Source organism: Gobio gobio (genome assembly GCF_949357685.1).
Source record: "Gobio gobio genome assembly, chromosome: 7".
Lineage (NCBI taxonomy): Eukaryota > Metazoa > Chordata > Actinopteri > Cypriniformes > Gobionidae > Gobio > Gobio gobio.
In genome coordinates, this window is record NC_137103.1 from 3,322,068 (window position 1) to 3,428,927 (window position 106,860).

The 106,860-nt window shown below is 40.0% G+C and overlaps 4 protein-coding genes and 1 pseudogene across 8 annotated transcripts; 3 read left to right on the top strand and 2 right to left on the bottom strand.

Annotated features, from left to right (window-relative positions):
• Positions 1 to 4,768: 4,768 nt before the first annotated feature.
• On the bottom strand, positions 4,769 to 17,284 carry LOC307129431 (tripartite motif-containing protein 16-like). Its single transcript, XM_079821834.1, has 4 exons — positions 16,627 to 17,284; positions 11,525 to 11,690; positions 11,336 to 11,371; positions 4,769 to 6,584 (listed from the first exon to the last, which is right to left on the bottom strand). Exons 1-4 carry the CDS (start codon positions 17,191 to 17,193, stop codon positions 6,064 to 6,066), a joined length of 1,290 nt encoding a protein of 429 aa, XP_079677960.1. The 5' UTR covers positions 17,194 to 17,284; the 3' UTR covers positions 4,769 to 6,063.
• A 5,353-nt stretch (positions 17,285 to 22,637) lies between these two features.
• On the top strand, positions 22,638 to 40,121 carry LOC307129433 (uncharacterized protein). 3 transcript variants are annotated; one of them, XM_079821836.1, is made up of 4 exons: positions 22,651 to 22,717; positions 23,759 to 23,932; positions 26,349 to 26,405; positions 38,833 to 40,121. In XM_079821836.1, exons 2-4 carry the CDS (start codon positions 23,848 to 23,850, stop codon positions 39,414 to 39,416), a joined length of 726 nt encoding a protein of 241 aa, XP_079677962.1. In that variant the 5' UTR covers positions 22,651 to 22,717; positions 23,759 to 23,847; the 3' UTR covers positions 39,417 to 40,121. The 3 variants fall into 3 exon arrangements, 2 of the variants coding, with proteins under 2 accessions (XP_079677963.1, XP_079677962.1); XR_013816897.1 differs by lacking the exon at positions 38,833 to 40,121 and having other exon boundaries at positions 22,638 to 22,717; positions 25,821 to 26,405; XM_079821837.1 differs by lacking the exon at positions 26,349 to 26,405 and having other exon boundaries at positions 22,643 to 22,717; positions 38,833 to 40,120.
• A 5,911-nt stretch (positions 40,122 to 46,032) lies between these two features.
• LOC307129339 (putative nuclease HARBI1) lies at positions 46,033 to 47,437 on the top strand (annotated as a pseudogene). The gene is made up of 4 exons: positions 46,033 to 46,470; positions 46,644 to 46,759; positions 46,872 to 46,983; positions 47,064 to 47,437. The product of its transcript is annotated as a putative nuclease HARBI1 (transcript).
• An 8,769-nt stretch (positions 47,438 to 56,206) lies between these two features.
• On the bottom strand, positions 56,207 to 91,325 carry crfb1 (cytokine receptor family member b1). Of its 2 annotated transcripts, XM_079821843.1 has the most exons (10): positions 90,976 to 91,325; positions 90,748 to 90,823; positions 73,912 to 74,016; positions 71,519 to 71,639; positions 63,935 to 64,098; positions 63,668 to 63,825; positions 62,821 to 62,980; positions 60,876 to 61,000; positions 57,380 to 57,544; positions 56,207 to 57,248 (listed from the first exon to the last, which is right to left on the bottom strand). In XM_079821843.1, the coding sequence occupies exons 3-10, from the start codon at positions 73,961 to 73,963 to the stop codon at positions 56,676 to 56,678; spliced, it is 1,518 nt and encodes a 505-aa protein (XP_079677969.1). In that variant the 5' UTR covers positions 73,964 to 74,016; positions 90,748 to 90,823; positions 90,976 to 91,325; the 3' UTR covers positions 56,207 to 56,675. The 2 variants fall into 2 exon arrangements, with proteins under 2 accessions (XP_079677969.1, XP_079677970.1); XM_079821844.1 differs by lacking the exons at positions 73,912 to 74,016; positions 90,748 to 90,823; positions 90,976 to 91,325 and adding an exon at positions 68,225 to 68,268 and having other exon boundaries at positions 56,208 to 57,248; positions 71,519 to 71,596.
• Positions 91,326 to 91,988: 663 nt separating this feature from the next.
• Positions 91,989 to 96,574, top strand: LOC307129341 (uncharacterized protein; the record flags this gene model as incomplete). Its single annotated transcript, XM_079821671.1, has 4 exons — positions 91,989 to 92,081; positions 93,057 to 93,251; positions 93,337 to 93,408; positions 95,133 to 96,574. 4 exons carry the CDS (start codon positions 91,989 to 91,991, stop codon positions 95,256 to 95,258), a joined length of 486 nt encoding a protein of 161 aa, XP_079677797.1. The 3' UTR covers positions 95,259 to 96,574.
• Positions 96,575 to 106,860: the final 10,286 nt, after the last annotated feature.

The following is a 106,860-nucleotide window of genomic DNA, read 5'->3' on the forward strand; positions in this document are numbered from 1 at the left end:
TGACGTGATCAGTCATGAGACACACGACAGCCAATGACATTTCACTATCAAAGCTGACGTAACGTTTCTTCAGGGAATGTTTGAATGTGTGCATGATCTTCAGCGAATGGAGACACTGATCACTTTTGGGGATTTTCTTCACACAAATCAATCGTTTGGCCTCAGAATACTTGGAATATTTGTACTGTATGAAAAAATTATGCCTGCAGTCGTATTGGTCTGTTATATCCTGTGTTTTATAATACACAAATGGGTAGGTTTAGGGATGGGGTTGGGTTGGGTTGGGTTACGTGTTCAAACGTGTCTGGATAGCTTAAATAAAAAAAGAAAATAAATGTAAATAAAATTATGCTGGCTGATTAAATTGAGAATCACACTCCAACATATAATGGCAAAATCATAACCCAATATATAATTTCATCATGATGATAACATTCCCTTGCCCAACACTTCTGTATAAATGACGCCAAAGGTTTCTCATTGAAATCAATGGAGTTCCCTGCACGTCAGAAAAAGACTCTAAGGCCGCGTGTCCACCAAAGCGTTTTTAGCCAGCTGAAAACGCCTCCCTGTGGGCGCTTGAGAGTTTTGGCAGTGCAGCGTTTTTTTCAGTTGAGACTCTTTGCTTACGATACGGAATATCAGCAGAAGGCTTACTAGCACTATCTCATTTCACAGATAGTTTGTTTCTGTATTGATTCTATATAAAAATGCTGATACAATGTAAAGTATTTGCTCTGGCTCTTGTTTTAAATAATTTTGTTCCATTATTATACTGTTTGTTATCATCTGTTGACGTTGTACAGTACAAGCAGAATGTTGCGGTTGGTCGGTGTTGTATTTGTCCCGCCCCTCCTCCACTCTGATTGGACAGCTGGGTGAAAAGTGACAGTGATGAGTGCTGCGTTTTACTCAAAGTTGAACATTCTTCAACTCTAGGCGACCAGTAAAAAATGCTGAATGCTCAGCGCTTGAGCATAAAACACTTGCGCAGCGCCTCGTTACGCTCATGACGTTTTAAAAACACGGGGCTCCCATTTGGTGGACAAACGGCCTAAAGGTGTAGCTGTGTGTTAAAAAGTGACACCGAAGGAAACGTGTTGGACAGAGACGATAAAACTATCAACATTAGACAAGAAATCATTATTAAAGCCTGGACAGACTGGATACAAGCATAAAAGTAATCACATAAAAGCCTGCCAAAAAAGATGGGTCTTAAAAGATTTAAACACAAAGACTTTTTTGTGCACATCTTGTGTAAGGAAGTTACATAAATAAGGGGCGGCACGACTGAAGGCTCGGGAGCCCATAGAAGTAGTGCGAGGGAGAACAAGAGTGAGTGCAGAAGATGATCTTAAAGTGTGAGTAGGAGTGTACATGTGAAGGTCAGATGAGGGGGCACAATAATTGAGTGCTTTATAAGATCAATAATCACCGCATCCTCCGGAGGACGCAGCCTTCGAAATGAAATGAGACACAGCTAGTGACCCAGTCACATGCTTCATTCCTGAGTCAATCAGCCGTTTGGAGCTCCAGCCAATGATAATGCTCGGTTTATTCTCATCTCACGCTGCGGTCTCAAAGTGTGTACATGTCACTGAACATGTTTTCTGTTGTTTAACCAGTAGATCCTCAGCATGCTGTGTTTGAGTCAATCTAGTGCCATCATCTCATATAACAGTGAATTTAACTCAATATAGTGAGTCAATTTAGTGGAATAAACACACCTGTGGAGCATATGATATTACTATTTGAATTATAGACAAGTGTAATTTAACAAAATTGAATATTGTGGCATTTTACATGTTTCTAAATTAGATTTTTTATTGAATATTGACCATTTGAAATTTACCACAATTTAAATGTTTTTATTGCAGAATTTTATAGAGATGTATTTTCAAACAGTGGATCTTTTGTTCTGAATTTGTTCTGACTACAAATATACAGTTTCTAAAAATACAACTAAAATACAAAAAGAAGAAATTCAGAATATCCAATTTTAATATTGTATATTAATAATAATATAGGTACAACATTTGAATAATTATAAATACATACTATAATAATAATAATGATTATTATTATATAAATGTATTAAGAAAGTTCATAATTTCTGAGGGAACTTGAGGCTTGAACACGTGTGATTTGCTCCCATCTCTGATTTCTACTATCATTGTACTTTCATCCTTAAGTGAAATTAAGGAGTTTCCCTTTATAAAACTTTTTAATTTGCTTTTCATGAACAAAAGAGCAAAGAAATAGACACACATTCTCTCATATATCCATACACACACACACACACACACACACACACACACACACACACACACACACACACACACACACACACACCTTCAAACTGTAACCGGCCCGATTAAATAAATAAAAAATCAACAAATGATTTAAAGGGTAACTAAACCCCTTGCTCAGAGCTTGCCTCCACCCACTGGCAATTTTCAAAAAATGCTGGAAAAGTGGGCAGAGCCCGGCGGACACAGAGGGGATGAACAGAGGGTGGGGCTGAGCGGAGGGTGTGCACCTGAGACCCGCAGTGACGGATTGAAAGATGGAGAATGACTGGAGTGACGCCAGCTTTGCAACAGAGCGGTAATTTCTCCTACCTTCACCTGAAGTGGAGGAGGGTGGATTGTCTGTAGACACAAACCCGGAGCCTTATCAATGCGAGCCGCTGCTCAAACTGCGTTAACTCCCGATGCCGACGATGCTAGTGAAGCAGCCGCGCAAGAGAACTGACCTAATCTATCTGCGTCCGCGGCAACCACTTGCGTGTCAGGGTTTGAAAGCGCGTCTCATGTATGAAAATTATCTGTACACATGACGGGCGGCAATAATATCGCAAGAAAAGCCTGACGTGTACTGACAACTGCATTATTTAACCGTATTTTCTTCAATACAATGTTAAAGCAAGTGTCAAGTGAGTTTCATTCATAATGTTTACTTCATGTAATATGACAGTTCATACTGGAGTGAAGCCGTTCTCATCGTGTGATTGGGGGAAACATTTCTGAGGGCGTGGTGAGCTCGTGCTAGGGGCGCGGATGGTGAGCCGTTGGAAGAACCATCCTACGTCACGATGACCCACAACGTCCAATAGGAAAATTCAACTGCAGTAGCCACCGTTCAACCTTAAGAGGGCAGCACTTTGGCGGTTTTACACCATATTTTATAGTATTAAAACACTTTATACTCAAATGTCAAAACATTTACTCGAATCAATGAACAGCATTAATAAAGCCCCAGTATTACAGATCATTAACTAAAAAAAGTTGGTTTAGGGTTTAGTTACCCTTTAAAGTACAACCCCAAATCAGAAAAAGTTGGGACAGTATGGAAAACGCAAAAAAAACTGGTCAACTTCATGTCATTTGTAAATATGCATCCTTTCCTGTCATTCAGACCTGCAACACATTTCAAAAAAAGTTTGGACAGGAGCAATTTAGGGCTAGTAATGAGGTAAAATGGTTAAATAATGATGTGATTTGAAACAGGTGATGTCAACAGGTGATTGTAATTATGATTTGGTACAAAAGCAGCATCCAAGAAAGGTCTAATCCTTTAGGAGCAAAGATGGATCGCAGAGGATCGCCAGTTTGCCAACAAATACGTGAGAAAATTATTGAAATGTTTAAAAACAATGTTCCTCAAAGAAAGATAGGAAGAGATTTGGATATTTCACATTCAACAGTGCATAACATAATTAAAAGATTCAAGGAATCTGGAGGAATTTCAGTGCGTAAAGGACAAGGACGCAAGCCTAAGCTGAACAACCGTGATCTCCGATCCCTCAGGCGGCACTGCATCAAGAATCGTCATTCATCTAGAAGCCATATCACCACATGGGCTCAGGACTACTTTGGCAAACCTTTGTCAAGTACCACAATACGTAGTTACATCCACAAATGCCAGTTAAAACTGTACTGTGCCAAAAGGAAGCCCTATGTTAACAGTGTCCAGAAGCGCCGTCGACTTCTCTGGGCTCGAGGCATCTGGGATGGACCATCACACAGTGGAAACGTGTACTGTGGTCAGATGAAGCAGTATTTCTGGTATTTTTTGGGAGGAATGGACGCCGTGTGCTCCGGACCAAAGAAGAAAAGGATCATCCAGACTGTTACCAGCAACAAGTCCAAAAGCCAGGGTCTGTCATGGTATGGGGTTGTGTCAGTGCCCTTGGCAAAGGTAACTTGCACTTCTGTGAAGGCACCATTAATGCTGAAAAGTACATAGAGATTTTGGAGCATGATATGCTGCCTTCAAGAAGACATCTTTTCCAGGGACGTCCATGCAAATTTCAACAAGACAATGCAAAACCACATTCTGCACACATTACAAAGTCCTGGCTGTGGAGGAAGAGGGTTCGGGTACTTGACTGGCCTGCCTCAGTCCCGACCTGTCTCCAATAGAGAATGTGTGGAAGACCCCGAACTGTTGCCCACCTTAAGACTTGTTTGCAGGAAGAATGGGACAAAATTACACCTGAAACACTTCATCACTTGGTGTCTTCAGTCCCTAAACGTCTTTTAAGTGTTGTGAAAAGGAATGGCAACATTACAAAGTGGTAAATGCTTTACTGTCCCAACTTTTTTTGAAATGTGTTGCAGGTCTGAATGACAGGAAAGGATGCATATTTACAAATGACATGAAGTTGACCAGACAACACATGAAATATTTTGTGTTCATATTGTCTGCAATGAAATACAAGTCAAAGTAAATTTAGAAATCACTTCTTTTTTTTTTATTTGCGTTTAACATACTGTCCCAACTTTTTCTGATTTGGGGTTGTAAATTTAGGTCAATTAATTTGGGCAGCAGACAGGCAATCCTGTCAATAGTTTATAACCCAGATAGCATAAATGCCACTCGTTACATAAATCAACTCAAATTCAAGATAAAATTTAATATAAATCACACAAAGGACATAGGATTCAATTTAGAAAGGAATTTGTATTTCACAGAAGAAATGACAAATTAACAAAAGATTTACCACAATAAACTCTCAATTCTGGCTGATAAACACATCAAAAGAATTATAAATAAACTAAATGTACATTCGTTTTCATTTCAAGAGTCACAGATTCACGAGTCCCATTCTCCCATAAACAAGAAAACCAAAAATAAAGATAAGAACAAAGTCAAAATTTGGGGGTAAAGAAAATAAATGGCGAAACAAACTGAAGTAAATGGAGGAAAAAAACTAATAAAATAAGATAAATCAAATGTAGATACACTACTCGCGTCTCAGGTTGAGCGCAAGCATAATAATGGTGAGTGTGGAAAGTGCTTAGAGGAATTGAGTGAGTGTGTGCGGGGAAAGACCAGCCATTCTGTATGCAATGGTGAGACTTTCTGTTGGGGAAACAGCAACAGACGATTCAGAAAACCCCAGCGATCGTCAACCCAGCTTGTTTAAAATGCTCGGCGCTGGAAACCTCTTGATTGGGGGTGTGTGTGTCGTACACTCGCGCGTCCACTCCAGCAATGGCCCAGTGTTCAATCAGCTGATGAATAACGTCACCGCCGCCCAGGAAATACGTTCACTTTCCGTCCCTTTCTTTTGCTATTTCTTTCAGTTAACACCACCAGCAGCCGTTCTCCCATTTACGCTGATTTGTTGGCTTTTAAGCGCACATGGACTGAGGCTTTGCGGTTCTCACCTCTTATGCACTCTAGCACACCACTCTAAAAACTCTCCTTTTTCTCCTTTAACTTCCTCCTTTATACAATTTCCTTTTCCAATCTGGCAACGGAAATGGCCGGAGATTACATTTGTTTTTGTTCTGGCATTTCAGCTTTGTCACAATACACACAAACAGAAGGCACTCATCAGAGATAATGAGACAGAACAATATAGTTATTGAGTTTAGTGAGTATATTATATCAGCTTCAAGCTCATCTCTTACTCAACCACACCGGCTCTAACAGAAGCTCAGCTATAGTATTAATGTCATGAAGAGAAACACTCTAGAACATCTCAGTGTTTATGATTTATCATGCAGCTCAAAGCATTATGGGTAGAATCTCTCTACAGTCTATTCTGATTCATCAACACAGTTTCACTGATCCAGGATAATAAAGCCTAAACCCAGGACAGAGTGTGTGTGTGAATGTGGTCTGGACTGTGTGTATGAGGCTCATTGTGTCAGAGACGCTGTAGAAGGACAGAGTTCCTGCACTGTGATCCACATACACTCCTATTCTACGACTGATGGGCTTAACAGGGAGTTTAGTCTTTATGTTATTGTGTCTGAATGAGTAACTGGAGGAAGAGCAGCTCAAACTCCAGGACTGATCATTATATCCAAACCAACACTCTTTACCCGATCCCTTCCTTCTGATGCTCTTATATGACACTGATATAAACACACCATCACCACTCCACTCAATCTCCCAGTAACAGCGTCCACATACACTCTCTCTACACAACACCTGAAGATAATAATCAAATCTGTCTGGATGATCAGGATATGACTGGACTGTGTTACTGAATGTAATCTCTCTGTTCCTCTCAGACAGATGGAGGTATTCATTCACTGTGTTCATATCCAAAGTCAGCAGACGGGAATCTGACAGAAAATAAAATAAATAAAAATAAAACACATCAGAATCACGGATTATGAATCTGTCAAATCTTTTAATGGAGTTGAACTCTTCATGTTCAATATATCAGCAGTGTCTAATTACAGTTTGCCAGAGAACACATGATCAACTCTAATACTCTTCTGTCATGTTCCCTTTCAAGGGAACTCGCGCTGCGTCACCGCTTTGGGAACGCCTCTGCGTGATTGCGTCGCGAAGCACGTATGTCATCAGTCCAATAGAGAGACGGAACGTCAAAGGCGGGTGACGTCATAGACCCGGAAACTATAAAGCACACCGGCAAACACACACCGTTAGCTTCTGTTGCCTTCAACAAGCGCTCTGTCATTGTTCCTGTCATTTCTGTGTTATGTCTGAGTTCAGACTTTCTTATTTTCTCCACAAAGTTTGCACTCACACTGACGAAATATTTAAGAGAGATTATGGCGAGCAAACAGCACTTCAGACAATGTGTTCCTCCCTGCTCACGCTACATCATGAACAGGGATACACATTTGATGTGTGTTGTTTGTCTGGGTGAGCAGCACGCGCAGTCGGCACTCGAGGGTGCTCTATCTCAGCCTTCACCCGGCAGATCCAGCACCGCCTCTCTGGGTTCGGGAGCCTGCGCTGCGAGGAGGAGGTTGATGTCTGTAGCATCGATTCAGGGGGTGAGGACTCTCCACTTCATTCCCCTGCGGGTGAGGAGCTTATGGATGTGCTGAGCAGAGCTGTGGCCAGATTACACATCGACAGGCCACAGGAACAACATGAGCGAGCTGCCGTAAAAAGCAGACTCGACAAGCGCTTTCTCCCCGCGCGCTCTGTTCAACCTCCATGTAGGAGTCTGCCATTTTCCCCTGACCTCTACACCGAGGTGTTGGAAGTGGCCCGTGTCTTCACGTATTTTCACCCTGCATACTTCCGTGTACAGCAATATTGCGGGGCTGAAAAGACACAGTTATGGTCAGATGCCTCGGGTTGAGCAGACGCTTGTGAGCCATCTCTCACCAGAGTCTGCATCTGCCATAAAGGCTCCGACTTTGCCCACAAAACCCCTTAAAGTTACATCATCTTTTGTGGGCAAAGCGTACTCGGCAGCAGGTCAGGCCGCCGCATGTCTGCACACTATGTCCATCATGCAGGCATACCAGGCTGATCTGCTTAGAGACCTGTTTGAGACCCACGAGATCGGAGTCCGATCTACAGCTACATCTACATCTACAGCTGATCTCGCTCTCCGGGCCACCAAGGAGACGGCCAGATGTGTTGGCCGTTCTATGGCAGCCCTGGTGGCCACAGAGAGACATTTGTGGCTCAATCTTACGGAGATAAAGGAACGGGACAAAAGCTTTTTGCTTGATGCGCCGCTATCTCCGGGAGGCCTGTTCGGCGACGCCGTCACCACTGTTACTGACAGGTTCCTGGAGGCAAAGAAACAGGCGGCGGCGCTCAAGCAGTTCCTTCCCCGTAAGCCCCAGGTCTCGTCTGCTGCTGGGCGGGAGCAGCAGACGCCGGGTGCAAGCTCCTCCCATAGGGCGCAGCAAAAAGTCAATGTCGCCACTCGGACACCCCCTCAGAAAGGGTCGTTGGGTGCGCGGCGCTCACAGGCGCAGCCTTCTAAGCCCAGGGCTGATCTGAGGACAGTCATTGTGGCGAGGAAGGCTGCGTCTAAGAAGTCCTGACGCCTCTGGGCCCAGGACAGTGAGGGTGATCCCCTCCGCAGGCGCACGGTGCTCACCGCTGTACACGGTACCCGTGCGTCCACGGTGCCCTCACGGGGTCAATCCGCCAACCCTGCCCGAGGATGGCCCACGCCCTCTTCGGAGGGAAACTATGCCGTCGAGTCAGTTGTTCCCTGCCGGTTCGCCGCTTCAGGGCGCTGCACTCGCGGTGCAGATTACATCAGAGGCCAGCCTCGAGAGCAGTACCTTAGTAGATTTTGTGTCACCCCGCACGTTCACGAAGTGTGTGGACGCTGCGCTGGTCCCCTTGCGTATGCAGGGGATCCGCATACTCAATTACAATGACGACTGGCTGATACTAGCACAGTCAGCACATCTCGCGGTTCAGCATCGAGATGTTATTCTCGCGCATATGAGGAGGTTGGGGCTGAGGCTCAACTCCAAGAAGAGTGTTCTTTCTCCTGTGCAAAAGATCACTTATCTCGGTGTCAGTTGGGATTCGGTCTCTATGCAGGCCCGTCTGTCAGAGCCTCACATAGGGTCGATCCTCTCAGCCATGAAAGGGGTGAAGCTAGACCAGCCGCTCACTGTAAAACAGTTCTAGAGACTGTTAGGTCTGATGGCAGCCGCGTCCAACGTGATTCCTTCGGGCCTGCTGTTCATGAGGCTGTTACAGTGGTAGCTCAAGACCAGGGTCTTTTCCCCGAGGGGAAACCCCTTTTGCGTAATCAAGGCAACGCGGCAGTGTCTCCGCACCTTGGTTATGTGGAAGGACCCTTGGTTCCTGACCCAAGGCCCGTCCCTGGAGGCATCCGTGGTCGGAGACGCACGCTGACACGGTGCTGACAGGCTGGGGGGCGACCATGAGTGGTCGCTCGGCCTAGGGTCTGTGGCAGGAATACCAGCGTTCGTGGCACATAAATTGCCTGGAAATGTTGGCTGTGTTTCAGGCCCTGAAACACTTCCTGCCACATCTCAGGGGCCATCATGTGCTTGTACGCACAGACAGCACATCGGTGGTCTCCTACATTAACCATCAGGGGGGTTTAAGGTCCCGTCGCTTATACATGTTTGCGCGCCTTATCCTCCTCTGGGCTCAGTGAAAATTGCTGTCAGTCAGGGCAATGTAAATCCCAGGGAGCCAGAATGTGGAAACAGACATCCTGTCGAGGCAGGGGCAGAGGCCCGGTGAGTGGAGACTCCACACCGAGGTGGTGGAGCTCCTTTGGGAGAAGTTCGGCAGGGCCCAAGTGGACCTGTTCGCCACTCACGAGAATGCATTGTCGTCTGTGGTTCTCCCTGTCGCCTCCAGCTCCTCTCGGACTGGACGCAATGGTACAGAAGTGGCCGAGGCTGCCCCTGTACACTTTTCCCCCGATTGCTCTGCTTCCGGGAGTTCTAGAGAGAGTGCGTCGGGACGGGGTCCGTCTTCTGCTAGTAGCCCCGTTCTGGCCGGGCCGGGTATGGTTCTCGGACCTGGTGTCTCTCCTCGACGGTCCTCCCCTGGAGATTCCGATCAGGAGGGACCTTCTCTCTCAGGCAGGCGGAGTCTTCGTACACCCCTGCCCGGAGCTGTGGAAACTGTCGGCTTGGCCTCTGAGGGGGCCCAGCTCATAAGTTCCGGTCTCTCAACTGAGGTTGTTAAGACCATTCTACACTCCAGAGCTCTCTCTACGAGGAAACTTTACTATCTAAAGTGGAGACTCTTCACCTTATGGTGTTGAGATCGCCTGTGGGATCCAGTTAACTGCCCTGTGAGCGTGGTGCTGGAGTTCCTGCAGAAGAGATTCTCTGCTGGGTTAGCCCCCTGCACACTAAAGGTGTACGTGGCGGCCATAGCAGCTTACCACACTCCTTTGAGTGGAGTTTCTTTAGGGCGACACCCGCTAGTAACCCGTTTCCTCCGTGGCACCTTGAGGTTGAGACCTGTGACACGCACCAGGGTGCCGGCCTGGGACTTATCCATTGTTCTTCAAGGCCTTTCCGAGGCTCCCTTCGAGCCGCTCCAGGAAGTCTCTGAGAAGTTTCTCACTCTAAAAACGATATTTCTTCTTGCTATATCTTCCCTTAAAAGAATAGAGGACTTGCAAGCCCTCTCTGTTGCACCCTCGTGCTTGGAGTTTGCCCCGGGTATGGCTAAGGCCTTTCTCTCTCCTATGCCCGGGTATATTCCTAAGGTCCTCAATAATCCTGTGAGATCTATTGTGCTCCAGGCTTTTTGTCCTCCTCCTTTTACGACGTCAGACCAGGAAAAATTAAATCTGCTTTGTCCCGTTCGCGCACTAGACGCCTATGTCCACAGAGCTGCCCTGTGGAGGAAAACTGATCAGTTGTTTGTTTGTTACGGACCTCCCTCGAGAGGGGGTCCAGTCTCAAAGCAGAGAATGAGCAAGTGGGTGGTCGAGGCCATCTTACTTGCTTATGTGGCGGCCGGACAGCCCTCCCCTTTAGCTGTTCGGTTCCACTCCACTAGGAGTATGGCTGCCTCTCAAGCTCTTTTAGCAGGGCCCTCCCTGCAGGAAGTTTGTGAAGAACTGGATGTAAACGCTACTCCGGGGTCTCGGGTGCTCGCCTCTTAGCTCATGCCACAGGTGGGCATCCAGACTCGCATGGGGACGTGGGTATTCTCGTTTCCAAAGCGGTGACGCAGCGCGAGTTCCCTTGAAAGGGAACGTCTTGGTTACGACTGTAACCTTAGTTCCCTGAATAGGGAACGAGACGCTGCGTCACCCTGCCATACTCCTCGCATGCCCGCAAGCGCCTTGTTTCAGGCTTTCTTCAGAAACTAACGGCGTGTGTTTGCCTGTGTGCTTTATAGTTTCCGGGTCTATGACGTCACCCGCCTATGACGTTCCATCTCTCTATTGGACTGATGACATACGTGCTTCACGACGCAATCACGCAGAGACGTTCCCAAAGTGGTGACGCAGCGTCTCGTTCCCTATTCAGGGAACTAAGGTTACAGTCGTAACCGAGACTTTTTCTTTCTCCTTCTCCAGGAAGAACATGAACACACTCAGTGAGTTTTTCTGCTAATTGTCTCAGTGACTTACATTGTAGGAAGTCATTCCTGGTCCTGGGAACAATGACTGTGGAAATCAACAGACATGAAGAGTGTGATTATCATGTCAAGAGAAAATGATCCCTGTATCCATTCCTAAGACATTTCTAATATGATCTTCTACATGATATGAGATGATGGAGGATGATTTCTGAGAGCAGATGAATCTCCAGGACTTTACCTCTGTCAGAGATCTTCTTCTTCTTCAGCTCCTCTTTGCAGAAATCCTCCAGTTTGTCTCTCAGCTGATGGACAGATTCTCTCACGTCATCAAAAGAGGAGAGAGAACTGAAGGGATTGTCATTGACGTCTGTAGATTCAGGAGGAGCTGAGAGAGACTGGAAACTCTACAGAAAACAGAAATCAAAGCTCATCACCTCCACACTTCAGCCAATAACCTGCACTACTGTCAGATTTGAGCTGCTCTTGTTGATCTTTAGTGACTCTCCTCAATCCAGCACTTTCACAGCATCAGCTTCATTCTTCTCATATTCATTATATCACATTAGATCTACAAGTGCTAGCGTTTGACACTTACACTATATGTGACGTTTCTAATCAAACATCTATGCATAATAATAACATAAATGTAACAGATCAAGTTTGACATTCAGGGCCGTTTTTTATTAAAAAATAATCAGCTCCTGTTGAACTAAATTCAAACGTGCTGTCTCAGAATCAGACGCATCAGTGCTTTTCATATCATATGACAACTATTCAGTGTTTTCAACCCCATATTGTTTATTTTAGCTTTCAGACATTTAAATGGACGACTATATAAAAACTACAATTAGCCTATAATTTGTTAAATTCAAAGTCCATACACTGAAGTCTATGGAAGCTGCAATAATAATCATTTCAATAATGACTTTTTATTCAGTTTTTATTCAGATGAGTTTTTATTCAGATATTCTACACATTGTGTATGAAACAATAACAACCCTCTACAATGCGAGTAAATCTCCACTCTGGGCGACTAAATAATATCTATCATTGTCCATTGGCTAATAAATGCTTAGATCGTACTCGCCAGTGTGTGTGTTAGAGGCTAAGAATAAGTTTAGATATATTTTCACTCGCTCGACACTCAGAGAAACAGTTTCTCTCTCTGTCAAGCGATCTGTCTATTTCAGTCAGTGATGGGGAGTGGATTCCTCGACTGTGAATAGCCTCAGAGTCGTGGTCGAATCCACTCTTGGTGTCGACTCTGTTGCTGTGTCTGAAATCACTCACTTGTTTACTGATTCTCTAATCCCTATATAGTGCATGGCAGCTGAGTGCACTATATGAGCAGGGAGAGAATGAAATTAAGTCAGGAAATCGGACACTGACCTATTACACCTTTATCACACACATTTATCCCACATTTACTCTAGCTCACTTTAGAAACAGAAAACAGTCACAGCGACTTAGTTTGTAATTATACACAGCTTCCTCCATGCCAGCTTTACATTGTGTGCAGAATTATTAGGCACATTTTCTTGTACAGATAAAATGAGCCAAAAAAAGAGATTTAACTCAGTCAAAAAATATTAAATGCCCATGAGAAGGATGTGATACTAATGCAATACTAGACATTGCAGTTAAGGCATGACCATTGGACAGTGAAATGCTCGTTGGGTCAGCAGGGTCAGACAAAAACATGTGGCGGAGAAAAGACACCTGTTAACCGCAAAAGAATTTAAGAATTAAGGTGAAGAATTAAGTGTGAAACCATCAGGAACCCTTTAGTCTCCAGCGCCACCATTTTCCAGAACTCTAACCTTAACCTGAAGTCTCCAGAAGTGCAAGGTGTCAGGATCTCAGAGACTTAAATTAGGTAAAGAATCCTAAAAAAAATGAGCCTTTCCCTTCTGCTGGCCTCCGTAACAGACGAAGAGCTGCTCTGAGGTCCTGAAGCTTTGCGTTCTGTCCACGTAAGTCCGGAGAGCACGGACGGGACAGAAAAAAGCTAGGGCTGGGTCTGCCTCCTCCGAAGGTAGCGCTTGCAGGCTCACCACCTGGTCCCGGAAGGGAGTGGTGGGAACCTTGGGCACATATCCAGGCCGGGGTTTCAGGATTACATGAGAGTTATCAGGCCCGAACTCCAGGCAAGATTCGTCGACCAAAAATGCCTGCAGGTCCCGTACCCTCTTGATAGAGGCTAATGCAGTCAGGAGTACTGTCTTCAGAGACAGAATGTTTAACTCTACTGACTGCAAAGGCTCAAAGGGCGCTCTCTGCAGTGCGGTTAGCACCAGAGTTAAGTCCCAAGAGGGTATAGAGGGAGGGCGAGGCGGATTTAGTCTCCTCGCCCCCCTCAGGAACCTGATGATCAGATCGTGCTTCCCTAAAGACTTACCATCTACCATGTCATGGTTTGCGGCGATGGGGGCAACATAAACCTTGAGGGTGGAGGGAGACAGCCTTCGCTCCAACCAATAGGAAGGAAAGCACTGAACCGATTGAACATCTCCGGGGGTCTTCTTGGTGAGAAGAACACCAATCGATGAACAGTTTCCACTTCAACGCATAGAGGCGCCTCGTAGAGGGAGCTCTAGCGGAAGTTATGGTGTCTACCACATCCTGGGGTAGGCCACCTAGAACCTCCGCGTCCCGTCCAGGGACCAGACATGGAGTTTCCAGAGGTCCAGATGCAGGTGCCATAGGGTGCCCCTTCTCTGAGTCAGGAGGTCCTTCCTTAGAGGAATGGGCCAAGGAGGTGCTGTCGCGAGGAGCACTAGTTCCGGGAACCAAGTCCGATTGGGCCAATACGGAGCGACCAACAGGACCTGCTCGTCGTCCTCCCTGACTTTGCACAGTGTCTGTGCGAGAAGGCTCACTGGGGGAAACGCAAACTTGAGTAGGCCCCGGGGCCAGCTTTGTGCCAGGGCATCCAAGCCGAGGGTCCCCTCGGTCAGGGAATAGAGCAACTGGCAGTGGGTCGTGTCCGGGACGGCAAACATGTCTACCTGTGCGCACGATTGAGCCGCACGATTGAGCAGGCCCGGAATGTGAATGGCACAAAGCGACTTCAGATGCTTCTGACTCCATAAGAGGAGATGGCGGGCGAGTTGCGACATGCGACGGGAGCGTAGACCACCCTGTTTGTTGATGTACGCAACGGCCGCAGTGTTGTCCGTACGGACCAGAACGTGCTTGCTTAGTAGCGGCGTTTCGAAGCGGCTCAGCACAAGACGAACTGCTAACAACTCTAGGCAATTGATATGCCACTGCAGTTGGGGCCCCGTCCACAGACCAGAAACTGCAAGCCCGTTGTACGTGGCACCCCAGCCGGTGGATAAGGCATCCGTGGAGACAACAGCATGCCTGGACACTTGTTCTAGAGGCACTCCTGCCCGTAGAAAGGAAGGGTCCGACCACGGGCTGAAGGTTTGGCGGCACCTCTGCGTCACTGAGACATGGAGGGAGCCACTGTGCCACGCCCATCTCGGGACTTGGTCGTGTAGCCAGCATTGAAGCGGTCTCATATGAAGCAACCCGAGTGGCGTTACTGCGGCTGCAGATGCCATATTCCCCAGGAGCCTCTGAAAATGTTTCAGTGGTACCGCTGTCCTGCATTTGAACGAATTCAAGCAGTTCAACACTGACTGGACGCGCTCCCTGGTGAGGCGCGCTGTCAGGGCGACCGAATCCAGCTCCATCCCGAGTAAAGAGATCCTCTGCGCGGGGCAGAGTTTGCTCTTCTCCCAGTTGACCCGAAGCCCCAACTGGCTGAGGTGCCTGAGCACCATGTCCCTGTGTTCGCACAACTGCTCTCGCGACTGGGCAAGGATCAGCCAGTCGTCGATATAGTTGAGGATGCCAACACCACGCTCTCTCACTTTCGTGAAGACACGGGGCTACAGGGACAGCCCGAAGGGTAGGACTCTGTACTGATATGCCCGTCCCTCGAAACGCAAACCGTAGGAACGGCCTGTGTCGAGGGAGAATTGAGACATGAAAGTATGCGCCCTTCAGATCGATCGCTGCAAACCAATCTTGGGGATGGATGCACCTGAGGATGCGTTTCTGCGTTAGCTTTCTGAATGGTAGCCTGTGAAGGGACCGGTTTAAGAACCGCAGGTCCAAGATCGGTCGTAACCCGCCACCTTTCTTGGGTACAATGAAGTACGGGCTGTAGAACCCGGACTTCATATCGGCTGGAGGGACCGGCGCTATCGCGTCCTTCGCCAGCAGGACTGCAATCTCCGCCCGGAGCACAGGGGCGGGCGAACTGAATCGCATAGCCAAGTCTGATGGTGCGGATGAGCCAGCAAGGCGGGCTGGGGAGCGCTAGCCAGGCCCCCAGAGACATGGGAGCGTCGAACACCGCCAAGCGTGCTCTCTTGGGACCCAGAGATATTGGAAACTGCTCTTTCATTGAAAATTTGGGTGGAACAGAAACAAAAGGAGAAATCAGGATTCTCCCCCGGTCCTCCTCCGGGGGAAGGAGTGGAGCTGCGGCCATCTCCTGGAGAGCAGTTTCCTCCATCTCTGGGCGGCCCGTCTCAGGGTCGCTTGCGACGGCGCTTGCCACTTATTGAGAACTTACAGGCCTTGGACGGGAGACGCGGGTCACCGGACACAGCTGCATCGCGATAGCCCACTCAACTGGTGGGATTCCCACGTAACCCTTGGCCTGCCCGCCATCGTGCGCACGTTTTACTAATTCGTTCCCTCAAATTGCTAAATCGTGCACACGATTTACTAATTCGTTCCCTCAATTTATAAATCATGCGCATGATTTAACAAAACGAGGGAACGAATTAGTAAAACATGCTCACGCTTAATAAATTGAGGGAACGAAATAGTAAATTGTGCGCACAATTTAGCCTACTAGTTTTTTACTGCATGTCATGTGCGGGGCTCCGTACATAAATTTTTTTAATGCAGTTGTAATTTTTCAATGTAAATAATTTAATTTGATTGGTAACAGCCCTACAGTGTCTTATTATATTTATAGATCAAATTTAAGAATATAAACTGAAAGCTGAAGCATAGCCTATATTTAATAAGATTATGGAAAAAAATGCCCTTTATAAAAGGTAAAAATATCAAAGATATGCAGATTTAAATATGTCAAAGCTGATTGTACATTGTTGAGAATCTTTCTTCAGAATAAATTATATCTACAACACACACAAAAAATATCCGGACAAGCACGTGGACAGGCTTAATATCAAGGAGAAAAAAGTGGCTGGTAAAAAGTCACTGTGGCAGGTGGTCAAAAAAGTTAATTTCAGGCCCTGGGTGCCAGTTTAAATAGTGTCAGCATTATTGGATCAGTGTGTGATTTCATACCTGTTTCTCTGTCCTCTGTGCTGCGGCTGATACAGTGTCGTGGTTTTTATGTTCGTCCATCGTACACAGCATAAACTTCTGGTCAGTGCGGCAGAAAACCTCAAGGGGTTTATCATGAGTTTGGCAGATCATCTCCTGCAGTCGTCCAGTGGCATCGGTCACTTTATGTGGCTTACAGGAGTGAAAGTCCTCATGACGGTCAAAATGAGTTTGACAGTAAGACTCCAGACACACCAGACAGGACTTGACGGCTTTGTGTTTTCTTCCAGTACAGACGTCACACTGCACATCTCCAGCGTAACAGTCAGCAGGAAGTTTAGTCTTCTTCAGTTTCTCCACCAGTTCAGCCATCATGGTGTTTTTAGCTAAAGCAGGTCTTGGACTGAAGGTCTGTCTGCACTGAGGGCAGCTGTAGACTCTCATCTGATCCTCCTGATCCCAGAAGCCTGTAATACAGCTCTTACAGTAACTGTGTCCACACGAGATGGTCACCGGATCCTTCAGGAGATCCAGACACACTGAACACATCAACTCATCCTGATCCACTGAAATCCTCCCTTCTGCCATTTTACTGCATGAACACAGAGACACAAACACACACCAGCTCGACTACACTGAAGAGTTTCCTTCTTCCTAGTTCTGTGTTTGAGTGACGTGTGCAGAACCGGTTTATCTGCAAGTCTATAAAGCGTCATAAAGCCTCATTCCTGCTGAGTTCAGAGTCTACAATAGTAAATGGATAACCTTTATTAGTTGATTCAGAGTTAAGGATTGAAGAACATTGGGCAGTTTAAAAGGATAGTTCACCCAAAAAATTAAAATTCTGTCATCATTTACTCACCCTCAAGTTGTTCCAAACCTGTATGAGTTTCTTTATTCTGCTCAACACAAAAGAAGGTATTTGGAAGAATGTTCATAATCAAGCAGATCCAAGAAACCATTGACTATCATAGTAGGGGGGGGGAATACTATGGTAGTCAATGGTTGCTCTCTCTGCTTTGTTTAGTTTACTAAAGATGTAAACAAAACGGCAGAAAAGAGACGAGCACTGATACTAAAGCGTATTCTTAAAGCCTGTAAAGCTAGACTTAAAATAAGACAAAGTATGTTATTATCAGCTATTACAGACATTGAGCGTGCGATTGCTGAGATGAACATGCACCATCGGACAGAAAGAGCAAGACTGATATTTACTGAACGCAGAACGAACCTCGCAAGACTTTTAAAAATGCCGGTTGAAATAAAATGCTGCGTGAGCTCAACCAATCAGCACGTTCAGCGCCCAAGTCCCACCCCCGAAAGTTCCTGAACTTTGAAAAAGTACTACCTCGTGAGCAGGGCCGTTCCGAGAGGGAAATATTTACCCAGAACTTCATTTAGACCCTGCGGTGGAAACACACCGAGTACCAGCCCAAAGATCCTAGTTCCTGGCGAAAGTTCCTGCGGTGGAAACGCGGCTTAAATGGACCACGTAGTGTAGCTGAACACTTCGATAGACTGTTTAAACTGGTTCTTAACAGGGACTGTTCAGATTCATTAACGTAAGGTGTTCATGTCACTCAAGAATAACGTTTTCTAGGGTTAAGTTACTAATATCTTGTTATTATAACAGACTAAGTCCTTGCTGTGTCTTACAGAGCACTTTGTTGTAGTTTTTTGGAGCCTGTTTGAGTTGTACTGAAATAAGTTATCCGATATCAACGTCTACTGGCATCATTGGCCCTGTCCCAAATGGCACCCTAAACCCTCACGGTCTTCCTCTGAGTCTGCACTTTCACGACGTAACACCGCTTTGACTGCCGGGAAGAAGTCCGCTGCGTAGCTCGCACCAGTGGGCGCATATCGACCTCAAAGGGGGCGTTCGCAAGCACCCTTCTGAGACCTAAAATGACAAATGGGACACTCTGCGGTCTCGTGGACTTAATGGACACGAGGTCCACAAGACCGAAAGTGCACATGAAGTGTGCCATTTGGGACAGGGCCATTATGTATGGCTCTACAACCATATGCTTGGTTGTAGAGTGATAACAACAGGGAGTGACATTACAGGGGTGTGTAAACTTTTGAGCATGACTGTACTCTAGATTACATTTCATTATATTTTTACTTTACCTCTCTGTGATGTCGCTGTTGTTTAATATTTTAATAATTATTTTTTTAGTTTTATTACAGAAACCATTTAAATTATCAAATTGCAACAACAAAATTATATTAAAAAGTTGATGTAAAATTGCTTTGCAGGGCAATTTAAACATTTATAACTGTTTTTATCTGTTTATTGATAAATACATTTTATTTGTTATTATTTTATTTTATGACCCTCAGCATGCGCTGACCCCGCTCTGTGATTTCACTTCGTGGCTGAGTTGCTGTTTTTCCCAATCGCTTCCACTTTGTTATAATCCCACTAACAGTTGAGCGTGGAATATTTAGTAGTTAAGGGGTACATGGAGATCCCCCCAGTGGAGTGGTCAGTTGCAATGCAACTGTGTCCTAAGACCACTAACAGCTGGAGGGGTAAACCGCATCTCCCCTCACGGGCCTGTAAGTTCTCATCCGCTCTTGCGGGCAAGGTTTACAGAGCCAGTGAAGAAGCTGCAAGACCTCGAGGAAGAGGAAGTTCAAGCGGCCCTGAGACGGGCGACCCAGAGGAGGAAGAGACTGCTCTCCGGTAGATGGTGACCACACCACTCCCTCTCCCGGAGGAGGGCCAGGTGGAGAATCCTGTGTTTTGTTTTCTTTCTGTTCCCAGCGGTACCCAAATTTTCAAAGAAAGCCGTTTCCAATTCCTCTGGTTCCCAGGAGTGCGGGAATGACAGTGTGCAACGCCACTCTCGTTCTCCTCTTTTCAGCGGAGCGAAGACAACAGTGTGCGACGCTATGCCTCTGCGCTCTCGTTCTCTGCTGAAGAAGGAGGTGAGGAAGTCAGTGTGTGACGCCACGAAGCATCGCCGTTCTCGTCCCCTCCTTCAGTTGCCAGCGGACAGCAGGCTCAAGAACACCACCAGGCCTTCTCTCATACCCTCTGTCCCCCCGTGGAAGCAGATTGGTGTTGCACCGCACACCCAAGCCCCTCTTCAGGACGCTATGCTTCTCGAGCCGGGTCCCTGCCTTCCACCTCGCTGCCCTACCGCGGGTACATCTGTGGTACGGGTGGGTTCATTGGTGCAGTTTCTGGAAGCCTGGCTAGTGCTTCCGAGACGTCCCGCTGGGTCATCCGCACCATCAGGCTTGGCTACGCGATACATGCTCCCAAGTTCAGGGGCGTCCACTTCCCTTCTGTGCGGAGCTGTGATGCCCCTGTCTGCCGGAAAGAGATTGAAGTCCTATTGGCAAAGGACGCGATTGAGTCAGAGTGTGAAGACGGGGTTCTACAGCCCTTCCTTCATTGTGCCCAAGAAAGGCGGTGGGTTACGACCGATCTTGGACCTGTGAGTCTTAAACCAGGCCCTTCACAAGCTCCCATTCAAGATGTTGACATTTTCGAATGCATCCAGGATTGATCGAACTGAAGGACGCGTAGTTTCATCTCGATTCTATCTTGTCACAGGCTGTTTCTGTGATTTGCTTTCGAGGGTCGGGCATATCAGTAAAAAGTCTTACCCTTCGGGTTGGCCATGTCGCCTCACGTTTTTACGAAGGTTGCAGAGGCGGCAATTGTTCCCATGAGAGAACAGGGCATTCGTACGACTGGCTAATTCTAGCTCACTCGCAAGAGCAGTTGTGCGAACACAGGGACATGGTGCTCAGGCACCTCAGCTTCTTGGGTCTTCAGGTCAACCGGGACAAGAGCAAACTCTCCCCTGTGCAGTGGATCTCTTATCTCGGTGTGGAGCAGGACTCACGGAGGAACGCGTCCAGTCGGTGTTGAACTACTTGAATTCGATCAGAGGCAGGACAGCGGTCCCAGTGAAACTCTTTCAGAGGCTCCTGGGGCATATAGCAGCCGCAGCCGCTTCAACACTGGCTTCATGGCCGAGTCCAGAGATGGGCGTGGCAGAGCGGCATGTACCGGGTACACATTACCCTGCACTGTCGCCAAACCTTCAGCTCTTGGTCGAACCCTTCGTTTCAACGGGCTGGAGTTTATTTGAACAAGAGTTCGGGCCGACTGACTGTGGAAAGAACGCAAAGCTCCAGGGCCTCAGAGCAGCTCTTCGTCTGTTACGAAGGCCTGCAGAAGGGAAAGGCTGTGGATGCTATTGTCTTGGCAGAAAAATAATACTTCTATAAATAAGTGAATGACAATCCATATGTTTTTCTCCAGTGTACAGGAGTTTTTTCCCCGCAGTGGATGCATAAGTAGGGTTGGGTACCGAAACCTATATAACCGGTATGTAACTGGACCGAATCAGAAATCTATAGCGGCAATGACAATCCTTTCAGACAGTAATAATTTGACAACGTGTTTTATTCACATCAGATGCACATTATATAGTTAACTATATAGTTTACTCTATTCTTCTCCCAGTTCAGCGGTCACTCGCATTCATGTATTTCGTGAGACGTGGAGTAATTTGCATGATTTAAATCCGACAGATCCGATTCTCTGAGGCGCAAACTAACATGGCGCCGCCCATCGTGCAGTATAGATCAACTAACACAAATTCACTTACACATATTTGAACATCAGTATATCAGATAATTCATGACATAGTTAGCAAGTTTGTGAATATTTTGAATAAAAAAGAAAAAGCGAAATAAACCCGATACAGCTGAGCTGTCATACAGCACTATTGCGGCTGCTGTGTGTCATGTGAGAAGCATGACGCGTCGCCATGGAAACAATAAGGCAATGCGCTCTAAAATATTTAGCCAGAGAATATGGTCATATTTCAAAATAAAGCTGAAGCTTGAAGCTGGTTTGTAGCAGACCAAGAATACAGACTACTGCTGTTATTACTGTAACTGTTATTTAGTGTTAAATTAGGCCTGTTGTAGTCGGGTTAGGTGGCTTTAGATTTACTGTGAATTTGTTAAGTAAATTGTGTTTTGTATCTATTTATATTTATATATTTAAGTATACTTTAAACTTTTTTAAAAAATTCAATTTAAAAAAAATTTTTAAGTATCGCTTCAGGCACCGTTTATTAGGCACCGGTATCGTAAAAAACCCAACCCTATGCATAAGAGGCTCATATTTCATATTAAAGACAGACTCGTTCTTGATTTTGCATACCTCCTGACAAAAATTAAGAAATTGATATCACAGATTTTTATAATAATAATAATAATAATAATGATAATATAATATTTTACAATAAATCCTTAGACATTTCTAGTGATTTTTAGTCATAGGCTACCTGCATGTTAACAGGTAACACTAGGTTTTTTGTAAAATAAGTTCTGTAAAATATAAATATTATTATTATTATTATATTGTTATATTAATTCTTAAATACTCAATTTTTTTAAATAATGAAAATGTTATTGTAATAGTAATATTTCGTATTTTGTTAAATATTATATATATGTATGTATGTATATATATATATATATATATATATATATATATATATATATATATATATATATATATATATATATATATATATATATATATATATATATATAAATATATTATTAGCAATAATAATAATCATAATAATTATTATTAGTCATAATATATGCATATATATATATATATATATATATATATATATATATATATATATATATATATATATATATATATATATATATATATATATATATATATATATACATACATATATATATATAATATTATGAAATAATATATAATATATATACATTTTGTGCATATATTATGACTAATAATAATTATAATGATGAGATATATATATATATACACACATACATACACATATACATACATATATACATACATACATACATATATACATACATACATACATCGCAAATCGCAATTTTAACCAGAATAATCGCAATTAGATATTTTCATACAACGTCACAATAAATAAACATACATTTCTATGCGCTAGTAATTTTAGCCTTTGACCGGGACTTTTATTTTGGTGTGGTGTTATGACGTCATACGACCGCGCCGCGCTACGATGCGTCTGTTGTGAACCAGCTGAAGAAAGGAAAGGTTTGTGTTTTTAAGCATTTAAAGTTTCAAATAGCTATAGTCCGTTCAGACTGGGAATATTATATGTAATATTTGTAATGCTTTATCTAGCTTTAATGAGCGTTATTTCTGTGGGTAAAGCGCGAGTAACAGAAAAACGTCTAATTTCCTTTATCGTGAATAAATCACGAATTCAGTCTCTGGTAGAAGTTATGATGGAGAAACTCTGAGTGAACTGAACCAAATGCTTGTCAAAATGATGGAGTGAGTGTCTCATGATCCTGCAATACCAGAGGCTGCAGTTTTATAGCACTTACTGTTCAATTCTGCATGTATTATTTATTTTAATTAAAGATTTACTGTTTTAATTGTTTACATTTAACTTATATTTTCTCCTAGCCATAAACATAACCGTTGACAATGCCTCTTGATACATTGAACCTAATTTGATTAAGTTTTGATGGAAAGAATGTCCTTATTTGTGTTTCATTAGCCGTGGCGGCCAACTTAAATTGCAGTAAACATTTTGCACTATGCATGTACGGTTAATAATTTACATATGAAACATTTCAAGCAACATGACTATTTCTGCACAACTGACACTGGAAACCTCGCACATTGCAATTCAAATTAGCTAAAAATAGAGCTCAAAGTGTTCACCCCCCTGTGTGTAAGGAGTCAACACCAGAATAATACACATGGACATGCGCCAGACAATTCGTAGACATTGTTTATGGCTTATAACTTATGTGTGTTTGACTGTGCAATTATGCAGTAAATGTTAAACTAGTGGGAGCATTTTTTTGTTACTCTTTTGTGTTTCGCCTCCCTCCGCCATTTTACGCCAGTGCTCAGAACTGTGCCCGATCCGGACTAAAATAGTCCCTATATAAACACTTATTATAGGTGTATCGTAGTGATTCAGGATGTATTAAAAAAGTCAATGACCACAGCTTTAATGTAGTCTATAAATCATATGAAGTGTCAGTATTGTAGTCTTTTATCAGTGTGTAGTTCTCTGTGTTTTAAGTCCATTAACTCTCTCTCTGACTCCTTCTCCAGAGACTGAACTACTGAAGTAGACCCAGAGATTTACTGGGGATTATTAAATTGTCCAAACACACAGGAAAACTGGTGACACTGTTATAAAGATGGCGTTGATTAAACAGGAGAGTGAAGACATAAAGATTGAAGAAGTGTTCAGCTTGAAACATGAAGATAAAGAGCAACAAACAGGTTAGTTTCATTCTCTTCTTTCTGTGATAACGATTGTGGGAACAGGATCTGGCCCGGTTACATGAAACTTCTTAAGTGGTTTGACCGGTTCATACCGAATGCCGGTGTTTATTTTCTTATAATATGAATTTTGATTATAGCGGTGTATGTCGCTTAAACAACGTTGGGAATGCGATAACCTTAATGTTAAAGGCCCTATATGGTTCAGTCCCATAGATATAATGTGGCTCCATGCTCAAATTATTGAATATTTATTAGGGCTGTGCGATATTGAAGAAAAATGCGATATCCTTGTTAAATAATGCGATATTTGATATGCGATACGATATTGCTTTAGGTGTGTAAAGCACACTTGGCAATAAAGCTCTTTCTGATTCTGAATTGGTTAAAAAACTTTTTTTCCAAATTTGTTTAAACTTTCTTTATATATCAATACATAATTAAAATGTAAGTACTCTGAGAAAAAAAGTAAAAAAATTGAGTGTCTGTAGACCTCTCACGACTGTTTTAAAGACAGCTCATTATTTCCATTCACTCCACCTTCTCCCTTCTGGGCTCTTTCCAAAGCCACGCCCCCAAAACACATGAACACGCCCACCGCGATCAGCTCAGCTAAAGACGCATTATTAACCTGAGACGAGCGGAGAAGAAGTGCATGTAGTGACATCATGTCAGAATCACATGTAATAAAAAATCTAACTTTATCATTATGAATATAAACAAATAAGATGTCTTTTGTACTCACTATCAAGCTAGAATAACGATACTGGTAAAGTTTAAAATACACACACAACACAGTGTCTACGACACACACAGATACAAGATGTAAACATAGGCAGAGAATATAAAAACAAACCAAGGGCCAAAATAAACGTGCAGGTAAAGTTCCCGGTGAACATGGTAGAAGAGTTTAGACAGAGGGTAGTAGCTAAAGCTAACTTAGTTCTAAAGAAAGTTCCTGGATTCGGTGTAACTTACTAGCTTTTACACATGCATTTTGTTATCTAAAGTTACATTTTGCGAAATTCAACACGACAGCGATCAACTTGAGCTAGGCATATTGAGTATTTATCATCTCTACTAATGGCTCGCTAAGTGTATAACATTGTAATTTAAAGCTAAGTAATGTTATGTTAGCTATATTAGGCAGCTACGTGTGCTAGCGAGACATGCTTCATGAAAACATAAACCAAAAAAATGTATAATCAAAATGAAAGATGACCTGTCCAGCAGAAATACAGCCTCTTGAACTCAAACGGGTGCGCCAGGGTTGCCAGGTTTTCACAACAGAATCCGCCCAATTGCTACTCAAACTTGACTTGGCAACACTGGGGCGCATGTGGGCGGATCCTGGAGCAAAAGCGGCGGTAGCCATGGTAACGAGAGAGAGTGACAGGAGCCCAAGCCAATCACTTGATTCAGCCCGGACGAAAATAGAGCTGTGTTTATTGCAGATTAAAAAGTCTAGAGTCACTCGATTTTTATACTCTATTTTTCAGAGTACTTACATTTTAATTATGTATTGACATATAAAGAAAGTTTAAACAAATTTGGACAAAAGTGTTTTAGATCATTCTTACCTACCCTACCTTTAAAGCATAACTGACTGTGTTTACATGAATACTCGTCAAGACAGCCATTTCGACATAACTGTGTGTCTATTTGACAGTTTGAGTGTGTAACAAGTAGGGCTGCACAATATATAAAAAAATTATCGAAATATCGCAAATGTACATATCGCAATATGCATATCGCAAGGGCACTCAATATCTGAATGATTTTAATAGACTACTTCAACAAGTGTACGTTGTAGGTTGATGCATACACTCACCTAAAGGATTATTAGGAACACACACTAATACTGTGTTTGACCCCCTTTCGCCTTCAGAACTGCCTTAATTCTACGTGGCATTGATTCAACAAGCTGCTGAAAGCATTCTTTAGAAATGTTGGCCCATATTGATAGGAGAGCATCTGCAGTTGATGGAGATTTGTGGGATGCACATCCAGGGCACGAAGCTCCCGTTCCACCACATCCCAAAGAAGCTCTATTGGGTTGAGATCTGGTGACTGTGGGGGCCATTTTAGTCCAGTGAACTCATTGTCATGTTCAAGAAACCAATTTGAAATGATTGGAGCTTTGTGACGGTGCATTATCCTGCTGGAAGTAGCCATCAGAGGATGGGGACATGGTGCTCATAAAGGGATGGACATGGGCAGAAACAATGCTCAGGTAGGCCGTGGCATTTAAACCATGCCCAATTGGCACTAAGGGGCCTAAAGTGTGCCAAGAAAACATCCCCCACACCATTACACCACCACCACCAGCCTGCACAGTGGTAACAAGGCATGATGGATCCATGTTCTCATTCTGTTTACGCCAAATTCTGACTCTACCATCTGAATGTCTCAACAGAAATCCAGACTCATCAGACCAGGCAACATTTTTCCAGTCTTCAACTGTCCAATTTTGGTGAGCTTGTGCAAATTGTCGCCTCTTTTTCCTATTTGTAGTGGAGATGAGTGGTACCCGGTGGGGTCTTCTGCTGTTGTAGCCCATCCGCCTCAAGGTTGTGTGTGTTGTGGCTTCACAAATGCTTTGCTGCAGACCTCGGTTGTAACGAGTGGTTATTTCAGTCAAAGTTGCTCTTCTATCAGCTTGAATCAGTCGGCCCATTCTCCTCTGACCTCTAGCATCAACAAGGCATTTTCTCCCACAGGACTGCCACATATTGGATGTTTTTCCCTTTTCACACCATTCTTTGTAAACCCTAGAAATGGTTGTGTGTGAAAATCCCAGTAACTGAGCAGATTGTGAAATACTCAGACCGGCCCGTCTGGCACCAACAACCATGCCACGCTCAAAATTGCTTAAATCTCCTTTCTTTCCCATTCCGACATTCAGTGTGGAGTTCAGGAGATTGTCTTGACCAGGACCACACCCCTAAATGCATTGGAGCAACTGCCATGTGATTGGTTGGTTAGATAATTGCATTAATGAGAAATTGAACAGGTGTTCCTAATAATCCTTTAGGTGAGTGTATATCAGAGAATAGACTGAGCACACGACTGTTACTGATCGTCAAAAAGAGTTATTAAACGCAATAACTTGCAAAAAACAACTCCTTGCAGTCTCACGCTGTCAGACACACATACCGAAACGTGCGCACAAGCCGTTCTTTTTTTAACTCAATTTTGAACTAAATCAGGGTGGCCGAGGGTCCTTAAAATGTCTTAAATAAGGTTTTCCTTAAGGCCTTTAAAATGTCTTAAATTCAGATTCGATTGGTCTTAAATATTTTTGGTCACATTACCGGTAAAATTTGTCCGGTCTGACGGACACAGTGACAGTTATCATTGGACAAACCACAGATTTCTGCCCGCTGTAACATTAGCTACTGCGTGGTCATCAGAGAGAAGTGCGGTGGCAGAATCCAGTCGAGCTACAGCTAACGTTAGCTGACCAGCCTCCTAACTAGTTTAAATGGGTTCATGCTAGTTTACAACAAATGGCAGCATCATATCACGAGAATGATTGATTTTATTACATTCAGCGATAGATAATGGGTAGTGAGTGTAGGCCTGTCGCGATAGTCAATAAATCAATTAATTGCACGATAAAAAAAATTAGCTTGATGGTTTTTATATCCATTTTTGCCGAGCGTTACATTATGATCACGCTCTTATACGTGTAAATGCTTCCAAACGCGACAAGACACAAGAGAATGAGCTGTATGTCAATGTCTAGTCTGTGTGTGTGTGTGTGTGTGTGTGTGTGTGTATGTTAACCAGTCGGTTGAGATGAAGTGACTTACCGCCACCTACTGGTGGTTTAGTGTATTTAAATGTATGTGTTTAAACTTTTCTTATTCGTATAGGCCTATTCAAAATGTTATTTAAAACATTAATCTCATAACATACATTTTTGCAGTTATAATTTTTGTTTCTCCTTTGGGTCAGTTATTAAGGTCTCTTGGATTTGTATGCTGGTAATTTTTGAAAATCAGTAAAATCATAAAAGATACAACAGAATGATTTGATGTACTATTTTACTTTATGCAATATGTGTGTAAAATGGCCATAAATAAATTTAAAAAGAAGTGTACTAATGGGAGTAGTAATTGGCAACATTTTAATTAGAATATCTAATATTTCATTGAAATATTGATGTATAATTTATTTTCCTGTTCACTCGTGTCTTCCAAACTGCCTGATTTACATGCTTTAAGTGCTTTTATGCTGCTCTGATGTCCACAGTGGACGTATGAAATCCAGGTCCTGTTTATCGTATCATATTATAATGAGTTTCAGGCCTACAGGTTTTCTTTTTTTCTCACTTGATACTTTTAAAGCAAAGTATTTGTAATGACCCATAATATAAAACAAATGGAAATGATTTTACAAGTCAACAGGGAGGTTACATTTGCCAGAATATGTCCCCCAACATTGCAAGGAACCAACAGGAAAAGTGTCTGTAGCAGCATACTTGTAGTAAATTAATACAGACTTCAGCATATTCTGAATCATTAACATAAAGTAATAACCAACACCCTCCTGTTATGTGCAATGAGCAATATAATCCTTAAGACAAAAAATAAATTAAATAAAAATTTTGCTGTACCAAAATCACTAGCATTTTGCCTGCTAAAAATCGCATTCCTGGGTCTGTATATCACATAATGTGGGTCGCTTCAACCCGCGGACTTGGCAACAGGTCAGTTGAGTTCTGTTGACGTTTGACAACTATCGTTATGTGTCGCTCCGTTGCTCTGATTGGTTGTAGGTCTATCCAATTGAGGTCTTTCCTGCTTCGGTTGAAACACACCCCATAATCACAGCCCAACGGAGCAGATCAGACTCATATTCTGACTAGAATTGAGTATGACGACGTCAGGCTACAAAATCACAGCTTTTATACAAAAATATAGAATTCTAAGACTTATGACTTAAAACTAAATCCTGAGCACAGACACATTTTTTTTTCTGTAAACCACAATCAAATACAGCTTTTATGAAATGAACATCTGAACACTGAATTAACATCTGCAGAGAATACGGACGCAAATCCTTGACCATCAGATTTGCGATAGAGTTTGTGGTCCTCTGGTTGGCAGCAACTACTGGTACAACTGAGCGTTGGAAACGTGTAATATGTTTTTGTCTTGTTTTGAAAATATTTTAATTTAGTTTGACACAACTTGCATATAGTGTGGCTCTTGACCAGGTCATTTTCCCCTTCAACTTCATAGAAGCCGGAGTGCTTCCATGCGCTAGCTGTTAATGCAGTCGGTGGGTTTTCTCACTCAGCCATCATGCATCTGTTATGTGCACGCCACAGACGGTTCGGGTACTGCACTTCCCGCGCTTCAGAGTTATGCCTTTTGCGTTCTGTTAGCATTGTTATCTACATTTAGAAAAGCTGGGGGTTTTTGTTGACATTTGTGAATCGATTCAGAATCATCCATGAATCTAATTTTCCCCAACCCCTAACAATACCCCATAATGACAACGTGAAAGAAGTTTGAAATCTTTGCAAATGTATTAAAAATAAAAAACGAAAATCCCATATCCATAAGTATTCACAGCCTTTGCGCAATACTTTGTTGAAGCACCTTTGGTACCAAACACAGCCTCAAGTCTTTTGAGTTTGAAGCTAAAGCTTGGCACACCTATATTTGGGCAGTTTCTCCCATTCTTCTTTGCAGGACCTCTCAAGCTCCATCAGGTTGGATGTGTAGCGTCGGCCATGTTCAGATCTCCAGAGATGTTCAGGTCTGGGCTCTGGCTGGGCCACTCAAGGACATTCACAGAGTCGTCCACTCCTTTGCAGGGTTTTTCCTGGGTCAAAAATGGTCTTCGGTGGTGGCTGACAGACATGGTCATCCACACATACACAGTAAAAAGTACCCTACCCACGTGATCTGCGATCGCAATACTGACAATAAATTTAAAATAAATTCAAAGAAACAGTTTGTAATTTTTGCTTATCTTATTTCGATACCTTGATTTTTGTTTCTTTTGTTCCTCATTTTTACACTATTTACAAATAATTGTTTTGGTATAACCATATCAATATTAAAAAATAGTATTAAAAAAATAACAAATAGCCTAATTTTCTGCCATATACAATTTCTTAAAATTATCAGCTAGCTAATAACTTTGTTCTGGTTTCACCTCACTCCAGTCTAAACTAAATGATTTTAGGCTATCTATTTACTACACATTGTAAACAGAAATAAGCTGAAAGACTGTGGATAATTCAAACTAATTCTTACTATCCACTCTTGCTAAATTGGGTAAGCACACTTGTGTTCTCATTTCAGATGTTCTGAGTAAATTTTTAAACTGATTCGTGAGTTCAGTGTTGGACAGTTCAGTTGTTCTAACCAGTCGTTAAAATGATTCGGTTCAAAGGAGTCAGGTCGCGAATCGGACACCAGCAGACGCTTTGTGTGTGAATCCCGTCTGTTAGAACATCGCAAAAGATTTGTCAACACACAGAAAACACTTCATAACCGGATAGGATTTGTTTCCCGTTTATTGAAAGTATGGTTTATGTCAGCTGGTCGGTGAAGAGTTAGCGTTTTTTGAGCGCAATTCACATCCAGCGGTAGTTCAAGGAAAAAAATGTCCGAATCCACCACGTGCAACATGGATTCGGTCTTCCGACCTTTTGATTAACGTGATATGTGATATATTGGAATGCTAAAACGGTGCTTATTTTGAAGACCGAGAGCGTGCGCGTGGGATAGGGCTCTCCGCTCGTTCTCTCTGTCATCAGTTAACATGCGCCGATCACAAGTGCAGTAGATCTACATCACTCATAAATCACAATAACTGATCAAATAAGGCTTTGGCGGGGCAAAAATTTGTTTTGGCGGCCGCCAAAAAATTTTCAATGTAGGAAAAACCCTGCTTTGTTATCTTGGCTGTGCTTCGGGTCGTTGTTCTGTTGGAAGATGAACCTTCACCCCAGTCTGAGGTCCAGAGTGTTCTGGAGCAGGTCTTCATCAAGGATGTCTATGTACATTCATCTTTCCCTCGATCCTGACTAGCCTCCCAGTTCCTGCCGCTGAAACACATCCCCACTAGGGATGGGCGATATGGACTTAAAAATGTATCTCGATATTTTCTAGTATTTATTGCGATAACGATATCAATGGCGATAAATGTATCATTCCCCATGTTTTTGGATACAAGTGAGAGCTGCATGCATTTTGCACAAATGCATGCAAACAATGATCTTAAGTAAAACGTACCGGTCATCAAATAGGCTCCTATAATACATAATATATATACATTTATTTTTTTATGTAAAATTCCACATCAGCCTTTTCAGAAATGGAAAAGCTGTATTCATACACTCATGGTGCAAACAGTGGTAAAAATAGCAGAAACAGCAAAAGTAATTATCCCAACCATGTCTTCAGATTACAAAAAATTTACAAATAATGATTTAATGATAGAACTTCAGTAATTTGAGTTAATAATACTATGAATTCTTCAACTAATAAAAATAAACTGCACTAAGGATTAATGAGCTTCTGGGTTCATGAATATTAATCACGTTGTCAGCGCTCATTCAAACTGATTTGCTGAAATCATAACACAGTAATAGGTGCGCGCCAGCCAATGAGGTTCCCGTTTGTGCTTTCGTTTCTTCCTGTTCATGAAAGGCTGAATAATTCCAAATAAACGCCATTATTTTACAGGAAAATACAACAAAGGATATTGTTTACATGTAGCACGTCAATTCTGTGTTGTGTAAGACTCTCTCGCTCTCTCTTTGAGTGTGTGTGAAACACTGAGCGCTCTCAGTCGCGCGCCTCACACTAGTGTTTAATGTGCGTCAAATACACTGCGCATTCATTGAGATGAACTGAAATAGTTTGCTTTACCGATCGATTGAGAACAAGCGAATCTCTTAAGCGCTCAGTCCAAGTGCTCAGCGAGTGAAAATACATCTGTATGTACAGGTTCAGATTGCCCTCAGGTAGCCCCTCGTTTAGCTGTTAACTCTTCCGCAGCTTCCGCCATAGTTGTTTTCGCTCTGCACGTGAGATGCGGATTCAGTGCCGCCGCGCTTAGGGCACCGAGTGCCACGGGGGCACCACAAGAAATTCTCTCGCCAACCCCCGTTCAGCTATACAAAGTGACAAACGCAGCCACCAGGGCCATCATAAAGTAATAACGTCCAGTGCCGGCACTGTGCGGATGGGTCACGCCATCAACTAGGCTTTATCGTTATTATCGCGGGAAGACAAATTCTTATCGTGGGGAGAATTTTTACCAGTATATCACAAACGATAAGATATCGCCCTTCCCTAATCCCCACATCATGATGCTGCCACCACCTGCTTCACTGTAGGGATGGGATTGGCCAGGTGATGAGCGGGGCCTGGTGTCCTCCAGACATGAAGTTCAGTCTTTGTTTCATCAGACCAGAGAATTTAGTTTCACATGGTCTGAGAGTCCTTCAGGTGGCTTTTGGCAAACTCCAGGTGGGCTGTCTTGTGCGTTTTACTGAGGAGAGGCTTCCGTCTGGCCACTCTCCCACACAGGCCTGATTGGTGGAGAGCTGCAGAGATGGCTGTTCTTCTGAAAGGTTCTCCTCTCTCCACAGAGAAACGCTGGAGCTCAGTCAGGAAGGTGATCAAGAACTCGATGGTCACTCTGACTTGGGCCCTTCTCCCCTGATCGATCAGTTTGGCCAGGCGGGAGTTCTAGGAAGAGTCCTGGGGTCTCATTTATAAAACTTTGCGTATAAACCTTACTAAAAGTGTACGTACGCACAAAAGATAGATTTTGCGTACGCACAAAAAAATTCTGATTTATAAAACCATGTGTATGTCAGAACCTGCGCAAAAATCCCTTGAAAAGTGAAAATTAAATGTCATTAATTTTTATAATCGTTCTTCTCACATTTATTTTCTACAATCTAACTTCAGTTCACAACCTCACCATCTGTGTCGCCAATTCCCTTTGTCTCCAGAATGTGCGTACGCACGGCTCAAAGTTTGCTTAAAGGTGCGCACATTCTCCCGTCAAGTTTGTTTTTTTATAGATCACAACCTTTGCGTGGGAACTGGCGTACGTACTTTTCCAGCCCCGTTTTGTGCGTACGCACGCTTTATAAATGAGACCCCAGGTGTTTCCAAACTTCTGATCGGACACAGATTTGAGGTTGGGCCTGTCTGAATTGGTGTTCTGTAGGTTCTAACCTTGACCCTTCACCTTTTAGTTTGTTTCTCCTTTGGGTCAGTTATAGGGCTGTATGATTAACCGAAAAGTAATCGAAACCGAAAATCAGAACCTCTAACCGACGTAATTTTCCCATGTCGGTTATTTCGTTTTTTCGCCTTTAAAAACACACTGCCGCGCCGCCTGCACAGTCACGTGACTCCACCCTGTCCATTCAGCGGCATAGAAGCAACATGGAGGCGAGTTCAACGGAGCCAACTGAGCAGCTTGTACCAAAGAAAAACGCAATGTCCGTCGTTTGGACACATTTTGGCTTCAGTAAAGACGACACCGAACAAAATGAAGTTAAATGTAAACACTGCAGAAAGACAGTTTCGACAACTAAAGGTAATACAAGCAATTTGTTTCAACACCTGGAGCACAATCACGTTACTGAGTATAAACAGGCCATGACTCAAAAAAAGAGAGAGACTGACAAACACCCAGCAACAAATCAGACGTCGATAACATATCGCGACCATATTTTTCCCAAACTGCGCTGCCCAACATGTACACAACATGTCGTAAAAAGGTAGCTACTGAACTGAAGTGTGTTCAGCACTTTGCAGCCACATCTGATGTAAGACGATGGACCCATACATGAGCCTTACTTTGCACTACATTGACGATGAATGGAAGCTCCGCAACAGACGGCATATTTTCCAGTCGATCACACGTCAGAGACCGCACAGGGCCTAAGAGATATGCTTTCTGCATGGGAATTTGCGGAAGAAAATCTCGTGGCCGTTACGACAGACAACGGTGCTAATGTTGTCAAAGCTGCACACTTTAATGGATGGACACGCCAGCAGTGTTTTGGACACCGGCTGCACCTTGCAATCGGTAAGTGCACGTAACTGGCTGCTATATTCTTTCAGTGTTTTTTTGTATGTGTCAAAAAATGAGAATATGTATATATGTGTGTGTGTGTTTCTCCATTTCTGTGCTGATGTTCCTTTTAAGCGCTTAGTTACAATGTTTAGGTGTTATGTAAATAATATTTTACTTCAGCACACTAAATAAATACTGTTACAATAAAAAAACTGTTCATATAGCACCTCTTTTAATGTTAAATAGTGCTTGCCTTGATATTACAATGTAAACTTCACATTATAATGTAACAAAATGCAACATTGAGTCAGAGTAGAAATAAAAAATGCTCTAGAATAGTTGTTAATCTGATATTAAGCAGTTTAAGAGGCATTTCTATTATTCATTTTGCTACAGTTTGTAAAAGCTTCAGGTGTAAGTCAAACCGGTGTCAATAATGTAATACATTTTTGTGTGTTTATTTCAGAAAATGGAATGAGAGATCAACGTGTGACACGAGCAATGAGGGTGTGCAAAAACATAGCATGTGCCACCAGATGGGGATCGATGCAAATGATGGCTGCAAGGGTCCTTGAGCAAAGAAAGCCATTACACAGGTCCTCGCTGATGATAAAAAATCAAGGCACCTTGTTCCATCTTGGGCTGACCTGGATGTCTTCGAGGCTGTCAACAAAGCTCTTTCCCCTTTGATGGATTTCACAGATGCCCTGTCAGGGGAAGTGTATGTGACCATTTCATTCGTGAAGCCAATCCTACACATCCTCAATTCATGAGTGCTGGCTGAGGAGGAAGATGAGACAGAGCTGACCAAAACGCTCAAAACCAGCATCCTTGAGTACCTTAAGGGGAAGTACTCAGACCCCACAACAGAAGAGCTACTGGACACAGACAGTTTTGTTGATCCAAGATTTAAAACCTCATACATTTCTGCGAAGCATGTTCCCACCATTCAGGAGAAAATTAAAATCAAATCAAATCAAATCACTTTATTGTCACACAGCCATGTACACAAGTGCAACAGCAGGTGAAATTCTTGGTGCAGTTCCGAGCAACATAGCAGTCATGACATGTACAACATTTAGAGCAGCATCAGATTACACTGATGCGCCCACAATTACTCACAGCACAGTAAACACTACAATAAACAATAAATAATTTACACAATGTGAGTGTAGTTCTCACAGCTTTAACCAATATACACATACTTACAATATACATATACTTTAAACAATATACACTAAACATACATTAAACAGTATACATTAAGCTATAATAATAATAATATACAATGTACAGTATCCATTATTATTCACAGTAGAGATCCAATGTACAATAGGTGCTATATGATAAATGATAAATAATAAATGATAAATAAATGTGTATATAATGTGTGTGTATCTACAGTGGGTTGTGCTGAGTGATATTCTGTCCAGTGTGTGTTATGATCCCGATGGGTCAAGAGTTCAGGAGTCTGATTGTTTGTGGGAAGAAGCTGTTCTGGAGTCGGCTGGTGCGTGATCTGATGCTGCGGTACCGCCTGCCTGATGGCAGCAGTGAGAGCAGCCCATGGCTCGGGTGGCTAGATGGAGTCAGTAGCTACAGTCCACAGGGAAAGTCCTGCAGAGAGTGCAGAGTCCTCAACTTCATCTGAAGCAAAGAACCCAAAGAGGTCACTGGGAAGTTTTTTCAAAGGAAGTGTGGCAACTCCTTCAACTGCACCCACTTTGTCGCTTCAGGAAACAATAGAAGCAGAGCTGAGTAGTTACTTGGTGTCCCCCTTGCTGGATAGTGAGGAAAATCCACTGTAATGGTGGAGAAAGCATCATGTATACTTTCCCACTCTAAGTAAGGTGGCAATAAAGGATCTCTGTATACCAGCTCCCCATCAGAGCGGGTTTTCAGCTCAGGAGGAAACATTGTTACATGTCTCAGATCCTGCCTGAAACCTGAAAATGTAAAGATGCTAGCAGGGTTTTTCCTGGGTCAAAAATGGTCTTCGGTGGTGGCTGACAGACATGGTCATCCATACACACACACACACACACACACACACACACGCACGCACGCACAGTAAAAAAGTACCCTACCCACGTTATCTGCAAGCGCAATACTGACAATACATTTTAAATAAATTCAAAGAAAGTTTGTAACTTTTGCTTATCTTATTTTGATCCCACATGAAAAAATACTATTGTATATTATAGTAAATATACTACAGTAAATTAACAAAGTGTAGTAAATACTACAATATACTACAATTTACTGTAGTACTTACTATAGTATGGTTCAAAAACACTATAGTATTTACTAGAGTAATTTTACTATAATATACTATAGTATGGGATACCTTGATGTTTGTTTTTGTTCCTCATTTTTACACTATTTACTGATAATTGTTTTGGTATATAATCATATCAATATTAAAAAGTAGTATTAAAAAATGAACAAATAGCCTTATTTTCTGCCATATACAATTTCATAAAATGATCAGCTAACTAACAACATCTTTGTTCTGGGTTCACCTCACTCCAGTCTAAACTAAGTGATTTTAGGCTATTTATTTTACTACACATTGTGAACATAAATAAGCTGAAAGACTGTGGATAATTCAAACTAACTCTTACACCCACTCTTGCTAAATTGGGTAAGCACACTTGTGTTCTCACTTCAGATGTGTTCAGAGTAAATGATTCAACTGATTCGTGAGTTCAGTGTTGGACAGATCAGTTATAACCAGTCGTTAAAATGATTCGGTTCAAAGGAGTCATTAGGTGGCGAATCGGACATTAGCAGACGCGTTGTGTGTGAATCCCGTCTGTTAGAACATCGCGAAAGATTTGTCAACACACAGAAAACACTTCATAACCGGATAGGATTTCTTTCCCGTTTATTGAAAGTATGCTTTATGTCAGCTGGTCAGAGAAGAGTCAATGTTTTTTGAGCTCATTTCACACCCAGCGGTAATTAAAGGAAAACATCGTCTGATAGCGCCATGTGCAACATGGATTCGGTCTTCCGACCTTTAGATTTTGATTAACGTAATATGTGAAATATTAGAAAGCTAAGAATGCTTATTTTGAAGACAGAGAGAGAGAGCGGGAGGAGCTCTGATCGTTCTCTCTGACACTCAGTTAACCCAAGCGCAGCATCTATTCTACATCATTCATAAATCACAATAACTCATCAAATAAGGCTTTGGCGGGACAAACATTTGTTTTGGCGGCCGCCAAAAAATTTTCAATGTAGGAAAAACCCTGTGCTAGTGTTTCTTAGTAAGAACCTAGAGTAAATACTTGTGCATATAGAGTGACAGGACTAGATCACTGAGAGGATGATCATATGCAACACAGTCTGCTGATCTATCAGAGCTGCCCTGTCCAAGCCTTGCTCTTGCTCTTAATCAGCAGCGTTCGATTTACATTTTTGCACATGGCATTATTTAAAATATTTGTTTACAGGAAATGCAAGTTATTGTTTTGTACATTTCTCATTGCATTATTTAAAGTAATATTTATTTACAAGAGATTGTAACTTTTTGCATGACAATATTTAACATTTATTTTGTTTGCAAGAGATGCTGGTTATTTTCTACATTTGAGATGACAATATTTAAAATAATTTATTTTGTTTGCAAAAATGCAAGTTATTTATTTTATACTTTTTTAGGAAACAAGACGTTTTCATTTCAAGCAATGTGTACTTTGATTTCAATTGTTCAATAAATAACCATAAATACAAATAATTTGTGTTTTCTTGAATTATTTTAAAAGACATGCACTTCATTAAAAAAAAATCCCACCTTTAATAGTTAAGCATATTTACAGTACAAACCTTGTCGGTGAACTATGAGGGCCAAAAAAAAGCACAAAAAAAAATATGTTCATTAATCGTAATCGAAGTAAAATGTTCAATTAATCGAGGTTTTTATTTTTGGAGAAATCGTTACAGCCCTAGTCAGTTATTAAGGTCTCTTGGATTTGTATGCTGGTAATATGCAAATGTACATTCATTCTAAATCAGGTCAATCTGTGGATGTTTCTCAGTAACTTTTTATCACAGATAAAGACTTGGATGGCTAACAATGTTCTGTATTTGATATTTTTAAATCCTGTCTTCAGTGCTTTGAGAAAGCTACTTTTAAAGGCACTTATTGTTATTTATTAGCTGGGGGTTGTTTGACCATCTGAGCTTTTCCATCCATATTTCAACAATGGCCCAGGAAAATCAGACCCTTCCTGTTAGAGTATGTGGCACAACATCCTATCCAAGCTCTTGTCATCTCAGTACTGGACTTCTGCAATGCTCTTCTGGTAGGCCTTCCAGCCAGCGCAACTGAACCTCTGCAGATGATCAAATTTAAGACTTCCAGAACTGCCACTGGAACCTCCTTACTTCAATTCACTCATACAACGTTATGCTCCCTCGTGGCGACTAAGGTCACAGAATCAGTGATGCTTTGTTGTTGGCAAAATGCACTCTCCAAAAATGTCACCATCTCTGTTCCCTTCTAGTTTTTATAAAACCATGCGTATACCAGAACCTGCACAAATTTACCATTATAAAACCCAGAGTACATGCATCTCCTCCCCGATATAACCATATATTGAGCTCACAACACTTAGTTTTACTGTGCATAACTGCATATAATTTTTATGCCTGAAAAATTGTGTATACCCATTTTGTGTGCATGCAAATGCATCTCCCTTATTTACTTCTGATCCGATCAACCAAAATGCTTAATAACAGGTGTAATAGGGCCTTTGTTGGTTTTGATGTTTTTCTCTGTGTCATTAAACTAGGGCTAACTTGTATTTGTTTTGTTTCTTTAGACCTGATGCAACTGAAAGAGGAGAGTCAAGAACTGGAGGACGATGAAGAGAAAGATCATGATTTCATAACTGGAGAAAAATCTTTTAGTTGCTCAATGACAAAAAAGGTTTCCTCTCACTGCCAACAGTGTGGAAAAAGTTTCTCTCGAAAAACAAGCCTTAATGCCCACATGAGAATTCACACTGGAGAGAAGCCGTTCACCTGCCCCCAGTGTGGGAACAGTTACTGTCATAAATCAAACCTTAAAATCCACATGAGAGTTCACACGGGAGAAAACCCATTCACCTGCCATCAGTGCGGAAAGAGCTTCAATCAAAAGCGAAACCTTAAAGTTCACGTGAGAGTTCACACGGGAGAGAAGCCGTTCACCTGCCATCAGTGCGGAAAGAGTTTCACTCAAAAATCAGGCCTTAATGCTCACATGAGAGTTCACACTGGAGAAACCCCATTCACCTGCAATCTGTGTGGGAACAGCTACTGTCATAAATCAAGCCTCAATGCCCACATGAAAGTTCACAAATGGAGAGAAGCCTTTCACCTGCCAACAGTGTGGCAAGATTTTCAGTCGAAAATCCAACCTTAGCATCCACATGAGTTCACACAGGAGAAAACTTTACCCTGCAATCTGTGTGGAAGGAGCTTCTCAACTAAAGGAAATCTACAGACTCGCATGAGAGTTCACACCAGAGAAAAGCTGTTCACATGTGATCAGTGTGGGAAGATGTCTTACATGTCATGAGTGTGGAAGGAGCTTCACAGACAGTAAACGCCTGAAGAATCATGTAAAAACTCACACTGGAGCGAAGCCTCACATGTGCCTTCACTGTGGAATGACCTGCAGAAACAAAGGAAAACTTGAGGATCACATGAGAGATCACACTGGAGAGAAGACGTTCACCTGCCCTCAGTGTGACGTGAGTTTCACACATCAGAGAGACTTGAAACAGCATTTACTCACTCACTCTGGAAAAAAACTTTCTAATCAGGAGATTAATATCAAATCATTGGCCCATTCACTCTGGGAGAAGGTGATTTAATTTTAATTTTAAAATGTTTTGCCATCACACTTGCAGATGCACCTTAAAGGTAGTGCAGGTGTCAGTCGCTGTTTTTGTGTGGAAAGATTTTAATGGCTCGGCCACCAGCAAATCTTTGTGAAATAAAATATATCAGAATCAAAATGTTAGATGAACTTCTGTCTTGCTGTGAAAAGCCACATTGTAAAACGAACAATTACGAATAAAAGGACTGAAGGCACTGAATTGTTCCTCATTGGAGCGAGTGATCATGTTGGAGTGATGTGAGTTTTATTACATGTCAATGAGTTAGTATTGTATGTTTGTTCTTAACCCTGGAGGAGGGGGAATATCTACTACAACTTGTTTTTCTGTGGGGAAGGAGTCACAGTAAGATTACAGATCACATGATTTCCAGCAGCGAAAACAAGAGTTTACACTGCAAAAAATGCTTTTCTTACTTAGTATTTTGTCTTGTTTTCAGTCCAAATATCTAAAAAATCTTACATTAAGAAACATTTACTAGACAAGCAGAAGTTGTCTTATTTAAAATATAAGACAATAACGGTGATAATAACTCAATAAGCAAAATAATCTGCCAATGGGGTAAGCAAAATAATCTTGTTTTCTGTTTGAATTAAGATTTTGTTTACCCCATTGGCAGCTTATTTTAAGCAAAAACTCCCTTAATTTTGAGTTATTTTCCCCCAGAATAAGACAAAAAGTTTTGCTTATCTAGTAAATGTTTCTTAAATGTAAGATTTTTTAGATATTTGGACTGAAAACAAGACAAAAATACTAAGTAAGAAAAGCATTTCTTTGCAGTGTAGGGGGAAAGAAGCAGCTTAAAAGAAATGAAGGAGATAAGAGCCTAATTTCAGTCTGTGCCTTTAACATCCACCTAACAGATGTTAAAGGGGTGATGAATTGAGAAATCAACTTAACCTTGAGCCTTTGATATATAAAAGTTAATCGTGATATAAGAATATCCTGTAAGTTTCAGAGCTGAAAACTTCCTTGTTAGTCAAAGAAAAGCTTTTATTGACACCAGGCCCAGAAAGCGCTGGATCTCAGAATATGTCGACCCTTGATGTCGTGTGGTGAAGCACCGCCTCGACAGAAGAAGAACAACGCCTGACTCTGTAGCCCCGCCCACCAATTATAGGCCTACGTAGAGCTAAACGGATCGCGCTACCAAGCAATAAACATGCCGAAGAAAGCAAGATATTGCGCTGTGCCTGGTTGTGGAAGAACACATTAGCTCAAAAGCTTCCTTCGGATTCTGATATTAGGAATGTGTGGTTGAACTTTATTTATAATGAAGATCCAGCTCACGTGCGTCAGACGTTGCGTTTGTTCGCTTCATTTCACCGCGGATTCGTTTGTAAACAAGACACAGGTCGAGACTGGATTTGCAGACATATTGAGATTAAAACACAACGCTGTGCTTCTGGATCCGACAGGAACGCTGCAACACACTGATGTGAGTAAAACATGTGTTTATATGTGATAGTATTGCATTGTTACAGATCGTTTGATATCTATTGATTATGTGTACGTGTCTAACCTATTCACAGAAGGGTCCAACTATGAAGGATGTCAACTTTGACTTCAACACCTTTTGAAGTATTTTAGGCCAGCAAAAAAAGCTTGTCTAGAACTGGAGGGGGAGAAAAGTGTTTCCTAAAGTCAGGACACAACATATGAGCATATGACTGAAATTCTACAATATAATTAAAGGATTCATTACAACAATTTTTTGTATATAGCTTTTAGGTATTCAACGCAATGCATGTAAAGATGATTACACTAAGAACTTTTAGAAAGCATGCCAGCATGTATCTGGAACCGGCAATAATCTACACGTGGAAGAAAGAACAAGAAGAAGTCTTGCGGCATCTGAGCCACGGGGACAAAGTGATAGCGGGTGGCGATATGAGAGCGGACTCACCAGGTAAAGGAAGAATTGAGTTAGCAGTGTAGATTAAATATGTATGTACTTTTACTTGTAATTCCCTTAAGCTGTATCATGATGTGATTATTTCCAGACTACCCATAACATTGTAATTATTATTTTATTCAGGCTTGTCTAAGAAATTGGAAAAAATCAGCAAAGATAAGGACTAAAGTTTACAACTTCATACAACAACAGAGCATAAAAACTCATGTCTACTGGACTGCAGCGTCTTCAAAAACACATGTGGAGCGAGTAGCAAAGTGGAAGTCCATGGTAAAGCATATTCAAGACATTCACGGACATGGCATCCCATCATACCCACAGTGTGACCATGAAATCTGTGAATCGACTGATCGCAGCAAGTGGTTCCAACGGTGTCCACATTATATCTGTTTTTTTTTTTTTTACATTTTTCAAATGTACCAAATGCATCTAAATCTACAGAAAGTGTAAATTTCCCCCCCAAAAAATTATACAATTGTAATTGTTTGTTATTTGGTTACAGGAAGCAAAGCACTGTATACTGTCTAAAAGATTCTTACAAACAAGAAAGATACCGAGAAACTCAGCCCTCATCTTTGGAATCTTTTCACAGTGTCATTTTACTCTTTGCGCCAAAAAATGTGGTTTATCCTTACCTCAGAATGTTGTGCAGGTGTGTTTGAAAGTAATATAATGATTATAACCTCTATGAAGATGTCTTTAATACCTTTGTTGATGTATTTTGTTGCAGGTGTGTTTGCTGGTAAGGGGTTAAAGTCACAGGCAAGTTAAACAAATGTATTTATGATCACAATAAAGCAACACATTCAAAAACAATAAATAACATGCATAATATCTATTGTGCAATAACATTTTACAGGCTGTCATCAATCTGAGGACATTGCTTTTGGAAAAGGTAATCTCAGACCCTCTTCCCTACATGGAGGAGATCCACAAAATCAAGGTCCCTGAAACACTTTTGCCCAGTATGACAGACCCTCCATGGAAGAAGCCATCACAAGGCATGTCTCGCGGTTCAGTCAAGAGGAGGTCTAAATCCTACACTCTTGGCATATACACAGGGCAACACACGACCCTGATCTTCCTGCCCAGATAGCACCAGCTCACAAAGCTCCTGTACGCCAAGTGCCTGTGGCGCCTAATGTGAAAGACAATGATAAAGTCTACCTTACAAAATAGTTATTTTATTACTAACTGAATTATATAGACTTTACGGCCATAACATAATTCTTACTGTATTCCTCTCGGGGCCATAATCATCCCTGTAAACATGGAGTGCAGAGAATACACATTAAGGCACACGGGTTCAAAGCCTGGGTGATGGGTCATGCATGCAAGTGTGCCTGGTTAATCCTTCTAACAATCTGCAACAAGAACGACATACATGCATACAAATATATACATATACACACACACACAAATATAAGTAAACAAAAGCATTCTGTGGGGTGGGGGGGTACTCTGTGTTCGGGCCAGATTCCGAGCTCGAAGCCCTCCCCCCGGACAGCACGCCAAATACGCATTTACATTTACTCTCCATAAATTATATGTAAGTGTGAACTCGTGAAGTGAGAAAAGAAGGCACGTGATTTAGCGCTCTTTATCTGAAATCTAGAACAGAATAAGTACAATGATGTCTGGGACAAATGCAAGATCAGGTAATCCAAGTGTTGCACAACAATGGTATGATTTTAACTTGATAACCCAAACCCTTAGTATTAGGTCAGCTTTTTTATAACCCTTAGAATAGAAACTGCTTCAATGCAGCTTCACACTGTTTACAGGAATGTGCTAGAATCAATGTCTCGGTTCTGCTGAAGCAAGACAATATTAACTGTAATAAATAATAATTGCGCAAATGTCATGCATTATGAAATAAGTTCAATGCAGCTATATTTATTTATTTATTCTTTATTTGACAGGGACAATACAATATTACCCCAAAATTAGCTACAGAGCTCAATTTCATCTGTAATTTTTCTAATTTTCATCTATAAGCAGCCCTTCTGAAAACAGTTGTAACCTGCTGTTATTTAGCTTGAGGCAGTTCAATATTGATTCAGTTCAATAGCAGTATCGATGTTCAATTTTGACCGAAAAAAGACAACATGCAATCAAAACTAGATAAGCTCCAGGGGCCTATACCATGAAGCTGGTTTAGCTGGCTAGCCAGATATGTTTAAGCTTAGTTTGTGCCAATCCTGGGTTTTAGGTACTATGAAAGTAGCTCGGCTTTAATCGGTGTTAGTTGCCATGGTATCTTACGCTGCACGGCTAACCTGGGGCCCGTTTCAGAAAGGAGGTTAAGTGAAAACTCTGAGTAGGTTAACCCTGAAATAAGGGAAACTCTGGGTTTTCTGTTTCAGAATGGGAGGTATGTCAAACCCGAGAAAGCAGGGTAAGCCAAGCCAGTTTCTGAAAGAGAGGTAACTTATACTCAGAGTCAGTTACCAGGGTAACTTACTCTGTGAACCTAACCTGGTCAGAAGCAGGTTTTCTTTGGTAAACCCAGAGTTTCTTTCGTTCTCCTCCCCCTTTTTAAAGCACCAGCAGTGTTTAAATACTTTATTCATTCATTCAAACGCCACAAATGCTTTTCTTACTGAGTATTTTGGTCATATTTCAAGTATAAATATAAAAAAAAATTATAAATTTAATCTAAATCTAAAGTAAGCAAAGTTTACTTAAAACAAATTAAATTTTCTGCCACTTGACAAAAATACAAAGTAAGAAAAGCACATGACGACACTGTCAAAGTGACAAAAATGGCATGTTTTATACAAGATCCTGACGTTCACTTGATAATCCTCTAGAAGTAACCTAATAATTAGAATTTCCTTTAGGATTTCCAGTGGTTTGATGCATTTATGACACTCATATTCCCATCATCACACTTTCTGAAAACGGATTATTGTATGGAATGGAAGGATGCTGCCAGATGGTAGTACGAGATATATGGCATAACCACCACCACAGCTGTTAAATACATTTATTTACATTTTTATAGTCATCTTTATTTCCTACAAATACTTTATTCTTTTTCCTGTTGGGTGTTAATATTCTTCCTCCATCTCCTCTTCATCTGTCAGTGGTGCTGGAGTTTGGCTGGCCTGAGTAGAAGTCAATAATGTCATTACCCTAATTAATAAATGTAACAGGTGGGATCAGAGAACATTTCATTATGTGAAAAGAGCATAGACCCTTTTCACATTTCTGGGTTTCCGAAGCTGAAGTCGTCATAGTTGGGTTAACTCTTATAGCGGTGAATGAGAGAATACATTAAATATATATTTTTGTGTCTCCATTTGCTCAAATAGCAAAAGAAAAACTCCACAATAGTGATTTCACAACTTTCAAAAAGATGGAAAAATTAAAGTGAGATTGATAACTGCAGTGAAAAGAGAGAAAGATGTTAATTTTAACTATCACTCCCATAGACGCTGTATTAGAAACACTCTCACAGCAGCGGTAACTTGATTTTTGTAATTTGATGCAAAAGTAATATAATACAATGTATTAGTGTTATAAATGTACATACATAAAAAATAAATAAAAAAAACATTGCAGGATTTACGATATTGATGACTTTTAAAACACGTCATCACTGTGTGTGAAAAGGGTCTATGGGGGAAAAGCTGCTGCACATTGGACACTGAATGATATTTATTTAATATGTCAAATGTTTGTAAAGTAATTAAACCTACACCCATGAACATTTATGCTTAAAGCTTTTCCTGATTGAATTATGTTTTTTTTTTTTTTTTAGCTGCTGCCACATTCTTTGTTTGCCTTTTGGATACCATGAAAATTAAACTTAATTAAAATAATTAAGAATTAAACTTGTGTATTGACCCGGAAGTATGCAAACGTCTTTTTGTTGGGTGCTGTTGCCATGGTGAATCGTAATTTCGGAGCTCCATTGATCGTGGCTTTTCATAGTTGGAGTGCATGAGCTTAACTCAGAGTCAGTCTACTCAGAGTTGATTGAACTACCTCAATTCAGCTGCTCTGAAACCCAAAACTCAGAGTTTCCCATCTCAGAGTAAGTCAACTCAGAGTTCAGGTTTAAACTCAGAGTTGGTTGAACCTCCTTTCTGAAACGGGCCCCTGCTCCGGGGCAGGTTATGTTCTGGATTCGAGATCTGAGATTTAAGTTTGACCAATCAGCTGTGAGCAAAAAATATATATATAGATGACGTAACTAATTCCCAGCGTCTTTTGCAATGGCTTCACCTTTTCTACCAAATCCTGTGGACATCTCCGTGCAAATTGTTAGAAGAGCACTTCGTAGAGAAAGAGTTTTTAGGGACAGACAAAATCCCCTTGACTTTCCTGATACGTACTTGTATGAAAGGTACAGATTTTCCGTAGAAGGAATCGGTTATATTTGCGAACTTCTTGAGCCGCACATAACAAATGTGACTCGTCGAAGCCATGCCCTTACTGTACCGCAAATGGTATGCATTGCGTTGCGTTTTTTTGCAAGTGGTACGTAGGCTACTTGTACGCGGTCGGTGATGCAGAGAACCTTGGGAAAAACACGGTTTGTTGAACCATTCGCAAGGTGGTCCTTGCACTGCAGGGGTACATAAATGGCTTCATTGTGTTCCCAGGACATTTATCGACCATGTCCATAAAAGAGGGCTTTTATAAAATTGCCGGTAAGATATATTGATAGGGTGACGTGACGTATGAACAATTTAACCGTTCACATTCAGGTTCTTTTTTTCTTTCCAAAAGGCAGATTTTACTTAGAGCACATATATATTATAGGCTACATTAGCTACATATTAAGAATGATTTTAAATCTTTTTATTTTTAAATCCTATGATAGGATTCCCCAGAGTCATAGGAGCAATAGACTGCACACATGTTGCAATCTCCACAGCTCTAGGAGAACATGAGGCTGATTATGTGAACAGAAAGTCCTTTCACAGCCTTAATGTTCAGGTAGGGCTACTATACACATGAGATGATTTTTGATTTGCATTGAGATAAACCTTTTAAATGAATAATAACTTTAACAGATAGGACAATGATTTCCTGTACATTTCATCTGCAGATGACTTGTGATCATGAATGCATGATCACAAGTTTGGATGCCAAATGGCCTGGCTCAGTTCATGATTCCAGAATTTTCCGTGAGTCTGTGTTGTGTCAGCGCTTCGAGGAAGGTAAATTTGGTACAGTACAAAACATCGTTTTAATTGTGACAAACATTTACACAATTTTCCCCTTTTCTGTTCCATGACAGGGCTTTTTGATGGCCTGTTGGTAGGAGACAGGGGTTATGCATGCCAGAGGTTTTTGCTAACTCCCTATCCTGACCCGCAGACAGGGCCACAAAACCGCTTCAATGTGGCCCTCAGTAAAACCAGGGTTAAGATCGAGATGACCTTTGGCATCCTAAAGGCGCGTTTCAACTGCCTTCGGCGTTTAAGAGTGTCACCACAGCGGGCATCACAGATAGTGGCTGCATGTGCAATTCTGCACAATATAGCCACTATCAGAAAGGAGCGAGTACCACCACAAAACCAGCTTCTCCCCGATGAAATTGACCCCATCACACTTGACCACCCAGCTGGGGCAGCTGTCAGAGATGCAATCACAACACAATATTTTACTTAATAAAAGCACATTGACACTGCAGACTGGTCTCAAACGGTTTTATTGGTCATGTGGCTAGGGAGGAAGAAAGAGCAAGAGAAAGTTAAATTAATAAATATACAATGTTCATATTAAAGTGTTACTTGGTTAAATAAGTTCACATACTGAGATCTGTTTTATTTAATTTTTTTTATTTGGAGCCTCCTCAGCTCACAGTCCAGCTCCTTTAGGGAACAGTCTAGTTCTAGACTCCTTTTGTAAAGGACCCTGACAGAGTCTGTTTCCACCTCATACATAATTCCACCACAAACAATCAATTAAAGTATTCTGGAGGTTAAATAATTTTTATTTTTTATTAAAGTGGCATAACTAGGACTGACTAATTTAGGTCAAGGGTTTTAAGAATTACCTTGTTCACATTCCTCCTATAGCCCATTGAAGCAGAGGCCTCAGTTTCTGGGGCAGGTTGTGAAAAATCCTACAATTAAAAAAAGATAAGTGTAAGGGCCAGTGACTTTATGATGCATTCAAATGTGTGCCATAATAAAAAGCCCAGTGCTTTCACCTCAGCAGCTGTATCAACACACAGACAGAGTGTCTTCATCATTTGCGTCACCCTAATAAATAAAAGTAGGCCAATGTAAAGCATAACTGTTATAAAGCAGGTTATGTTCATGGTGTTCTGTCTGCTGCATACTGACCTCTGTGTGGGAGACTGTGCGTATGTGTGCTGGCTTCAACAGGGACACTGCATTTCCCTCTACTGCAGAACATAGAGGCAGAAAAATTAGAAGTTAGAGTAATAAATTAAAAAATAGTAATGCATTGCACACATACCCAGTGTCACTTGCTTAGAGGAGCCAGCACCAGGGTCAGATTGCACAGCATCTGTAATGCCATCCATAATCGGCCTCCCCTTATTGTTACTCAGAGCCGACTCCTCCGCCACAGTGTGTTCAGGAGGAGCTGGCCCTCCCCCAGTTTTACGGAGGTCACACTTTTTCCGGTTTGCTGCAAACAAGTTATTATGATAAAATGTTCACAAAAATAATAAAAGGTTGTGGTAAATACTCACCACTTTGAATTATATTTTAATATTTTGTCTTGATCTGCTGCCAAGAACGTTTGGAGTTGGGGTTGCATCTAAAAGTCAATGAATATAATTTTTTTAGGATGTGATAGCCTATACATTCACACGTACGTACGTATGTATGCATGTATGTATGTATGTATGTATGTATGTATCCTCATTTCATTTTAGCATTTAAAACATTTTTTAAATCAAAAGTTGTAACTGTTAACATTAGTGAGGCCTAATGCACAGTGAAGTAACATGAACAATGGTTTTGCCATTACCATTAACAAAGAATAATAAATGCAAAACTATTGTTCATTGTTAGTTCATGTTAACTTATGCATTAACTTATTTTAACAAATACAACCTTATTGTAAAGTGTTACAAGCAAACACATACATATAGGCTGCATTACACTGCAAAAAAATGGTCTTTAGTATTTTTTCTTGTTTCTAAAATTATTAAATCAAGATGCATTTACTAGTTAATTAAGTGACAGGATTTATTTGTTTTATTAAAAATAAAATCAAAATAAAGTGAGTTTTTGCTTAAAACAAGCTAAATTATCTGCCAATGGGGTGAGGAAAATAATCTTATTTCTGTTTGGGACAAAACAGAAATTTTCTAGAAAACATCTTATGTCATGTAATTATCTAGTAAATGCATCTTGATTTAAGAATTTTTAGATATTTAGACTAGAAACAAGACAAAATTACTAAGTAAGAAGAGCATTTTTTTGCAGTGTATATACACATAATTGTACATGAATGACCTAAAGCCTAGAATGTTTTTTTTTTATATAATTTTTTTTTTTACTTACGCATTAATGCAATCAGCAATTTTCCTCCAACATTCTTCTCTTGCTTTGGCAGCAGAGGCCGTGTTACTGCGTGCTTGAAATACACTTTTATATTCTTCATATTTGTGAAGTATTAGCTCTTGCTCCTCCGCAGAAAAATATATGGCTCTCGCTCTATCCATATCGAACGCGATTGGTTGTTTAGTGCCGACGTCACTCTTTTATGTGCACGCGCGCGTGAAGTAATCATAGCTTAAGGATCAAAGCCTGAGTTGACAGAGAAAGTTGATGAGCTGCGTCATGGTACCAATAAAGCCTGATTGCATCGGTTTGGTTTTGTCAACTCAAAACCAATCCTGTAACCCTGAATTTGTTCAACTACCTTCATGGTATAGGCCCCAGGGGAGCTGATTTGTGGGTAATGAGTGGTAGAGAGCGCTGTTCATTCACTCTCCCACCTACATTTCCTCCCAGTACTGAGACTCGCCAGTAGGTGGCGGCAAATGTCTTAGTGAGTGAGTCAAAGCATTCATTCAACTGATCCGTTCAAAACGGCTGATTCATTCTGGAAGCATGTGACTAGGCCACTGAATCACTGAACCGATCCGTTCAAAACCCCAGATTCATTTAGTAACGATAACGAAACACCTACATCACGCCTAGGGTTGCCAACTGTTTCGTATAATATGGAATCGTCCTGTATTTAAGGCATTAATGAAGTTTGTCCTGTATATTCAGGCATATGCTCCAAATTGAGAATTAATATTCTTTTGAGACAGATCATTGTTTGATTTGTGAACATAGCCGTTCGCGGAAGGCTTTAAGACCCAGCAGAATCCTGGGTCGCTCCCGCTTCACAGCGATTGGCTCGCGCTAACAGCAAATCCCCTTCACTGTTCGCATTTTGATTTCGGCAAATCAGTTTGGGCGGATGCAAACAACCTGATTATTGTTCATGAGTGCAAGAAAACATGGACTGAGGGAAAACGGGATCAAAAAGGGAAGTCATCTTTCACTATCGTAAGTTAATGTTGTTAAATTTTATATTTAAGTAATTTGTAGCGTATTCTTAACCTCATTATTGAAACACAAAATAGCCAATAAAGTCTCAAGCACCAAAAGCAATCCTCCAAGTTCTCTTTAATTGAAAAACATGCATTTTCATTTATTCATGGTTGCAACATCATTTAGTTCAAAAGTTTAAGTGCCATTGGCTGAAATTTCAAAGACGTTCAGGTATTATGCTTTCAAATGTGATGCCATCTATGTGTCTTCCTGACAAAAAAACCCTTTAAGTTTATCATTTAGAATAGAGGTTGATGATATTTAATATCCTTTGGTGTGGAAAATAAATATTCAATAATTTGAGCATGGAGCCACAGTATATCAATGGGACTGAACCATATGGGGCCTTGAAAATGAAGAAAAGTTTATTAAGAATGAGAATATAAAAGGATACTGAGATATATTTAATTATTTTAGAGTTATAGGCACAATATGGGAAGAATAGTATTGATGGCACAGACAGGAATGTTCAATTGTGTTGAAAAACGAGATATATTTCTAGTTTCAACATTATTTGTCGTTCAGAAAATGTGTGAACCAGTTTACTCATGGAGCCACACTGGGATCTCTATATCTGGGAATTATTGGGCCTTAAAAATTAAGAAACCAAAAGTAAAAAGTGTTTTAAGAATCAGAATCTAAAAGGATATTAAGGTATCTTCAAAATGAGTTACAGGTGTGCAAACTTTGATCAAAAAACACAAGAAATGCGTTTTCCCATTTTTGAGCATATAATGCAGTAAAGATTGCTGAAGTCAACAGATTTACCCAATCTCTGTGTAAAAATAAAATAAGGATGCTGCCATCTTTCTAAAGTCATTATTACACCCCTGTGAAAATTGTCATTCTGACCCCCACTGCAAAATATTTAATTACTCAGTAAATATACATCCATCACATTTAATATTTTGTCTTTTTTCTTCATTAATGTTCGTCTTTCTTCAGAAACCAAATGAACAAAATCTAAAATTTGAGCAGGGAAAGTTTCGGAAATTTGGTTGATTTTGACACAGAATGACCCAAATGATTTTGTCTGAGAGCTTTTTATACACACACTTTCCGACGTGATGGTGTAGTACTCATTAATAATCTGTAAAAGGATGATATATTAATGAACAAGTCCAAGCGATGCGAGTTCAAGCATTTGTTTATCTTGAATGACGCGTATCGCGAGAACTCTTTCTACAAAGGCGCGCAATGACGCGCACACGCCCGCACAACCAATCACACACATCCATCTTAAACTATAATAATATATTTAATTAATTCAAACTGATAGCGCTTTTTATAGAACTCACAATATTTGCAACAAGTATTTAAATGAAAACAAAATGATAATTATATAAATCTAATACAAATCTGTGAATGATCCCTTAAAGCAAAAGCACGTAAAATACATGAAAACTGATAGTGATAATAATTATGCACTTATATCAGATCACAGATTATTCAGTCTACCACAATGGCGTCATGAAGAATCACAACACCGATTTGAGGTTAAAAAGTATATAAATGTTTATTTTTTGTTGAAAAAAATAATAGGGTAATTAATAATAATTAGCGATCATGCACCTATATCACTACAGTTAAAGGTTGACAGTTTTAATATTTAAAGCCCATCTGTATGGCATTTTAATATTTCTTGATTAGAGGATCCTAATTTTGACACCATTATTAGAGAAGAATGGGACAATTTTCTTATAGATAATGACACCCCTGATATTTCAGCATCCGTATTATGGGAAAGCGGTAATTAGGGGGGAAATCATTTCCTTTTAATTATTCATTAAAGGTCGTCACTCGTCAAGTAATTTAAGAAGACTTCTTAATTTAATTGATACATCACAGCATAACCAAAATTTATTTTTGCAGTCCTGGAGAAATTTGTCTTTGGGAACTCTTTTATACAGTGGACAAAGTGAACTAATGGAATCTTATCACATAGTTTTTCATTACAAAGAGGTTCTAGACAAGGATGTCCTCTTTCTCCTTTGCTATTTTCATTGAGCCATTGGCAGCAGAAATGCAAATATAAGAGGCATATCTATAGGAAACATGGAACATAAAATCAACTTGTACATAGATGACTTATTGTCGTATCTTCAAGATCCATCTAATTCTTGAACAGAACTTTTTAAGATTATATCATTGTATTCTCAGATTTCCGATTATCCTATAAAATGGTAGCCTGACGTCGTCATACTCAGATTCTAGTCACAATATCTGTGCAATATCATAATAGTCTGCTCCTGCTCCATTGGGCTGTGATTATGGGGTGTTTCAGCCGAACCAGGAAAGAAAACGCCTCTGCACTCAATTGGATAGACCTACAACCAATCAGAGCACTGGAGTAACAGAACAGAACTCAACTGCACGCACACTGGAAGAAGTAGAAGAAGATGCGTGTGATCATATTCACATGATTTTGGACAATTACAGAAACTGCATTGTATAAAAAATTTATTGAAGAGCAGCAAATTTTGATTTAGATTAAGAAATCCAACGTTTCATTTTAATTCCTGAATAAATCAGCATTTAACTCGCTCATAAAGACAATCTAACCTGCATTGAAGTCGCTGACAAATCCCCAACAATAACACTCAAACCACTTAGGCAAAATAATTTTTATTGAACAGTAATATTTAATGTACAAAAATACGCATTAAACAAGTATAAGACATTTGTAATAGGAAATATACAATCAAAAAATGCAGTCAAAAGTAGACTATAAAGGCAGTGCAACAGTATGTCATTTAAATTAAAAAAAATATATACAATTGTAAAACTTCACTTTTCCCTCGGTCAAAAAGATTAGCTCGGAACAAATTATAGATTCATAAGACCAAAGATTGTCCATTAGATACACCCAAAACAAATCATCTCTCACGTTTATCCCCTACACGCAGTGGTCGCCAACCCGTCGATCGCGATCGACTGGTCGATCTTTATCACTGTCCCGGTAGCTCCCGATAAATAACCGAAAAATAATTAACAACATGTAACAAGTAGAATTATGTACCGCTCCTTTAATGCAGAAGGCAGTCCGTGCCGTGGACGGAGCGCGTGCTGTGAACGTCGCATGTATGCGTGTAATATTTCTGTTGCTCTCACTGTTTATTTTCTGTTGAGTAACGCTGTTGTTAGTGAAGTGTTTTGCAAACTGCCCCATGTGCGCGTGGGATCGACGACGCTGATAATAAACCCCTGTGAAATATCAGATACATGAGTTTTGCTTTCACTTGACTAACGTTACAACCATTCAGGCCAGCTATCTGGCCTCTCTGTGTAAAGCCGGACAAACACATTATCAAGGCACGAAATCGCACCTTATGCTCCCAAAATGTATTCTCTGCAACCTCAATTCACACAGCACAAATCGGCCGATGCTATAGTTATGACAGCGCTACTGCAGCTGAATATCTCTTCAGCAAACTGCCAAGGAAAGTAAAAGTTGCAGACGCTCATTATCATTAAAAGTAAAGTAACTAAATGATCAGTGCTTATGCCACTCTCTCTCCTATTGCAGTCCTTGATTTGAAATTAGCTGTTGATCAATACAATGCAGCTCATATTTGTTGATTTCGGTGACGTGAACTCCATTAAAAATGCATATAACGTGGGAATTGAGGACACCACATTTATGTGACCAAGTGTAAATGGAATCGTTCTGATAAATCAGATATCTGATCTGTAAAAACACGAAGTGGACCAGGTATAAATAGTCCCAGCAAGATAACTGTTCGGGATGCTTGAAATATAGGAATATAGGAAGAAAAATATAAATATTGAATTGGGGTGGGGAGGGGGGTTAAATGAATGTATCTCTGAACGAAACTGTCTCCAGAATAGTTTTGATGGCATTTTACAGCGGTACCCAAAGAAACGCTTCTTTTCCATAAGCACCATCTACTGTCAAAAAGTGAATTAGCATTTTTATTCAGTCCATCTGTTTTTGTTTTGTGCAGGTGTGTCTTATGTATCAATTTATCAAAGCTAAAGCTGAATAAAGTCTTGAAATTATGCAATCTAATTTAAATAAAAAAACACTGCTCATGCTACATGTGTGTACCTTTGTTTGGGTAGTGATTAAAATGCAGTGGTTGCCTCACATTTCAAATGGCACATTTTTTTAAGGCTAGTTTGGGCTGTTATAGAGCAAATAAACAACAAAATAATTTGCTTAAGCAAAGAAAAAGAAAAAAAAACGATGTTCTCGAAATGAATAAAAAAAACCTCTGAATCGGCCATGAAAAATCTATAAGTAGATCTTGCCTTTCTTCAAGGCTGAGGTCAGGGATCTTTGGCTTGAAAAGGTTGGTGACCACTGCCCTACAGAGACACCAGGACTAGCGGAGGAACGCCTCACTCCAGGCTTTAGCTTTATAACTCAACCACAGACTTGATATTAGACACTACCTTCTCACACAACAACAGTAGTATATCGAAAATCATAGCGGTCAATCAGAACTATACACATATCCCTTCACAAAATGAAATCATATGAGATGCGATCTGGGAAACCTGTCGGATGTCGCGCTGGAACTTATTCAGTCGAATTCAAGTCGAAGAATAGGTTGAATGTCCATTTTTTGTCAAAATTGGGTTTTCATTAAATTATTGCTATCTTGTCTATAATTTCTAAAAATATCTTGGCAAAAATCACTTGTGTAGTGCAGAAAAATTGCGCTTTATAGCGGCAAGCTGGAAAGACTGCGTCTTTCTCTAATGTTTAGATCATGCCAGACGGACGTGGAAAAAATATATGGCCATAGTTTTTGCTCTTTTAACACCACAAAGACAGTTCACCCATCAAAATAAACCCATTACATGTAGAATAAAGGTGAATCAAAGCACATTTCCCTCCAGTCCTATTTAAACTACGGCACGCAAAGTTTTTATTTAATACGTTATCATATCGTGAGGTGGCGGAGCACAAGAGAACTGAAGTAACTGATCGCTTTTATGATCTCGCTCGCCTCAATCTGCTCAATCCTGGTGATGTCAGAGCCCTAAACAATCATATAATGGATAATTTCACATCCAGAGATGAAGGATCGGATGAGGAAGTTACTGAAGAGGAGATAGTTTAGCTGTGCTGCAGGTGCGCTGTGCTTGCTATTCTAAAAATATACACTAGCTGTGCGATCTAAACATACAAGTTCAGAGACAGCCCATGATAAACAATAGAAAACGTATTTCACTACTTACTAAATAGCCGTTCTCTTCAGAGTAACGTTAGCTAGTCCCTTTGTGTAGAGATGCAGCTGATAAATTCTAGTTTTCATATTCAGTTCAGACCTTAATTTTGAAATAGCGATAAACACGAAAAAAAAAAATAAAGATTTGTAGACAACCAATTTGTTTTCATGCCAAGAGTTCAAAATTTAACATCCAGTCAATTTTTTGAGATAAAAAGTTCTGGGAATGTTTTAAATATTACGGGAAAAAATATATAGATTTTCCATTTGAGATGCAGCAGTGATCTATAATGCATGTTCTTTTATATTTATTAGAGGTTGAATTCAAATCAAATACTGCCTATATACTTCTGAATAGGATGTCTACTTCATAAAATGTATGAAAATTATGGAAATATATGGTTCAGATCACTCAAACCATATGGAAAAGGAGGTGCCCTTATATGGTTAGTAATGGAGCTTGGATGTCATCTAGAGGAAAAGTTTGCTACTGTAACTTTTACTGAAAGATAATTTTTTGATATATCAACCTAAAATTTTGAACACAACTTGTTCATATTTCTGGCTTTGATTGTCTTGTAGTTTTAGAGTTTTTGTAAAATACATATTATAAAATATATATTTTTTACATTTTCATAAACTTAAAAAAAGTTATAAAAGATTCTTTCATAATTTATTTGACATCTACAATAATCTGCCAAGTGTCTTCTTTAAACAAGATCAACCGTAGGTCTATATTCCAAAGCATGCTTGAATTACAGCCATTTAAAGTTGGATAGTGCATTTTCATGTCTATGCGGAAAAAGGGGTGGCGGTTATTAAAACCTGTTTTTCTCAAAAATCCGTTCCTAATCATAGCGATCAGCTGACTTTAGATAACCATAACTTCTGTTTCAGACAAGCCTTGAAATAAATGAAATATATTTGAAAAGGGCTTGGCCTCAGCTTTCATATGGTATCAAAAGCTGTAAATGTGTTGGGTTTTTGGTTGATCACATCACATATGCTCTTCTATTTCTTGCTCCTCGACTGGCAACTCATTACCAGTGTTATCACAGTCTTCATCTCCATGATTTGGACACAATAATGACATGCCAAGTCTTCATGTAATTATCCTCGTCTTTACCGTGTTATATAGTCTGTGTCATAATCTGACTCTTCCGACTCGGACTTGTTTTGTTCATACATGTCTCCTGTATGGGTCACCATGTATCCTGACGTTGTGTCCTCTTCCACATCAGAGTTAATCTCTGTCTGTATGTCCATCTCTTCTGCTTCCTGAGGGAGCTCTTCTTCTGTCTGTTCCTCAGAGATGTCAGATGTCGGTAACTCATGGATTGATGTGGCTAGCAGAGGTTTACACACCTCTTCCTCTTCCTCCTGTGGTCCCAGAGCCCTCAACGTGACTGAAAACAGGTTGATGTTCCCTGAACCATCCTCTTTCCCCTTTGATTGAGGAAGATGTCTGCTTCGGTCTTCAAACACTCCTGATATGAATTCATTTTCACACTCAAGTTCATCATGGTGGGTTTCTTCTACGGCAGGGTAGATCCCAGAACTGTTATGGAGAGGCGAAGTTGACACTACAGCCTTCTCTTTGCTTTTATTAGTTTCCGGACCACTGTTATCAATTACACAACCCATGTAGTTGCCTTCCTCTTCTTCTTCATAGTCTTCCTCATCCTCTGTGTCTGCCTGTGAGAACAACAGTACAGGAACTTTTAATAAGCTAAATTTAACACTGAACATAAATGTAAGGAATTAAGTTCAATAAATGTAGTTCTTTATCAACTGTACTTGATTAAAGAAGCGGGCATCACACAGACCTTGTTGATGTAGTTTTCCTCATGTTGCCTGTTCTCTGAATCCTCCACTTTCGGTGATTTGTTGTTTTTGGTGGGATAATTTTTAGATGCACTAATAGCCTCAGTTGACACTCGGTCATATAATGTCTGTTCAGTAATCAGATAGTGGGCTTGAACGATGTTACTCTAAATGAGAAAAACAGAGAGAAAGAGTTGAACAATCATTGGCAGGAGGAGACATGAGATAATCAAACTCCAACTCAACTAGTCAAAAGATTGGAAACACTTGAACCGACATATGAGTCTCATTATGGACATACATATTTGCTAACATATTATATAGTGCCCCGTTCCTGAGGAAGTAGGTCCTTCCTCAGGGGAATCCGCCAAGGATGGGCTGTCGAAATGTCGAGCAGGAAATGCTCCACGGCCACCGCATATATAACTTTAACAAGATTCACTTGTTTAAAACACCGTAATGAATTATATAAACATTTACTTAACCATTAATTCGCTAATAAACATCGAAGTAAACAACTCTATGGATATTAATTATTTATTATCTCCGCGAACGATCGCAGTTTGAGTAGTTCTGTGTAAATGCAGATAAACATCAGTTTGTCAGCAGATATTTCATCATCTAGAACGACAAAAACATTAATAATTCTGATATAACTTACCATACCTTTGAGAAATGCAATAAAATACGATGTTTTGTTTGTTATATTCCAGAGAATATTATTCAGTTATTTAACATTATTCTTCACTCTTTAGCCTATTAAACAGTTTATAAATCTACTAAAACTGTAGTTTAAAATTAAGTATTACATTTCGGAGCCATTTATGAAAACAAACGAATGCTGAGACTCTGTTTTCTACAGCGTAGTTCTGCTCAACTGGGAGTATTACGCTACATTAAACAGCAATGCTATTTTTCCCCAGGTGGTTTAGATTGTTTTGTTTTTTTAATTGGTTAGAATTACTTTTATGTGCTTTATTTATTTGACCTTTTTTCCCACCTAATCGAAGATAAAATTTTTTTAACAAAAACAGTTTAGCAACAATGCACTTTTTTTATGTTTTGCTCTTTCAGACCGCTCTATTTATTGGTGTATAAATAAGATTTGTTTTGTTTTCTATGCAAGGAGGGAGTGATTGTTATAAATAAAATGGTTTGTTCAGTTCAGTGGTGTTGTAATCGTGTCAAAAACAGAAGAATAACAGTAAATAAATATCGGTTCTGTATATCGGTTATCGGGCACATAAAAACAAAAATTATCGGTTCTAAAAAAATCAATATCGGTCGATCACTAGTCCTGTCCATTGCATACAGCACCCCAGCCCGTGTTGGAGGCATCTGTTGAGACAACAACATGCCTGGACACTTGTTCTAGGGGAACTCTAGCCTGAAAGTCTGGCGACAGGCCGGTGTGATTTCCGCCTGGTGTGTGCCATGCCCATCTCAGGGACCCGGCCTCATATGAAGCAATCCGAGCGGCTGATGCCATATGCCCCAGGAGCCTGAAATCACTGCTCTGCTCCTGAACAAATTCCAGCAGTCCATCACTGACTGGACAGGCCATCATGTTGACCGAGACCAACTTCATACCAAGAAAAGAGACTCTGCACGGGGGAGAGTGTGGTCCTTTCCCAGTGTAACCGTAGCCCCAGCTGGCTAAGGTGCCTGAGCACCAGGTCCCTGTGTTCACATAACTCAATTTGTGATTGGGTCAAGAAGCCAATCGTCGAGGATGTGAATGGCCACCTCCTTAAGGGCAGCCTCCACAACTTTAGTAAAGACGTGGGGCAACAGGGACAGCTGGAAGGAGAGGATCTTGTACTGATATGCCCACCCCTTGAACGCAAAGCGTAGGAATGGTCTGGGTCCTTCAGGTCGATCGCTTGGGGGTGAACACACTTGAAGATGCACTTCTGTGTTGCCATTTTGAACGAAAGCTTGTGAAGGACCTGATTCAAGACAAGCAGATCCAAGATCGGCTGTAACCCACAGCCTTATTTGGGAACAATGAAGCACTCGACGCCATGGCAGAGCTGGCCGTGCCGGAGCGCTTCTTTTTTGGCCGCAGGGGGTGGCCTTTGGTGACGAGTGGACTGAGTGGCAGCTCTCGATGCCCTTGTAGCAGAGGTCATGTTAGGGCAGAACTTCTGGACACAGTCCTCAACAGCGCCACGAAGAGGCCAACTTGCGAGATGGGAGTATCAAGAAAATACGGCATTGTCTGGCCGTGACTTTCCTGCATCAACCCCGGCTCAGAACTATCCTTGTGCATTATGAGTGCTTTGGTCTGGTGGCCTGGCCATTGCATGCTGGGTTAGGGTTATGAGCTGCTGTCGCCTCATGCTGCGTTCACACCAAATGCGAATAGAGCGTCATAATCGCGTCTACCGCATCTAGTTGGGACGCTTGAACATTTTGAATCCATTCTTGAACGTGCGTCTATTTAGCTTCAAAAACGCTCAATTTATACGCGTCCAATTTGCTGTGGACACGTGTATAAATTGAGCGTTTGAAGCGAAATAGACGCACGTTCAAGGTGCTCCAGGAGAAATATGTGTCAAAACACCACTCTGCCTCTTTTCATTTACATTAAAAATATATATTAAACATTAATAGCCACACAAATGTGGTTCAGGCAACTCCTACATTATCTTCACTGCATGTGTATTTAAATATCCTTAAATATAAAGTTATGAAACTTCTCCACTGGATCTAACAAAAACGCAAGATTATTTTTTTTAAATAGGTGCTCTCTTTATAAATAAACCACAGATTTGAGCTTTAAACAACTACATTCTCACCTGAAAAAGTCTTAAAACTACATTTTGTGACACAATGGTAGTATTTTTAATTATGCAGGGTTTCCCATCACGTCACTTCACCACTTGACCGCAGCGAGCAGGCTCCTGATTGGTTAACGCGTCTCGAATTGACGCCAAAGTTCAAATGTTTCAACTCAGGCGTCAGACGCGAATTCGCTTCAAACAGGTAAATGCACAAAAAGCACCACTTGCTCAAAACGCTCAATTTGCGTCAAATTCGCGCAAACTGGACATGCGAATGAGGCGGAATCACGTCCCGACGGGCGTCAACGTGCCTTTCCATTGAAATCACTCGCTCCAGACGCTCGTTCGCGTTTGGTGTGAACGCAGCATTACAGGGTTTGGACTGAAGTTGTGGATCTCCCCTCCAGGTGGCAGCACTTTGCAGGGATAATGCACCGCAACTGCACATTCCACCTAGGGAATCCCCACAAACCCCGATGGCAGGAGGCTCCTTTAAAAAGACCAGATCCCAATTCGTCAGTCATTTCAAATATAGTTTGAACTGAACTGAGCTGGACGATGACATCACTGTTTTCTGCAGAGCTGCTTTATAGACGAAATTAACAAACATAACCATTTCTTAAAACAAAACTTCTACAAGGTTAGAAACACTAATGATGTGAGTGAAAATGTGTATAAATGCAGATGTATTTGAAAGCAGACAGGGTCTTACCAGTGATTTAGGAAGAGGGTTCTTCAGCTTCCATAGAGACCCAGTGTAAACCAGACCCAAGGCTAGCACCAGCAGACATAACCCTAACACTGCCGCTCCCAGTGACCAGCTCATTACATACAGCACTGCAGAGACACAAACACACACACACTTACACCTTACAATGTCATTTTAGCAGAAAACATGCAATAAAACCATATGCATACGTTAGCTCTACTGTATTCTTCTGGACAAGAGTCCACAGCAGCCCATAAAGGTAAAAAGTTGTGAAATTTGGCACACAACTTTGATGTTTCCCATTGAAACCATATAGCGCCACACACAGCTCATATTTTGAGCCAATTCTGTCTAAAAACGTTGTTTTCCTCTGATGTCTTCCCTCATTCAGAGTTGAAGGCTTGCCTTATCACGGTTATAGAAACCTGTTTTGTCTTGTAGCAACCTTTTACTCAGAAAAATCCATTTGTATAACACTTGAATTACAGTTATCAACAAGTGTTATGACTTCTCGTTTCTAAAAACGGTCATAATTCACATTATAGAGCTTTGCCATTTTTACTATTAAAACCTATCATATGCAAAGCAGAACTGATAATAACCCTTTCTCTACTTAAATCACACATGGTACTTTCTAATACTTCACATCGTTTTTACTTACCCGCAAAAGTACTGAGTAATGTAAGGTAACTACATGGGTTAAGTTCAGGTTTAGGGTTAGTACCTAGTTATAACGAAGTTAGTGTCATTACTACAATAAGTACATATTTTCCTCAATATTTCGATTTTTTTGCACCCTCAGATTCCAGATTTTCAACATAGTTGTATCTCAGCCAAATATTGTCCTATCAAAATACATCAATGGAAAGCTTATTTATTCAGATGATTTAAAAAATTGACCCTTATGACTGGTTTTGTGGTTCAGGGTCACATATTGACTCATTTCACTTGTAGAGAATTTTTAAGTTAATTATTACTAGGTCTTATTTTATTCTTACTAGAGTAAAGATGATCCCTAGACTTTGAGAGATATCTGTAGCCTTTATTTGATATCAGGAAAGTAATTACGAATGGTCAGAAGTCAATTATTACTATCTATAATTCTAATTACTGAGATCTACACTGCAAAAAAATGCTTTTCTTAGTTATTATTTTTGTCTTGTTTCCAGTGTAAATATCTTACAATTCTAAAATCAAGATGCTTTCACTAGATAAGTAAAACGACGCAAGATCATTTTTCATTTTTCTGGGGAAAAAAAATTGAAAATTAAGTGAGTTTTTGGGACAGAAACAAGAAACAAGATTATTTTTTGCCAAATAATTTTGCCTGTTTTAATATATAAAATTAATATTCAATAACCCACTTCATTTTCAAGAAAAAATCTCTTATGTTGTTTTACTTATCTAGTGAAAGCATCTTAATTTAAGAATTTTTAGATATTTAGACTGGAAACAAGACAAAAATACTAATTAAGAAGAGCATTTTTTTGCAGTGTAGTTACAATTAAATTACGCATATCTACATGTTCTTTTAGTCATCTAAAACATATATTAAATGTTAATTTTTTACAACTCTTAACTAGAGAGCCATCAAATTAGACTTTTTACTAGTAAGTAAAAAACTGTCGAGAAACAATGGAGTTCAGTTCAATCATCGTTCTGAAGACGTAGTCTAAGCCAAAAACAATTTTCTCAGCTTTTTGCACAAAATGTTGCTTTTTTATGATACTTGCCCACATTTAAGTGTTGATTAAAAAGAATGCATGAAGCTAGAATAAAATGGTTGTTTAAAAGCAGAGGGTCTGTTCTTTCTTTTTGATATATTGCATGTTCAAACATACAATAAAGTATTCTGGGAGCTATGAAAACTTTGTGAAAATGACCAAAAATGCTGGCAACTTTTTTCAAAACCACTGGAGGGGTAAAGAGATGCATGGTATTTCCTTACCTCCTCTTGGCTCCTCTTTACTAGTGTATTCACACTGCCAATCGGAGGGTCGGGTGTTGGAGTTACTGCTGGTTTCGGGAAGAACACTAACACAGTACTGATGACCAGTCTGAAGGTTCTTCAGGACATGATGCTTGCTCGATATAGAGATATGTTCAGCCTAGGTTTAACAAGACAACAGTAGAAGACTTGTCACATCAGCTGAATTTCTCAAGTATAGTTTTAAACACAATCAACAAGCGTGTGAGCATCAACTGTGATTACATTATTGAAAATAAATCTAGATTTTAAGATATTACAAAAGAATTTACCAATTTAATAATTCAACAGTTTAAGTAAGAGTGATCTCAACCAGCCTAGAGCGACTCAAAATTGGGTGAATCTCACAAAACCTGTAAAAATCAAGCGTAGCGTCAGTTCTGGCAGGTCATGTTAGTCAAGCTATCAGCTAATCACGTCTACCAATAGGAATACGATGTCCTGCCAGAACCATAGCAATCCAAACTATATGCTAATAGTCAATCAATCATCTTTGACGATAGTGGTCATGACAGAACAGTAAATTAATGTTGGATCAAATGCAGTGATTAGGATGAGACCGATGCTGACCATACAACCCTAACTTTCCCTGGAACAAACCATAAATAAAAGTGCTGTAAATTAAAGAGTTTGTCAGCTGACCTATCTGAAGGATCAGTTGTAGCGCCACTTTCTGTATTATCAACACCAGGACAACACCATAAAGTGAATTTTTATTAACAACAATAACTTACATCTACTAATTGGATAACATGAATGGATAAAGTGCATGAGTTGGACGTCTGAGCAGATGGAAATAAACACTCACCTCACTCTTTTCAGCTTTCTTCCAACTTATATTGAAGGTCAGAGAATTGGTAAACTGACGTATTTGATATGTTATCCTTGTTTCAATGGGTATAGAGATGGATATATTCAGACAGTCTCCACAGCCAGACAGAACTACAATGGGTGGACCTATGATTGCTAAACAGAGCAAAAGCAAAGCCATTTTTAAAGACGAACTCTAGATCTCGGCATATACATGCAGACTGAAACAGAAAATATGACTTGTGTGTGATGCTAAAGTACTCACTGTCTTCATATGGTGTAAAGCTTTTGTGAACTTTCGCTGATGTTGTGTTGCCAAGCGCTGCCCAAACAGTGAAAGTGCAGCGATCATAGATGCTGCCCACTGTTTCAGAGACATCTACTGTTGTATTTCTGATCTTCCGCCATGTTGTTAACCTCTTATCGCAGCTGTGGAAATAATACATTAGTCTCTATATGATGGAAAGGGTTAGATTCCTCTGACATTTTGAGAGGACACACACCACGCAAGTCCTCTGCGATAAGAAGAGAATCAAGGGGAAACAAAATGGTTAAAGAGGAAATGAAAAAACCCAGATAACTCGCTCCTCTGCATCCAGCGCATTAAACCACGGAGATGTCACAACGTTTTCGCTCTAAGACAAGCTTGTTTAAATAGATAAAAGTTCATTTTCCCAGGCCGTTCACAATGTCCGCCATGACATTCTGAAACAGCGGAAACAATGTGGAAAAGTTAACGTCCTCTAATGTTCCTAATAACTTCCACAGGGTGGAAAACTGCCTTCACTAATTGATTAACTGCTCTGTCTTAACACGTGACCACATTACACACTGTAGCCATAAGCCAGACAGAATGCCAGCAGTCTATTTGTAGGAGCAGACTAGGTAAATCACCAAAGGAGATTGAGGGCCCTATCTTGCACCCAGCGCAATTGACTTTGTACACCGACGCATGTGTCATTCCTATTTTGCACCCGCGCAAAGCGCGCTTTTCCCTCCACAGAAGCACGTCGCTAAACTAGTGAATGAACTTGCGCTACCTGGGCGGTTCAGCGCAAAAAAGGAGGCGTGTTCCGGCGCAAACAATCCCTGGTGCTATTTTGCTGTTCCATTAAACAATTGCGCCACTGACCAGAAAAAACCTAGTCTAAAGTCAGTGGCGCGTTGCGCGTTGTTCATTATGCTATTTTAAGGGCGCATGCTTGACCATAATGTATAGCGTGCACAACGCGCATACACTTTGCTCATGTAATCTACACAGATGCAACAGTTATTTTTGCAAATCATAAATTGTTACACTAAAAAAATATTAACACATGAGATGACGGAAATCATTGTGGTGTGCCACGAAGATGTGAAAAAATAGGCATAAATCTAGCTTACAAATGATTCAGGCTAATTGTAGTCTAATAATTAAGGAGACCTGTTTGCCCAATAGTGGCAACTTCTGGCAAGACATATATGTATATCAGGACATCTGACAAATTGGTTTGTCCGTCAAGAACCAGGAAAAAGAATGGGTGAGGGTGGACGCAGCGATGTCCTCTGCTGGCGTCAGGTCCTGAGTAGAGGCAGATCCACCTCCCGTTACACGGCGTGCCCGATTGATGCTGGCAAGCTTGGACTTTCCCCGTCTTCTGATGTCATTGTAGCGCTTGCGGCACTGGTGCGACGTCCTGGGGATGCCAGCTGATGAAACAATTGTGGATATTTCCTCCCACGCCTGTTTAACCGACGCTATTTTGGGTGGGTTTCTCCCATCCCCATACAACACAACTTCTCTGTCTTTCACTGCTCTTACAAGCACATCAGTCTCCTCGGCTGTGAACCGCTCCTGGCGTGCGCCTGGTAAATACGCCATAATAATAGCAATCCATAATGGAACTTGCGCACCTGCTTTTACAGGGAATGTTGGATGACGCTCTGATTGGTTTATTCACGTTACGCCCAAACCACACCTATGAATAATGAAGCTACTTCAGACCAACCCATTTTAGATTTGCGCCGGGCGCAAGAGCCATTTATCCCGCCGGGAAAATAGCAACAGCGCCGAGACCCGCCCACAAAGTTACTTGCGCTTCGCGCTTTGACACTTGCGTTTCAGATCGTTAAAATAGGGCCCTAGGTCTCCATTGCCTCACAGAGAGCAGTTTGCTGACCACCAAACTAGGTACTGTTAGCGTTATCGTTTCAACCGCCTAGCAACTGTCCAGTTGCAAATTTATTATCTTTTAGTATGATAAAAAAAACAGCTTATTTATAACAACTTATTTGCCATATTGTAATAGGCTCTGCAAAGCATGTAACTGCTGAGAAGACATCCCAACCCATTTTTAAAAATATAATACTATCATGAATGTGCTGAAACTGATATTGCAACAAAGTAACATATTATTGGCAATATTCTTCCTGCAATATGCATTTGGAAATACCTCTTCAGTAACCCACCAGTCTTTTCCTGCTCAAAAGGCAGTGTCCAGTAGCCAAACCACTGAACCCACAGAAGTGAAGGTCAAGGTTAGGAACCACTGGCCATTAATCTTGCTGCTCACATGCAATTAATTATGACAGGACCCCTGTAAACGTAAAGGAGTTCACTCTGTTTTCCCAAAACCAAGCATGCAAAGCTCAGTTACATGTATTACCAGACTGTAAAGTGGGGTTTATTGAAGGGAACTGCTTTGTAATTGAATATACTGCTATACATTGTGAGCACAAGTCTGCCATGTCATCTAAATAGGCTTGTTGCAATCATGCCAGGCTTTCCCCCATCTCAGTCTCCCTCCAGCGAACACGATATGATTACCTTTGTTAAACTATTCAAATTTGAAGGGCAGCGAATTAATGGCAATTCCCTGTCAGAGTCTGTTTGCAAGCAGCAAAAGCCTTTGTTTACTCAGCTGCGCCCAATTAAAAACACATTATATTTACGGCGGCCTGTTTTCTATCATGCGCCGTGCACGTTTGTGATGATGTAAGATGAACGCAAATGCCCCAGGACTCAACAGAATCGAGTTGAGTGTGAAACCAGACCAACACTGCGATTGTTGATTGACTGTTGATTGATTGACAGCTGTTAGGTGCGGTATTGCCAGCGCCACCCTCTGGTTGCATGAGCGCCACCACCACATCAGCACAGAAAACATGGGGATAATCACACAACCTATTCAATATTCATTAATTAAATCAACTAATCGAGTATTGGAAAAGCGTGACTGATATTTACCTGGAAATCTTAAAGCACTGTTTACTAGTGTTGCTTTATGAGATGAGACGCAACAAATGCTGGCTATGTGATGACTAGAATTAAATGTATAATGCAATATTGTTGACGAATAAAAACGAGACTAAATAAGGTTTACAAAATAAAAACTATGCTAAAATGACGAATAAGACGAGTATGTTATCCACCTGTAAAAAATAACACTGGTACAACTTCCTGTGAGGCGGTGGAAGCAGTAAACCAATGCTATATTGTGTGCTAGTTAGTGGAGAGGCTAAGTGTTTTTCAGATCATTGGCAAGGTTTCAAAATGATCATTTATAGGCTGCTATTTTTTTTATCAGATGGTGTGGTAACACTTTACTTGAAGGGGTGTGCATAAGACTGACATGAGTTTTTATGCATGTTCATGACAACTGTCATTAAGTGTCATTCGCTCAATTATGTCATTTTTAATGCAAAGATGACATTATTTGAGATGTCTTAGTTATGACAACTTGACATAAACCAAGACAACATAACCTGTCATAAATCTTTTGTGGTACAAGCTGAATTTGTCATTAAAACGTCATTAAGTGTAAATACTCTGTTTTATAACAGCGTCGTGAATATTTCTCAGTTCATAATGTTTTTTTTTTTTAAGGTTTCCTAAACAGTTAATTACAGCATCCCACACATTTATATGTTCTTGAAATGCTTTTTTACATGATGGGTAAGTCTAGCTAAGACACCATCATAATGGCGAACACCTAAACAGTTTTCACTGTTATAAAATAATTTGACAGAGTATTGACACTTAATGTCATTTTAATGACAAATTCAACTTGTACCACTGTAGTTTAGGTCAAGGAAAATATTCATGACACTGTTATAAAATAATTTGTGAGTATTAACACTTAATTTGGATAATATTTAATATTTGACTACTTAAGTTTGATAATTAATCAGCTATGTCATGTTTATGACAGGTCATGTTGTCTTGGTAATGTCAAGTTGTCATGACAAAGGCACTAACAGGTTATGATGTATTGGTTTATGTCAAGTTGTTGAGCTAATGACACTTAATGACAGTTGTTATAAACATGCATACAAACTCCTTCATATTCATGACATGACACATGATTATGAAGGTGTCATGTCAGTCTTATGCACACACCCCTTCAAGAAAAGTGTTACCGATGGTGCCACAAGGGTTAAGTGAAGGTTACTGTGAAGCAACATGAATGACACACACTAAACATTTCAGTTTAGTACATTTATTATTTAATTAATAATATCACAATACAATAAATAATAAAATTTTCGTGCCCTTAATTGTCCTTACTTTACTGACCTTCCACAAAAGTGCTGGTGCATGACTACAACAGCGTCCTGGCCCTAATACATGAACATCGTTAGCAAATCTGGAGAGCTTGAATGACGGTCAACTGTTGAATGTCAATAAGCTTTGTTTCCATCCACCTATTTTTATGCGCATTTTGGGATATCGCATCAAAAAATGCTGAATGGAAACGCCAAGATGCGCATGAATACGCATAAAAAAAACGTATGCGCTCATTTGAGTCGGATACATTTTCTATCCGATGTGAAAACGAGCGCATAAACTACGATGGAAACGCTTAAAGTCCCGCTTGTTAACCGCGAACCGGAAGACGCTCCCACTTTTGACGCAAGGCTTCATGGGGCGTAGGAAACTTGTGGATAACGTTATTTTGTCGCGTTATTGTTATTATTTTGCAGTATAGCTGCAGTGAGACAACAAAGTTAAGTCTGACACAGATGGCCGGCCAGCCGGGGTTCGTCAGGGAGAAAAAGAAGAAGCGACATTTGTAATAATTTCAGTTACTCTCCAAATTAATGTATAAACAATTTAAAGACAGTATATTTTAAATATGTGTTGTAATTGCATCTTTTTATGCACCTGAAGGCCAGTATCACTGATGTCTCTATGAAACATTAATGACGTTACATTACAGTATAACTGAAAGCTCCCAATTTCAACATTTATTAGGCTTTAAAAAAACAACTTTTAATTTAAGTGAACTTAAAACAATCTTTACATAAACCCAAAATAATAAATGTTATATTTACCCATGGCCTTCCCTGTTATACATATACAGAAATGTAATAGTTATCTTTCTTAACTGCATAAATAATAAATGAAATATAGATGAATCATCATTAAAGCTACAATTTTCTCTGTTCCCGTTGTTCTTTGATGAACATTAATGACATCATCATCAGTGCTACTGTCTCTTTAAGAACAGCCGCGGATCTCATTTCCTCACAACTCTTTAAGTTCATTTAAGACGTTATTTAACTAATTTAAGACTCTAATATGAGAATACTCAAAATCCTCTGTGTTATTGTTTGTTCAAGAGCAAAAGAGAACTCGATGTGAGCAGGAAACTAACGCGAGTCTATCTATGCGTCGTGTGTGTGTGTGTGTGTGTCCTGATTAGCTGACATGAGACGCATCCACACAGACAGGACACTGACACACACACACACACACACACACACACAGGACATTGGCATACAGCGCGTTCGCTTGTGTCTTGTCACGCTTGGAAGCATTTACATGAATAGGAGCGTGATGATCATGTAACGCTAAGCAAAAATGGATATAAAAACGGACGCTGCGTTATTTGCGTTAAATATTTTTAATGCGTTAAGCTGAAAAAATTAATCCCAGCAAAAATCAATTTGCCCAGCCCTAAAAATTATATATTTTCTGTCTGATTTTTGGATCCGAAGCCACATGAGATCACAGAAGGTTATTTAATAAAACACACTTGTGATTTTAATCTCATAAATTGATGTGTATTGATGGTGTGCTAAGTTAACATGCTAGCTAGCTCACCTAGCTGAGCAAATACGTTACTTTTATGAATAATTTTGAATAGTAAAACTGAAATGTTTCTATTTTCAAGAAGGGCATTTGATAGAGTTTAAGAAAGAAGTTTGATCATGGAAATGAGGGATTAGATCTGCGTGAAATTAAAGTCGTCAGTGATAACAATGAAGACAAAAGAATAATAATTAGAGCCATAACCAGGCCGGAGGGTGTGAACGTGACTCTGAACGGGCAGTTTGCACCTCAAAACTATAGAGACAATACACTGAAGATGACAATAAACATCAGTCTTCTCAAAATAACGTCACATGACACAATTTCAGTAGCCGCGTTTCCATTACAGATTTGCGCAAAACTTTTGCAATATTTTCTAAAAGTCGACAAAAAAATATTGCGAAATGACAACGTTTCCATTAACTGATGTTTTGCGACTAAAACATTTTTTTTCCTCTCGTGATAAATCATTCCAAAAATCATGCTACGTATGTTGTTAGGTTTATGTATATCCAGCCACCGCACGCCATTATTATTAATGGTAAGAGACGCGTGTGTGTGTGTTATAGCACTGATGGCAAGGAAAGCACCTTATACTTGAGCGGCACATATGAGGTGTTATGATAAATTGTGGCATTTTATATTCTATTGTTTTTTTCTGAGTTTAATAAAGAACTCGTCTTCTGTCCAAACACACCATCATCTGTAAAGAATGATCGACTTTTACATACGCAGGTCATTGTGACGCATTGCTGCCACATACAGAGACGAGCGAAAAGTTTGAATCTTCATGGTGGTAACAACGTTTTTTTACCACTTCGTTATTTTGGCTCGGAATTTCGTTTTTTGGAAATATAAACTGAATTTAGAAATGCTTTTGAAATGAAAAACTTTGCGTTTAATAAACAAAATATATATTTGAAATGAAGACGGCGTTTGGAGTGGAGAATAATCTGTTCCCTGAGTCACGGCCTTTGCTGTTATCATGAGTAATAAAAGGGAGTAATAAGTTAGTGAGTAATAAGGGGTAAATAAAGGTAGACAGTTTATAGTTTATAATTATGTCTTGCACTGATCTGTATGGCTAAAAATGACGGAGTATTTTAAGTTTCCGCTGGAATAAGGAAAAAATTCATCAAAAGGCGACGACTTCGTCGGAAAGAGGGTTAAAGAAAACGTAGCCTATTTAGTTTCATATAGTTAGGCTATGTCTAAATATTATAATATTGTAATTTCATATGTTGATTATGAAAAGTGAGCAGCATGAGTAAAGCTAATCAGATGCACATATGTCTGGAGACATGGATTTTGAGCACAATTGAATTGTGTTTTCTAGAAAGTCTTTCTTTAAAATTAATTTTGTTTTGTATAAATTGTATTTTAATTTTGATCAATGTTTAATCAACTATTTGGCTGTAGGCTATATTTAATAAATAAGAAGCAAACCAAGATCGTCGGGAATGGATAGACCTAGTCTTTGAGCAAGGCTGAAACATAGACCGTAAAAAAATATGGAAGACGCGACTTCATTGACTTCCGCTGACCAAAGTTGAAGCATTCATAGGCCCGCACACGCATTGACGCGTTTCTATTGGGCGTATTTTCAATTCGCGATTTCAATTTGCGCAATTTGAAGGGTAATGGAAACGCGGCTACTGTAACTTTGGTGAGAATATCCTAATGCCCATTATGAACACCTTTATAGTGCATTACACATGTGTTATATCCACTTGTTGTCTGAATGGCTTGGCTCAGGTGTTCTTGGAGAAGACTCACCGCTGTCTAAGGCTGAAGACGGCCCCTGGAGGAGAACCTATCCCAGGATTCCACTGTAAGATGTGCCGGAAGTTGCGTGACACTATTGTAAGGTTGGCAGGAGCAGGGATTGTGTGGAGCACTAGAGCAGAACACAGGACACACAACACACACATATAATCACTAAATGATGAAGCTCGTATCATTCAATAAACAACACAGGAACAGAAACAAGCAAATCTGAGTCATAATTCCTCATATTGTTAGATTTCCGTCATGTGGTTGTCCTTGTTTTAAAGATATTTGCAGTGTTTGTGTCTCGTTCACACTATTAGCTTGTTAAACACAACTAGTCTTAAGTGTCATCTAATTGTTGTCTTCCTTTTAAACCCTAAAAAGGAAAGATATTAAAGAGACAACATAAAATAATTGAAAAAAAAAGATATTTGCCTTAATATTTGCCTCTGTGGCCTTTGAGCCACAGATCAAAAATATGACTAAATTATAAGATAAAATGTTAAAATATGATTTAAATGTCCACATTATTAGATAAAAAGTCAAAAATTTAACATGCTAAGTCATAATTATAAGATAAAATGTTAAAATATGATTTTAAATGTCCACATTATTAGATAAAAAGTCAAAAATATAACATGCTAAGTCATAATTATAAGATACAATGTTAAAATATTATTTTAAATGTCCACATTATTTGATAAAGTCAAAAATAGGACATGCTAAGTCATAATTATTAGATAAAATGTTAAAATATGATTTTAAATGTCCACATTATTAGATAAAAAGTCAAAAATATAACATGCTAAGTCATAATTATTAGATAAAATGTTAAAATATGATTTTAAATGTCCACATTATTAGATAAAAAGTCAAAAATATAACATGCTAAGTCATAATTATAAGATACAATGTTAAAATATTATTTTAAATGTCCACATTATTTGATAAAGTCAAAAATAGGACATGCTAAGTCATAATTATTAGATAAAATGTTAAAATATAATTTTAAATGTCCACATTATTAGATAAAAAGTCAAAAATATAACATGCTAAGTCATAATTATTAGATAAAATGTTAAAATATGATTTTAAATGTCCACATTATTTGATAAAGTCAAAAATATGACATGCTAAGTCATAATTATTAGATAAAATATTAAAATATGATTTTAAATGTCCACATTATTTGATAAAGTCAAAAATATGACATGCTAAGTCATAATTATTAGATAAAATATTAAAATATGATTTTAAATGTCCACATTATTTGATAAAGTCAAAAATATGACATGCTAAGTCATAATTATTAGATAAAATGTTAAAATATGATTTTAAATGTCCACATTATTTGATAAAGTCAAAAATATGACATGCTAAGTCATAATTATTAGATAAAATGTTAAAATATGATTTTAAATGTCCACATTATTTGATAATGTCAAAAATATGACATGCTAAAAAATGTTAAAATATGATTTTAAATGTCCACATTATTTGATAAAGTCAAAAATATGACATGCTAAGTCATAATTATAAGATAAAATGTTAAAATATGATTTTAAAAGTCCTCATTATTAGATAAAGTAAAAAAAAAGACATGCTAAGTCATAATTATAAGATAAAATGTTGAAAATATGATTTTAAATGTCCACATTATTAGATAAAAAGTCAAAAATATGACATGCCAAGTCATTGTGAGATGAACCGTTGAAATTATGAAATTCTGAGATAAAAATTCTAGATTTTGGATTTAAAGTCAAAATCATGACTTAATCTAAATTATGATTAAAAGTCCTCATTATGAGATAAAAAGCTGAAATTAAGATTTTAAATTATTACCAAAACACAGACATTTAAGAGATGAAATCATGCTAGTTTTTTTAAAATGCGCTTTTAATTATTTAATTCACACTTATAATAATAATATTTGCATTGTTTCATGTTGTGCAATATATTTTTTTACATGCGTTTTTACATTTTCATAACAGTTTTCATAACAGAAATTACTTTTCATTTAATCTTTTCATACATTTTCATGATTTGTTTTGATATTGTGTGTAATATGAACATTTCCTGGACTGAAGCAGCTTGGGTTCATACATCCTTTTTAATTTTTCTTTATGATGTTATTGTAAACGTCAAATATGACACAGCATGCTTTCCCATCTCTTAATTATGCAATGAAGGGCATATATGAGCCATAAAGCCTGATGTATGAAATATGATCCTCAACAAAACACACGTGTGGATATATACACACACACACACACACATTTGCATTTGTTTTTGATGGGTATCATATTTCACACACACACACACTTTTTTGTTGACCTAGAACAGAATTGACTATAGCTAACTAAATGATGAATGAGTAGTTGTGTATGGTTGATCAGTACCTGAGATGTAGAGAGACATGAGGAAAAGATGGCCCATGTGTGCTGTCGTCATGGTGACTGTCAATCATCATCACCAGCAGCAGCAGACACACACTTCAGCTGCACCTGAGAAGGGTCAATCACACACACACACACACACACGTGTGAATATGGTTTATCTGACACACATAACTGTGAACAGAGCCGCACCCACAGCATCCCTGAGGTGTGTAATAAAGGTTGTGAAATAATGGCTGCTCTGATACTGCATAACAGCCTTCTCACCTGAGCTGTGATTGGTCTGTCAGCGCTCATCAATGTCTGAGATGACCAATCAAATCAGAGTAGGCGGGGTTTATGTTCACAGAAGCTGCTGAGGGCAAAGTTTAGCAGCGACTCGGCCTCAAGTGCGAGATATGACTAAACTAAACATTTCATATCTGAGCTGCTTCTTTAAGGCAGAAATGTTAAGTAAATGACAAAAATATTCAGCCAAATTAATACACTTTTGTCTAATTTCGCCATTTTGAATTGAAATAGAGTGTCATTTATAAAATAATTAACAAATAAGAAATATTAACAAAGCCGTTTTCTTCAGATTAGGCATAAGATTAATAATAATGAATGTGTGCATATTGTGAATTAATTTAATACATTGAGTTACCCACACTCTAAAAAATGCTGTGTTAAAAACAACCCAAGTTGGGTTGAATATGGACAAACCCAGCAATTGGGTTGTTTTAACCCAGCGGTTGGGTTAATGTTTGCTTAAAACAACCCAATTGCTGGGTTTGTCCATATTCAACCCAACTTGTTTTTTTTTTTTAACACAGCATTTTTTAGAGTGTAGCTTTCCTGTTAGCCTTCGAAAACGATTCATAAAACATATAAATATCAGTTAAACATGTGTTTATTTTCTTCACTGACGAAAATGGAAAATCTTAATCAGTCATATCTGCCCACTGACATGGTTTTTAATGTTTTGGCGTTCAGAACATCTTAAAATGCACATATGTAGATCATAGAAATCTAAATTTTCAAGGGGCCATGCCCCCGAAACGAAATAATAAACAGCCAATATCCTAATATGCATACTAATAAGCTACTAGTTAGGCTAATAGTGAGAATTGGACCCTTAACTAAAGTCTTACCAATGTTTTTTTCATACCCTCACGTCAGGTCTTAAAGGGACAGCAGTTATTTATTATTCAAACTACTAATAGACAAACGGTCACTTACTGCTCTTGACTGATTAACTTGTGTAACTTTAATGGATTAATCTGAATTAAATTTTTTACAATGAAGATTATCCAATGTTATTTTAAACTTGATTACTTTTTTATATTCAGTTTCTTACCTGAATACTGTTAGCCCTACCTGAAAAAATAAAGAAGTCTATTTCATTTGTATCTTTATTCTATTGTATTTATTTGTGCTATTGTTTGTAATTTGTGTTTTATTACTGTTTACTCGTCTTTTTAAAGTCACTGTGAACTCCAGCTTCCTTGAGCTGTGTGTGAGCTATTGAAACACAACTAGTTAGCAAATACGTGTGAGATAATTGTAATGGTAATTGATCAACGTTTATTTAAAGCTTTATCATATGAAGTGATCTCTTCAGAAGAAATGTTTAATTGCTTGGACTTTGGACAAAAAAATTAATTATATTAAAAATATCTATTTGGCAGTATATGCAGCGTTCTTCCCCCGTGGTATCGAATATCGATACTTTTGTAGGTATCGTATCGAAGTGAGAAATTCCAGTATCGTGACAGCAGTAGTTGATGACACACCTCAGCGCGCTCACAGGCTGGAGAAGCTGTGATTGGGTCATTCGGGATCAGACTCAGGTCTGTAACGCCAGCTCGCAAAGCCCTACGTCCCGGGGCTATGTGCTTTTCAGACAGGCTATCACCGGCCAGCCGACGTATGTGTGTGTGCGGTTCGCCGTTATATTCACTGATAATCGTGCGAAATGATACAGAAATATCATTCCAATCAATGGCGGGTGGATGAGAGAGGAATCATTGAGTTTGTTTGATACAGATATTTTGCGATTCCTGGCTGTGGCCGATTCAGGGGAGCAGAAGCTCATTAAATATGCAAATCTTATCCAATTAGCCGTGGGCGTTTACTTCCAAGTCTTCAGTGCGGCACGCCCATCAAAACCCAGCGTTTCTCCAGAGAGCCTCAAAACCAGGGCAGAAAATAGCCTATTACTGATCATTATGATGTTTCTGACTGTAAAAACCATGCGAACGTCATAAGTTGACCTCAGACAACAGTATAACAAAATAAAAAAAGCCAGTTCATGACCCCTTTAAACATGTGTGTGTGTGTGTGTGTGTGTGTGTATGTGTGTGTGTGTGTGCTGCACGTGCCTGTGTGTAATAATCAGAGTGTGTGTGTGTGTGTGTGTGGGCATGTTTTTGTGAAATATCAGGACGTTCCCAATGTCCTCACTTTTCAAAATGCTTATAAATCACAGAATGAGTTTTTTCACAGAAAGTGAACTGCACAGTCTCCTGTGTGTGTGTGTGTGTGTGATGGGTAGGTTTAGGGGCAGTGTGTGTGTGTTTGTTTGTGTGTGTGTGTGTGTGTGTGTGTGTGTGTGTGTGTGTGTGTGTGTGTGTGTGATGGGTAGGTTTAGGGGCAGTGTGTGTGTGTGTGTGTGTGTGATGGGTAGGTTTAGGGGCAGTGTGTGTGTGTGTGTGTGATGGGTAGGTTTAGGGGCAGTGTGTGTGTGTGTGTGTGTGTGTGTGTGTGTGTGTGTGTGATGGGTAGGTTTAGGGGCAGTGTGTGTGTGTTTGTGTGTGTGTGTGTGTGTGTGTGTGTGATGGGTAGGTTTAGGGGCAGTGTGTGTGATGGGTAGGTTTAGGGGCAGTGTGTGTCATGGGTAGGTTTAGGGGCAGTGTGTGTCATGGGTAGGTTTAGGGGCAGTGTGTGTGTGTGTGTGTGTGTGTGTGTGTGTGTGATGGGTAGGTTTAGGGGCAGTGTGTGTGATGGGTAGGTTTAGGGGCAGTGTGTGTGATCGGTAGGTTTAGGGGCAGTGTGTGTGATGGGTAGGTTTAGGGGCAGTGTGTGTGTGTGTGTGTGTGTGTGTGTGTGATGGGTAGGTTTAGGGGCAGTGTGTGTGTGTTTGTGTGTATGTGTGTGTGATGGGTAGGTTTAGGGGTAGTGTGTGTGTGTGTGTGTGTGTGTGTGATGGGTAGGTTTAGGGGCAGTGTGTGTGTGTGTGTGTGTGTGTGTGTGTGTGTGTGTGTGTGTGTGTGTGTGTGTGTGTGTGTGTGTGTGTGTGTGATGGGTAGGTTTAGGGGCAGTGTGTGTGTGTGTGTGTGTGTGTGTGTGTGTGTGTGTGTGTGTGTGTGTGTGTGTGTGTGTGTGTGTGTGTGTGTGTGTGTGTGTGTGTGTGTGATGGGTAGGTTTAGGGGCAGTGTGTGTGTGTTTGTGTGTGTGTGTGTGATGGGTAGGTTTAGGGGCAGTGTGTGTGTGTGTGTGATGGGTAGGTTTAGGGGCAGTGTGTGTGTGTGTGTGATGGGTAGGTTTAGGGGCAGTGTGTGTGTGTGTGTGATGGGTAGGTTTAGGGGCAGTGTGTGTGTGTTTGTGTGTGTGTGTGTGTGATGGGTAGGTTTAGGGGTAGTGTGTGTGTGTTTGTGTCAGGGATGGAAATTAAATTTTTTGTCCACCGGCCACTGTGGCTAGTGGATTTCAAAATCTACCAGCCACTCAATGTTTTTACCAGCCATTTCTTGTTTTTAACCGACAATGTGTAACTGCATGTGAAAATTAATGCTACAAGCTCTACAATACTTCAGCAGTTTATTTAATCTCAAGTCTCAATGAAATACTGGCATTTTCTCTTTCTCTCTTATACACACACAAACCATGAACTGATATTAATTTCTTAAAATGAGTAGGGCAGATTAATGGATGTGGCATTTGGATGATTCGTGGTCTTTTATGGCTTACAGTTTTAGGTTTTTAGTCCCAACAATGAAACTATTAGTTTTGGCATCTTCTGAAGCGTGTTGACGACATACTAGGGTTGCCACCTTCAGTGTGGCAAAATAAGGGACACCCATTCACGACAATGTAACATTTTTATATTATTTTACATTTGATTATTTAATTTATTTCTAAAGCCTATTTGGTGCACTTTAATAATAATAAATAATAATAATAAATTTTATTTGTACTGCACTTTACATTTGGAACAAATCTCAAAGTGCTACAGTTAAGATCATTTAAGAAGGATAAAATACTAATAGATTGAATGGTTAAAAGTCATAAGTTCTCCTAAAAAGAAATGTTTTTAGTCCTTTTTTAAAAGTCTCAGTAGTTTGAGGTGCCCTCAGATGGTCGGGGAGGGCAATCCAAATCCGAGGAGCGGCAGAACAGAAAGCCCGATCACCCATAGTGCTGAGCTTTGTCTTGGGGAGAAGGAGGTGGTTTGAGTTTGTTGATCGAGTTGTAGTTGAAGGTGTGAGTAGTTCTTTCAGATAGGGGGGGGCATTTCCATAGATGCACTGGTGGGTTAGAAGGGAGACCTTATAGTCAATCCTGGCGGGAACAGGAAGCCAGTGAAGTGAATGGAGAATGGGTGTGATGTGATCGTATTTTCGAACTCTCATCAGGATCCTAGCAGCACTATTCTGAACGTACTGCAGTCTCTGCAAGCTTTTGTTAGGGATCCCGGTGAGAAGTGCGTTACAGTAATCCAGTCTGGAGGAGACAAAGGTGTGGGCCAGTTTTTCAGCATCTGCTAAGGATAGCGTTGGACGGAGTTTTGCAATGTTTCTGAGATGGTAGAAAGATGTTTTGCAGAGGTTTTTGATATGGGCTTCAAAGCTGAGTTGTGGATCAAATCTTACACCAAGATTGGTGACAGTTGTGGAGAGGGGAACGTCATGACCAGAGAGTGTTATACCAGTTATGGAGGAAGACTGGGTTTGATGTGGAGTGCCAACAAGAATTGCCTGAGTTTTAGAGCTGTTTAACTGGAGGAAGTTGTGCTTCATCCACATCCTTATCTCCTCCAGACAGGCGGTGAGTGTTGAAGACAGAGATGTTGTTGTTGAAATGGAGTTGTGTGTTTCTGATTGCATGTACAGTTGTGTGTCATCAGCATAGCAGTGAAATGAGACTCCATAGCGGCTTATGACATGGCCGAGGGGATGATGTAAATGATGAAGAGAATGGGGCCAAGGACTGGCCCCTGAGGAACCCCGCAGGTAACTGTGTGTTGCCGGGACCTCTCACTTCCAAGTGAAATGTACTCTGTTCTGCTAGTGATGTAGGATTTAAACCAGTTAAGAGCAGTGCCAGTGAGTCCAGTGGTTTGATGCAGCCGGTTAAGGAGTATACCATGATCCACTGTATCGAATGCAGCAGACAGATCGAGGAGAATGAGGAGGGATGGTGAACCGGCATCAGCTGTCATCCGTAGGTCATTTGTGACTCTAACCAGGGCCGTTTCCGTACTGTGTGCAGAGCGGAAGCCAGACTGAAATTTTTCGAAAAGATTGTTGTATTTGAGATGATCCTGGAGGTGGGAAGCTACAACTTTTTCCAGTACTTTGGAGAGGAATGGGAGATTGGAAATGGGCCTATAATTTGCAGATCTGGGTCAAGGGTGGGTTTTTTGAGAAGTGGTCTGATTATGGCAGTTTTTAGGGCAGATGGAACATTGCCAGACTGGAGGGAGTTGTTTATTATAGTGGTAATCAGAGGACTTAGGACAGAGGTGTTTACTTTCACTAGAGCTGAAGGAAAAGGGTCGAGGGCACAGGTGGTAGGTTTCATCTTTTTAATTATCGTCTCAACCTCTTGCTGTGAGATTTCTGGAAAGCGATGTAGGGGCTCCGAAATTACAGGCTGTGAGTGCATAGTCAGGGTGGATAGTGGTGAGGATCCAGGAAAGGTAGAGTGAATTGAGTCTATTTTTGTTTTGAAAAAGTCCAGGAAATTATTACAGTGCTCTTCTGTAGTTTCTGTAAGTGAGGGGGTTTGTGGTTTGAGTAGATGGTTTATGGTGCAGAACAGCTGTTTGGAGTTTCCGGGATTATTTCTGATGAGGTTTGAGTAGTAAGTTGACCGTGCCTCCATAAGTGACTTTGAGTAGTCCTTTCGGTGTTCCCGAAAAGCGAGCTTGTGCACCGTGAGACCTGTGGTTTTGAGTCTCCTCTCAATGGCACGCCCAGCTGTCTTCATTTTTCGTAGTTCACTGGTAAACCAGGGGGCTGATCGGGTGAAAGTGACTGTTCTGGTTTTGACCGGGGCATGAAGATCCAGAATGCTTCTGAGGGTGTTATTGTAATAGTCCACTGAATCCATGAGTGGTAGACAGTTTACAGAAAGGAGATGCTGGAGATCGGATGCCATAGTCTCTAGGTTGATGTTTTTCAGATTTCTGAAGCAGATTTGGCGTTTGGGCTTGATGAGGCTGGATAGTGGAGACATCTTCATGGAGATGGCCTTATGATCAGAAACTCCCAGATCATACACCAGAAGATTGCTGAGAGAAACAGAGTTTGTAATGACTAGATCGAGAGTGTGACCCCTGGTATGAGTGGGGGCATCGACAAGTTGTGTCAGATTAAAACAGTCGAGTAATTGGAGAAATTCTGCTGCAAAACGGCAGGTTGAAGAGTTGACGTGAATATTCATATCTCCAAGTATGATGATATTAGCAGACTTTAAAGGGATAGTTCACCCAAAACTAAAACATTCTGTCATCATTTACTCTCCCTCATGATGTTCCAAACCTATATGAGTTTCTTTGTTCTGCTGAACACAAAAGAAGATATTTTGCTGAAAGTTTGTACCCAGGCTGCTCTGGGGGCACCAATGACTTCCATAGTAGGAATGAATCTTCCAATGTGTTCAACATAACAAAGAAATGTGTACATGTTTCGAACAACTTGAGGGTGAGTAAATGATGACAGAATTTTCATTTTTGGGTGAACTGTCCCTTTAAGCAGTCATTCTGAACCACTACTACACACTACTTTTTTGACAATTCTGAAATTCAAAATTGTTAAATTTTGTATTAATTTACTTAAATTTTGACTGTTATTATGTAATTATTTGTCCCATTTTTATCTAAATATTATTTTAATAAAGGGCAAACTTTATATGGCAGGATTATTTATTATGTATGATTAAAATTATACATTAATAATAACATTAATTAGACTATAATCTATTAATTAACCTGTCTAAAAATATATAATAATTCTGTCTGCCAAGCTCTGATAATGTATGGAATATTATATAAATATATTATCCATTTAAAAAAACAATAGACCTATACCTTGTAACAAGTACAATTCGGTGCTGCTCCTTTAAGGGGGAAGGCACTTATTTTACTCACTCGCTGAGTGGGCAGTCCTTATGCTGCGTTCACACCAAACGCGAATTGAGCGTCAGGCGCGAGTGATTTCAATGTTAAGTCAATGGAAAGGCGCGTTGACGCGCGTCTGGAGGTCCCGCGGCGTGGGAGGCGCGTTATGCGCGGCGCGAAGGACGCGAATCCGCCTCATTCGCGCGTCCAGTTCGCGCGAATGGCGCGAATTGGACGCGAATTGAGCGTCTTGCGCGATACGCGCGTTACACGCGAATGGTGCTTTTGTGCATTCACGCGTTTGAAGCGAATTCGCGTCTGACGCCCGAGTTGAAAAATTTGAACTTTGGCGTCAATTCGCGCCGCGTTAACCAATCAGGAGCCTGCTCGCTGCTGTCACGTGGTAAAGTGACGTGTATGAGAAACCCTGCATAAATTAAAAACAGTAGTATTGTGTCACAAAATTTAGTTTTAAGACGTTTTCAGGTGGGAATGTAGTTGTTTAAAGCTCAAATCTGTGGTTTATTTATAAAGAGAGCGCCTATTTAAAAAAAATAATCTTGTGTTTTTGGAGTTGTGAGATCCAGGCGATCACCGGGCAATCACTGCTCATAACCCCGGCGAAGGCAGCCTTTCCTCGGCCAGTCCTTCTGGCGTCTGCCGCTGGCTCTGATGTCCTGTAGTGGCTCATCTTGTGTGGATCTAATGGGCGATCTTTGCGCTCATGAATATATAATTTGTTGTCTGCCAAATCGTTTTGACTGAGGGCAAAGAGAAGTTTCATAACTTTATATTTTAAGGATATTTAAACATACATGCAGTGAAGATAATGTAGGTGTTGCCTGGACCACATTTGTGTGGCTATTAATGCTTAATATATATGTTTAATGAAAATGAAAAGAGGCAGAGTGGTGTTTTATGACATATTTCTCCTTTAGTGCCTTGAACGCGCGTCAATTTCGCTTCCAGCGCTCGATTTCTACGCGCGTCCAATTCTCTGCTGACGCGTGAATGCATTCAAAATGTACGCGCGTGAAACTAGACGCGGTAGACGCGATTTTGACGCTCAATTCGCGTTTGGTGTGAACGCAGCATTAGATGGAGCACGAGCTGTGAGCTGCATGTGTGCTTTATATATTTCTGTTGCTCTTTATCGTTTATTTTTCCATTCAATAACGCTGTTGTCAGTGAAGTGTTGCAAACTAACGTTACCCCATTAGTGCATGGGAATGGCGCTGATAATAAACCCCATGTGAAACGTCAGATAGCCTGCCTACGTGAGTTCTGCTTGCACTTGGCTGAAGCCATTCGGTCCAGCTATCCGGTCTCTCTCTGTGTCACTGCTGCTGCTTTAAGTCAGTCTGAGCAACTGAAATGCTTCTCATAAAGTGTGCAGTTCGCCTGAGGTTCATCACGAGTTACTGGACAGACCCATTGATACCTTTTTTTCTATTCAGCTCTATATCTGGAGATCCTCTTGCGTTCAAACGGTGGATGCGACGCAAGCTCGATATGTCTTTAAAAAACCGCGCACGTTTCCAGCGCATGTTCTCGAGACTCCGCCGCTATGGCAATAAAGCCGCTTAACGCAACCACGCGCAAATTAACTTCTCTACTGCATATTGTGAATTTGATTTGTAACGGTACATTTCTTTTTGAAGGTGTGACTCCTCTAAAAGTGTCCGCCGTCCAGCTGAAACAGTCGGCTATGCTATTTTTATTTACCCGCCACGGTGGCCGGTAGGTGAAGCGAATCTACCCGCCACAACACAAAATCACCCGCATTTGGCTGGTGGCGGGTGCTAATTTCTAGGGTTGGGCATCGAGAACCGGTTCCAACTTGGAACCGTTTAAAAAATAACGATGCCATTGGAATCGTTTGGAAAAAAAAATTTCGATTCCGATCATCGGTTCCAAACGCGCAAGTTTTGGTTTCCATGGTGGCCACCGTATTTCCGGAAGTGCTTGCCGCGCCGCTTGTTCTGTTGCAGCGATCAAAAGTGTGGCTTTATTTTACTTTAACAAAACCTGGGTCGGACTCGGCACAGTGCAACACGTGTAACAAACCTATTTCTTGCACGGGAGGGTGCACTACCAATATGACCAAACACCTACGCCTGCATGGTGTACAAATTAAGGAGTGTAGCGCATTTGACGGGCTGCGCAGATCCACCGTCTCGTCCTCCTCGGGCAACCCTGCGCTAACCAACGTTATCTCATCACAATCAGGTAAGTGATTGTAGTGTAATAACAAAGCCCTTGACCAAATTGCTAATTGTGGTGAACAACAACGTTACTGAAATATTTTTTTTTTCTCCTGGTAGATGAATGTAGCGTTACGCAAATTGCCCACGCTAGTAGCAGTCCTAATATGACTGCTGCTAACGTTCACGCTATTGCTAAACCAGTGGAGAAACCTTGTGATACTCCATTCACCTTTGCAGCAAAGCAGGGGAAAATGCCAGCGGAGAAAGTGGAAGAGTGCCACAGAAAAGTTACCGCATATGTGGTGAAAAGACTGCATCCCTTCTCTGATGTAGAATCGCCGACGTTCAGGTAACCGTTAACGTTAATCAAAGACTGTTAAGGTAGAAATCTGGCTTCAATTAATGTTAGGTCCTATCGTTATGCGTTTTTATGTTCACAGGGATATGATCCGTTCTATCAACCCAAAGTACACCCCCCCTACCAGAAACTATTTAGCAAACCAGTTAATCCCAACTTGGTACAATATAGAAAAATCTAATGTAATCTCTGAGCTTGCTAATGTCCACTCTGTTGCCCTCACCTGTGACTCTTGGACTAGCATTGCTCAAGACCACCACCTAACTGTCACTGCACACTATTTAGTGGAGGGCAAAATGAAGCAAAAAGTGCTGCAAACCAAAGCTGTCTACACAGCCCAGACCGGACATGCCGTGGCAGAGGAGATCGGCGACATCCTGAGAGAATATGGCATTTTTGACAAAGTAGTGCAGCGAATATGGACATAGCCATAAAAAGACTAAAGTTTGTGAAACTGGGCTGCTTTGCTCACACGCTCAATCTTGCAGCACAGAGTCTCTACTCCCTGTCTGCAGTGACGGACTGCAAAGATCCGTCCATCATCGTGTGGATGAAAAGGTCCTCGATGGCAAAGGTTGTTCTGCGAGAGAAGCAAGATCTCCTCAGTAAGAATCACTGAATTTGTTTCATTTGACCACTGTGAATGCTATATAATTAATGCCTTTTTTAGTAACGTAAATTTTGCATGCATTGAATTTTTTCAAATAGTACAACAATAGCTGAAGTCTGAATGTACATAAATGTTGTATGATGTATGCTATATAATATTTGTTTCTCTGTATTTGTGATTTTATTGTTTGTGTCAGAGAACTTGATGTGAGAACTCGATGGAACTCTCTCTATCTTATGATGGAGAGATTCCTAGAGCAATACCCTGCAATTCAAGCAGCCAGCTTGGATCAACGGCTGAGAAAGAATATGGAGAGGGACAGGTAGAGCTAGTCTAGATAGGACAGAGGAAAATCTGGGTATCCTACTCAATGTAGTCATACACCACAGCACCAATAATACACAAGATGAATTAAAAACTCAGCAGCTCAAGTTTCAGTCAAGTGAGAGTCTAATGTTAGATAATTCAAAATAAAAAGTGTAAGCAAGAATAACTATTCGTTTTACATTATAAAATGTATCCTAATTGTCACACAGACTTTCCCGGTTGAGTGATGAAGACTTCAGGAAGGCAGAGGACTTCATCAACTTGATGAGAGTTCTTTACACTTCCACGCTCTGCGTTTCCACTGAAAAGAACCCCACATGTGGGCAGAAACTTGAGATGCACTTTACTGCTGTTGAGGCAGTATTTGCATCCAATCTCAAGAAGCAAGTTTGGGCAAACTTGTCCAAGCGATATCAGGTATAAATTATAATAAAATTATAATTAAAGAACAATACATAAAATAATTATATTCCATTCTGTGACTTATTTGTATATTTAAATAAAATTTTTATTTTACAGAGCGAGGAAATCAGGAACTTTCTTGAAGTGGCAACAGCATTAGACCCACGCTTCAAAAAGAATATGGATGGTGATGACTGTCGGTGTCTGGGACAGACATGATGATGACAGACTCTGAGCACGATCAGGTTATATAATGTCATTGAAGCTCAAACATTTCATGTCTCCAATTCAGTCATTAAAATGTTTGGTCTATAAATGCCAATTCTGTTATTTGCAGTCAACAGAGGACGACTGTGGAGAAGGTAGTGATGTCAGAGGAACAATGGGGTCAGAGAAAAGGCATATTAAGAATAATGAAGTGGAGGAGGAAGATGAGAATGTAAGCACAGAAATTATATTTAGGATCTTAGCCTCTGCCTTTAGTAGATGTTTTACTTTTGGCTAATAAGTCTATTCTTTGTTTTTGCAGCTACAACCTCCAAGCAAACATCCAAGAAAGTCTCCATTGGAGGAGCTTTTTGCTGATGAGGATGCAGAAAAGATGTCATCACAGAGAAGGAGATGCAGATGTATAAGGAGACACCACCAACCTTTCCGTCTGATGACCCTGCAGCCTGGTGGTGGAACCAGCGCATGACTTATCCTTTAATGTCAAACATGGCCTTTTCGTATTTGTGTGTTCAGGCCTCCTCTACACCTAGCGAACGGGTGTTCTCAACTGCGGTGACACAATCTGTGCTGAACGTTCAAGGATACTGCCTGAGAAGGCAGACATGCTCATATTTCTGAACAACAACTGTTTTTAATGCATTGAGTTAGTTTATACATGTCCAGAGAGTCCATATATATTTAAGTTCTGCATATATAAATCTGTTTTTTGGACTGGTGCTGAAACATTCCTAATTTTCTCTCACATGTGCTGCAACTCCCAAAACTAAAAGTCATTACTGAATAAAAATAAAATTTTCCTCTGTGAAATTAACCTGTGACATGTTCTGACTCCACCCCTCAAAGAACCGGAATCGAGAATCGAAAAGAACCGGAATCGAAAGTAAGAATCGGAATCGGAATCAGAATCGTTCAAATCAAAACGATGCCCAACCCTACTAATTTCCATCCCTGGTTTGTGTGTGTGTGTGATGGGTAGGTTTAGGGGCAGTGTGTGTGTGTGTGTGTGTGTGTGTGTGTGTGTGTGATGGGTAGGTTTAGGGGCAGTGTGTGTGTGTGTGTGTGTGTGTGTGTGTGTGTGATGGGTAGGTTTAGGGGCAGTGTGTGTGTGTGTGTGTGTGTGTGTGTGTGTGTGTGTGTGTGTGTGTGTGTGTGTGTGATGGGTAGGTTTAGGGTGAGTGTGTGTGTGTGTGTGTGTGTGTGTGTGTGTGTGTGTGTGTGATGGGTAGGTTTAGGGGCAGTGTGTGTGTGTGTGTGTGATGGGTAGGTTTAGGGGCAGTGTGTGTGTGTGTGTGTGTGTGTGTGTGTGTGATGGGTAGGTTTAGGGGCAGTGTGTGTGTGTGTGTGTGTGTGTGTGTGTGTGATGGGTAGGTTTAGGGGCAGTGTGTGTGTGTGTGTGTGTGTGTGTGTGTGTGTGTGTGTGTGTGTGTGTGATGGGTAGGTTTAGGGGCAGTGTGTGTGTGTGTGTGTGTGTGTGTGTGTGTGTGTGTGTGTGTGTGTGTGTGTGTGTGTGTGTGTGTGTGTGATGGGTAGGTTTAGGGTGAGTGTGTGTGTGTGTGTGTGTGTGTGTGTGTGTGTGTGTGTGTGTGTGTGTGTGTGATGGGTAGGTTTAGGGGCAGTGTGTGTGTGTGTGTGTGATGGGTAGGTTTAGGGGCAGTGTGTGTGTGTGTGTGTGTGTGTGTGTGTGTGTGTGATGGGTAGGTTTAGGGGCAGTGTGTGTGTGTGTGTGTGTGTGTGTGTGTGTGTGTGTGTGTGTGTGTGTGTGTGTGTGATGGGTAGGTTTAGGGGCAGTGTGTGTGTGTGTGTGTGATGGGTAGGTTTAGGGGCAGTGTGTGTGTGTGTGTGTGTGTGTGTGTGTGTGTGTGTGTGTGATGGGTAGGTTTAGGGGCAGTGTGTGTGTGTGTGTGTGTGTGTGTGTGTGTGTGTGTGTGTGTGTGTGTGTGTGTGTGTGTGTGTGTGTGTGTGTGATGGGTAGGTTTAGGGGCAGTGTGTGTGTGTGTGTGTGTGTGTGTGTGTGTGTGTGTGTGTGTGTGTGTGTGTGATGGGTAGGTTTAGGGTGAGTGTGTGTGTGTGTGTGTGTGCGTGTGTGTGTGTGTGTGTGATGGGTTGGTTTAGGGGCAGTGTGTGTGTGTGTGTGTGTGTGTGTGATGGGTAGGTTTAGGGGCAGTGTGTGTGTGTGTGTGTGTGTGTGTGTGTGTGTTTAGAGCAGGTGTGTGTGTGTGTGTGTGTGTGTGTGTGTGTGTGTGTGTGTGTGTGTGTGTGTGTGTGAGTGTGTTTAGAGCAGGTGTGTGTGTGTGTGTGTGTGTGTTTAGAGCAGGTGTGTGTGTGTGTTTAGAGCAGGTGTGTGTGTGTGTGTGTGTGTGTGTGTGTGTGTGTGTGTGTGTGTTTAGAGCAGGTGTGTGTGTGTGTGTGTGTGTGTGTGTGTGTGTTTAGAGCAGGTGTGTGTGTGTGTGTGTGTATGTGTTTAGAGCAGGTGTGTGTGTGTGTGTGTGTGTGTGTGTGTGTGTGTGTTTAGAGCAGGTGTGTGTGTGTGTGTGTGTGTGTGTGTGTGTTTAGAGCAGGTGTGTGTGTGTGTGTGTGTTTAGAGCAGGTGTGTGTGTGTGTGTGTGTGTGTGTGTGTGTGTGTGTGTGTGTGTGTGTGTGTGTGTGTGTGTGTGTTTAGAGCAGGTGTGTGTGTGTGTGTGTGTGTGTGTGTGTGTGTGTGTGTGTTTAGAGCAGGTGTGTGTGTGTGTGTGTGTGTGTGTGTGTGTGTGTGTGTGTGTGTGTGTGTGTGTGTGTTTAGAGCAGGTGTGTGTGTGTGTGTGTGTGTGTGTGTGTGTGTGTGTTTAGAGCAGGTGTGTGTGTGTGTGTGTGTGTGTGTGTGTGTGTGTGTGTGTGTGTGTGTGTGTGTGTGTGTGTGTGTGTTTAGAGCAGGTGTGTGTGTGTGTGTGTGTGTGTGTGTGTGTGTGTGTGTGTGTGTTTAGAGCAGGTGTGTGTGTGTGTGTGTGTGTGTGTGTGTGTGTGTGTGTGTGTGTGTGTGTGTTTAGAGCAGGTGTGTGTGTGTGTGTGTGTGTGTGTGTGTGTGTGTGTGTGTGTGTGTTTAGAGCAGGTGTGTGTGTGTGTGTGTGTGTGTGTGTGTGTGTGTGTGTGTGTGTGTGTGTGTGTGTGTGTGTGTGTGTGTGTGTGTGTGTGTGTGTGTGTGTGTGTGTGTGTGTGTGTTTAGAGCAGGTGTGTGTGTGTGTGTGTGTGTGTGTGTAGAGCAGGTGTGTGTGTGTGTGTGTGTGTGTGTGTGTGTGTGTGTGTGTGTGTGTGTGTGTGTGTGTGTGTGTGTGTGTGTGTGTGTGTGTGTGTGTGTGTGTGTGTGTGTAGAGCAGGTGTGTGTTGGTCAGTGGTTTCAGTTCCTCCAATAGCAGCTCCAGTAATGCTCCTGATCACAGCTGGAGTGAGCCGCTGAGCGTCTGAGATTAAACACCACAACATGAGAGGGTCGGAGGATATAATTAACGCCATTAATTGTACGTTCAGGCGTTCATCAGGCATAGAAAACCATGGCAACGGAACGAGTGCAGGATTATTTGTCAACAACATTTTTTCACTGCCGAAAACTAGACGATATTCGCCAATGAATAAAAACGAGAGGAGATGTTAGTGAGGGTCGATTAGGGAAGAGATGGGGGCAGAACTGATGAGCTCACGGGAAACACACACACATTTATGACAGGGCATGCTTATGAATCTTGATGATAAATAAATATAGTGTGTGTATATTTTCCTAAGAAAGTTGTGGTTCAGTGTCCTATAGAAAACACTGAGAACATTTCACTAATAAAACCCTTTTCCTCATTTCCCAAAGGAAACTTCAGCAGTTTTGGAGGAACCGGTTAAGCTGATAAACCGATTTTTTTTTTTTTGCTAGTTCCCAGCATGCTTTGCATATGTCTGGAAATGGAGCATTATTATTGAAGTGTTATTTTATGTGTGTTTGAGTTTAATGATCAGTTATGTTTGAGAGATGAGATGGTCCCAATAATGTGCTCAAGTCAAGTCAAATTCAGTTTGTGCATGATCACATCATATAACTATTTTTGGTAACACTTTAGAATAATGGTCATTAGTTAACATTAGTTAATGTATAAACTAACATGAACTAACCATGAGCAGTACACCTGTTACTGTATTTGTTCATCTTTGTTAACGTTAGTTATATAAATCCAGCTGGTTTGTTCATGTTAGTTCACAGTACATTAACTAATGTTAACAAGATTTTAATAAAGCATTAGTAAATGTTGAAATTAACATAAACAAAGATTAATAAACGCTTTATAAGTGCAGTTCATTATTAGTTAATGTTAACAAATGTAGTTAACTAATGACCATTATTCTAAAGTGTTACCCAATTTCTTTAATACTATATCTTAAATTGTGGATAATTAAGCTAAATATCATATGCTGAAGTCAATTTCTGTAGTGTTAACGATTTAAAAAAAAAACAACAACAACAACAACCGTACAGAACTGAAAACCGTGAGCAGAACTGTGGGTTTTGTGACCCGTGCCACCCCATAATATCCCCCTAAAACACCGTTACAGTTTTCATCCATGTTTTTGGTGTTTATTCAAGATCATTTGTTGTTAACAGACTGAGAGTCCATTGCTTTTATTGTTTTGTTCATTTATTGTGGATATTTAAAAAAATTTCCGTTGTTCAGTGTTAAATAGTCTTTAGAAATAAAAGTGTATTGATCTTTGAAAAGGTGTACCTGCATTATTATGCCATTATCATTACTTTAGATGAAAATGGTCTCAGAACGACAATAATTTTGTTTATCGCAATAATTTCTTGGCCAATTTATCGTCCAGTTAATTTACATTCACCCTAATCCACACACACACAGACACACACACACACACACACACACACACACACACACACACACACACACACACACACACACACACACACACACACATATTTTAGTGATGTAGCTGATGTGAAAGATGTATAATTCTGCTGAATGTCTTTCCCTGTTCTCCTGTTGGGTCTCCCAGATTAAACATGATTTATGACCTGATGTATTACTGTAGCATAATCAGTCAAATATAGTTCATATAATGTTTCTGTTTTCAGAATTAGGTGTTTTTTATTTTATTTTATATTTTCCCATCCAATCAAACACAATTTGGGTGAATGGGACAGTATAGTATATGTCTCTACATCTCTGTTTCATAACAGAAAGTCATATTTTGATATGAAAACCACACAAGATTTTCCTGAGATGTTGATTTATAACAAACTATTAGACGATTAGTCAGATTTAAGCTAAATGTGATCATTCAGTGATGTTTAAAGAGCAAGGAGAAGCTGTTGTCCTGGTGAAATATATAAATATAAATACATAAATACCTTTATCAGAGTGTAAATGTGGTCTGGATACATTCACAGTCCGGTCAACTCTTGGGTCACTCCTGACTGACCAAATCTGTCCAGGAAAGATAAAAACAACACATATTTATGGCGTTTTGAATATGTAGCAAGTCGGTACTAATGTAAAATCATGACAGATGTGTAAACAGCACTTTAGCGACCTGTTAAACACTGGTTAACAATGGCGATAACAGCTCTCCACAGTACCTGTGAACCCATGCCGTGCTGTCCTGAGGCTTTATCATGTGAGAGAGGACGTTATTCTTCTTTAATACCGCATATATTAATATCTGAACAGACGCCGAAGGGGTTCCTGCTTCTGTTTCCACACGTCACAGGCGGGCACGCGCTTCACTGAAAGGCAGAGCCGGGTCACGTGATTTACTCCGAAACACCAGCAGGTTCGCGAGAAAGGGGCTTTTCGCCCTGTGTTTGCCTGCTTTAGTATTAAGTTGGCCAAAGATCACGATGTCCGGTGTTATATTATATATTCTAGGCTGGTTTGAGGACAGAACGAGTACGAGTCGCACTTTTTGTAGTGGATCAGACACGAGATCAAAGGCAAATATCGCGTGATTTGCGCTGAATTCAAAAGGAGGCCTGTGCAAAAACGACAAATAAATCCACAAAATTCGACATACATAAATATATAAATAATTAAATGTGTGCGGCGATAGATAGCAAAAGATGTTACAGGAAATGTGAACAAATATTTACATATTTAATCATCTCCACGCACATTTAATTATCTATATATTTATTTATGCAGGAATATGTGGATTTCTGTATTTATTTGCACACACACACACACACATATATATATATTATTTTGTGGATTTATTTATTGTTTTTGCAGGTTTCGTCCTCCATACCCTGTCAAATATATAAAATATATAAACAAAACTTTACTAAAGACAGGTATTTACCTTTTTCATCACATATCCCATATAGATCTAATTTTGTGTGTTTACATGGCGTCTTTTTTTTTTACGCCAACAGGTGCAAACTTGTCTTTCAGCATATTTTTTTTAATTCTACATCTTTAAAATGATAAATAAAGGATGCTTTTTATGTTTTTATTCACTCTATGAAGGTGCTGTAAATTGATGTTTTATATATTCTGTTGTAAATGCACAATGCATTATGGGTGATTGGGACAGTATAACTATACAGAGTTTATTTTCTCTCCTGATGAGTGAAAATAAAACAATAATCAAAGAATGATAATCATCATTGCATGGCCTCATTGGTGTGACATCACATGGGTGGGCGGAGCAAACATCAAACAGGAAGTGGACCCTGCAACACATGAGGTGAGGAAAATAACAATAGCTTTGCTAGTTTTAATAATAATGTCATAAAATTGTCATAGCAAATATATTGCCAAAACCTTTGATTGAAACATGAATATGATGTATTACTGTAGCAAAATCAGTCAAATATAGTCTGTTTTCAGACTTAGGTGTTTTTTATTTTGTCCCATCCAGCCAAACACAATTAGGGTGAATGGGACAATGCTTAATAGGCTCAATGCACGTCGAACTTCCGGGTTGGCTTATACCGGCTGACACACTTCCGGTTACACTGACCGCGGCGCGAAATTCTAGCTAAACTCACTTGACTGACAGACAAACCGGCAAATATGGCTCTCTTTTACACTCGCTGTCTTCAAGACCTACCTCGTCTGACTATCAATGATGTGGACCGACTTGTCAAGAAGTCATGTCCCACTCCCTCCAGCAAACGGGAAAAGGGATTTAAGATGTATATCGCCAACTACATCGGTAATTACGAGGGTAAGCCGTTAAGTTGAAATGTTATTGTAGCAGCTTACGTTAGTGTTAATGTTCACGTTAGCTGTTTTGTTCGACTATGACTGACAGACTTAATAGCTATGTTTCGATTGTGACTTTTCTTTTATAGGGATACTGTCAAGATACTGTGTAAAAATGTAATGTTACAGTCTAAAATTGTGTGTTCGTCGTCTTTCCTCACAGTATCAATGAAAGACGAGGTGACAGGAGAGGTCAGCGTGAGGGCAGTCTGTCATAGATCCATGAAGAAAAGTGAAAAGCCACTCGACTTGAGAGTAGGGCAATGGTTAGGCAAGCTAATGAATGGCCTGTCAGCTTAACAAAAGTAACATTATCCAAGCAAATTGTTTAAACATTGTTACCAATTAATACATTGTCATATTTTGTCTGTGAGCCTCAGAATACAGCATTATTTTTCTTATGAATGCTTTATCTGTTAAGCAATATCTCATCTAAGCTTCTATTTCTCCTTAGATGGTGTTAAAGCACTCAAAACCTGTTGTTCTGGTGAGCAGCCATTGTTCCTGTGTGGCGGCCTGTGCCTTATGCAATCATTTGGTTGCACTTCTTTATCAGACTGCCCATTTTTCACAGCTAAACATTCCTGCTGTTCCCCCGGTGCACAGCTGCACAGACACAGAGCAGATCTGGCATAAACCAAGGACACTGGTAATTCATATAACATGTTAACTGTACTATTACTGTGCATAATGTAGCTATTGTGATGCCATGTTGAATGTGTCTCTGATGTTAGGGTGTTAGGCCAGGCCCAGTTGGAGAAATGGAGTTTCGAAAAACCCAGAAATTCAACAACAGACTGTGTAAGGTGAGATTATCTTTACTTTGTATCTCAGTGAATTTTTACATGATGTAACCCATTTTATGTAGCCTGGCGTGGCCATACTCAACTCTAGTCAGAATATGAGTCTGGTACCGCTCCATTGAGCTTTGATTATGGGGCGTGTTTCAACCGAGCCAGGAAAGACCTCAATTGGATAGACCCACAACCAATCAGAGCAACGGAGCGACGCGTAACGTTAGTTGTCAAATGTCAACAGAACTCAACTGCACTGTGTTGCCAAGTCCGTGTTTTTCTCCATGTCCGCGGGTTGAAGCGACCCCAATTATGTGATTATATAAACCCAGGAATGCGAATTTTAGCAGGCAACCTTGCCAAAATAACATATTTTGCCAACCAAACGCCATTTTTTTCCGGAGAACCCCCCGGAAAGTTATAGTTTTGGGCTATAGTTTTGAGTAGCAATTGTGCGCGACATTGCAAAAACACTTGGCAACCCTGTCTGCACGCACGCTGGATTAAGTAACGTTACAAGAAAAAGATGAGTGTAAACGATCTTTGCCAGTAATAAAATAATTTAAGGATACACAGAGTACTTACCAACACGATCATCGTTTCTGAGAGAACTAGTGAAGGTGAACGCATATACGAACAAGTTCTCCGTTTAGGATTAGAGCAAATTCAACCCAAGAGCCTTCGATGACGTGGATGATTACGCTACTGTTGATCATCTGTCCATCATCGTCTAAAGCCCGCCCTGATGATTTCATTGGTCCGAAAAGTTTCTGTTCGGGCATAATTCCTCCTCTATGGAGCGAGTCCAGACCGAATTGCCCGAGCAAAACATTTTGTGGGCGGGGCTAAATTCGGCTGGCATCCAGGCTACATTTTATGTACACTACCAGTCAAAAGTTTGGACACAGTAAAATGTTTAATGTTGTAAAAAGAAGTTTCGTCTGCTCACCAAGGCTGCATTTATTTAATTAAAAATACAGTAATATTGTGAAATATTACAGTTTATAATTGTTTTCTATTTGAAAATATTTTAAAATGTAATTTATTGTTGTGTTGGCAAGCTGAATGTTCAGCATCATTACTCCAGTCTTCAGTGTCACATGATCCTTCAGAAATCATTCTAATATGATGATCTGCTGCTACAGAAACATTTATTGTGTACAATTGTACAAAATATCTGTGTACACTATTTCTTTTTCAGGATTCTTTGATGAATAGAAAGTTCAAAAGAACAGCATTTATCTGAAATACAAAGCTTTTGTAACATTATACACTGCATTAAATCGATCAGAAGTGACAGTGAAAACATTTATAATGTTACAAAAGATTATATTGCAAATAAATGCTGTTCTTTTGAATTTTCTATTCATCAAGGAATCCTGAAAACTTTTACACAAATATTTGGTTTCTGTAGCAGCAGATCATCATATTAGAATGATTTCTGAAGGATCATGTGACACTGAAGACTGGAGTAATGATGCTGAACATTCAGCTTGCCAACACAACAATAAATTACATTTTAAAATATTTTTCAAATAGAAAACAATTATAAACTGTAATATTTCACAATATTACTGTATTTTTTATTAAATAAATGCAGCCTTGGTGAGCAGACGAAACTTCTTTTTAAAACATTAAAATCTTACCGTGTTCTTACCAAACTTACCAAACTTTTGACTGGTAGTGTATGTTGTGGCAGAAGTTTGGTGTAGTTTTTTACTTTTAATATTTTACAGAAGTTCTCTCTACAAGGCGCTGGATGGGGAACTGCCAGATTTTGCCATGTTGCAAGTATCAGAGGTGTACAAAGACTTTCCCCCTTCACTTGCACCCTTGGTTACAACACTGGGCATGTCAGCTGATGTCCCATTAGTCCAGTCTGCTTCTGGAGCTGTCCAGGCAGGGAGCTTGCTGTCATTTCAGCATAAGCCACCAGCAATGAGGGAAGTCATCAACATCCCATCTGCCCCTTTCCCATCCACAGCTACAGGCTCGAACCACCATCCTGTGCCTGTGTTCTATCAGAGCAGGAACATCTGCACCTGAAGTCTCTGGAGGTGTCATTCAACATGGCCCACAGGATAGAAGCTGCAACACAAGGGCAGAGTTCGTGCCAGGAGTGGCATCGTTTAAGAAAGATGAGAGTGACGTCTACTCGCTTCCACGAGGTATGCCATGTTCGTGGACATACGTCTGCAGAGAATCTGGCTGAGAGAATTCTCAGGGGCACTCGTCAGACTACGGACATGAGGAGAGGTATTGATATGGAGCCACTCGCTGTTAAAGAGTATTGCACTCTTAAAAATGTGAACTGCTCACCCTGCGGGTTCATTGTGCATCCTGATGTTCCATGGCTAGGTAGCTCTCCTGATGGAGTCACATTTGATCCCTCTGGGAACCCACCATTTGGTCTCCTTGAGGTCAAATGCCCCAATATCCAGAGCTATGTGGACTGCCCCTATCTAAAAATGTCTGGTGGTGCTTTGAAACTCAAGAGGCAGCACAAGTACTACTGGCAAGTTCAAGGTCAGATGCTCTTGACAGGGCTAGAGTGGTGTGATTTTGTTGTTTGTGCTCAGGAAGACATGTTAGTTGAGCGAATTTATAAAGATCTTGATGTAATGCACACCATTAGAGACAGAGCAGATACTTTTTTCTTTTACCACTACATACAGAAGTGTTTGCAGTAAGTCACTCCAATGGCCTTGGGTATGGTATCTTTCAATAAGTTTAATCCGTTTCAATCAGTTCAGTGAGTTCAGGTGTTAGTTTATTTTTACAAATCTATAAAGTATCTGAACTGATCTGTTGTTCATGTTTGCAAGTCTATACAGTATCTGAATTGATCTATTGTCCATTTTTGTGAGTCTATACAAAATGTAAATTGTTACTTAGTATACAGTACACATACTGTTATTGTTTTACTGTTACACTGTATACTACTATTTTTATACTGTTACATAATCGTCAATGTAGACTAGCATACAATAGTACAGCTTTTCCCAAAGTGCCCATAGACCATCAAGTTACTTGACTCTGAAATTGATTTTGTGTACATATTTATTTATTTATTTATTTGTTTGCTTTAATAATTGCAAAGGAATGTAACTATCATAATAAATGTAATTCATAAATATAACTTATGACTGAACATTCAAATAAATAGAAAAGACACTTGAAAATACTGTATCTTAGTCTTGTCTTTCACCATAGTTGTAAATAAAGATGTGAGCAGGTGGCAGAAGATTGACAGAATTAGAACTGTGTTGCAATTGCAGGTTTAACTATGGCGGCTCTAACAAAGAAAGGAGGTCAAAAGTTGGATTGTAAAATTCAGTTTTTAATAAACCAACTGGTCAAGAAGAATGTTAATTATCAGGTGTCAATAATGAAAGAATGTTGGTACGAACTATATGTGGTAAGTCAAAAGGCAAAAAACAGGCCATTAAAGTAAGAAAATTAGACAGTTTGCAGAAAATATTTACAATATTTCAAACCATGCCTTGACAAGTGGTCCATTCTGACAGTTCACAGAATTATGTGGCACGTCAAAAACATCCCAGATGAGACAAAAGCAACAAGCAAAAAAATCTATAAGGCAATCATAGTAAGAATATGTGAAAGATCATAGTAAGAAAATTTCCAGACCATATTTACAAAAGTATATTTACAAAATTTCAATGTGCCAAATAAAGTAAGAATGACACTGTGTAGACTCACTGGGCCCATGCCTTGACAAGTGGTCCATTCTGATAGTTAATAAGAAGACATGACACTGCAAACAGTTGATTAATGCTACCAGAAATGGACAAGGGGATTACTGCGTCAAACAACTTATGTTCCTTCACCCGCCGGATCAGGCGTTCAACATGCACCCTGAGCCTGGCCACAGACTGAGTGTGTCTCACCTCTCCGGCAGACATTTGTGTGCCCTTGGTCGCAAAAGCAGGCCTGTGGATTTTGCATGGTACCAGGTTATCAATTAAGAAGCCTTTGTCGACCCTTATGGCCATGTCAGGAGTGAGGACGTCGATGATCCCTGATTGCTTGAATAGCTCCCGGTCACTGATTGACCCCGCATACAGTCCAGAGACAAAAGTTACTGCACCATGAGGTGCCATTCCTATCAAAGCCTTGAAGGTGCAGTGAGATTTGTAGCTGGAAAAGACCTCACTCTGTAATAGCAGAGACGAAGGCGTTTGGCAGCGGAGCTCGGTACAGTCCAGGATAACCTGGGTGTCTCGGAAATTCTCAAATTCCTCTGGCAGGTAAGCTCGTACTCTCTCTTTCGGCAACCAAATTTGCACGGAACCTAAAAGAAAATAGAGGAAGTTCGCCCAAGTGGTTATGATGCGGCTCACTGTAGTCTGATGGACATGGAAGCGATGAGCCAGATCTTTCTGCTTGAGGCCCAAAGCAAGGTGCATCATGAAGAGGAAGAATTCATCGATTGCAGGAAGTGCCCGAGTCTCCCTGGTGACTTTGGAGCTGGTGACGCGAATCATCCTGTGTGTTGAAGGTTCAATCAGCTCCCAGAAGGCCATCATGTGTTTATAGGTTGCAAATCTGCAAATAAATAAATTTTTTATTTTAAAACATTTAAGGCATTGCACATGGTACAATAATTAGGTTATTACTACAGTCTTAAACTTATTCTTAAATAATGAAACTACACTGACTTTGCACATGCTCAACACACACACATACACACACACAAGTTCCCCCTGCATTCTACGCACTTTAGTCCCATTTATCACATTTAGTATGAAACTTGATGATTATAAAGACATTCAGAACATGTTCAATGATGGATGATAAAACCCTATTCAGACATATGAGAGGTATGTGACATAAAAACTAAACAACAATAACTAAAAGAAAAAACACTTTACCATTGTGCTAATGGCTTACATAGCAAATAATAATCACAAAATGGTTTTACCTTGTGTAAAAGCGGATATCCTCATCAGACCCCGCAAATCTCTGGAGACCAAAACGGCTATTCACCTTGGCCTGCTCCAGCTGTTTCCGCAGATCTTCTATCTCGCTCTTCAACTCCTCATTTTCACATACTGATAAGTCCAGAGCTGCAGGCTCCGGAACTGAACAATAAACATGTTCACGATCAATTTCCATTTCGTTTTCCTCCATATCTGAGTCCGGTACCGGTGGTCGATCTCGTCGTTCCCAAACACTTAACCTCGGCGGCTGCATTTGTTGTTCGCGGTTCCACTCAAATACTGAAGGAACAGCATCTTTTTTCAGACGCCTCCTACTTGTTCCTTCCACAAAATCATCGGGTTTAAAATGTACACTGCACAACTTTGTGTGTTTCGTGATTTGGAAGTCGATCCTTCTAATGTTTACTATCCATTTTTTCCTGTTTTCTTCCTTCACCGGAAAGGAATGAAAACTAGCACAGGAGTTGTAAGGCGAAGAAACAGAGCACAGCGGGACACTACAGTGCTCCGATGCTGCCTTCATTTGTTTTTGACGTCGGAAAACTGTCTTTTCCATGGTTATGGAGAAGATATAAACTCGTATTACTCTTTAAAACCGTTTAAAACTACGTTGTTTTCTTTATTGTTTTAGTGAGGGGGCGTGTCTCGTACACAGCTGATGGTTTCTCTTGGTTACCAAACAAACCGGAAGCGCTCTTGCCGGTATAAAGTATGAGCGGAAATACATCAGAATTCTCGTTGCTTAGAGCCCATTGTGTGTGCGATGCTCTAAACTGGTGTTTTCTCAACCCATGACAGTTGCACATTTTTACTGATTTTGTTGCAGTAGTACTCCATAATATTCATGTTTCCTTTACAGTTTTGTGCAATATATGAACTATGACAATTTACCCTAATACACTAACTACCTTCAAACTGTCAATCCAAATAAAAATGTTGTGCATATCCGATTAATTTATCTATTAATTCTATTTTTTAAAATTATTTATTACATTTGGGGGAAGAGAATTCTGTAATGTATGAGCTGCCAACAGATTTATAAACATTGAGTAATAAAGTTTATCAGAAATAAACATGGAGGGAGTCATGAGGAACAGACAGTGTGATCTTGCATATGAAATTATACTAAAGTATGAACTAACTTGTGCAACATCACCCAAATATTTCAACAACAAAAAAATGTTTTGGCTCAGTTTACATAAAGTGTATGTCACACCTCCTTTCCTTATGATATAAGTTGTTTTCCTCCTCAAATGGACAGGTAACATCTTCAGTATTACAGATATGTGTTGGGCTGATGTTTTTAATTTAGTTTTAACCTTACAAAAGGCGGAGATTCAAAAACTGACCCTTAATTCGCCCTACATGCAGCAGTTTTATGGTAAATGACTTCATCCGTGTTCATAAATGTAGCATTAACACAGATGGCATGTTTTCTGACTGTGGAAACTCTGGGCTTGAGGAATATCCCAGGTTTCCGCATGATTTTACTATGATTTGCTTATTTTCCATGTGGTTCGCCGCACCTGTACCTGTGAAGTGACTCAAACTGATTTACCGTGCATGTTTAAAATATGAATGCGTTGGTAGTTTTGTGGTTATTGTGTTATTTAATGTGTTGTTAACAGCACTATGTCATTTGTTTGTCTTGTGTCTTGATGGATTACAGTGCCCAGCTCGCCCTCAAACCCTCGGTCTGCAAAAAAAAAGGACACAACGTTCACACTATCAGCAACTTTGTAAGGACTCAAAAGCAGACTTGCCTGCGGGGTTAGAGTTAGGTCCACACTTTCCCTGTAGCTTTGAGGGCATGATACATTAGCACAACAGATTCCCCTTCAACCTGGGGTCCGTTCTTCGTACCTCGCTTAATACATCTGAGATGATTTGACAGATCCCAGATCTTTTAATCGTGATAACTGATCTCTGGCTAATTTGGTTCTTCAAACGAATTTGCGGATTGGATTAAAATATCTGGATTAAATGATCTAAGATCACTGCGCGTTCTTGTGTTCCCTGAAGAGGGCGGATGCATCGATACTCGAAACCACGATCAGCAATGCAGCGATTGGCTGGCGTCAAGACAGCAACGGAATGACATCATATAATTAAAAAGCCACCTGGCAAAAAACTTGACAAATTACACAAAAAAAAACACAAATTTCTGAACTTTTATAAGGAAACAGCCAAACGACCAAACCAACATAAAAGTTATTATAGATAAATGATAAATGTTTTTTTTTTTTTACATGATTACTAATTATTTATATTCATGATTTTATACAGTATTTGTACACCCTTTACATTTTTATTTCAATGTTGTAATTTAATTTTTAATTCAATTTGAAGCAGATTTGTAACGTGACAGTATTAAAGTTTCTTATGGGTCAAGATCAAATTATCCTCTCTTGCGCTGCATCAAGCCATCCCATAATATCCGTGATCACTTAATGCACGGCTCAGATTAACTGTACAACATGTGTGTAAACCAATAAAAATAAAATTATATAAAGTAATTATTCCATCACAAATAAATCTCTCAATCAAGTGGCTGTGTCTATAGTATTATACACAACATTATACATTCACATATACAATATAAAATTTTTATATTATTATTTAAAATTATTATTATTGCCCCTGGTTCAGTAATGAACTCTTGTAATAAAGTAGCAGTGGCTGGGACAGATTTTAAGTATCTCCTCAAGATGCAATCTAATCCTGTTTACATGAAATAAGCCGCTCATGAGCAGGTTTAAGCTTACGGACCTGTTGCTATGACAACAAGTCCAGGATGAGCTTCGAAGAACCAAACAATCCAAGATCATGCCAAATCGTCAACAATCAAATCCAGCTAACGGACTTAGCGAGGTATGAAGAACGGGCCCCAGGTCCGGTGTATTGTAAAACACAGTGTGAATGTGGAGTTTGTGGAGTAGCATGCGAGGCCTTGCCAGAACTGGTCACTTTCCTGTTGGATGAGTCCACAGACTGGGAAAGGTGTATTAGCCTTTAGCCCCATTACCCTGAGGACCATGGCCTGGGGGAAATGCTCAGATAACTGTGCGGGGCATAATAATAATTATTTTGTGATGTGGTGTCTCGACGGGTTGTCCTTCTTGCTGGTCACACAAAGTTTCCCTGTGACTGGTTCCTTTGGACTCTTGAGGAGGAATACGTTTGACTGCTTGGATGATATAGCCCAAGTAGTTCCCTCTCAGTCGTGTGTCTTAATTTGATTAATTCCTCGATAAGATTGTGTCTGTATGTTGTGCTTTGACAAACATGAGCTCTAGTGTTGTGCTGAAATAAATGTGCATTAAATACAGCCATAAGTGTCTGTTCCATCAACATGGCCGCCACGTCCCAGAATGCAATGCGGCACCCAAGCCCTATTAGGAAAGTTGACGCTGAAAACCGAGTTTTCCGAGATGAATGGGTGAGAAGAAAAAAAAACGCATTTCTTCTTCCTGCATCCTGAGGCCTGTGTGTCTCATTTGCTCTGATTCTGTTGTGGTTAACAAAAGTGGAAACATTAAATACAATATTTCTTGCACTGTTTAATGTTTCCAACACTGGTGGCACTTTATTTGTGCCTGTTTGTGTTTCTGAATGATAATGCTAATGATAAAGAGCAGTGTTCAATATTAGATACATTTAGTTAAGACTATACATGTGAATGAACATAAAATGTGTTATGAGATTTCAGATTTTCTGATCCAGGGGGGTTTGCGTTCATTGACTGTAATTATTAACTCAGTTCAGCAGGAAAAAGCACTTTAGTTGCTAGTAATGTTGAAATGAATGTATTTTCAGTGCAGATTTAGAGATGAAGGCATTTGTAGTTCATCATATTTTTGTCAGATATGGTTACTGGTTGAATTTAGATATTTTGTACTAGGGGTGGGACGATAACGATTCAATTCTGTGGCGATATGTGGTCCACGATATGATAATATCACGATTCGCGATATCTACGATATTCAATATATTGGAAGAAATTTCATCAACGATATATCACGATATATGTGACTGAAAAGAAAAAGAAGGAATAAGGAAATTTTATGCATTTATTAATGCCAACATTTCCAACATTGTGCAAAGAAATATGCATTTGCATAATAACTCACTGCCTCCTGGTCTTTAATGTAAACACTGTACATCTAGACAGATAAAAGTGCATGAACATTACAAAACAACATGAACATTAACATGTGTAAACCATAATACTGAAACGTCAGTAGTAAGTTGCTGTAAACAGTGGACACATCAAGGCATATTCTTCTTGAGGAACACTAACTGGGGAGCTTTGCTTTGAACGCAGTAGTGATTGTCGGCTGACTTGGTTTGCCCTCATTATCACCTGAGAGTAGTTCGCCGTGATAGCGAACGAGGTGCATTTGCAGATTCGTAGTGTTGCTGTTATATTTTATCTTTGCAAAGCAGTTCTTGCAGATTGCATAGTCTTTATCCAGTGCCTTTCCGTCGACTGTCTCGTAAAACCCGAAGTGTCTCCAAACTTTAGAGTGGAAACTAGCGGGTGGGTCTTTGATTAGTTTTTTATTGTTTTCCGCCATTCTTCTCGCTTCTCTTTTTTTCTGCAATTCTCTGTTGTTGTTCGTTAACTTGTGTTCTTCACCGGCCGCTGTTTGCGCCACTTTACCCCTATTTACTCGACCAGCGCCCCCCGCAAACAGAATGGTAGATATTGGGTAGTGACAGTGACACTGACAACGGGTAAATTAATCATTTTGTGTTGTAATAAAATATCGATATTGGGCGTTAGTGTATCGATTATTTATTGCGACAGAGAGCACAACAATATATTGCCATATCGATTTTTTTTCCCACCCCTATTTTGTACCAAAGCAACTTAAAGGACATAACAGAACAACAACACAATGAGATCAGTTTTGTGAAGGATTGCCTATGTTTGCTTTAACAATATGAACAGACATGTTTTGTCCATATGAGAACATATTATATTTTGTTCAGTTAAGAACAAATGCTATCTACACTAATTTCTTTAGTCTGTGTGTGTTAACACTGCGTTACAATGAGCCCCTATTAGAAATATGCCATTATATTCTATACTTTTATCAATTATTTTGAAAAAACATGAGAAAAGGATGAATAATGTCTGAGAGTTAATGTTCAGAAAGTATTCATTATTATTATGTTTTGAACTGCTGTATAGCTGAAATTAGTGATGTATTTGTAGTCAAACTCAAAAATGCTTATATTTTTAATGATTAAAAAATGCCATTATTTTATTTTAAAAAGTTAATAATTGTATTTTGTTGACAAAATATTTTGGTTTGTCTTGTATATTTTTTTGATTATATCAGATGACATTTTAAGCTGTTATTTGGTCATGTTATAATGTACCCCACCTACGGGGCATGTTGTCACATTTCACTTCCATTCTTTCGGAGTAAATCAAGAAAAAAGTATACACTGTATTAATGAAACAAAACCACATAATTGTACTAGATTGTACATAATTGTACATGTGTGCAATTAATGTGGGAAACAATAAATACTCTGAACCCCAAGTGGATTTACACAAACTGAGAAAGTCAAAAAGCGTTAGGTTGTGCCCCTATGTGATGTCCATGTGCTGAACTCCTGGTATTCAACTATGCCAAGGTTAATTCAATTTTTTATTGAATTAAACATTTTTTTTTTACAAATAAGATATCTTTTTTTTTCTTTTTTCCTTCTCATCTATACATTAATGCTGTTTGGGAGATATTAAGTACTTTTAGCCTGTGTAGAATCACTTTTGCAGCTTGACAGAGCAAGATAAATAGAAAAACTGAGCCACATTGGGTCAGATTGTCCATACAGTATCTGTGACTGATAAACAACCCAACAGAATCAATGGCCAGAGGTGTCATTTACTCATCAAAATACTCCGGGCTGCTCCACCAACCCCCATATAGGTATCTTCATAAATCTCCCAGTCTTTCCATGAAGACGTTCATTCAGTGTTCTTGAATTGAATGGACTAAAAGTATGTATTCCATACATTTTACATTTTAAAATGATCATAAAACGTGTCCTGTGCTATGAAATTGACATGTCAGTGTCACAATATTATTAGAATTACGACAATAGTGAAGTTTTTTTATTTACTTTTTTATAGCAACCGTCCTCATCAAAAGACTGTGATTTAAGAAGTAGCCTAGCTATTATATTGTGTAATATTTGTGGGAGCAGCTGCATTTAGACGAGAAAATGTACAAGAGCATATGTGATTATCAGCTTGAAGCACACGCATGAGCCCAGCCCTTCCCATCATGACATAAAGAAGACTTTTGAATGTGTGGTACATTAATAACCTCAAGCATTATGTGGGTATGTGATCACTCATCGTGAAAAACTGCTATAAATAAATAACATTGAGTCCTGTGACAAGTATGACTTTATTGGCGTTTTGTTCAACAAAGTTTTGCCATTGCAATGAATGAAATCTCTTTATTTAATCTTGACAATAATACATCATCATGTAGTGCAGATGTTTGATTGTAATGGAGGCTTTGGGAATTGACGAACGGCTCCGTCTGTTTATTTAGCAGTATAAAACTTCAGATCAGGGTTTTTTAACTCACTAGAGGTGCAGAACGCCACAACTTTTCAGGGCTGCACCAAGCAAAAATAAATCGTAATCATTTTAAAGAGTAAAGAAAGCGTCTAACAAGGCATATGACGGATATGACGTTTTGTGGGCGTTCCCAATAATGCCGACCAAGTCTATGATCTAAAAGTTTCTGGATATTGATCTAGGTGTAGAATTCTGCCATCTGCTGGTTAAAGAAAAACCTAAAAGAATTACATTTTAGGAAGAAATAAATTGTTTTGACCATAGTTACCCAGCAGAGAGCCATAGAGAGACATTCAGTTTACTGGATGTGGCCAATTATATATATATACAATTTTCTTTCAAATAGTAGAATTTTTGAAATGTCTGTTTCTACAAAATACCACAGAAATTTGACAGAAAAATGCCACATAAGACACACCTAAAGGACAAGATTGCAGCTGCATATTATTGCATATTACATTTTTACTTTAGAATGAAGAAGAAATTAAAAAAATAATATGTAAATAAAACCAACAGCAGTGAAGAGTGAACATTGAATAACAATAACATTTTTATAATCACATTCTGCACACTGAACAATAACAAGCAACATTTTTTTAATGTAAAACAATATTAAAATATTACTTCAGAATAAATTGTTAATACCACCAAAAATCTTGGTGATATGATACTGTGGGGATAAATTGGGCTTTTATTGTTGCATTACACTGTAGTGAACATCTCAACTATGTCATGAAAGATACAACAGAATGATTTAATATACTATTTTATGCAATATGTGTGTACAATGGCCATAAATAAATGAACAAATGTGTACTAATGGCAACATTTTCATTAGAATATCTAATATTTCATGGGAACATTGATATAAAATGTATTTTCCTGTTCACTCGTGTCTTCCAAAATGCCTGATTTACATGCTTTAAGTGCTTTTAAGCGGCTCTGATGACGTATGAAATCCAGGTCCTGTTTAGTAACATAAGTACGTTTAGTAAGTCATATGCTGATTTTGAAACCCCATAACCATTTCCTGAGATATTGATTTACAACAAACTATTTGAAAATTAGATAGATTTAAATGGTAATTGCAAAATATAATCATATTTCCATAAGACTGTATAATTTGATCATTCAGTCAGTGCCAGTCATATTTAGAGACCTCTAGAGAGAAACCTCTGAAAATCCCTGAATGTGCTCTTTACAGGACACCAGACTTAAAACTGGTGTCAGAAAAAGATCACTAAAACATAATCTCCACTACAGTAACAAAATGCTATGCTTGTGTCTCAGGGTGATATTTTGTTTTTTTCTTTTTGCATTAAATATTACATATACGCATGTAATATAATGTGTATTTCCATCACAGGTTTGGTCTTAAATTTTACATAAGGTGGTATTAACAAGGTCTTAAAATAGTCTTAAATTTAACTTGTTCATATCTGTAGACTCCCTGACAAACCTGACCCCTTTTTCTCTTTGATGGTGGAGTTTCAGTGGAGCGCCAGAAGAATCCCGTTGTCTCTTTAGCATGGATTGACTTCTCTCTTCACCACAAAGGCATTTATGGATGAAACATCGATGATTGTAGAGAAGACAACAATTGGCGAAACTATTTATCTTGCGCTTGCAGCTGTAGATTGCAACCATCTGCAATATTTCAAACACACACACACAAGTTAGTATATCTGCTGGCAAAAGAAATACCACTCACTCTGTCACCAACCTTAAAAATTAGCAAAATAATGCATCAAATCATAACATTTGTAAATACCTTGTCAAGGTTGTCAACTCCTCCTTTGCAGTGATTGTAGTCCAAGATGACCTCTGGCTGATTGTGGCATCTTTGTGGCATGTGCTCGAGCAGCAGATTTGTATGCCTTTTGGGGCAATAAAACA

Bases quoted from the DNA above. Each gene is read 5' to 3' on its own strand.
- LOC307129431 (XM_079821834.1), bottom strand. From the start codon at position 17,193: ATGGCAGAAGGGAGGATTTCAGTGGATCAGGATGAGTTGATGTGTTCA. The intron at 11,372-11,524 runs GTAAAGTCCTGG...TGATTTCCACAG, and splicing joins GAAGAAGATCTCTGACAGAG to TCATTGTTCCCAGGACCAGG. The intron at 6,585-11,335 runs GTAAGTCACTGA...ATTTTCTGTCAG, and splicing joins CAGGAATGACTTCCTACAAT to ATTCCCGTCTGCTGACTTTG.
- LOC307129433 (XM_079821836.1), top strand. From the start codon at position 23,848: ATGGCGTTGATTAAACAGGAGAGTGAAGACATAAAGATTGAAGAAGTG. The intron at 23,933-26,348 runs GTTAGTTTCATT...ATGTCTCAACAG, and splicing joins AGATAAAGAGCAACAAACAG to AAATCCAGACTCATCAGACC. The intron at 26,406-38,832 runs GTGAGCTTGTGC...TTGTTTCTTTAG, and splicing joins TCTTCAACTGTCCAATTTTG to ACCTGATGCAACTGAAAGAG.
- crfb1 (XM_079821843.1), bottom strand. From the start codon at position 73,963: ATGACGACAGCACACATGGGCCATCTTTTCCTCATGTCTCTCTACATC. The intron at 61,001-62,820 runs GTAAGGAAATAC...GTGTCTCTGCAG, and splicing joins TAAAGAGGAGCCAAGAGGAG to TGCTGTATGTAATGAGCTGG. The intron at 57,249-57,379 runs GTCTGTGTGATG...TTGTTCTCACAG, and splicing joins AGGAAAACTACATCAACAAG to GCAGACACAGAGGATGAGGA.